The sequence below is a fragment of the Malus sylvestris genome, chromosome 5 (assembly GCF_916048215.2).
Source record: "Malus sylvestris chromosome 5, drMalSylv7.2, whole genome shotgun sequence".
Lineage (NCBI taxonomy): Eukaryota > Viridiplantae > Streptophyta > Magnoliopsida > Rosales > Rosaceae > Malus > Malus sylvestris.
Window position 1 is genome coordinate 21,468,959 of NC_062264.1, and position 128,065 is coordinate 21,597,023.

The window sequence follows — 128,065 nt, forward strand, 5'->3', positions numbered from 1 at the left end:
CCCTTCAGTTAAATATAGGCCACAACATTATCATATAAAAATGGGTTATTGTTGTCCAATTTTTTAGGTCAAACCATCTGTCCAATGAAGAGGTTAAGGACTAACAATCCATTCTTTATAAAAAGAGACAATGGTGATATATTAGAGACTGATAGACCTTCTGCATGTAATGAGAACTTACCAGTATCAACTAAGCATCCTCATAACCCTCACGAGACATCTAATATAATTGAACATCAAGATTTTTTTTAATAATGCTTCTTAGGAACGAGACCCCGAAAACGAATTCAAAGACATGAGCACCCTATTAATCAACAATATGAGGTTCGATGTGCTTATATCAAAGCTAGGCCTTACCGACCAAAACATCTTGAGTATCCTAGGTCTCGGTTTGGATCACAATATCGTGGATTCCAGTATTCTTGGTTTTCACAATTTCCATGGTTAGAATATTCACCTTCAGCAAATATAGTGTAATGTTTCTCATGCTTTCTTTTTGGGATTGGTGCATCATGTTGTCCAACACTAACTGTTGATAGGTTTAATAATTGGAAAAGAGTTAATTACGAAAATAATTGTGTATTTCTTTTTCATATTGGAGGTCCATCTTTGTTACATAATAATTGTCTTCCGCGTGTAGAGGAATTCATGAACCCATCTCAATATGTTGACAAAGTTACTAATCGACAATCAAAAAAATAAATTTTGAAGAATCAGTTGTGGCTCAAGGCTACAATTAAGTGTGTTCGATGGCTTACATTGCAAGCATGTTCTTTTAGGGGACATGATGAAACCTTGGGTTTGAAAAATCATGGAAATTTATTAAACTGGTAAAGCATACAACTGATAGGATTTTTATCACCTACAAAAGTAAGGATAAAAACACTTAAAATACTTGCAAGAGTACAAGGTAATCGTAGTATAGTAGCTGTCACATCTCGACCCGGGCCCCCACCATATCTTGGACTCGACTCCGCCGTAGCACAATATTGTCCGCTTTGGGCCCCGACCATGCCCTCACGGTTTTGTTTCTGGGAACTCACACGAGAACTTCCCAGTAGGTCACCCATCATGGGATTGCTCTCGCACGAACTTGCTTAACTTCGGAGTTCCGATGGAACCCGAAACCAGTGAGCTCCCAAAAAGCCTCGTGCTAGGTAGAGATGGGAATATACATATAAGGCTTATAGGATCCACTCCCTTGGGCGATGTGGGATGTTACAATCTACCCCCCTTAGGGGCCCGATGTCCTTGTTGGCACACTTCCGACCAGGGATTGGCTCTGATACCAAGCTGACACACCCCGACCTGGAAAAGTCGAAGCATGCTGCCCATCACCGTGAGGTGACGTAACCATAAGGGTAAGTGATGTAAAAAGTGAATAAAATTAAAGCAACTTAGAAATAGGTATACTAAATAGTGAAAGAACGCGCAATCGTGGGAAGAACGCACTAAATTTATTCAGAGCGTAATAGACAGTGAGACTACAGAAGAGTAGTCAAAGTAACTAAGTACACTTATTACATAACCGTGATAAGTTTGTACATCTAAACAGAAGAGAATGTCAGAACTGCCGAGATTCCTCGAGTGCCACAAAGAGTACCACTATCTAGGTCCTGGAGGGGTGAAAAACAAAATTGAGTGGGTCAGCAAAACAATGCTTATACAAAATCCTTTATTTTCGAATATACTAACCCCTCACTGTAAAACAAGTATAATTTCCTTAAAACATACTACGTAAGTATGTAAATAGTAAATCAACAATATGATGACAGTATAAAGGTCAGAACTATGCCAAGTCATGATGTATCAAATGCCACAATAATATAATCATATGATAATCAAGTATAGCTAAGTGTTCATCCATCTAAGCTGACACACGAGTTTGAACATATAATTTCTGACACGAATAAGACTGGGTGTAATCAATATGTTCTAGTACTATGATCACGTGAAGACTGGTGTAGAAGCACATCACATACAAGTCAGATTGCCTAATGCAATCTACCCGACAGGACTGGTACCTAACTTGGATCCAAGGAGAGCGAACGATGCGATGTGAACATACACCTGAAAGACTGGCCCTGGCCCTAGGGCGAGTACTAACACCAGTGCAACAAGATGAGCATGTACAAATATATATATATATATATATATATATATATATATATATATATATATGAATATCATGACAGTAATATCTCAACCATATAGTAGCATTTATCACAATTCGTATACTAGGCAATATAAGTGTAAAAGGAAATAAATATGCATTCATGGAAACTATAATATGTATAGGTATAAAAACAAACTGCCCACTCACAAGTACATCGCTGGGTTGTAACCCCCGAGCCTAGCTTGGCCTCGAACGTCCTCGGGATACGTTTCCCCTGACGTCGCCATGAATATTCCGTCTCCTTCTCTGGTTCTCGTCGCCATTGCCGCCGCCATCTGCAACTTGGTTTTCGCCGGATTTATGTTTGGAGTCTAAAAAGTGGACGGAGGTCGTTGAAAAAAGCCTCGAAAGTTCCTGCCAAAGGTGAACTCTTCGAAACTTGGTCGTTTCACTTCCAAACTTCTCCCAAATTGTTGTAGGATCCTCGAGGAGTTGCGTAGAAGCTTCCCCAAGCTTCAAAACTTCTTAACTCGTTTGAAAACACGTCGAACTCAGTGTGCCCGAGTTCAGACTTTCTGAGTTAACGAGTCAAAACTCGTCTAAACTAGGTTTCAAGAACATGGTTGTGATCGAGAAGGTAAGAGGAGTACAATGGTGTGGTTTTTGGGTTCGATCTGCAAGCTTTGAAGCTCGTTTGAGGGTTTTGCAGAGAGAGAGAAAAGGAGGAGAGAGAGAATTATTTTCTTTTGCTTTTTCTGATTGGTTGCTGCAAAGAGGGCATATGAGATTGGTGAGAGCGTGAAATAATGGAGGAGGGTGCATGGGATGGGCTAAGGAAAAGCTAGGGATAGGGTTTTGGATTTTGTACAGAAAAGAGTATCGAAAATCTATCCGGAACAGTGTTTTCACACTGATAAAATTTACGTACACTCGTAACAACGTGTACAATTTAAATGCGATAGCAAGAAATGAAATGAAAGCGATAAGAATACGTCCACGTTACTTGCCAATAAGGGCATAACCGTCAATACACATACTCAGGGAGAAATTACATAGGAATATTAGGGACGGGTCGTCACAACAGCTCTAGCAAGGTCGTTCTCCATAGGGATTGATTGAATAATTTATGTTAAACCAAATCTTAATTAATTATTTAAAGTGAATTTTGAGAAAAGGTTGATTTTGAATTTTCAAATAATAAAAAAAAAGAATTTAATAGAAATAACTAAATAAATCAGCAAAATAAAATAAACTAAAAGAAAACGGTTTTTGAAAATTAAATTGTAAAGGCACTAGGGTTCCGCCATCATCTTAATAATCTTATGTAGTTATTCTAATTACTTATGACTTACACATGCATATTTGAAGGTTAGGTTATCTAATATATGCCCACTTGGACCCCCAACATAGATCATATATCAAACATGCAATCTGTCTGTGATATTCAGATCAAATCTAAACATGCATGACTCATTAAGTTTTGTGAAACCTTTTGAAGAACCATGCAATCCTTAAGACGTGGTATTCACCCTAAGTGAACTTGCACATATTACCCACATGAAGCCTTCATCAATTTCAGGGACCGAACTCCAACCAAAATTGCATCAAATACTTTTCTAAATATCCTAATGGTGATCAAGCATTAAGACAAATAGATAGTTTAAACACGGTGATTAATAATTCAAACCTGCATGCATAATATCAAAAGCAAATTGAAAAGAAACTACATATTCTTGCTAAGACTCGTGACCTCGCCCTATCAAATGAAATTATTTATGAACAATCATAAACAAAACATTATTAAGAACATGGATAGAAAACACCTTGAAAATAAACTTGAATCGTTAAAAGCTTTCTAAACTGAGTTCTCCAAAGTAATGCCTCTTAAGTAATGCGTTCCTATCTTCTTTCTTCTCCAAACCTTAATGGCTAAATAACCTTATTTATACTACTACATAATAAAATCCTTACTAGAAAAGGTGTTCTAAAAAGTAGGGAACGTAATAGAATAAAATAACTAGAAAACATAGTCCTAATCAAATATGGGAAATCTATCCAGCCACAAATCAGCCATGTTTCTGATTCTTTAGGGGTGCAAAACAGGCCCATAATGACTAGAATTAAAGCTTGAGATGTTTTGAACATAATTGCAAAAGGCCTCGAACCCAAAAGACATCTTCTTGGACACCAAAAAGCTCAAATAAGCCCAAAACGTCACTTTGACAGTATTACGCGCTTCTCCTTTATTTCATCGCCATAAATAAACTACTTGATAGAAAATTTGAAACTTTGATACGAACAAGTTGAGACACACACAAACATTCTCTAATTGGAAGAACTCCAAAATTCATCCTTTTGATCATGTTTTGTCCTAGAGAAAGTCGAAAGTCCTACATTAACAATATAAATCAAAGTATCAAAATTCTCACAAAATACCTAATAAATCATATATACTAAACGTGAGTTTCCTCTAGCACTGGAGATCACCAGTGTCCAGACGGAAATGCCCTTGGTTTCTTTGGGTTTTGGCGTTGAAGTCACCCTTTTCTACATTGGAATGTCATGTTTGCCTGCACTGGGTGGGTGGTTTTCCAGTGGCTAAATTGCCCTTGGGCTTTTTTATGGTTTCTGATTGTTTTGTGGTTCTTGCAGGGACAAGGTGGGAATTGTGTGTGACACATGTCGGTCATCCTGCTATTCTCTTTTGGGGTTTATTTTGCTTCCTTTTTGTTTTCGTTTCTTATTTGCACTGGTCGTTTTCTATCGTTCTTAGCTTCTTTTTTCCTTTGGTCTCCGTTGTGTGCTTCTCTTTGGTGTGCTTTTGTGTTTTCTTCTTCTCAGCCGTGGTTTTCAGAACTTTGTAGTTGTTTTCTTCATCGGACAACTTTGTGGTGCGTGATTTTTTTTTAGATTTCTTTTTTTGGTTTGCAGATTTTTATGTTAGTTTGCAAAATGGGTTTTCTTTTGTTGTGTTTACAAAGATGTGGACTTCGTTGGTTTTTTGGGTTCATTGTTTATTTTTTATGATGTTGTTTGTTTGGGTGAGGGTTTGAATGAGTTTGAGGGTTTTAAACTATGGGAGGAGTCGCCGCCTGTGGGGAGAAAGGTCTGGGTGCTTTATTTGGTGAAGCAAGGGTTAGGGAAAAAGACAGGGGCTGTAAGTAGTGTGGTTGCAGATGAGTGTTTGAGGTAGAGATTTTGGGTTTTCCTTTTGGCCATCTAATTGTTGTAATCAGTTAGTCACTTGATCAAAGTTTTATGGGTTTGTGGTTTTTGAGACTTTGGGTTTTTTCGCATGAGGGAGTTGGTGTTGATTCATGTATTAGTTTTGTATTTTTCTGTTTTGATTTTTCTTTGTTCTTTGTCCCCTCTACAAGACCACCACCAACATCACTTTCACTAAATGAAGGTGGAGATATTTAGATACATATTAAGATATGTTGTAAATAATGGATGTCCACTCATCCACTCAACAAGTAGATGTCCAAGAAGCTTGCTCAACACTACTCATTTTTTCTATAAAAGCAAACCCCACACAACATCAAGTGGGTGATTCACGGGAGAGATAGGAAGGAAGAGAGGAAGAGAGATAGGAAGGAAGAGAGGATGAGAGAAAAGAGAGGAATAGGAGATTAGATAATAGAGAGAGTTATCTTTGTACTTCTATTATTCCAAATTATAATGAAAGCACCACTGCTGCTCCGAGGACGTACTCCAGTCACACTGACTGTAGAGGAACCTCGTAAATTTTGTGTCTTGTTTATTTATTCCACTGCACACACCGTCGATTTTACAACACGTTATCAGCACGAAAAGCTCTCATGTCAGTGGAAAGCACAACACCATAAATCCGGTGAAGCATTATCTACCTCTCACCTCCGTCAGCTAAAATCTCACAGAGTAGAGACGGCAAGCCAGACATGTCAAACAGGGAAGATCATCTTGTCACAAAATTCCATCAACCTTTCTTTTATCACTTTTTCTTTTATCACTCTAACTATTGATGTGCTAATCCTTATCCCTGCTAGACCTGCAATCTATTTTCTCTCTCGTGGACAAGAGAGATGGGAAGATCTTATAGACAAACAAAGGTGCAACAAAACAAGCAAAGGTATGTCCATTTTTCGTTTCTCCCACCGCGCCATAAGCGCCCCACCGAATTCCGGTGCGAATTGAAATTTACAACGACCTGAAGTCGTCACGAGATAAAAAAACTCGTACCTGACAACTGGTTTCTAGAGATCCAGAAGAATCTCATCAGACTTGGAAACCCAGATCGTGTCGTTTTACGGATCTCGAGGACTCACAATAATTCTAGCCTTGAGTTTTACACTGCTCGGCCTGGTGCCCATGGCCACCGTCTTTTGATGGCGTTGTAGTCCTCTGAAATAAAGCTTGGTGTTTCAGACCCTATAATTCTTTCTCTGTTTGAATTAAGCTTGAAAATCCCCAGAGCTCACTGTTACCTACAAGAAGTTAAGAGATAAATAAGTAGGATGGTTTTTGCTCAGGGTAAAGAAAAGCCAGCGCCATAAAACTCCAGAAGAGCTCCTTTGATGCGTTGGAATTGTGCACATAAAAGAATGAAAAGGGAAATGGGGCCAAAGATTTGGAAAGGTGTGTTGCACCATGTAAAATGAAAGAAAAAGGCAAAGTTTTTTGGAATGGTGTAGAATGTGATAGAATAAGAAAATAATAAAATAAAATAAAAAGTAAAGATTTTTTGATGGTGTTACACCATCTGAAAAGAAAGAAGAAAATATGTATATATTTATTTATGTGAATGGTGTTGGCTTAAAACACTTTCACAAGTTCTATTTATTTAAAGCAATTTATTTACAGTGGGTCGAATTATTATCCTTTGCTTTAAAGCTTTGATATTTATGTGCATGGTGTTGGTTTAAAACCCATGTCACAAGTTCTATTTACTTTAAAGCAATTTATTTATCATGGACGGTTTTACCGCCTACTGCTTTAAGTTTGATTTATGTGAATGGTACTGAATTAAAGCCCTCGTCACAAGCTTTATTTACGTAAATGCAATTTATTCATTATGGCTGGAATTACCGCCTATTGCTTTAATTTATTTATTATACTTATTTTTGTTATGATAAGGACATACTGGACCTGAAGTTCCTTGATCAGATCACAACCTGCAGTTTCTTGATCCTAAACATATAAAAATGATTAGACCTGAAGTTCCATCATGCAAAAGGATCGGGCATGAAGTCCCTTGATCCTGAAGATCAGGACATGAAATTCCTTGATGAGTACCATAAGTTTGAAGTGCCGTAGTGCCTCAACTTAATTGTAATAAAGGACATAAGAGTCTCAGTCTACATATTATTTAATAAGGACCATAAGTTCCTTATGTCCATACTCAAAATGGTTTAGCAGAAGCATTTATTAAGCGGATGAAATTGATTACCTGCGCTCTGCTCATGAAAACGAAATTGCCAGTTTTTACATGGAAACATGTCATTTTACATAATTCATTATTAAGTTTGGTTGAGACCAGTTACCAAACATCGATATTTCTCAGTACAACTCGTGTTTAGACACCAGCCAAACATTATACATTTACGAGTTTTTGGTTGTGTTATCTATGTGCTTATTGCACTGCCACAACGTACTGAAATGAAGCATCATCGCCAATTGGGCATTTGATGTTGAACACTATCTATCATTCAATATTTGGAATCCTTGACTAGGGATATGTTTACTGTGTGATTTGCGGACTGTCATTTTGATAAGAAAATTTTCCTACTGTTAGAGTTCCAGAAGAATAATAAGAAAATATCATTCCAGAAGAATGATAAGAAAAGACCGTTCCAGAAAAACGAAGAGAATTTGTCTTATTTTGATTCACGAAGCAATCAACTTGAGAAAATGAAATAGGAATAATTGAATGATGCAACGAAAGTGATGAAATCATATATACTTGTTGCAAATGTGCCTACAAGAATTGATGTCCCTGTTGGACAAAATAATGAGACAGTAAATGATTTATCTGTTGCACGCCTGAAGGGTGGCAGACTTTCAGACTCAAAAGGTTTAGTCATTTGAAAGAAGAAGAATATGGCACTACTGAACTATTGCATTCCCAAAGCATAACTGTTGCATGCCAGAAGCATGACAGTCACCGCATGGATACACGTCCCAGATAGGACAATCCACGAACATGGGAATATTGATGTCTCATGCATGAAGCATGATAGATGTATAGGTTTCAATGACTCAACTCCCAGGAGTGAAGATTAAAATCCAAGCTCTATAACGCTCAAGAAGAGGTTATGATCCGCATTCTTTAAATTACAACTATCCTGGAATAGATAATGTAATGCCTTTGAAGAGGCAATGGATATCCAAAAGAAATGAAAAGCTTTTATGCATGCGCATGCACATGAGAATATGGGATCACAGATTGATGATAACCAATGTAATTTTGGTTTTTACAAGTAGCTACTAAATTCATCAATAAGCTGTGTTAATATTGAGTCACGTTCTTTTGTTCGTCGACAAAAGGAAAATTATTGGCCAAAATGGAGAAAGGCAATTCCATTACAATTTTGTAAGAACGTGGAAAAATGGACCTATATATATTTGAATACAATACAAATAGCCAAAAGATGTTGAACCAAGGAGGTTACATATGAGCATTTGTGATACAGTGAATTACACTCACATGATATGACACAAGGTTACTAATTGAAACTTGAAATTATACTCTTGTAAACGAGTTCATATGAATGGAGAATTATATACGAAGGGTTGTGAGTCACCCACATCATATCTCCATAAGTAAATCCTCAAGTATACATGGGAGCAAATTGCTTTGTAGAAATTCCAAAGGAAAATGTGTCATAAAGTGAAGAAAATCCATGAAGGATTCAAATTGCTTAAAGAAAGCCCCCGAAGGCTAAAATATAAAATATGTACTCAATACCAATGGATGGTATAAATTGCCTTAGTGAGTACTATCATTATGATATTGTTGCAACATACTAAAATCTCTTGTAAGAGTCAATGACATTAAATTAGAACTCCTGAAAAGTTGATGATATTAAATTGAGACTCCTGAAGAGCAAAGAAAATTATAAAGTGTTGAGAGAAATATTATCTTAAGCTGCAGATCGAACAATCTACCAACACGAATCTTATCCATGATGTCGATGATATTAAAAGAACCATATGGATTGAACATTATGAGTTGGATACTCAAATGATATAGACACTAAGAAAGATCATTTAACTTCGTGAGGGTAAAGATAAATGGATATTTGCTCCAGAAGTACCACATCTTAGTGAAGTATATGTTTTATTGTATTTGGCACAATACATTGAATGAAATAAAGCTTATATATTAATATCTCCAAGAAATTACAGATATGTGCATACACATGAGTTAAAACAAACAAACAGGATGAAGCCTTCACAAAGGTTGCTCATGTGAAGTCTCAGTACTCGGAAGTACCCCAGAAGGGGGAGGCACTGGAGATTGATCATGTGGCACCCCAGTACTTGGCAAAACACCAGAAGGGGAATGCATCAGTTGATTTCGAAATCTAGCAATGAACCTCTGGTGATCATTTTGAATCCGACTTTCGGATTCCTGCAGCTGGTCGAGCTTTCTTTTCATGTTCGTCGAGTAATTATTTGCAAGCACGTGTAACACTCTATTCTCGTGCTTGAGCCCTCTGATCTCTTGTTTAAAACTTGCCACCTCAGCCATCAATGATTCAACTTGGTGAGTTTGAGCAAGTAGGCGTTGACCCATATTGGAAACAGAGCCAGCACACTGAACACTCAGAACCAAGGAGTCTTGAACGGCCAACTCATCAGACCGTTTTGAAAGGATTCTGTTATCCTTTGGAGTAAGAAGATTCCTAGCTACCACAGTAGCGGTTATGTTATTCTTAATCACAGAGTCCCTAACTGTAAGAGGACCATTAAAAGATAAGAAGGACGGGCGCCATATATTATCCTGACACTGCTCGACTGTATCACTCCTAAGACTCAAATCTAAGCAAATGTTAGATGGGCAAGTCATTTTCAAAAATGATGAAGAAAAAAAAAGGTCAAATAAAATTTCAAAAGAGCAAGAAGGGGGAAATTTCTCAGGCAGCAACTTTCTGAGCATACTCTTGAACACAATGGATGTCTCTATAAAAGAAGAGACAACAGAGCCACTTGTTCAAAGATCGAAGTGGCACGGTTCTTCGAATTTCAAAAGCCAGATTTTCCTGAATAAAGTTCGTTGGCATTTTTCAGACGCAATCTCAGCTTTTCGGATATCGCGTGCAACTTTGTCAAAGATCTCTAACAAACTTGAAAACACGTAAATCTTACTGTTCTATTTACACCACAGTTGTTGACAAGAGTAAAAGCACAACACCACCACTTGCTATTGGGAAATCTCTATATATGTCGACCTCCGTTCTCCATAACAAGGCAGACCTGCAATAATGTCCAACTCTTCCTCATCTCCGAGAATGCATCTTCAACAAAGCATCTCGAAATGCTCAGTTTTCTTCCTCTCCGAGAATACCTCTTCACACAAGTCACACCAGAGCAAGATTATCTCATATCTTCGGGAACGAGAGCAAGAGTATCTCATATCATGTAATCTCCCTGTCCTTTCCTTTGTCCTTGTTCTTACCTGCAAAGACAAGGATAAAGAAAACAATATGTCGGAACATCCACTCAAACTTCCAGTAAGGAACCGACTGCCTGGAACCTTTCCTGATTGCTCACCTAGATCTCGAGTAGTCATCTTCAACTGTTGTTGGAGTTGGGTCTCCAGTCACCAAGAAGTGATGAATCATCCAAATGCAAGGGTTGCATTCCACTCCTGCATCAGAGGGCAAATACTGCAGGAGAAGATGCCACACATGCATGGGGGAAAAGCAGGGAAAATACTACTTAAGTAAGGGAAGCAAGTAAGGAAAGTGAAAATGATACATTGAAGCATGTGGAGATAAGCGCAACAAACACATGCTGATTCATCCCCGACAAAGCCGAAGATCACTTGCCACGTGAAGCTCCTCATGGTCTAATTTCATTCAAGATCAAGCCTCGAAGTCCTTGAAGAAATCACAAGTCCGATTCAAGATCAAGTGTCCACCACTCTTGAATCAAATTCCGCTCCAAATAAAAGGAGTAAATTCAGATCTTCGATGCAAGTCTAGCAGAAAGTCCTACAACCCAGTTCAAGAAAATGCCTGTGGAAAGTTAACAACAAGTAAAGCACTTCTTTCGATAACTCTTTTCGCTAAGAGATTGAAGCAGAATGATCAACGATCAGCCTAAATGATTTGAAATCAGGGGGAGATACTCATCAGGGGGAGCATCCAAGACAGATCAAGATTTTAACAAGACAATCGAAGACTTGTGGCCATCCAAGGGGGAGTGTTGTAAATAATGGATGTCCACTCATCCACTCAACAAGTGGATGTCCAAGAAGCTTGCTCAACACTACTAATTTTTTCTATAAAAGCAAACCCCACACAACATCAAGTGGGTGATTCACGGGAGAGATAGGAAGGAAGAGAGGAAGAGAGATAGGAAGGAAGAGAGGAAGAGAGAAAAGAGAGGAATAGGAGATTAGATAATAGAGAGAGTTATCTTTGTACTCCTATTATTCCAAATTATAATGAAAGCATCACTGCTTCCCCGAGGACGTACTCCAGTCACACTGACTGTAGAGGAACCTCGTAAATTTTATGTCTTGTTTATTTATTCCATTGCACACACCGTCGATTTTACAACAAGATACAAGAATTGTACTAATAAATTGTGGATCGTTTATAGTTTTTGTCTTTTTTTTCTTTTTGTAGTTTTGTGGGAGTTTTTGATGTGTCATTGAAATTCCCTTTTGATAGCATAAATGGAAAGCGTGCGCCCAACTCTTGTTAATCAGTTAAAACCATACACAAAGGCGGACAAAATCAAAATTCGGATATGCAGGATTTAGAAATCGACGATTCTAGGAATTATTCAAAAGTACACAAACCTGCACTGTATATTGGTTGACGAAGTGGTGAGAAATAACTGTCTACTTATTTTACACAAAGCTGGAGTCAATGACTATTAACTCACTGGATAATGTTTATGTTGCCATGTTTTTTTCATGTTAGGAGGTTAGAGTTGGATATGTTATGATCAGTGAAATGTGTGCATGACCTGTGTTTTCCCTCTGTTTTTTTGCCTCAATTTTTGGCATTGTTTCCTTATATTTCCCATGCGGTATTTTCTGTTGTAAATTTTTATGTGTTGATGGATTTTTTTATAGATTTTGTTTGAATTAATTTAATTGCATTCATTCGTTCTATTTGCTCATGGTAACAATTTGATTCATGTCATGTTGTTTGTGTTGTCGAGTGTATGATTTATGTTTTCATTTATTTGTTAATTGATTTTTTGGCTTTTTTTCCTCTTTTTTAATACGATGTGAAGCAACATGCAGTTGAGGCCTCTACATTGGATGTTGATTATGATGTCATGGCTTCAAAAATTGAAGTTGGTGCATGCTATGAAATCACTGAATTTCGAACTGCTAAAATTAAGGGACAATACAGGGTGGTGCCACATGAAACTCAGGTTTTGTTCACCTCGAAAACAGCTTTCCAAAAATTAGCAAGTGTGTTTCCGCCCATCCCTTGCCATCAATTTTTCCTACAAGACTATAACACCCTCTACCCTCGCTTAAACAAAGTTGACATCCTCACAGGTATTGTTAATGTCTATGTGCTGTATGTGGCTTAAAGTGTGTGTTTAATTCCTAAAATGGATTTTAATAATGTGGTTGTGTTTGTTTTTTAAATGATAAGATGTCATTTGTCGTATAAGCGCTCTGCAGCAGGTAGAACCTAAACAGATTAATCAAAGGGTTGTGTACAAGTGTGATGTGGTTATCCAAAATATTAGGTGATTTTTCACTTCTTATCCCTATTTTTACAGACTGCTTTCAATATTTGTTGTTTTAGTGGTATAAAAAGGTCAAAATTTTATTTGTTGTTTCTTTATCGACATAAAAGAGGAACTAACGGTTACGTTGTGGGCAGACGTTGCCGAAGCTTTTTCTTCTTTGTCAACAGACGAATTTTCTTTGCCAGTCATTGTTGTTTTCACAATTCTGAAAGTCAAGATCTACCTTGATATTCCATTTTGTTAAAAACTTTTATTTAGTCTATTTATTTTGGTGTGTACACATGTTGTTTCGTTTACATTATTTGGATGTTTTATCGTCCTGAACTTTTGTTATCTTTCTTTCATCCAATTTCTCATTATATGTTTCCTTCCTTCTTGGCCAGTTAATTTACAAATGTCTCAATCTATCACTGGTTGGTCACTGTTATTAGTCGTTTTGTTACTTTATTTCTGTTTTTATTCAGTTATGTGCGCTGGATTGATTTAAACATGTTTGGTTTTCATTAACAGTTGTAAAGTGATTGATATTCTGTTATGAGTCAGTTGTTTCATCTCTTTTGTATTGTCTTTTGTTTTTTTAACTTTGTTAAGTCATTAATATTGTTCATTAATCTTTTTCTCTGCGGTGTGGTTGCAACACATAGAAAAAATTTATTTGAGCAGTACTGGTTCATCTCTGTTTTTTATTGACCCAGACATCCCCGAAGTGAATACGTATAAGTCAGTGTGAGTATATTTTTCGTTTTTAAAACAAAATAGCACTCAATTATTTTTTTTAAAGTGGAAAACAGTTGATGTCTTTTTCTTTTCTTTATAATTGTTGAACTGATAAGATGTTTTGAATCCTGCAGATTTTGTGATTGTAAAGAACCTTTGGAAATACCTTCTCTCTATGCAATCCAAGGAAACGAAGCTCAAATTTTGCAGACTGCTAAAAAAGTTACAATTGATGAATTGGCTTTTTTTGATCCAGATTTGCATAAGGTATAAAACATAACTTATACTTTTTGTGTTTTCTTAAAATCTTACCTTTGGATTTTAACCTTTTTAATGAAACTGAATTATGTTGTTGTTCTTGTTGTTACGGCTATGTGACAAAACATATCACACGATGATACATTTGTGTGTAAAGCATCTATCAAGCGTTTTGACACGCGGTTCAACTGGTGATACAGTGCTTGCCCAAACTGCGTGAAACAGATGCACAAGGATCCAACCACTGGGCAGCTCATTTGTCAAAAACATCCAAACCAAATTCCAACACCGTGGTAATGTTAAATCAAATATTTGAAACAAGGCTAACAAAAAATTTACTCTTTCTTGATACCATGTTGTTTGTTCTCATGAACCAATTGAGACAAATAAATACAGATAGGGTTATTCATATTGTGTGCAAAATTTACAATTTTGGTATAATAATTTATGTCATTAGACTTAAATTTTGTTTTAAATTACAGATTATGAAAGCATTTTTATAATAGATATACACAGTGGTTGCCAAACATAGTGTTCTTTAAAAAAAAAAATTTGTTATCATTGTTCATTCTTTACTTTATGTTTTTGTTCAACTTGAGTTGTATAAACTTAAATCTTATTGTTTTTTTTTTCCTATTTTGACAAAAATAATTCTTTCTTTGTTTCCTTTTCTTTTTTATGTTTTCTCATATTTGGTCACACATGATAGCCATATGATTATATAACATTACTCCACATTTGTAATTTGTTTTGTTTTAGCTTTTTTATCTATTATGTTTGTGAAAACCTGCGATTCTCAAAAATCTCATTGGTGTGAGTTTCTAAATGTAGGTACAAAGTCAATCTCATTCTTGAAGATGAAACAAATGAAATGAATGCTTTAATAATCGGTAAATGTGGTGAAAAGCTTTTTGGCATGTCTTGCAAAGACTTGGTATTAAATCAAAGATCGGTGGAGCAACAGCAGTTGCCAAACGAATTTCTGAGGCTTATTGGACAAAAGAAAATTTTTCACTTGCGATTTGGCAATAAGAGGAATACTTTTAATTCAAATGATATCCTCATTCATAACGTGACTGAGGATACAACTATGCACCCAGCAACTCCACAACCTTTGTCAAGAGAAATCGCAGTGTCTTCCACTACTATTTCATCTTCAACTTCAACGGTTGAACCCAACGAACAATCATTTAAACGAAAAAGAGAATCAATTAGGCGAGCTCTTTTCACTTGCGGTGAACAAAGGTTTGTCTCATAACTACCTTTCTAAGTTTTAATTTTAAATTTGTCTATAGTCAAGTTGTTTAACAGACATGGATCCAAGAGAGTTGGATGAAATCCCGATCAAATTGCTGAAGAGGAAGTCATCTCCAACTGCTGGAAAATCAGATACTACCCTTCCAAAAAAAAGCGAGGTCGTTATATTTTAGACACGGATCCAAGAGAGTTGGATGAAATCCCGATCAAATTGCTGAAGAGGAAGTCATCTCCAACTGCTGGAAAATCAGATGCTACCCTTCCAAAAAAAAGCTAGGTCGTTATATTTTAGACACGGATCCAAGAGAGTTGGATGAAATCCCGATCAAATTGCTGAAGAAGAAGTCATCTCCAACTGCTGGAAAATCAGATGCTACCCTTCCAAAAAAAAGCTAGGTCGTTATATTTTAACCTTCACTTTTTATTTTTTTGCTAAAAAATTTTTACAACACGGATTTAACAGCCATCTAACTCTCTTGATTTCTTTTTTTTTTCCCTAGGCTTGTTTCTTGAAAGGGAAAAGTGCAGCAACAGAAGTTGACCTCCATTGCTAAAAAGTCATGATGGTTTTTTGTTAACATATATGAAACACTATTTATATTATATCCATGTCATGTAAATATGTTTCTGATCTAAACTTCATAATGATTTTTGCCTGTACATAAACCAGCATTTGCCAATTTTTTGTATCCCAATGATGGTTGTGGTTGAAAAGCAGTTCCAGGTACTACAATCCAACATATGCCTGGAATATTTTTTGTGTATGTAAACAACCAATTGTTAACCTTTTTTTATGTATATTGTAGAAATTAAATATTTTGTTTGTTTGCAACCTGTATGTTTTCAATGGTATTTTGTGATGTTATTTTTACATCTTCTGAACATGCTGCTGAGTATAGTTTGAGTTGAGACCTACAATCCTTTTCAATTGGCATACAATCAAGTTCTAGTAAGCCTTTTTTTCTTCTTCTCCATATGGCCCATTTCTTTATTTATTCTTTTTCTTATTTAAGTGTTTAATTTATAGATAAATTTTATGTTTAAATTTTGTTGTTACGACTCTACAAATTTTCTCTCTACAATCAAATGCTACATGTCACTGTCTCATATCATTCTTCTTCGCTTTTATGAACTGCTAGTATTTCAATTTCGTCTTTTGTTCAAGATATATAATCTATTGAAACATTTAGTTATTAATATATTAACCATTTTGCAATATCCATATTTTGTTAGTTTTCTTACTGCCTACATTTTTCTTCCTATTTTTTTTGGCTTTTCATCCATTTCTATTTGACTTTTATGCAATCCATAATCCTCGGTTTCTAATCTTTCATTGCATATAAAAGTAGCTTCGTTATGTTCTGTAATCATATCCAACATATCACCATCATTTTTTTTTTCAACTTTTAAATCCAAATTTAGGATCAAAATTTGCTTTAGTCCTTTATGTTTCAAGCTCAACCAGTAACGGTTTAAGTTTTGTATTCATCAATGCTATTAAGCTTCTTAACATGTCATTATCAAATCCCCAATATGTCCTCCATCGTTTTCATTGACTTATTATATGCAAACCGATTATATTTACACCAATTTTTATTCATTGTAAACAATATTTCCATCTCTCTATATCCAATCTTTCCTCCAAAATGTTTATAGACCGAATCTGTTTTGGTTTCCTACAGTGAAGCTGGGATTGATACAAAAGAACTTTGTGTGATAACTGTTGTTAAGGTAAGGAATTGATCAATCTCGACTTTTAATTGCTTTTCCAACTCTTTATACTTTTACATTTGCACAAAAAAACCTCTATTCAATGCATATTGGTATGATTATTTACACAACAAAAGACTCAATCTTTTTTCTTAATATTTAAGTATTTCTTATTTTTCTTTGCAGAATAGTTTAGGCCAAAACTCTCTTACCAACTGTAGACATCGAAATTTCGGTAAATAAATGTTGACCGATAAATCAAAGTTTCAACGCTCATGTATTACATAAATTTTACACGTAGCGTGTGTCTAAACAAAAATCGAAATAAGTTGGAAAAGTCATCAAACAGGACACGTGTCAACACCTGGCAGAAACAACTTATTTCATCTGGAATATTATATTCAAAACTAGGCCTTGGAAAATTCTATAAATAGAAGGCTAATTCATTCATTTAAGAAAGGAATTGATATTACACCTTGAAGCTCTGAAGCTCTGAAACTCCGAAGCTCTTAAGTATCCAGGTTCCCGAAGAATCAAGAAAGCTCTCTTCGTTCTTCGTTCTTCGTTCATCCTAAGACCAAGCCCCAACGGCCCTTTGGATCAACAATCATCCACCAATTCAAGATCAAGCCCCGACGGCCCTTGAAGAAAGCACCATCGTTCATCATCCGTTCATCCAAGATCAAGCCCCAACGGCCCTTTGGATCAACAACGTCGACAAATCCACACACATCCAACCGTTCTTCAAGATTAAGCCCAAAAGCCCTTGAAGATCTGTTCATCACTGTTTCTTCAAGATCAAGCCCAAAAGCCTTTGAAGATCTGTTTATCACCATTACTCAAGATCAAACCCCAACGGCTCCTTGAAGATTCGCTCAAATCCACCTTCAAAGATCAAGCCCACGGCCCTTTGAAGGAACTTCCAACAGTTCATCCAAGATCAAGCCCCGACGGCCCTTGGATCAATCGCACATCCACCAATCAACACCTTACGGAGATCGAATCAGAGGATCAAATTTAAGAGAGATTGTAACCCAAAATCATCAAATACAAATATTTGTTTATGCGCGTTGTTCTTGTCTCATTCGTTTCAGGAATTTTCCGTGTTCACAAATTGGCACGCCCAGTGGGACAATCTCTGCCTCTCATCTCTTTCTCCGTTCAAGAAATTCAAGCGCGCTTCCAAAATTAATGGCATCAAGGAAGGCTCAAATTGTTCCCGCAACCGGCGCAAAGAACAAAAGCGTCATCGTCGCAACTGGTGTCACTTTGGGCATCACGACTCGAAGCATGGCAAGAGCTACTTCTGCCGCCTTTTTCACCTCTGCATCAACTCTGCCAAGGGAACAAAAGCACCCAAGGCACGAGCCTTTGATCACCTTAGCCTCACTAAGGGCACCAAGGGGGGAAAGCCCAAGGAAATACTCCGAATCCATGCTCTCCGATGCCGATTCAAGCGACAGTTCAGCCATGCAAGTCATGACCATTGGAGCAACTTCAATCGATGAACAGCTGGCTCAAATGAATGAAGCAATCGCAAGGCTAACCCGAACTGTGGAAGAAAAAGACTTGCAAATTGCAGCACTAGTCAACCAATTGGAGGCGCAAGACGGCGATAAACCTGACCCAGAGGATGATCCACTAAAGGGAGGAGCTGGCGGAGACGAAGAACCCCCGGTGAAGAAAATCGATGGGAAGCCGGAGCCAGACCAAGCAGCGGCACTCATGGGATCTCTTTCTATCCAGCAGCTGCATGAGATGATCACCAACACCATCAAGGCACAGTACGAAGGGAGCTCACATACCTCATTGTTCTACTCGAAGCCCTATTCCAAGAAGATTGATGCCCTAAAGATGCCAAGGGGTTATCAACCACCAAAGTTCATGCAGTTTGATGGAAAAGGAAACCCAAAGCAGCACGTTGCACATTTCGTCGAAACTTGCAACAACGCGGGGACGGAGGGAGACTACCTCGCCAAGCAGTTTGTGCACTCGCTGAAAGGAAATGCCTTTGAGTGGTACACGGACCTAGAGCCTGAGTCCATCAACAGCTGGGAGCAATTAGAACGGGAATTCCTCAACCGCTTCTACAGCACCCGCCGCACTGTGAGCATGCTAGAGCTAACGAGCACAAAGCAGTGGAAGAACGAGCCAGTCATTGACTACATCAACAGATGGCGCACTCTAAGCCTCGACTGTAAAGACAGGCTCTCGGAAACCTCTTCAATCGAGATGTGCATCCAAGGCATGCAATGGGGTTTGCAATACATCCTTCAAGGCATTAAACCACGGACTTTCGAGGAATTGGCCACTCGCGCCCATGACATGGAGTTGAGCATCGCCCATCATGGGAAGAAGGAACCGATCGCCGACTACAAAAACGACAAAGTTCTTGGGCCAAAGGTGGAGAAGGCTACGTGGAAACCCACCAAGGAAGCAATGACGGTTAACACAGCTCCCGTCAAAATCCCTACACGAGGCAAGGCGATTCAAGCCGAAGGCTTTCGTGATCAAGAGATGCGTAGACACACTTTGAAGGAGCTTGAGGAGAAAACTTATCCATTCCCCGACTCTGATGTGGTTGCCATGTTAGAAGACTTGCTGGAAAAGAAGGTGATCGGCTTGCCTGAGTGCAGACGGCCAGAAGAGATGAATCGCACTGACAGTTCAAGGTACTGTAAATTCCACCGCTTCATCAGTCATCCGACAGAAAAATGTTTCGTGCTGAAAGATCTCATCATGAAGCTGGCTCAGAAAGGAATCATCGAGCTAGATCTTGACGATATGGTGAACACAAACTATACCACCACCACTTTTGGCTCTTCCAACTCAAAGTTTTCACCTCAACCGCTGGGGGCATCCTCAAAGACAAGCAAAGTTGAAGGATGGACTCAAGTCACTCATAAGAAATTGCACAAGAAGCATACGTCTCCTCCACAAGTCTGCCAATCGGAAAGGGGGCAAAGTAGCTCTTGTCAACCTTCAAAGCAACGTGAACGTGTTGAAGATGATGAAATTGCGACACAAAGATCGTCCGTTGACATCACGATGCGCGACTTCTTGCCCGAAGACTTTTTCAATCACGCGGTCAAAGCTCCTTGCTATGAAAATTGTGAAGAACGCCTCTCCAAAATTGCTTGACAAAATTCACAACTTCTCCTCGCCCGCACGAGTCTAAACTGCATGGCACAAAGCTCCTGGTCTGCACGAGCATAAAAGGCAACACCAACGCTCCTTGCCTGCATGAGCTGAAACTGCAAACGGCACAAAAAAGAAAATACCAAAAAATATATGTATGCATCTTCAAGGGCTTTTGGGCTTGATCTTGAAGAACAGTGATGAACAGATTTCCGAGGGCTTTTGGGCTTGAACTCGAAGAACAGTGACGAACGGATCTTCGAGAGCTTTTGGGCTTGAACGGATCTTCGAGGGCTTTTGGGCTTGATCTCGAAGAACAGTGATGAACGATGAACGCTTTCTTCAAGGGTCGTCGGGGCTTGGGCTTGATGAACAGCGGATGAGCGGATTTGTTGATGTTGTCGATCCAAAGGGGTCTTTGGGGCTTGATCCTTGAGGATGAACAGTTGATGAACGATGAACGTTTTCTTCAAGGGGCCGTTGAGGCTTGGGCTTGAAGGTGGATGATTGTTGACCCAAGGGCCGTCGGGGCTTGATCTTGGAAGAACGATGAACGAAGAACGAAGAAGGCTTTCTTGATTCTTCGGGAACTTGGATGCTTGAGAGCTTCGGGCTTCAGAGCTTCAGAGCTTCAAGCGTTTCGCCTCTTAGACTTCGGTTCCTCACTTGTGCCTAAATTGAGTTCTTTGAGATCGTCAACCGTGGCTTGCCCCCCATCTTCAAGTTGTGACGGTGCTGCAATGACATATTTCTCGAGGATTTCTTCTTCACCTTCTTGGATTGTGATGTGGAAGACGTCTTGGGCTTATTCTTTGGTGTTAACCTCTCGAGCTAGTTGGCATGAAGATTGTCCAGTGTGAATGATGGTGTGCCTTTTCACTTTCAGTGATCCGACCGTGTTAACCTCCAAAATTGCTTGGCGCTTCATTCTTGAAGGAATGGAACTTCGGACGTCATCATTTTCTGCCAGGCGATCGATCTCTTCTACTTCTGGTGTCGTCTTTCTCCTTTTGGAAGGCTATTTGGCTTCTCCAAGTCTTTCCATAACTGACTGTCGTGGAGGAGAGCTAGTCGTATTGCTTTGCTTTTTAGGTTTTGATAACCTTTTGAAAACAGAGCCTCGAGATAGTGACGTGTTGAGCCTTTTGAAGACAGAAGTTTTGTTTTAACCGCCAATGAGTTTAGGTGCCGAAATTCTGGGCTTTGAACAGTTCATTCTATCGAATACTGATGTCCGGGGGGCAGGTTGAGGCTCCTCTTTATCTTGTATAATGCTTACGCTGATGTGTTGAGCACTAGCATTTTTTGCTTTGCTGGAGATCTTCACCGGTGCATTTGGTGTAAAGCCAAGTCCAGCTTTGTTGTTGCTAACCCCGTAACCATGCTTCTCCAACTCCTTCTGAGTTTTAGTGAGATCACGTTCGTTGTCTTTGACGGTGTTCAAATCATTCTTTCCCAAATTTGCAGAGGAGGTGAAGTTGTACCCAGCTTTCGACATAAGTTTGTAGGCGTTTGGATCAAAACCTTCCTCGGTCATTTTGGTTGGGAGAAAGCTTGGTTCTACCCCATTTGGCAGGCCTTTTATGAAGCCTTGTGATGGTTTTGCAGCCTTAGTGTCGCCTAGCTATGTCAGAGGCAAAACTGCATTCGTTTTGAGCAACTTTACATTATCTATGTGCCGCTGTGCATCGGCTTTGCTCGCTGCAGTTTCGAACGGGGATTGACCATTCTTTCTTCTCGACGTCGGGATGTATCGGAAGACGGGTATGCTTGGTCCATTTGAGGCCGTCCTACTTCCCCTGGTTGTTGCAGGTTTAGAAAGCTCATCGTCGTTTTTGCTTGAAGATGGCATAGCTTCTTCTTCTTGCTTCTTGGGCATAGCTTGCCACTCCTGTTTTTTAGGTGTTGCTTTGCTCATGGATTTAATCTCTTTTGGAAGAGTTTCGGGCACCATGTCTTCATTCATGTAGAACTTGGCGTCTGCGAAATGCGATTCGGCTTCGGTGAATGGCTTGGTGTCGCCATAGATCACCTTCACTCGTTCTTGGTAAAATTTTAAACATTGGTGAAGGGTGGACGGTACCACTCCGTTCGCATGGATCCAAGGCCTTCCTAAGAGCAAACCGTAGGAAGTTCTTGCATCAATCACGTGGAACGTCACGCTTGACTTGAGTTCACCAATGGTCATCTCCACTCGGATCATGCCCATCGCTCTTTGTCCTCCTTGGTTAAAACCTTGGATTAGTAGACGGCTTAGGGATAGTTCATCCACCTTGATGCCGATTGCGGTCATTGTTGACTTTGGCATGATATTTATGGATGACCCGCCGTCCACAAGCATGCGGCTGACTTTGTGCTCCCTTACGTACCCAGAGACGAAGAGAGGTCGGTTGTGAGGCTTGGATCCTAGCAACAAGTCCTCGTCGGCGAAGTGGATTGGATCCTAGCAACAAGTCTTCGTCGCCGAGGCCTCAAGCCTTTGTTCTTGCTTTCTTGCACTTCGTGGTCGTCTGGACTCGCTAAAACCGTCGCCAATGCCCTTCGTATCTTCTTTGGCAATTGTAGCGCTTCCTCGATGCTAAAGTGTATTGGCAGACCTTCTTCAGGTGTCAGAGTATTTTCTCCCTCAGCGGCGACAATTTTGCCCTTTGAGGGTTCTTCCATTTCGACTTCGACCATGAGCTGAAACTGCAAACGGCACAAAAAAGAAAATAACAAAAAATATATGTATGTATTTGAACTACGTTACGACTTGATCTCTTCTTTAGAGGGGTACGTAGGCAGCTTGAATATTCAAAATTTCGAGTTCAGTCACATCAAAATATAAATAAATGTTTTATTAAAGAAAGTAAATTTTATTAAAAAAAAATGATGAATACATATGTTTATGTATTTACACACAAAAAAAAAAACAAAAAAAAAAACAAAAAAAAAGAAAAAAAAAAGAAAAAAAAAACAAAAGAAACATATATATATATATATATATATATATATATATATATATATTTGTATGTCTTGGCCCAGCTACAAATCAGGCTTCCTTCATTTCACAGACCCAGTCTGACAACCAAGCAGCAGGAAGCTCAATTCACAAACCCAGTCCGCTCAACTTGCAGCTTGCCTCAGGCCCGCCTTCCAAAACATGGGTCACATCCCATTCTTCTAGCCCAAGTTCCTTCATCATCTCTGGCCTCGTCAAACTCATCGTCCCTCAACGACATGTGCTCCTCCTTTGCCTCATCTCCGCTGCGGCAGCCGACGAGCTCCAGATTCTTCTCACACTCAAATCCGCGTTCCAAGGTTCAAACACCAACAAACATATTCAACACATGGAACTCCACCAGTCCCGATTGCAGCTTCACCGGAATTGCCTGCAACGAAAACGGATTCATTCGAGAAATCGATCTTTCGAATCAGAACCTATCCGGGTTTCTTGCGGCGGGCGCAATATGCCAGCTAAAATCGTTGGAAACGCTTTCCTTGGGGTTCAACTTCTTGGACGGGACAATCAAAGAGGACCTGAACAACTGCGTAAATTTGAAGTATTTGGACTTGGGCCACAACTCGTTCTCAGGATCGTTCCCCGAGCCTATCATCGGCAAACCCAAGATTATTGGCCCATCATCTTCCTCACTCGGCTCCATGCCTCTGTGCTTCAACCTGGGCCCATTGTTGAAGCTGCTTGGACTACTCGAGCTACGCTCCAAGCTCTGGAAGATTATTTTCCCCGACGAGTTCATTCTCGACGAGTCCACCGCCTCCGTCTCTTTCTCTTCCCCCTAAAGCCCACCGTCATCGACGAGGTCCGCACCGACACCTACCGCCAGCTCTTCCACCCTGAGCAGCTCATTTCCGGCAAGGAAGACGCTGCCAACAACTTTGCCCGTGGTCACTACACCATCGGCAAAGAGATCGTGGATCTCTGCCTGGACCGCATCAGGAAGCTCGCTGACAACTGCGCTGGGCTTCAAGGGTTTTTGGTCTTCAATGCCGTCGGTAGCGGTACCGGATCGGGTCTCGGATCATTGCTTCTGGAGCGGCTTTCGGTTGATTACGGAAAGAAATCCAAGCTAGGATTCACTGTGTACCCTTCTCCTCAGGTTTCTACATCTGTTGTGGAGACTTACAACAATGTTCTCTCCATCCATTCTCTGCTGGAGCACACCGACGTGTCTGTGTTGCTCGACAATGAGGCCATCTACAAACATCTGCCGCAGGTCCCTCGACATCGAGCGTCCCATCTACACCAATCTGAATCGCCTCGTCTCTCATGTCATTTCTTCGCTGACAGCGTCGTTGAGGTTCGACGGAGCTCTGAATGTGGATGTGACCGAGTTCCCGAGTAACTTGGTTCCATACCCCAGGATCCATTTTATGCTTTCCTCGTATGCTCCTGTGATCTCCGCTGAGAAGGCGTACCACGAGCAGCTCTCGGTGGCTGAGATCACCAACAGTGCGTTTGAGCCTGCCTCCATGATGGCCAAGTACGAACTCCGCCATGAACAAGTCTGACCCGGCCCGCGATCTCGACGAAGATGATGTCGTCAAGGCTGCCGAGGCCACCGTTAAAGCTACCATCGCCGTCGACGAAGCCTCTGCACCTCTATAAGGTAGCAGACAGCAGAAAAAGAGAAAGTGCAGACAGCAAAAAAAAAAAGAGTCCAAGAAAGTGAAAGTGGGTCCAGGGATTGGGCAAGTGAGCTGGAGTCGCATGGAGTTTTGAGATCCACCAAACTCCAAAAGTCTGCACCACTAGTTGATCAACAGAGGACGAAGAAGCACACGAAATTCATTAAAAAATTATTCATTTTCTTTGTTTTCGTTAAAGAGAACAAGCGGTGGTGACGATCGTGCTGCTGTTCTTGACCCACGCGACAATGAATATTCTGGTGGCGCTGCTGATTGGGAATTTGGGGTTGTGTTGGTGATTGCGCATGCGGCGTTGAGGAAGACGGATGACTTGCTGATGGACGAAGAGAACTTTGCATTGTTGACTGCGCCTGCATCTTCCTCTGCATCGTCCTCCTTGCTCGGCTTCATCCCTGCAAATTCCCCATCCCATCATCAAACTTTATACAAAAAATATATATTAAAAAAAATGGGATGGTGGAGCAGCACCACCGAAGAAGAAAAAAAAAAAAAAAAAAAAGGGTACAATAATAAAAAATAGATGGTGCTTCAGGCACCATGTGCAAAGAAAATAATATATATATATATATATATATATATATGTAAAAAAAATAAAAATAAAAATAAAAAAAATAAAAAAAAAGACCATGTGCAGAAAAAGAAAGAGAAAAAATATATATATATATATATATATATATAAAGAAGTAAGTGGATCCTTGGTGGCTAGCACCATGCAAAAAAAAAAAGGGGGAAAAGGTTTTGGAATGGATCAGTCCATGTGAAAAAATTAATATGTATGTATGTGTGTGTGTGCATAATATATGTATGTTTACGGCAAAAAAAAAAAAAAAAAAAAAAAACAAATGCATCAAGAGAAATAAAGTCCGTTTTTATTTATTTTTTCTGGAAATTTTACATAAATTTGCATTATACATACTTTAAAAAAAAAACAAAAAACAAACAAAAAAAAATCAAATTTACAAGAGGGGATCTTCAAGGACGATCAGGTGCCGCCTCACCACTCGGCAGAGCTCCAGAAATGAGAGGCGTCGGAGGTTGACTGTTTGAAGCCACACCACTCGGCGGAAGTCCAGGAAGAAGAGGAGCCAAAGGTTGATCATTTGGAGCTTCATTACGCAGTACAGCCCCAGAAGACGAAGGCAAATGCTGCTGGAACAAACCCACAAACCTCTGATGATCAAGTAAAATCTGACCATCAGATTCTTGCATCTGGTCAATCTTCCTCTTCATGTTTGTCGCATAGCTATGTGCGAGCTTATGCAACTGTTTATTCTCCTGCTTGAGCCCTCTAATCTCCTGTTTGAGACTCATCACTTCCGCCGCCAATGATTCAACTTGACGGGTTCGGGCAAATAGGCGTTGGGCCATATTAGACACAGAACCTGCACATTGCACACTAAGAGCCAGAGAATCCTTAACAGCCAACTCATCAGACCGTTTGGAAAGTAGTCTGTTATCTCTGGAAGTGACAAGGTTTCGGGCCACCACCGCAGCGGTCATATCATTCTTCACCACCGAATCCCCAACGGTAAGAGGACTAGTAGGGGATATGAAGGATGGGCGCCATATGTTGTCTGGATAAGGCGGGACTGCCTCTTCACCAAGATTCAAGTCAAAACGACGATCGGAGGGTCCTGACATTTTCAAAGTGTTGAAGAAAGAAGAGGTCGGACGAATCAAGATCTTAGAAGTGCAAGAAGGGAGTTTTCACAAGTAAAATTCAAGTGTGCTTTGAAACGAACAGCGTGCCTCTATAAAAAATCAGCACTCGACGGGATTTCAGAGATCGAAGAGGTGAGCTCAGAAATCGGAGAAGCATCTTGCTTTTCCAGCCACGTCAGCACCCATCACACGCAAACTCAGCTTTGCGGAAATCACGGGTAATTTGTCGAAGCGCCGATCCCAATTATCGAAGAGGCGCCAGTCTTTTTCAGCCGCGTCAACACCTGTCATATGCACACTCAGCTTGGCGGAAATTACGGACAATTTGTCGAAGATTTCTGATAAAGAAGAAAGCACGTGAAGCCATATAGATCAATCACGCATTGGTTGCCGACACGAGTGAAAGAATAATACCTCTACAGGTATCAAAGAACTTCCTATAATTGTCTACCTTCGCCTTCCATAGCAAGGCAAACATACAGAGCCTTTCTTCATCTCCAAAAATGCTTTCCCAACGAAGCCTCTCGAGTCATTCAATGTTCCTTATTCCTTGGGGTACCTCTGCAAGCCAATGACTCCAAAGCAAAAGTATCTCATATCACCAGGGTAGAAAGCAAGAGTATCTCATATCATGCGTTCTCCCTGTCATTTCCTTTGTCCTTGTTCCTACCTACAAAGACAAGGATAAAGAAAATAATATGCCGGAACTTCCACTCAAGCTCGGGTAAGGAACCGACTGTTTGGAACCCTTCCCTGACTGCCTACCTAGCACTCCTCTCGAGTACTCGTCTCCCACTGCTGTTGTACTTCCAAAGAAGCTGCCACATCTGCCTGAAGAACAGATAAAGGCAAGTGAAAATGATACCTTGCAGCATGTGGAGACAACGTGCAGAAGAAACAAGCAGAGAAGAATGCGGTCTGCACAGTCAACTTAGCAGAAGGAGTCCGAACTGAGGAACTCGAGAAGCTGCCATATCTGCCTGAAGAAACAAGCAGAGAAGAATGCAGCATGCACAGTCAACTCAGCAGAAAGAGTCTGAGATGAAGAACTCGAGAAGATGCCGCATCTGCCTGAGGAACAGTTAAAGGAAATGAAAATGATACCTTGAAGCATGTGGAGACAAGTGCAACAAAGCACGTGCTGAGTCATCCGCTACTTCTTCAAAATCAAAAGTATCTCATATCATCAGGGTTGCAATCACTCTGGACGGTGAACTCGTTTTGACCCTCAAATTCTTGGGTCGACTTACTAGGCGTTGTGGGCTGCACGTGCCGATTCACCACCCTTGAATCAAATCCTTAAAGATCAAGTCACCAACTGGAAGAAGAGCCCATCAATCTTGAAGATCATACTGTTGACCAAACTGCTCAGGTGTGAATTAGAAAGATTGAACAAAGCAACAAGTCGTCACTTTCACCTCGTGCCTGCTTGCCATGTGTTCGAGTCAACCTTCAAGAATCAAGCCTCAACGGCCCTTGAAGAAGTTTCCGGCCAAATTCAAGATTAAGCCTCGACGGCCTTTGAAGAAATCACAAGTCCGATTCAAGATCAAATGTCTACCACCCTTGAATCAAAACCTAGTTCAAGAATAAGCTGTGGAAAATCAACAATTGGAGGAATCCAGAAAATCCTCCAACCCGGTTCAAGATCAAAGCTGTGGAAAGTCAACAAGCGCAACAAAATACGTGCCGATTCATCCACTACCAAAGCCAAAGATCATCTACCACATGAAGCTCCTTGTGGTCTAATTTCAACCTTCAAGATCAAGCCTCGACGGCCCTTGAAGAAATCTCCAACCCAATTCAAGATCAAGCCCCAACGGCCCTTGGATCGACATCTACAATAAGGGACTTCAAAACACATCTCCTACACATGACAAGCACATGTATACGACGCGCCTTGAAGTGGGGGCATTTGTAGACATCGAAATTTCGGTAAATAAATGTTGACCGATAAATCAAAGTTTCAACGCTCATGTATTACATAAATTTTACACGTAGCGTGTGTCTAAACAAAAATCGAAATAAGTTGGAAAAGTCATCAAACAGGACACGTGTCAACACCTGGCAGAAACAACTTATTTCATCTGGAATATTATATTCAAAACTAGGCCTTGGAAAATTCTATAAATAGAAGGCTAATTCATTCATTTAAGAAAGGAATTGATATTACACCTTGAAGCTCTGAAGCTCTGAAACTCCGAAGCTCTCAAGTATCCAGGTTCCCGAAGAATCAAGAAAGCTCTCTTCGTTCTTCGTTCTTCGTTCATCCTAAGATCAAGCCCCAACGGCCCTTTGGATCAACAATCATCCACCAATTCAAGATCAAGCCCCGACGGCCCTTGAAGAAAGTGTTCTTCGTTCTTCGTTCATCGCTCTTTCAAGATCAAGCCCCGACGGCCCTTGAAGAAAGCACCATCGTTCATCATCCGTTCATCCAAGATCAAGCCCTAACGGCCCTTTGGATCAACAACGTCGACAAATCCACACACATCCAACCGTTCTTCAAGATTAAGCCCAAAAGCCCTTGAAGATCTGTTCATCACTGTTTCTTCAAGATCAAGCCCAAAAGCCCTTGAAGATCTGTTCATCACCATTACTCAAGATCAAACCCCAACGGCTCCTTGAAGATTCGCTCAAATCCACCTTCAAAGATCAAGCCCACGGCCCTTTGAAGGAACTTCCAACAGTTCATCCAAGATCAAGCCCCGACGGCCCTTGGATCAATCGCACATCCACCAATCAACACCTTACGGAGATCGAATCAGATGATCAAATTTAAGAGAGATTGCAACCCAAAATCATCAAATACAAATATTTGTTTATGCGCGTTGTTCTTGTCTCATTCGTTTCAGGAATTTTCCGTGTTCACACCAACATCACATAAAACTTATACATATTGATGACTATATTGTGAATACAGATTTCTGTGGTATTTCTTCACTTCAGATTGGTCTGAAAACACAAAAATAATTAAATCGCTACCATTGTTTTCTACACAAAAACCCCAACCACCCAAAAACCTTATGTGCGTCTGTTCTTCTTTTGTGTCTCCTTTGGTTTTTACCTATTTTTTCATTTTTTAACAGCATTTTCTCCTTCATCATTAGCTCTGCCATACAACCTTTAAACCTATTAAAACCTATACATTTTCAATATTTTCCTTCATTTGTTAACATTCATTTGGTTTTTTGTTTCAATACCAACTTGCTTAAACTTTTATTACTTTCCTTCTCCTTTGTCAGCTGCTTAAACCCTTTTAAAACACTATATCCACTTATTAATTTCCGTTACCCATTTGGATTAAAAAATTCTTTTCCTTTGCAATTCTTTTTCTTCATTTTTCTTACACTTAGTAACTCAGGTTTCCATTGATTAGATCCCGCTTCTTCTCATCTGTTCCAAAACTGACTCTTCAATATGCAACCAAAATTTTAAGTCAATTTCTCCTACGGATTAGTTTCTTTTTCAGCGCTGCAATTTTTTTACATTTTGTAATTCATTGAGTTCACAATTCCTTTAAACTTTGTACATGTTGAGACCAACTTCTGTCTTTTCCTTTTCATTCTCCACTTCACAAGTTACAATCTTCTCAACATAATGTTTTTAGTGAATTCCAAACATTGGTCTTCATGGTTCTCATCATTACATTGTAAAAAGTTACTTCACATCGAAAATATTTGTCAACCATTTGACAACCGCCTGGAAAAAAATTGGTACTTTTATAACCGCATGTGTTTTTCCAAAAATTATAAACATTGATCCTTCAAAACTTTGATCAACTTTTTAGATTCAGCAATTCGAATGTTGCCGTTTGGTTTCATGTAGCTAATGTTCCTTTGCTAAATTCAAACCCAGATTCCACATTGCACAATACATCCCCATTTTCACACACATCCTATATCAATTTCCTATTCATCGTTACCATTCGATAAAAACCCTGTTCTCAAGTTCTTTTTCAAAATTGATTTTTTTAACCTTATATTAATATGTTATACCCATGATAAACCTATTTCTATCTATCATTTCATCATTAGTGATCAATATGCGTTTATGCCTATTAGTTTTTTCCAATCCCACTGTTACAACTTTAAACCATTCACAATAAAATTAAATTCAACGATATTCATTCTTATTTGTTGGACATAACATTATGCAAAAATGGCATACAACAACACACCACCGCAGCAACACGCAAGCACACTAACTAGTTATAACTAAGAATAGGGTAAAATATATAGTATAATATCGACTTATCAACCAAGTTTAATGATAAGGTGGGTACATTTATTTTAGAGAATGCTCCAAAAAATGCCAAATATTCCTCGCCCATGGTCCAAAAGGAAGTTTTGAACATTCTCGCCAACATATAGTAAGAAGAAAAATTCGTGAAGAAGTTGGGGACGGTGTTTTTTGTATTCTTATTGATGAAGCACATGATACTGCTCACAAAGAGCAAATGACTATTATTTTAAGATTTGTTGCTAGTGATGGTTTTCTATGAGAATGTTTTTTAAACATTGTGTGGGTTGAAGACGATAAGAAAGCCCTTGCTTTCCATGAGATGCCTATAAAAAGTTACGAGGTCAAGGCTGTGATGGTGGAAGATGCAAGGTCAGTGGAATGGGCTACAATCATTATTTGTTAAAGATTGTTCATTCGCTTATTATGTGCATTGTTTTGTCCATCAACTGCAATTAACATTAGTTGCAGCATCAAAAGAAGTGAATGTTATCTGGTTATTCTTTTTAGCATTAGGCTCAATTGTAAATGTTATTACTACTTTTTCAAAACATCATAATCAGTTGCAAGTAGCACACACAATGAACATTGTAGAGTTAATAGCTAGTGAACACACAGGAAGATGAGCTAATCAAATTGGTACTATACATTGACTTGGAGCTACTCGTTGGAGTTCTCATTATGATTTAGTATGTGACTTGATACATATGTACGATGTGTCTTGTACAGTACTTGAGAACATAAAGAATGACAGATTTACTACAAACTCTTTACGTGGGGAAGCTATCGATACTTACAATGCAATCAATTTTTTTAAATTTATTTTTATCTTTAGTCTATTGCAGGTTCCTTTGTCGTGAACTACAAAATAAGTCACAAAACATTGTGAATGCTATGAATCTAGTTACTACTACAAACGATTTTCTTTTGGAAGTTGCGATTAGATGCTTGGCTACCATTATTGATAAAGTGAATTCATTATGTAAGAAAACATGAGGTTGATATGCTTGATATTAATGCTCAATACAAAATAGGAACTGGTCGTTCTTGTTAGCAAACAGATCATATTACATATGAGCGTCATTATTGCATTGATATCTTCAATAATATAGTAGATTTTCAGTTGATGGAGCTAAATAGTAGGTTTAATGAGGAGGCAATGGAACTTCTTATTTCAGTTCAGCTTCAGAACCAAGAGATGCTTCGAAGGCATTTAACATTGATACATTTGCAAGCTTGTACAGAAATTTTATCCCCAAGATTTTTCTCATAAAGAGCTACCATATGTTGAGGTGTGAGTTGAAAATCTATGTATCAGACGTACCACATCATCTTGTGTTTCAAAAAGTGTCTACGACTTCTTAATTATGTCGGAGATTAGTTGAAACAAAGAGGTCTGAAGGTACCATTTGATTGATAGGTTAATTCACCTTGTATTGATTTTTCCCGTTTCTATAGTAACTATTGAGCAAGTTTTTTCAGCCATGAATCTTATTAAAACAAGACTTCGCAACAAGATGGAGAGTGAATTTCTAACAGATTCAATGGTTGTCTACATTGAAAAAGAGCTTGCCGAAAATGTTGATTCAAATGATATAATATAACAAAAGATTTTAATTCCATTAAGGATCAAAGGGCACAACTTGAATAGGTATTTTATTTATTTATTTATTAAGTTGTTATGAACAAGATTGATGATATATGTTTTCATTCTATTGCAATTGCAACTTTAAATATTTTCTTCGTTAAGTCTAGTTGAAACTTGATTTATGTAGAGTTTAAATTTCTTACTTCAAATTATTACTTTTAGGTTTACTATTATATAACTTTAGGTAGGCAACAAAAAAATTGGAGCATTTGATTTCTAGTAATAATTTTAGCTTAGCCCACCCATCAAATAATTCATGACTCTGCCATTGCATGTCTAACAATCACTAATAAATTTTTCACTATTGTCGATTCGTTAAATGGGAAAAACAAACAGGAAAAAGATGAAAATGAATGATGCTCAACGGCTCATTGTTTGGGATTAAGATAAGTATGCCCAACTCCGAGCATATCATCTGCATATTTTGCAAAGAGTATATTCCTCCTTCCGTAAAGCCTTTTGTTAATGAAATATGATAGTTCATACCTTCAAAGGCCAATGCAATAGTTATGACCTTCCCATGCATGCAAAGTAACCAAGTAGGTTCCAACAATAATAAAGTCGACACACTCAGAAATGTATACAATAATTTCCATGGTGAAGTAGAGGATCGACAAGCGGCTACATTATAAGAGGTTTTAAGTTTGAATATCTCTTGCTGATTGAAACACATTTCTCGCTCAATGTACATGCTAAGTGAAATACGATATTACTTATATATATATATATATATATATATAGTATATGTATCTATATCATATATATCACGAAAGCTCTCTCCAACCACAACCAAGGAAAACTAATGAAAATGACTTGAAAACTTTAAGTTTTAATGATAAGGACAAAATAAAGAGTAAAGTGAATAGTACCAGGATTGACTTTTTAGTGTAAAAATGTCGTTTTTCGTTAAAGTGAACAGTACCGGATGCTTTTCGTTAAAGTTCCCTTTAAAATAAAGTTAATATAATATAAGAGTAAATCTCTACCATATATATCATGAAGGCTCTCTCGACCATTTAAAATAAAGTTAATATAATATAAGAGTAAAGTTTGTTTGCTAAAAGTTTAGGGAAATATTGACTACTCTTACTGTTAGCGCTAGAACATACCCATAAACTCAAGTTGGAAAAATCATGATTAATTTAACAATACTTCTTAAAAAACCAAAAATTGAATACACACACTCTTTCTTGCTTTCATTTTTCTTCTACTTTTTGTCAACTTCTTAAGCAATAATTGCATGAGATGCACAACACACTAATGTTCAAACACATGTTTAAGTACTTTCTAAACGAGAAAGTTTATCATTTTACGCTAAAGATGAAGATTCAACCGTTAAAGAGCAAAATGTATACAACATAACATATGGTTAAACACTGTTCTAAAAATCTCCGCCTAGCACCATCCAATGGCGAAGCCAGGATTTCGGTTAGGAGGGGCCTCTCACAATATTAAAAAAATATTAAATCAATAGTAGTTACAAAACTGGTAACCAAAACATCATAGTATATATATGAAAAGTACCAAAATTCAAAATAACATAGCATTGATAATATTACATATTCCCAATAATTAAAATAATTGTCCTCAACGAGTTTTCATATTTTGAAACCGTTGCATAGTATGTAAATATATATATATATATGCTAATTTTACAAACTAAAACAAATTAGGCAATAGTTAAGAGAAATGGCAAGACATCAATTTAATCATAATTTATAAACAAAAAATTGTAAGAGGAGCTGAGAGTAAAATACATACTTTGGGTTGTTGACCAATTACCTAAACTTCAATGTCTTTTCTTTGATGGAATGATGGAATAATGGAATTCTTTAATCTGCAAAATAAAAATATTATTTGTTAAATTAATTTACAATTGTAGATGACAACATATATGAATTAGCAAATTGCAAAAAAAAAAAAAAAAAAAAAAAAATTGAAAATGACAACTTTGGAGATTCGAAGTTCATGCCTTTGAGGATCATGGAAATTGAAGACTGATCGAAAACCAATACATAGATATCAACCCTAACCCAGATTGGCAGACTGCAGTCGGCTAGAAACTTAGAGAATAATAAAATGCTAATTTTTAGTATTGGGAAAAGGAATAGAAGTGTTGGAAGTTGGAATAGGTAGGCTTTAGGGTTAGACTAGATTACATAAATATCCTTAAATTATTTAAAGAAGGCCAGATCTTTTGTCTAGGAAATTGGAATGGTTTAAGTGAAAAAGTTATGGAAAAGTGATAAAAATAATAAATAAATAAATAAAGTAGTACTAATTTTTTTTATAAACAAAAGCAGGGTGGGCCTAGGACTACTGTGGTCCTATGGTCCCTCCGCCCTTGGCACCACCTAGGTCCCGTCTAGACGCTAAGTGGCTGACCATTGTCTCGATTAATGTATAAACATTTGAAAATTAAGAAAGGGCAGCTAGACCTACTGAGGCGCCTGCCTAAACTGTCTAGGCACCTGCCTAGCCCGCCCAGACACCTATCTAGGTTGCGACTCACTTATATAGAAAATAAATAACTTTCTTTTTACATTTTATTGTTTACAATAAATTGTAAGAGACTAATTGAACATTTAAATAAACACATATTATATGTTTGCTCCCCATGTTTTCATTATATTCCTATACTTCATAATATATATGTCATTCTATTTTCTAGTTTATGATGAAATTATATATATTTTGAGTATAAACAGACACTTATTTACACAAAATACAATAAATTTACTTAAATCCGCATAGTCCACCTAGTCTGCCTAGGTGCTAGGCCCCAGCTTGCCGCCCGACTAGTGTCTAGCGTCTTTTAGAATTTTGTGGTTAAAGTCTCATGGATTCAACGGTTAAAGTGAAGAAATGCAAAAAGCATACAAGCAATTTATATTTTTTTTTCCCTAAAATTAAAATATTGTATTTTTTTCAATTAAAGTAAGGCAACTGACATTTAAATATGAATCCAAATTTTCCAAACATTTAAATATGAATCTATTTAATCAATGGTCATTGGTCATCATGAATAGCTTTCTATCCATTGGACATTTAAAATCGTATTAAGTTGTTCCAAACATATAATACTAGTTTTCCGTGACAAACCCAAACCCAAAAAAAATTATATTCTAAATTTTTTTTAAACAAACGATGTTATTTATACTAAGGAATTAGGGGAGTAGGCTAAACCTCATAATGAGCTGACAATAATATGGTTCAAATTCGTCTTTAGCGAGAATCCAATCTAAGACCTCTCGCTTACAAGTGAAAAGGAATATCACCAAATCGTAGTGCTAAGTAGCAAATCATATTCTAAATTTTGATAGGAGTATTGATGTCGTGCATTTTATTTGTAAATTTATGTTCCGTAATGGTAATTAGGTCGTGTATAATTAAAATCTTAGATGGTTCTAGGTCGCATATTTTTATGAGGGTATTGCTCTAGTTTTTAAGAAGATATGGATAGTTCTTGATTGTCTAAAATCTTAGATTGAAACTTTAGAATAGTTTGATTGAAGACAAAATGTTAAATTTCAGTAAAAAGAAGTTTAATAACAAAAATTATTAAATAATTCCTAAATCATGCAAAGAGTAATACCAACTAGGGATTTTTAATTTTTTTTCCCCTCAAATTTGAATTGCGTGAAATTTGATCTGATTATTTGTTTCTTCGAGATAAAATGTTTTATTTTTAGATATTGGTAAGTTTTAAACTAAAAAGGTATTTTTTTTTATAAAATGGTGGGGTACTTAAAAATAAAATAAAAAGTGAATAAGTTTACATTGACAAAATATGTACATTTTGCATAAAAATTGGTACATTTTACATACATATATATATATATATATATATATACAACAAAGTTTTCATTTTCTTTATAAAAATAGGTACATTATAAATAAATTATGCATACAAATAAAAGATTAAAAAAATTACAGGTAAAAATAAAAGTTTAAAAATGTGGGCATACAAAAATTTAAATAAATAAGTACAAATTAAAAAAAATAGTACGTATTAGAAAAATGCTTATAAATTAAAAAAGAATGGGTATAAATTAAAAATAGAAAGTATGATAAAAAAATCAGTAAAAAATATAAATAGATCATTTGTAACGTTTCTAACTGGATCTATTTAAAAATAATTAAATAATGACACACCCCGTCCCAAAGGAGGGCATGCTGGCTGTCACATGAGAGTGACGTAACCATTTACACAGTTCAGAAGCTTTAAAGATACCATTACTAAGATATAACACCCGAGGGTGAATCCTACTTTTGTGAATTCTGTCAAAACACCGTTGGATTCCTCGTGGCCACCCAAAGCTCTGCTATCTTGAACCTGGAAGGGCGCAAAACAAAGTTGAGTGGGTTAGTAAAACAAAGTTTTTCGAAAACATTTCATTTAAAACATTTCTAACCCCTTGCTGTAAAACTTGTATACTTTCCCAGAAAATAGTATATAAATAACCATATATAATCTCAAAACTCAAATCACAAGTCTTTAACACTTTTTGAGAAAATATGCCATGCTATGCATCAAAACATAATAAAGATGCATCAATATAACAGGTGAAATAAGGAATCAACCGGAGACCCTACAATTGGTCATGTACGGTTAATTATATAGCTCAATATCCAAACCAACCGGAGTCACCACGGTGACCTGTACGGCGCTACTCTGCACATAAATCGGAACTACCTGAAGTAGTCTGTACGATAAGAATGGTGTAATAATACGCTCTAGTGCTTCTCTCATCAACAGCTGTATAATAATCTAAAATCACCTACAGTCGGAACCACTCTATGGTCTGTACGACATGTCGGAACCCTCTCATGGTCTGTACGACATGCACCTACTTGGATCCAAGGTGAGCGTGCGGTGCGAGGTGAATAATATAAGCACTAACACCAGAGGTGCAGGTTATGAGCTCTCAACACAATTCACATTATCAATGATTCACATGAATAACATAAAACTCACCTGATACTCACATGTGCGTCCACAACACCAATTCACACACACACACACACACACACACACACACACACACACACACACACACACACATATATATGCATCAATTATCAATTCATATATTTCATAATATGCATGCATGACATTTTAAAACATACTTTCATTTAAATTCAATTTCTGGGAAAATCGATAGTATATAGGTAAATACAGAAAATACTGCCCACTCACCTGGAGTTTGCCCTACAACTCCCTAACACAACACATCAAGGCGTCATAACGATCGGCGCCTAGAACAATCATCAAATCAAACCTCAGAATCATATCGATAGAATATATAACTTATATAAAACACGTCACTACGTTGTTCGATCCGGAAGATCTGCAACTCAGATTTCCAATCCATAACTTCCAGAGGTCCACAATATATCTCTAGAACAACATCCTAAAATTTCCTTACCATCCAACGGTCGGATCTCCGTCAATTGTCAAAACCGAATGATAGTTAACATTCTATTTTATGTACTTACAACTCCAATTCCAGAAGATCCGTAAATCGGATTCCCAATCCATAAGTTCCTATAATCCTCAAATATTACGTATTACAACGTATCAAAGTTTAGTGACGATCCGACGGTTGGATCGTCGATTCACCTTTTGGCCTAACCATGAATCGAAACGAACTTAGGTTCAATTACTCAATTTACGTCAATCAATTATCAAAACTGAACCTAGAATCTTAAACACATGCTAAGAATGACATTGGCGGGCCAATGGCCACGCGCCGCTGCACGGGCCGCCACAGGTGGCGGTTGGTCACCCCGGCTTGCCGGAAAATCCAACTATTTCCAAAAATTCTCAAAAATTACAGAAATGAAGATCTCAAAGAGTAGAGCAAACTTTATACCTCTGGCCAAGGCCAATTTGTCCTAGAAATTCTCCAATTCCACCAAAACCGTGAAGAACCCTAGAATTGGGTGTTTTCAATTCGACCTTCAAATCAACTCCGCCGTCCCAACCAAAGCTTGGGCTTTGTGCCAGGTCCTAAGGGAATGCTAATGGTGTTAGTAATTGAAAGAAAACATTTCAAGATTTGAAGAATTTGAACACGAAAGTCGCGGCACCCACGAGTGCGTTCTTCACCAAACCACCATCAAATTTCATGATTTTTGGGGTGAAACATGAAGAGGGAAGACCTAGGTGTTGATTGGGAGTGGTACCTTGATCCAATTCGTCGGAAAATTGAACAAAAAAGGCGAGAAACCGCCGGTTTGAAGGCATGGGTCGCACGGGTCAAGGATGACCCGTTTCCTCCTTTTCCCCCGTTCATCACTCTCCCTCCTTTCCCTCCTTTCTTCTCCCTCTGATTGGTCCTCCACTTTCTCTTCTTTCTGGTTGGCCCAACTCGTCCCTCTCTCCTGTTCCGATTGGGCAGCTTTGCCCTTCTCTCCTCTTTTTTTTTTTTTTTTTTTTTTTTTTCTTTTCTTTTCCCCGATGCCTTCCTCTTTCTTTCTTTTCTTCTTCTTTTTCTTCACATACACACACACACACAAACCTTTCAACATCTTTTTATTTTTATTTTCCTTCCCTTACATCCAAGCCATCCATTTCAGATTTCCTTTAATCTGGGCCATCCAAATTTTAATAATAAAATTCATAAAATGCCCAAACTTCAAACTTTAAAATCTTTTTCGTTATAACTCCAAATAACGAACTGTCTGCGCCCACGCTTCTGTAGTGACGAGTACTACGATGATATGTCAAGAAAACAAATCTTAGTTGGCACGACACAATGATTAACCTCGAATAATGTGCGTGCCTCAAAGGGCATTTTCGTAAAATTCTTTATTAAAACTTTAAAAACTCTTAAAATCGGGGACGGGCTGTCACAAATAAGTTTTAGTTATAAAATTTAAATATGCTGACATGTAAATATTTTTTTATTAAAATAATAATGTGAATAAAAACTAAATGATCTTGATAAAAAATTAAAAAAATTAGACCATCTCCAAAGAAAATGTCAAATTTTGAATAAAAAATTTAAATTTTGACAACTTATTGGCACTTTGATATTTTTAAAGTTTTGTTCTCCAACCAATAGTCAAATTAAATTATTATTTTATTATTTTATAAAATAAATTATTAAACTAATTAAAATTTAATAAAGAATATTTAAAGTTTAATCAGTAATCTGTTCACCTTTCTTGATTGAAAAGAAGAAAAAAGTAGGATAATTGCATCGGTCAACTCAATATTAATTATAATAAATAATTAAACTAATTAAAAATTAATAAAATAAAGAAATTATAGTCCATAAAGGCAGTCAGTCATCAGTCGTATCCACAGATTTAAATATCGATATTATCGGCGATATTTCGCCGATAATATCGATTTTTTCGGTCGGCGATATTTTAACTGGTTTCCGTGGGGTTTTCGGCCAAATATCGCGATATTATCGATAATATCGATAATATCGCGATATTTGGAAATTATCGGCGAAATATCCATGGACGGTGGAATCGGAATCCGAGGCGACGTCGGAGAAGAACGCCGGAGACCGTGGGGCGATTCCCGGGCCGGTTTCGTCCCAAAAACCTTGCAAAAACACAAATCTTAACATTAATTTCACAAATATACATCAGATTTCACAAATATACAAACGATTCAAGGCAAGGTGAAGTCGGAGAGATTAGGGTTTAGGGTTTCATGGAATCTCACCTGACGAAGCGGAATACGAACGATCCTTGCTCCGCGGCGCACCTCTGACTTCGCCTGAGCCACGATCAACGGCGATCTCTGTGTGTGTGTGTGTTTGGGAGAAGAGAGATCGAAGAAGATGGATCCAGAAACCCGATCGAAGAAGAAGGATCCAGAAACCAGATCGAAGAAGAAGGATCCAGATCGCGGGAGAGACGAAGACGGAGAGACCGAGGGAGAGACGGAGACGGAGAGACCGAGGCAGAGACGGAGACGGAGAGACCGAGGCAGAGACGGAGACGGAGAGACCGAGGCAGAGATGGAGACGGAGAGACCGAGGGAGAGACGGAGACGGAGAGACCGAGGCAGAGACAGAGACGTAGAGACGGAGATGGCGATGAGGTGGTGTCGCCGTTGATGTGGTGTGGAAGTGAGGGTGTGGGTTGTTCACGGGGAGAAGGAGAGAGTGCAGAGAGTGCAGAGAGTGCAGAGAGTGCAGAGAGTGCAGAGAGGGCGAAGAGGGAGAATGAGGGTTGTTCACGGGGAGAAGGAGAGAGTGCAGAGAGCGATGAGGGGGTGTCGCCGTTTAAGTGGTGTGAAAGTGAGGGTGTGGCGTGTGGGTTGGTTCACGGGGAGAAGGAGAGAGTGCAGAGAGTGCAGAGAGAGAGCACGGTAGAGATGAGAGAGTGAGGGAAAAGAGAGATCTGAGAGAAAAGAGAGACGGTGACACAAAAGCAAGGTGGGCCCTGGGCACACCTATTAAGATCTAAAAATAATTTTAAAAGTAAGATAAATGAAAATACAATTTAAATTGGGGGTGGGTGTAACAATCTACCCCTCTTAAAAGAATTTCGTCTCCGAAATTTAAAATTACTTACTAAACTGAAATACTAGAAAATAGGAAGAAGAATATATGTATAAAGAGAAATCAAGTCCAAATAATTACATCATATTAAAATTTGATTAATTTTTTTTTCAGTTACATATATTCTATATGATAAATTTCTATTTTAAATCAAGTCCAAATAATTACATCATATTAAAATTTGATTATTTTTTTTTCAGTTACATATATTATATATGATAAATTTCTATTTTAAATCAAATCCAAATAATTACATCATATTAAAATTTGATTATTTTTTTTTTCAGTTACATATATTATATATGATTAATTTCTATTTTAAATCAAGTCCAAATAATTACATCATACTAAAATTTGATTAATTTCTTTTCAAGTATCTACTTTTGAACTACTCACCACGTTCATTCTATGTGATGCTAAGTCACTCATGTATCTTACCATACAATGTATAAAGTGTAAAATATTGTACTAATTCATTATATATAAATGATTATGGTGTGTTTAAACTTATTTTATTAATTACTACATATTTTCTACACTTACAATGTTTGCCAGCTTGCTATATAATCAACTTAAATCAGTTAAATCCATCATGCAATGCATTTCCTTCCAATTTTTTGTGATAAACTAATAGATAATTGACTAAATAAACATCCTGCAAAGTTTCAATAAAAATTTCCAAGTTTTTCTTACAATTTCCGTGGTTTCCATGTAATTTTTATCGATATCGATATTTTACCGATATTTCCATCGATATTTCCGTGTTTTCGGACTACCGATATTTCCGATATCACCGATATTTTCTTCCTTGGTCGTATCTCTCTCTCGTGTGTCGCCTACAAATTGAATATTCCCTCGCAATATCCACCCTTCCTCCGCCCTTTCCTCCCTCATTTTACTCTCACTGTAACACGAACATCATCCCAACAACCCCACTTTCGCACGCGCCGCGTGGAGTATCTGATCCGTTCGTAAATTAATCTCTGCAGTAGGATCCACCTCACACGACGCGCCATTCGCGTATCTATATATAGTCGCATACAGACGCTCATTCTATTTGTACAAAGAGAAACAGCTTGGTGTAAGACAGGGACAAGCGAACCAATTGTTCCTCACTCCAATCTATCTATATCTATCCATCCCTCTTCCGGATACGGATTTGGATTTTCGTTTCTGGACGAAGGTTGAGAATTTGAAGCGCGGGAATTGATTCCTGAATTGGGGTTCTTTCGGATTTTGATTTGGTGCGGAAATGAGGCTGAACGGCGAGGTTCTTTCGTGCAACGGCGGGAGAGCAGCAGAGGAGGAGAGTGGAGAAAACGAGAGAGAATTGCATTCGATCGTCAGCGTTGGGATTTCTCAGCCGCCGAAGCTCGTCGTCGGGTACGCCTTGACCTCCAAAAAGAAGAAGAGCTTCTTGCAGCCCAAATTCGTTGGGTTGGCTCGGTATGTTGTATAATACCCACAAATCTTTTCACCATTTGCACACACACACACACACATTCTTATTATGTACACACACACACACACACATTCTTATTATGTACACACACACACACACACACACACACATATATATATATATATATATATAATATGCATGTATATATTTGTATGTATGTGAAATTTTGAAATTTTGAAGCTTTGTGAGTTTTTATTTTGTAGTTTCCTTATATGGGTATCTCTTGTTTTCTAGTTTCAGTTTGTATATCTTGACTTTATGAGCATAAAAGAAGAAACAAAGGAAAAAGAAAGTGCCATTTTTTTGTTGTTGCAGGGGGATATGGATGTTTTTGTCTATATTGTTTTAAGCTTTGGCAATATTGATCAAGGGCAAAGTGTGTTTTGCTTGGCTTTTCCATCCAATCTTCTTCTGTAGTGGGTATCTGGAATCTTGCTGTTTGGTGTCTTTCACTGAGACAAATTTTAAATAGGGGAATATTCCATCACATATACCCTTTTGGGGTTGAGAGGAAGCCGAAGTCAATTCTTGGTGCTTGCTTCTGTTTTCCAAAATTCATAAAAACAGCAACGATTTTCCCACTTCTGTCCTACTTTGAGTACTTATTTACAATCTTGTCCTTCATCCTCTATGTAATTGCATAGATGAATTTGGACTAAGTGGGGTGGACTATTTACCCCTTCTTTTAGGTGCCTTTACATTAGTGGTTGAATGATTTGAATGAAGCTTTAGCTAAACCTGCAATTTGTATGATTGATGGCATTAGGTTAAGATGACATGAGGTTATTTCTTTCGAATATGATCGATGTAAATAAAAAATAAAACAGTTACAGGGGTACAATATATATTTGGAAAATACTGTAATTACTATCAATAAAAGTAGGGTTTTTTTATTTTTATTTACTACTTACCTGTTTGTGTGTCAGATGAGATGGACATTAAACAGGTTTGTCATTGCAGATTGTTAATTGTGCTCGAAAGCCAGACTCTTGACGAGTCGGCAGCCATAATTGTATTTTTTCAAACCTTGTATAAAGTATAGGATTGCAAAAAAAAAAGTATTACCTACATTCTTCGGGTACGTATTAAATTATTTTGAAGAGTTTGAGTTTTTACTCATAATTGTGGCATCATAGTTGAATGAATTTTCTTGATGCCTCCTGCCCTTTCACATCTTTTAAATGGCTCTTCCGTTTGTTGGGTTTAGTTATTTTGTCATTATTATAATGTTTACACCGCTAAACCCAAGCTTTAAAACTGGAGCAACTGTTTGGACACTCGATTTAGTAAAACGTTTCTGGGGTGCAGGAATAAGGGGATTTTCTTCATTGCAATTGATGTAAACAAGCCACTTTCAGATCAAGGACCCTTTGATGTTGTTTTGCATAAGGTAAGTGCTCATATGTTCTTTTAGACCCTTTTGTTCTCACTTGTGACAGTTTTTCCTATTTTAAAAGCTTTTGTTTCTAATTAAAGGCTGCCTCGGGTTGTATGATTTGAATCACTGATCATGCCATTCAATATCCCCTCCCCTTTTGTTTTACTAATTAGTTTGTTCATTGTAGATTGACAAGTATATCGCATATACCATATTAAATACATATATATATATATATATATCTGACAAAACTTTGTTCCTTCCAGTTGTCGGGAAAAGAGTGGTCCGAGGTTATTGAGGTTTGTCCATACAAACTTCAAGATGCTTTCTTGACTTTCTTCCCCTTTTATTGTATTGGAAATGAATTTGTGGTGCTGCATTTTTTGCTGTAAGTACTTATGCATGATATAAAGGGTTGCTTTGTGTTATGCTGGAGTATTAAGTCTGTGAGATGGTTTAAAAAGATGTTATGAATCCAGTGAGTTGGAGACTAGAAGCTCCATTGTCAATTAAAATGCAGGTTTTGAATAGAATTTGTAGATCCTCGGGACCAAGTACAACATACCAATACCTTAGTTTTCTTTTGGTCTATCCTTGATTTATGAAAAGTCAATCTCATCTTCCCCATTGATTAAACCCCCTGGGCAAAGTCCTGGGAATTTAATCGTCTGTCACTTATGTTTACTCAACATGGTTTCATGGTTTGGTAACTGAAGTGCAGTTTATTTATTGAGTATTGTTGTGTCCTTACTTTCCCCATCTGTCCTTCTGTAGGATTACAGACAAAAACATCCAGAAGTAACAGTTCTTGATCCCCCAAATTCAGTAAAAAATCTATACAACCGCCAGTCCATGCTTCAGGAAGTGGCTGATCTGAACTTGTCTGACTGCCATGGTATTTTTTCCTCCTTTACTCTTTATGAAAACTGTGGATAGTATACAGGAAAAGTTGTGGTTAGAGTTTCTAACCAGTTTTCGTTTTGGTTTCTATAGGCAAGGTTGGTGTTCCAAAGCAGTTGATTGTCACTAAAGATCCATCATCTATTCCGAATGAAGTTGATAAAGCTGGGCTAAAATTGCCGCTGGGTACAGTTACTTTATCTGTCTTTTTGTGTGTGTTTTCAGGAGCACTGGTTTTTCTTTTAGTGTTAGGACACTGTTTCCTCCTCTGAATGAAATGGATTATGACATCTACATACCCACGTGATTGGTGGCACAAGGATTCTTGATATGGCCTGGAGATCCTCTGGATTTCCATGGCTAAGGTTATCTTGGTAGAATGTTATGTATAGCCATACTGATTGGCTGGAAGCAGGCTTCTTTGAACAATTGGGTAGGGGAGCTTTGTTGTCAGCTATTGTAGACTGATGAATCGTGACTTCTATACTTCAACTATTGACCTCTGTTTATTTTGTATTTAGTTGTCAAACCGCTGCTTGTGGATGGTATTGCGAAGTCACATGAACTATTTCTTGCTTACGACCAATGCTCCCTCTCAGAACTCGAACCTCCCTTAGTCTTGCAGGAGTTTGTAAATCATGGTATAATGTGGTAACTGGTACTTGATACTATTTCTTTGTTCAACCACGTTGTGGTTCTAATTATACTTTTTCTGCCTCCTGTTTGCCGCATTGTAGGTGGTGTTCTCTTTAAAGTTTATATCGTCGGGGAAGCCATAAAGGTGGTAAGGCGTTTCTCTCTTCCCAATATCACTAAACGTGAACTAGAAAAGCTTGCTGGTGTGTTCCGTTTCCCAAGGGTTTCATGTGCTGCAGCTTCAGCAGATGATGCAGACCTGGACCCTGGTGTTGCTGGTAACATCCGTTAACAATGTTTAATATACTGGTTGTTATGAATAAAGCTTTGTCCCTACTTTCTTCAAACTTTTATGACTTTTCGTGCTGTTTGTAAATGCTGTTTCAATGACAGCTTACTAAAACTACCTTATTGTTCCTTGGACCCCTGATTTAAAATGGCATTATTGCTGCAGAACTTCCTCAACGACCTTTGTTAGAGAACCTTGCGAGGGAGCTCCGCCAACGACTGGTATCTCTCTCTCTCTCTCTCTCTCTCTCTCTCTCTCTCAAGTTTGGCTAATACTATGCTATTGCTCTAGGGCCTTAGGCTATTCAATGTCGATATGATCCGAGAGCATGGGACAAAGGATGTTTTTTATGTCATTGACATCAACTACTTTCCAGGTAAGTACAGTTTGTTCACTTAATCTACTCTATGTTGACAACTGCAAAGTTTCCGTGGTGTGTATTGAAATGTTTTGAACGAATTACAGGTTACGGCAAAATGCCAGACTACGAGCACATGTTTACAGATTTCCTACTAGGCCTTGTGCAAAGCAAGCATAAGAGAATACCCGCTACGTAACCACTGCAAGTACCCACTGTATATGATGTTTCTTGCAGGCAGATGCACGCCTCCTCGGAGTCGGGCATTTCTCGTAAAGGGTCCGACCTGTTGAGTGGTGACACCGCCGCCTCTGACGGAACTGTGTTATAAAGCAAATTCAATAACAGACGACTAAGAGAAGCTACGTCGTCATCTCTTTCCCACTCCCACTTCTCTGTCTCTAGGTTAAGTTTTTGGCTCAATCTTTACATGAATTTTGATAGAAACTGCTCCCGAGTATATTTTGCTTGTACTTTTTTTGTATGTTAGTCGGAATATCTCAGATCATCTAAAAGTTGTTCAAACCGGACACCACCTGAGAGAGTGCCATTATCCTGGACTCTAGAGTCTAAGAAAATCATGGTCACCCACCGTTTTATTTTAACCAACAGTGGAGGCGAAAGTATTACGTACACAAACTACATAGGAAGAGATTTATTTCGCGTATAGCTTCCACCTACTTTATACAATACCATTGGTTGGCATGGCACATATTCTACAAGAATACAAAGCATACTCCTTACAAGGTCACGCTGTGGCCCACAAATACGTACAAACAATATATACATATACACATTATGTACAGTCCGCCGCTGCTTACCAAAACGGACACCACCTGAAAGAAGCACAATAAGCACAACAGCCGTTGTTAGACAAACGCACATTCTAACTCGGTATACAGAACAGATAAAAAAACTCAGCATGACTTGTTCCCGCTCCATAATAATATAGCCATTCACCCGACAATTACTTGGCGAGGTGAACAATATAAGAATGTCGGTATTAAGTGGCTCTGATCCCACCAAACTGGTGTGTGTCGGATGAGAATTTGGGCACCGAGATCCCGAACAAAACCAATCATAGGTTGTCACGAATCAATAGACTTCATATGTCAAACCTCCACTCATGTCGGGCAAGGACCGAATGAGTGCACATGCACACGAGTTTAATTATTCTAAACTAGGTTTAAAGAAACTGGAGATAGAAGAGGAAAATTTTCAAACATCTTACCCGACATAATTTTGGCATAAATTTTCACTAGATGATGCTTGGATAATCAACTTTTGAACTTGCTGCTTAACAGATAAACCATGGTCAACTTCTCTACTGTCTCCAGAAATCAGCGTGCTGTGGTCAATTGCATGTTGAATAGAGCTGGAAGATACAGAGGAACTGGCAGAAAAATCACGTCCAGTAAGTTTACTCTTCATCCGAGCCATGACAACCACAGCAAGCTCATTCAAGACCTCATTAGCATCACCCAATTGATTGACAGCCTACATGGAAAACCAAATAAATGAGCATAACCAAGAACATAATTTTGAAGCATCTTAGGATGAATTTCTGGAATACCTCAAGAAGTTCCCTTTCACGAGCACCTCGTTGAGGTTGGCGAAGCTCTCTATTTTGAGCGGGTTCTTCAGCACCCGCAACAGGAGTAACATTACTATTTCCAAGCATTGACATTTGGGGAACTTCATTGAAGTTGAAGAGACGCCAATTAATGAGAGGATCATGGACAAAGGCCTGAACACAGGTAAACTTAAGAATTAGCTTCCTTACTCAAGGATTTAAAGGAGAATGAATTTAGTGTTGTTCATTCAATAGGGCACCATCAACAGTATCAACAAAACCACACCCACCCACAAGTCCACCCCATTACTTTGAAATTTTAGATGACTATTGCTTGCTGCGAATAGATGCTTTTCAATGGCATAATACAAAGGCCTAGCTATGTACTGATATCTTGACCAGGATGTTATCACCTATGTTGCTGTAAATAATAGTTCATACAACTCTTTGATCAATTCTCCTTGCAGGTTTATTCAGAAAATGCCCCATTGTTATCATAGTCGGCTTGGTGCTGAGTGAAATACTTCAGAATGAATGTATCCTAAATCCTAATAAAATAATGGGTAAAAGACTGTTTACTACCCTCATGTTTCGTGGTTTTCAACATTTAGTACATCAAGTTTTTTTCGTCTCAGATTCATACCTAAAGTGTAAATTTTGGAACAATCTCATATATCCGTTAGTCAAACTGTTAAATCTACCGTTAATTGTGACGTGGCGCCCATGTCGACAATGACTAGGCACCACGTGTCATCCACATTTTTTTTTTCTTGATCACCTACAAGAGTGGGTCGTCAAAAACACAAATAGATTTTCTTCTAATGAGGAAAGGGGATCGTATAACTTGTAAGGATTGCAAAGTTATACCAGGAGAGAGCGTGGCTAATCAACATCGCTTGTTGGTGATGGATGTACATATCAAAAGAGTGAGAAAAAAGAACAAGACTTGGAAGTGCCCAAGGACTAGATGGTGGAATCTAAAAGAAGAAAAACAAGTCATTTTCAAAGAGAAAGTAATCACCCAGTGTGTGTGGGATAGAGAGGGGGAAGCTAACCAAATGTGGGATTCCATGGCTAGTTGTATCCGAAAAGTAGCAAAAGAGGTATTAGGAGAGTCCAAGGGCTTTGCCCCACACCAAAAGGAATCTTGGTGGTGGAATGAGGAGGTACAAACAAAGGTGAAGGCTAAGAAGGAATGTTGTAAAGCCTTATACAAGGATAGGACCGATGAAAATGGTGAAAGGTATAGAAAAACGAAGCAAGAGGCGAAGAAAGCTGTGAGAGAAGCTAAGTTAGCGGCTTATGACGATATGTATAAGCCACTAGATACCAAAGAAGGAGAGTTGGATATCTATAAACTAGCTAGAGCAAGGGAAAAGAAGACAAGGGACCTAAACCAAGTGAGGTGCATCAAGGATGAGGATGGAAAGATTCTTGCTACAAAGAACGCGGTTAAAGACAGATGGAAAGGTTATTTTCATAATCTTTTCAATGAAGGACATGAAAGGAGTGCTTCTTTAGGGGAGTTGAGTAACTCAAAAGAGTGTAGAAACTACTCTTTTTATTGTAGAATCCGGAAGGAAGAAGTGGTTGTAGCTTTGAAGAAGATGAAGCATAGAAAAGCAGTAGGCCCAGACGATATACCAATCGAAGTGTGGAAAGTTTTGGGAGAGACAGGTATAACATGGCTCACTGACCTTTTCAATAGGATTTTGAAAACGAAGAAGATGCCAAATGAGTGGCGAATGAGCACTTTGGTGCCTATCTACAAGAATAAGGGCGATGTACAAAATTGCATGAACTATAGGGGTATTAAGCTAATGAGTCATACAATGAAGCTCTTGGAGAGAGTCATTGAGCATAGATTGAGGCAAGAGACACGGGTTTCGGACAACCAATTCGGGTTCATGCCAGGGCGCTCAACCATGGAGGCAATCTATCTCTTACGAAGATTGATGGAAAGATATAGAAATGGGAAAAAGGATTTACACATGGTCTTTATAGATTTGGAAAAAGCGTATGATAGGGTCCCAAGAGACATTCTTTGGAGGATTTTAGAGAAGAAAGGAGTACGAGTAGCATATATCCAAGCTATACAGGATATGTATGAAGGAGCAAAGACTGCCGTAAGAACTCATGAAGGACAAACCGAAAGCTTTCCCATAACTGTAGGATTACATCAAGGCTCATCCTTAAGTCCTTACCTTTTTGCGTTGGTAATGGATGAGTTAACAGGACATATTCAAGATGATATTCCTTGGTGTATGCTTTTCGCAGACGATATAGTGTTGATAGATGAAACTCAGGAAGGGGTAAATGCAAAGCTTAACCTTTGGAGAGAAGTGTTGGAATCTAAAGGTCTTCGCCTAAGCCGATCAAAGACAGAATATATGGAGCGCAAGTTCAGTGCAAATGGAGGCCAAAACGAGTTAGGGGTGAGGATCGGAGATCAAGAAATACCAAAGAGCGACCGTTTTTGTTACCTAGGATCTATCTTGCAAAAGAACGGAGAATTAGATGGAGATCTCAACCATAGAATACAAGCTGGATGGATGAAGTGGAAGAGTGCATCCGGCGTGTTGTGTGACCGCCGTATGCCACTGAAGCTCAAGGGAAAATTTAATAGGACGGCAATAAGGCCGGCGATGCTGTATGGCACAGAATGTTGGGCGGTGAAGCATCAACACGTACACAAAATGGGTGTAGCGGAGATGAGGATGCTTCGTTGGATGTGTGGGCACACGAGAAAGGATAAGATTAGGAATGAGGATATCCGGGGTAAAGTAGGAGTAGCCGAAATTGAAGGAAAGATGAGAGAAAATCGGTTACGGTGGTTTGGACATGTGCAAAGAAGGCCTACTGACGTTCCGATTAGAAGATGCGACTATGGGACAGAGGTTCAGGGCCGAAGGGGTAGAGGAAGACCTAGGAAAACTTTGGAAGAGACCCTAAGAAAAGACTTAGAGTACTTGGATCTAACGGAGGACATGACACAGGACAGAACACAATGGCGTTCTAAGATTCATATAGCCGATCCCACTCAGTGACTTGGATTTTTCAAGTCTCCAACCGAGAAGTTTTCCTCACTCGGGAAATTAAGGGAACACTACCTCAACCTACATGCTCCACTCACAAAGCTTCAACATACAAGCTTCAACAAAAGAAAATTCAAAGAACTTAGCGAAGAAGGCTTTGGTGCATTTAACACAATACGTTGAAATGAAGGAAAGTTTATTTATTGATATCCCCGATAAGTTACAAATATGTACATATACTTGAGTCAAAATAAACAAACAAGAGGGAGCCTTCACAAAGGTTGCTTAGGAGAAGTCTCAGCAGTCGGTAGAGCCCCAGAAAGAGAAGGCACCAGAGGGGGATCATTTGGAGCCTCAGTACTGGACAAAACCCTAGAAGGAGGAGGCATCAGAGGTTGATCATTTGGAGCTTCATTACGCGGTACAGCCCCAGAAGACGAAGGCAATAAATGCCTTTGGAACAAACCCACAAATCTCTGATGATCAAGTAAAACCTGACCATCAGATTCCTTCATCTGGTCAAGCTTCTTCTTCATGTTTGTAGCATAGTCACGTGCGAGCCGGTGCAACTGTTTATTCTCATGCTTGAGCCCTCTAATCTCCTGTTTGAGACTCATCACTTCAGCCGCCAATGATTCAACTTGGCAGGTTCGAGCAAATAGGCGTTGGGCCATATTAGACAGAACCTGCACACTGAACACTGAGAGCCAGAGAATCCTTAACAGCTAACTCATCAGACCGTTTGGAAAGTAGTCTGTTATCTTTGGGAGTGAGAAGATTCCTGGCCACTACCGCAGCGGTCATATCATTCTTCATCACGGAATCCCCAACGGTAAGAGGACCAGTAGGGGAGACGAAGGATGGGCGCCATATGTTGTCTGGAGAAGGCGGGGCTGCCTCTTCAACAAGGTTCAAGTCAAAACGACGGTCGGAGGGGCCAAACATTTTCAAAGGTGTTGAAGAGAGAAGAGGTCGGACAAATCAAGATCTTAGAAGTGCAAGAATGGAGCTTCTACTGGTGGATATTCAAGTGTGCTTTGGAACTTAATGTCAGCCCCTATAAAAATCTGCACTCGACGAAGCTTCAAAAATCGAAGAGGCGCCTGCTCAGAAATCGAAGAGGCGTTTGCTTTCTCAAAAGCTGGGCTGCTCAGAGACCACGAGGGTCGATCTCAGAAATCGAAGAGGCGTTTGCTTTCTCAAAAGCTGGGCTGCTCAGAGACCACGAGGGCCGATCTCAGAAATCGAAGAGGCACCTACTTTTCCAGCCTTGTCAGCACCTGTCACACGCACACTCAGCTTTGCGGAAATTATGGGCATTCTGTCGAAGATTTCTGGCGAAGTAGAAAGCACATGAATCGTACTGTTCAATCACCCACTTCCCACACACAACAGTAACTCATGGGTACCACAGATAACTTTGCCAAAGTTCTTTGACAAAGTTGAGACACGTGAAGCTTGCAGCTCCCGCTACATCGCTTTGACCAAGAAGGGTAAAAGAATTGCAAAGAAACAACACTAACAAAGTTTAGACACATAAATTTTGAAGGTCTAGCTACCATATTATTATCCACAAGGGTAAAGGAACAATACCACTGCTGGATAATTGGAAAGTCCCGGTGTGTCAACCTCTGTGCTTCGTGGCAAGGTAGACTAGCAAACATGCCCAACCTTTACTCACATTCGAGAAAACACTCCCAACATGATTGCTTGCCCCAAAATTGAAGAAGCACCGCCCTCCGAATCTTGAGAGCCAGACTCCCAACATGATTACTTTCTCAAAAATCGAAGAGAGAGTAAAGGAACAGTACCACTGCTGGATAATTAGAAAGTCCATGTGTGTCAACCTTTGTGCTTCGTGGCAAGGTAGACTAGCAAACATGCCCAACCTTTACTCACATTCGAGAAAACACTCCCAACAAGATTGCTTGCTCCAAAATCGAAGAGGCACCGCCCTCCGAATCTCGAGAGCCAGACTCCCAACATGATTACTTTCTCAAAAATCGAAGAGAGGGTAAAGGAACAGTACCACTGCTGGATAATTGGAAAGTCCCTGTGTGTCAACCTCTGTGCTTCGTGGCAAGGTAGACTAGCAAACATGCCCAACCTTTACTCACATTCGAGAAAACACTCCCAACAAGATTGCTTGCTCCAAAATCGAAGAGGCACCGCCCTCCAAATCTCGAGAGCCAGACTCCCAACATGATTACTTTCTCAAAAATCGAAGAGACACCGCTCTCCGAATCTCGAGAGCCAGACCCCCAGCAGGATTGCTTTCTCAAAAATCGAAGAGGCATCATTCTCCGAATCTCGAGAGCCAGATTCCCGACAGGATTGCTTGTTCGAAAACCGAAGAGGCACCACTTTCCCAACTTCAAGAGCTGGATCTCCTTGGATAAAGCTTGTCTGTAATCTTCACACGCAACATCAGCTTTCCAGATACCACAGACCACTTTTTCAAAGTGCTCTGACAAAGTTAAAACATGTGAAGCTGGCAGCTCCCACTACCGTGTTATGACCAAGCAGGGTAAAGGAATAGCATTATTACTTGATGTTAGGGAGACTCCTATATATGTTGACCTTCATCCCTAACGGACAGGCAGACCTGCAAAAATGCTCAACCCTTTCTCTTATTTGAGAGGGCACTCCCAACGAAGCCTTTCGAAATATTCAGCTTTCTTTCCCCCCGATAATACCTCTGTAAACAAGCTATACTAGAGCAAGAATATCTCATATCATCAGGGTTAAAAGCAAGAGTATCCCATATCATGTTTTTTCCCTGTCTTTTCCTTTGGCCTTGTTCTTACCTGCAAGACAAGGAGAAAGAGAGCAATCAGTCAGCACTTGGAATCAAGCTTCCAGCCAGGAACTGACTGCCTGGAACCCCTTACCTGATTACTTACCTGGCATTGCTCTCGAGTACTCATCTTCAACATCTTATGCTTCCAGGGAAGATACCGCATCTGCCTGAGGAACAGATAGGGCAAGTGAGAAGGATACAAGGAAGCATGTGGAGACAAGCGTAACAGCACACGTGCCGATACATCCACTACTCTGTCAAAAGCAAAAGTATCCCATATCAGCAAGGTCGAACGTACTCTAGATTTGATGGACTTGTTTTGACCCTCAAATTCTTCAGTCAGCCTTATACTCTGGAGGAAACCAGAAAACCCTCCAGCCCGGTTTAAGAATAAGCCTGTGGAAAGTTACTTCTTCAAAAGCAAAAGTATCCCATATCATTTCTTCTCATTTTTCTTCTCTTTATCCTTCATGCTGCCTGCAAGATAGGGAGAATATGAACAATCAGCCGGAGCTCTGATTGCTTACCTTGTCTGTCACCTCTTTCAGCAGATCCCCTAGCCCGACGACTTGGGGGACTCCTACTACATGGTTTGTATCGCGTTTGACCAAGCCTGAAACTACAAGTAAGCTTCAAGTGAAATTGATACGTTACCTTGTGCATCTCCACCAGTTACAGATACCACCCCTGGATGGAGGAAGAGTACTTCCAGAGAAGATGCCACATCTACCTATGAGACAGATAAGACAAGTCAAGACGATACCACACTCCGGTACTTAGAAGTTTCGTGGTTACGAGATCATTCTCCCACAATATTTCCTAATGTCATTTGTACTAAATCATTCACTTGTACTCACTAAATGAGAGGTTGAACCTATGTACTTGTGTAAACCCTTCACAATTAATGAGAACTCCTCTATTCCGTGGACGTAGCCAATCTGGGTGAACCACGTACATCTTGTGTTTGCTTTCCTATCTCTATCCATTTATATACTTATCCACACTAATGACCGGAACAATCTAGAGAAGATCACAAAAAGTGACCGTTTTCGCTACCTAGGATCTATCTTGCAAGAGAACGGAGAATTAGATGGAGATCTCAACCATAAAATACAAGCTGGATGGATGAAGTGTAAGAGTGCACCCGGCGTGTTGTGTGACCGTCGTAGGCCACTGAAGCTCAAGGGAAAATTTTATAGGACGGCAATAAGGCCAGCGATGTTGTATGGCACAGAATGTTGGGCGGTGAAGCATCAACACGCACACAAAATGGGTGTAGCGGAGATGAGGATGCTTCGTGGGATGTATGGGCACACGAGAAAGGATAAGATTGGGAATGAGGATATCCGAGGTAAAGTAGGAGTAGCCAAAATTGAAGGAAATATGAGAGAAAATCGGTTCCGGTGGTTTGGACATGTGCAAAGAAGGCCTACTGACGCTCCGGTTCAAAAATGTGACTACGGGACAGAGGTTCAGGGCCGAAGGGGTAGAGGAAGACCTAGGAAAACTTTGGAAGAGACCCTAAGAAAAGACTTGAGTACTTGGATCTAACGGAGGACATGATACAAAACCGAGCGCAATGGCGTTCTAGGATTCATATAGCCGACCCCACTTAGTGGGAAAAGGCTTTGTTGTTGTTGTTGTTGTTGTTTCTTCTTTCTTCTTCCTTCTTCTTCTTCCTCTGAATGCAACTTTTTTTTTTTTCTTCCTCCTCCTTCCTCCTTCCTTCCCCTTCTTCTTCCTTCTTCTTCCTTCACCTTCTCCTTCTTCTTCTTCCTCCGAATCTAGGGAATTTTTTTTTTCTTCTTCTTTCTTCTTCCTTCTTCCTTCTTCTTCTTCTTCTTCCTCCGACTGCAACTTTTTTTCTTTTTTTTTTCTTCCTCCTTCTCCTTCTCCTTCTTCTTCTTCTCCTTCTTCTTCTTCTTCTTCTTCTTCTTCCTTCTTCTTCTTCCTCCGATTGCAACTTTTGTTCTATTTTTTTTTCTTCCTCCTTCCCCGTCTTCCTTCATCCTTCTTCCTTCCCCTTCTTCTCCTTCTTCTCCTTCTTCCTTCTTCTTCTTCTTCCGACGAATCTGGGGAAGATGAAGGTTTTTATTTTTTTGAGGAAGATGAAGAAGAAGGAAGAAGGAAGAAGGAAGAAGGAGAAAGAGGAGGAAGAAGGAAGGAAGAAGAAGAAAGAAGAAAAAAAAAATTGCAGTCGAAGGAAGAAGGAAGCAGGAGGAAGGAAAAAAAAAAGTTGCAGTCAGAGGGAAGGAGGAAGGAAAAAAAAAAAGTTGCAGTCGGAGGGAAGAAGAAGAAGAAAGAAGAAAAAAAAAAAACCGAATCTGCAACCCAGATTCGGAGGAAGAAGAAGAAGAAGAAGAGGAAGGAAGAAGGAGGAAGGAGAAGGACGAAGGAGGAAGAAGAAGGAGAAGGAGAAGGAAGAAGGAAGAAGGTGATGTAGAACAAATGGCGGAATGGATTGAGCAGGAGATGGAACGTCGGAAGACAAAAGTGCGCAATCATAAAAGGGGTGTTAATTTCCCACAAAAGTGGCTCGAGCCATCTTTTGCAGAAAGTCATCAAAACAGCAGCCTACTAATAAATTGAGTCTTTTGGGGTTTCAAGGGTTTTTATTATATGTCAGTTATTTTCATTTTAATTCCCTAAGTCTTTTGAGTTTCCCAAAGGGTTGTAAAAGGCTTATGTAAGCCATGGCTTTGTAATCATTTAGACATCTTTCAATCAATTAATCAAATTATCCTTTGGGATTTCTATCAACTGGTGGACTCCAGTAACTTTGTTCTACAAGGGTTTACGCTGCTAACCCTTTCATTGCTTCGTGCTGCGTCAATTGGTATCAGAGCGGGTTTCTCCCGTCTTGGCATCGTTGATTATCCTATATATCCATGGGTGATCGTGATCGTGAACCTGCCCCTATCACTTGAGCAGACTTGGATGCTCAAGCTGAACAGATTACAAACTTGATTGCTCAAATTGGAGAACTTCGTGAGATGTTGGTCCAAGCCATCGGTCCAAATAATCATAGAGCTGCTGGAGTCAATAATCTGCGAGTTCCTAGGCTCCGTGTTCAAGACAGCGAATCGGAGTCCGAAGAAAAAGATGCGGAACCACACCCAGCTAACAATCCAAATCATCAAAACCGCAACAACTTTGATGACTTTCGGATTAAGGCCGACATTCCAACTTTTGCGGGAAACCTTAAAATCGAAGATTTCCTGGATTGGCTAGTTGAAGTAGAAAGATTCTTTGATGTCATGGAGGTTCCCGAGACAAAGATGGTGAAGATAGTGGCCTTCCGTCTCAAAGCAACTGCCGCTGTTTGGTGGGATCCATTACAAAATACCCGGCAGAGGCAAGGAAAGAATCGAATCCGCACTTCGAGAAAAATGAAGCAACTCTTGATGGATCGTTTCTTACTTGCGGATTATGAACAGCTTTTGTATCGTATGTACATCAACTGCGTCCAAGGCAACAGAAACGTGACTGATTATACGGATGATTTCACGAGACTTGCGGAGCGAAACAATCTGATGGAGACAGAAAATCAAAGGGTTGCGAGGTTCGTGAATGGATTGAAACCCTCCATTCAAGAAAAGATTGGGCTGCAAAATTTGTGGAGTTTGCAAGAGGCCATTAACATGGCCTTGAAGGTGGAGATAATAGAGAAAGAAAGGCGACAAACCTCTTTCCGGAGGAATGTGACGGAGCATTTTGAAAACCCTGTTGTCTCGTCCACCGACAATGGGAAATCTGTGCCACAAAGTTCGGGAGAATTGAAACCTTTAAGTTTTCCTTCTCGAGCATCAAATGAAGGGAGTAGCAGAACTTTTAACAAGGGGCAAAATAGAAACCAACCTCCAAGGGAGAATCCATACGCCAAGCCTATGGGAGACATTTGTTATCGTTGCAACAAAATTGGGCATCGATCTAACGTTTGTCCTGAACGGAGACAAGCCAACTTGTTGGAGGCTGAAGGAGACCAAGAAGAAGTTGGTGGTGATGACTATGAAGGCGTTGAATTCGCAACTGAAGAAGGAATGGATCGCCTCGCTATGGTGTTGCAACGAGTTCTTTTAACACCAAAAGAGGATGGGCAACGACACTGCATTTTTCGTTCTCTTTGCTCCATCAACATCAAAGTTTGCGAAGTGATTGTAGACAATGGAAGTTGTGAAAATTTTGTGGCCAAGAAAGTGGTGGAGCGTTTACAGCTACCAACGAAACCTCATGTCACCCCATACTTGGATGGGTGAAGAAAGGACCTTCCGTCTATGTCACAAAAACTTGCCGTGTCCCACTTTCCATTGGTAAGCATTACCGTGATGAAGTACTTTGCGATGTTATTGATATGGATGCTTGTCATATACTATTAGGGAGACCGTGGCAGTTTGATGTGGATTCAACATTGAACGGTCGAGATAATGTGGTGTTATTTACTTGGAATAATCAGAAGATTGCGATGACTCCTGTTTCGCCCTCTGAAGTACCAAAAGCAAAGAATACTAGTTTCCTCACTCTAATTAGTGATAAGCAGGAGATTGAAGTGGCCATAAAAGAAGCAGATTCTTTCTTTCCGATCGTGATGAAGGGACTATTGACAGAAAACAAAGAAGAGGAACAAATCTCTTCAGAAGCGCAGCAATTATTGGAGGAATTTCATGAACTCATTTCTCACAAGTTGCCTAACGAGCTTCCTCCCATGAGGAACATCCAACATCAAATTGATTTGGTAACTGGAGCTAGCCTACCAAATCTTCCCCATTATCGAATGAGCCCTACAAAATATGAGATTTTGAGGGAACAAATTGAAGACTTGCTGCGAAAGGGGTTTATCCGAGAAAGTATGAGCCCTTGTGCAGTACCTGCCCTATTGGTTCCAAAGAAAGACAAGGAAAAGAAAAAGGCATGGCGTATGTGTGTAGACAGCCAAGCTATTAACCGAATCACCATCAAATACAGATTTCCAATACCTCGGTTTGATGACATGCTAGATGTGCTTGAAGGTTCGAAATTATTTTCAAAAATTGACCTTTGCAGTGGCTACCATCAAATTCGAATCAGGCCTGGAGATGAGTGGAAAACGGCGTTCAAGAGCAAGGATGGATTGTTCGAGTGCCTAGTGATGCCATTTGGATTGTCTAATGCGCCGAGTACCTTCATGAGGCTTATGAATCAGGTTCTTCATCCCTTTATTGGTCTCTTTGTTGTGGTTTACTTTGATGACATCTTAATCTATAGCAAGACCAGAGAAGAACACATGATGCATTTGAGACACGTTTTTGGTGTTTTGAAAGAAAATAAATTGTATATGAATCTCAAGAAATGCATATTTTGTACAAGTAAATTGCTATTTCTAGGATTTGTGGTTGGTGAAAATTGTATTCGGGTGGATGATGAGAAGACCAAGGCCATCCGAGATTGGCCAACTTCGAAGTCCGTCTCCGACGTGAGGAGTTTCCATGGCTTGGCTACTTTTTATTGGAGATTTGTGCAGCATTTCAGCACCATCACCGCACCCATTACAGAATGTTTGAAGAAAGGCAAGTTCCGTTGGGGAGATGAACAAGAACAAAGCTTTGTTTTGATCAAAGAGAAGCTTTGTATTGCTCCGGTGTTAGCTCTTCCAAATTTTGAGAAAGTATTCGAAGTCGAATGTGATGCAAGTGGAGTGGGAGTGGGTGCTGTCCTTTCCCAAGAGAAGAGACCTATAGCTTTTTTCTCTGAAAAGCTAAGTGAAGCCTGTAAAAAATGGAGCACTTGTGATTAGGAGTTTTATGCGGTGATTCGACTTTAAAACAATTAGAAGCATGTTAATAAAATGCATATCAGATGGGTAACGTTCTTGCAAAAATTTCCATTTGTTATTAGGCACAAATATGGAGCTCAAAACCGTGTTGCCGATGCCTTGAGTAGACGAGCATCATTGCTAATCACTCTTTCCCAAGAAGTTGTATGCAACCGATGATGATTTTCAGGAAATATGGAGGAAATGCATTAATCATGAACCTATGGCAGATTACTCTATCAACGAAGGTTTTCTGTTCAAAGGTAACCAATTATGTGTTCCTGTCTCTTCCTTGTGGGAAAAGCTTATTCGAGATTTGCATGGAGGAGGATTAAGTGGTCATCTTGGTCGTGACAAGACGATAGCAAGTTTGGAAGAAAGGTACTTTTGGCCACAATTGAAACGAGATGTTGGAGTCATTGTGAGGAAGTGTTACACTTGTCAGGTTTCAAAGGGGCAAGTCCAAAATACGGGCCTTTACATATCTTTACCCATTCCTAACGATATTTGGGAGGACATTGCTATGGATTTTGTGCTCGGACTACCCCAAACGCAAAGAGGAGTGGATTCAGTTTTTGTGGTGGTTGACAGGTTCTCCAAGATGACTCATTTCATTGCTTGCAGAAAGACCGCTGATGCATCAAACATAGCCAAACTGTTTTTTAGAGAGGTTGTTCGATTGCATGGGGTACCCAAGTCCATCACTTCTGATCGAGACACCAAGTTCTTGAGTCATTTCTAGATTACATTATGGAGAATGTTTGGGACTACTTTAAATCGAAGTACTACTGCACATCCCCAAACTGATGGACAAACAGAGGTCACAAATAGGACTCTTGGTAACATGGTTCGAAGCATTTGCGGAGAAAAAACAAAACAATGGGACTATGCCCTACCTCTGATGGAGTTTTCTTATAATAGTGATGTGCATCATGCTACTGGTAAGTCACCATTTTCCATTGTTTACACTGCCACTCCTCATCACGTGGTGGATTTGGTGAAGCTACCTAGGGGACATGGACTTAGCATTGCTGCAGAAAATATGGCTGAAGATGTGGTGGCAATTCGTGATGAGGTCAAGCAACGGCTTGAACAAACCAATGTTAAGTATAAGGAAGCAGTGGACAAACATCGGCGGGTTAAAGTGTTTAAGGAAGGAGATTCTGTCATGGTGTTCTTGAGAAGAGAACGATTCCCTGTTGGAACTTACAGCAAGTTAAAGCCACGAAAGTATGGTCCATTCAAAGTTATCAAGCGAATTAATGACAATGCCTATGTTATTGATTTGCCGGAGTCTATGGGAATTTCCAATACTTTCAACGTTGCTGATTTGTATACCCTCAATGATGATGAAGTTCTTTATCCTGATCATAACTCGGGGTCGAGTTCTTCTAAAGTGGAGGGGACTGATGTAGAACAAATGGCGGAATGGATAGAGGAGGAGATGGAACGTCAGAAGACAAAAGTGCGCAATCATAAAAGGGGTGTTAATTTCCCATAAAAGTGGCTTGAGCCACTTTTCGCAGAAACGTGTAAAAATAATTTTCCCACAAAAGTGGCTCGAGCCATCTTTTGCAGAAAGTCATTAAAACAACAGCCTACTAATAAATTAAGTCTTTTGGGGTTTCAAGGGTTTTTATTATATGTCAGTTATTTTCATTTCAATTCCCCAAGTCTTTTGAGTTTCCCAAAAGGTTGTAAAAGGCTTATTTAAGCCATGGCTTTGTAATCATTTAGACATCTTTCAATCAATTAATCAAATTATCCTTTGGGATTTCTATCAACTGGTGGACTCCAGTAACTTTGTTCTACAAGGGTTTACGCTGGTAACCCTTTCATTGCTTCGTGCTGCGTCAATAGGAGAAGAAGGGGAAGGAAGGAGGAAGATAAAAAAAGAAAAAAAGTTGCAGTCAGAGGAAGAAGGAAGAAGAAAGAAGAAAAGAAAAAAAAACGTGGATGACACGTGGCCCCCAATCATTGTCCACATGGGCACCACGTCACAATTAACGGTAGATTTAACAGTTTGACTAACAGATGTATGAGACTGTCCCAAAATTTACACTTTAGGTATGAATGTGAGACGAAAAAAACTTGATGTACTAAATGTTGAAAACCACAAAACATGAGAGTAGTAAACAGTTTTTTACCCTAAAATAATATATAAAGGCTTACTGATCAAAACAAAACAATCTGGTGGCATACCTCCATCATAGCCATAACGCTATCTTTATGTATTCGTAGGACTTCCATCACATTTTGACATGTTGAACGGAAGTTGCCCTCTATACCACTAACCTCCATTGCTTTCACAAGCATTCTAGTCAACCGAAAAGGGACCTGAAAATACACAAGTATTTATAGTGATTATCTGGAACTGTAAATTAAGCATCAACTAAAAGCACATTGCATTGTAGTGTTATACCTTCTCAGGGAACTTTTCCCGGTTCATAGAGGCCTCAAAGCAGTCCCCAAAATCAATGTGCAAGATCTTCCCACTGTAAGCAACAGAATATGAGATCCAAATTACCAATCCACCGTTTGTTGGTCCAAATTTCATGCATAACAATTACATACCTGTAGCGGTTCAGCATAAGATTGCTTGGGTGCCGATCACCTAAGCCAAGAAGGTACCCAACCTGATATAAAAACAGTTAGTCTATAATTTTACAAGCAGAATTGAGTACTTTGCCACCATTGTAAGAAAACTACGGACCACATTGTTATGACCAACCCCAAAAATCTCATGGTCAAATCTGTTCATTTTCATAGGTACCCATTAAAGGATCATCCACAGAATTTTTTTCCAAATTGGAATAGCTTAATCAGCCGACCCCACTTAGTGGGAAAACGCTCTATTGTTGTTGTTGGAATAGCTTAATCATTAGATTATCTTCTTTTTCACTTTCATGTTTATTGAAAACATAGGTTTTATGTATTATTCGGAAACAACTAGATTTTAGATTGTGTTGACCTTTTGACAGGGATGATCTTTGAAATAAACCTAGAGATATGGTTGGAATCATCAGATCACTTGGTACCACAATGTGGTCCTAAATTTTCTTAAAATGAGGGCATTCTCATTCGGCAATGGAGTCTTAAACTTTTCTTAAAATTAGGGCATTCTGATTCTCATTTTCATTTACATACATATGTGTGTACGCCACAAAGAAAAACACATACATGCTCGTGTGTGCACTGTGTGATGCAAATAAAACACTTACCATGCTCATGACTGCTAAACTTCTCGTATAGTTTGTCCTCCTCTCCAGCCATACCTCAGAAGTGCGACTTTTCAGCCAAAGGACCTATGAAAAGCAGCTCTATACACCTTGAGAAAAGGTACTCAAAGCAACCAATGAATACATGAAGAATATGCATTTGGTTAGAATCATACCCTTGCAAGGTCGTTTCCCTCTGTATTGTGCAGGGCATACTCAAAGACTTCCACTTTAGCTATGAGTGGCAAACGATCATAATCCGGAGCAAAACTTAGCATATACTTGTGCTCTTGATTTAGAGTGATCTGAAACCAAGAAAGCATTTATAACACATTAATACAGCTATACCAAAGTTTAGGAACATGCCCCTTTACATACACAGACGCACAAACGATTGTTTTATACCCATGGGTACAACACTACAACTTATCTTTGCAAACTGTCTTACAAGGAAGGCTGCCTATGTGTTTCTGCCTGCAGAGCCCATAGGTACTCAGGCAATGCAAGACTATGCTAACATTCCCTCTCAATGTAAGGCTGGAGACACTCCGTTAACATTTAGGGCTGTCATAAAAAAAATGAAGCAATCAAAGGGGGAACTCACCTTTCTGGCATCTCTGTACTCCCTGATGAGCTGGTTAAGGGTGTCACAATTTGGAACCCAACCAATTAGTCCACTGTTTGAAGACAATGGAATGACATCATATCGTTCAATGGAGAGATCCTTCTCCTCAGTTTTTGTTGAATTCTCCAGTAGTGTATTCACCAAACCAAAAAGCTAAAAAAGTCCCAGGTCAGGTTTTATGTGTAACTAACATAGCGAGGAGAAGTATTTAGGTCTATACAGAAAGACGAAATACAAATTTAGGAACCCAGTATCCAAATATTTAACAATTATTTAGGTAAAGAGAAAGGGATTACCTGCATGACGCGTTCATCTTGGCGTAAATCTTCATGTCCCTTCAGCAAGAAGGCATAATCCTTACCATCACTCCCATGAATCGTCAATTTCCTTGGTCTTTGTTTGGATGTTATGACAACAAGTTGGCGTGCAAACGATGCAATTGTTACAACAGGAGATTCTGCAATATGAAAATTATCAATTTATTAACTCAGGTTGAATACCAATACATGTCGATTATTGTGAAATTGTGTGCTTACCAGCACGATATCTCCCAGGAACAGCGAGCTCCAAATTACGACATTCCAACAACTCTGGTGAGACGGACTAGTAACCATATGTAGAGAAAATGTAAGTGAATATTTAATGACAGAAGTCAAACATGAAAGGAGATGTCCTTACCTCTAAGTCCAGAGTAGTAAGACTCTGCAGCTGCTTATCTATTCGTCTAAATACATGATAGTAAAGATCCCAAGCCTGATCAAGGCATGGTTTAAATATTTAGTAAATATGACAAAACTCAAATAAAATTTTGATGCCACAATACCTATGCTGTAGAGAAGCAGTTAACATGCATTTAAAATCCAAGAACTGTATTCACAAATAAACACAATTGATGAAGAAAGTTTAACACAATTCATACTATTCACAAATAAACAAACTTTAAATCTAAAGGCAGAAGATGAGGCAAGTTAGCCATGAATGTAAGTGAGATTAGTTGGAAAGTGTAACGGGTAAGCTGTTAGAAAGAGAAGGCTCATGCACAATACATCTAACTGACTTCAATAATGGAGAACAAGGATCCAACTCACACACACAAGATAACAGATTGACCATTTATTACCTAACGGTTCGAAGATACTAATGGATTCAAGTCATTCTTGAAGAAGGACAAGGATTAACGAACTCAAAAAGTAAAACAACCGACATTTTTCTCTAGAAAATCTTCATACCTGAGTAAGCTCAGCATCTTTCCCTGTTCTCTTAAATTTCATGCAACACTCATAGGCCTCCAGTAATTCATGACGATATGCCTGAAATTCACACCATGGTGATTTACTCAGAAGCAAACTTAAGCAGAGTTCCGGTGAAGGTTTTGACGAGTGAGAAAGTGAGACAGCAGTTTGCTCAGGAAGGATATAATACTCTGATTTGGCGTTTAATTCCACAGTTAGCTATTCAAGAGGTTGGAAAAATGTTGACTGGCACAAGATGCAGAAATGATTTTAAAACCAAGTGCAACACAAGCCATGAAACCAACCTCAATGAATGCTCTCTCTTTTATGGTTGTATTGTTCTCTTTAGCTCCTTCCTCAAGCATTTCATGGAGTGGCTCCAATTCTTTTAGCATTCCCTCAATGTTATGCTCACCAAAATACAGGCGACTAGCTTCTTCCAGAGCCTCATGCCACTTTTCATGCCAAAGTATTGCGACCCGGATTAGTTCCTTTGACACAAGCTGTGCCTGTAGCCAAAATCAACTTTCTGTAAGGGTTTTCTATTGCCAAACAGGGAGAAGGAACTGGAAAAGTTGGTGGAAATTAAATTGAACTATTCACCTGATCCACAAGCACACCACTATGCTGCCGAACTTTGTCAACCACTTCTTGAGCTGCAGCTTTACGTAAATTACTTATTGATTTACATGCTACAAGGAGAGGGTACATAAGAGCCTGCAAAAGGAATTGAGTGAGTTTAGTACTTCGCAAATCTCATTATATGAATTATTGCCATTTGAGTTGCTGCGAGACATGCTACAGGAACTTGAGCACAAAATGAGATTTAACCTACAAATTAATTAAGGAGCAGTCATCACAATTGCATAAAACATGAAATTGACAACAGAAGACTGAATAACTATATGAGGCATTGCAAAGGCATAACATACCTTGAGGCTACATGTCTTATGTCAAATGAAATCCAAAATTATAAAGTGAAAAGGACTAACTAAAATAAGGAACTAGGCAGTCTGAAGAATGCTTTAGTTCATCAAAAGCATACCTGTGGATGACTTTGTCCAATCCGAACCAAAAGCGAATGTATCAGTTCCCTCACAGCATTGTTATTAGAATGTATCCTGGCGATTATTTGAGGCAAAACCACCAGCCATGTATTAATATTAACATGTGCAAACCCTTTCTGTAGTGCCATTTGCACTTCTGCAGTAGCTCCATGGTTGAACCACAATGTAAGAAGACGAAGAATATCCTGCACATAACAAATGAAACTGCATGATAAATGATATTTATGAAATAGAGGTACTATTAATGAGAATAATATCTTTCCTTTTATGCTTCTATTAGGAATCAGGATATAAAATTGCATAGTCAGATATCTATTATAATCCTCACAAATCAAAACTAGCGTAAGTTACTTAGATTCCCACCACATAACCCAATTTACGCAGCATGGGTACCTCTCAGATTATAGAAAGTGCAATTTGCATGCAAGAACCTGAAGTTGTAGAGCCAGTGCAAAACATAGAAACCAAAATGTTCAAATAAAGCAGGTGATCGATATTAAAGAGAAACTTTAAGTACAGAAATCAAGTGAAAAGCCCAGCTCTTCAAAGGCAGTACAGAGACAAATTGAACACTATACAAAATACCCAAATCTGGCTCAGGGTGAACAGGCAAGTCCAGAATGGCATTCATGTTGCAAATAACACTCGGTCAAGGAATAATATTTACCTGTAAACTATCATCAACACCTTTAGTATTCGCTGAACATGCTATCGAATGAAAATATCCATTGACCGCTGCAACAACAAATTGTGACGTGACACTTGCATAACCTCTTACAGTATAAAGTGACATCACTGCTGTATTAAACAGTGCCCACTTGTGCCATGCCTTTGCCCATTTATTGGCACATTGAGTTGCAGTCCGGAAGGCATTGAGAATTTCTACACAAAATTATAATTAATCAACAAAAGAAGATTGATAATTTCTGCGGTGTTATCTGGAACTTAAATAAGCAAATAACACCTTGTATAGAATCATCATCCAATCCAGGAGAAAGAGCCCAATTCCAGTCTCCTAGTATGAGATGCACACGGGCGATAAGTGGAACACTCAGACTACTAGAGCTCACCAAGACAGACGGTGTAACCGGTTGAATACTAGGTCGACTTGAAAGCTCTATTGCCAAATTCTGAACCATATTGCCCCAGCCAAACAATATACACAATAAGAAATTTCAGAAGTAGGTAGTGCATAGGTAGTTGAAGCAGAAGTACTTGCTCATTGGTGCTTACACAAAAAGGTAAAATTTTCTACCTGTAGCCTAGCAAATGCTTCCTTGCGCTTAATGTCCTCTCCAAGTGACCATTGGTATTCCAAATATGCAAGCATCACTTGTGGGGGCCCATCATACCGCACGCTTTCAGGAGATGTTTCAGGATCATACTGAACACAATTAAACCATGTTCAAACAAACAAACAAGATGTGAATAAATGCAACGCTAGCATCCTTTGATAATTATGTACCACCAACCTGTAAGAGTTCGACTAAAGTAGATCTAGCCTGACTAATTCGCCCACTTTTCCGACAAAGGTAAGCATACTTAAGCCAAGTGTCAATATCTTCTGTTGGAGGTAGAACAAGTGCTCTAACTGCTAAAAGCGCCTGCCATACCTGCATATCAAGTATGGTCACATTTAGAAGTAGCTGATGCAGCCAGAAAAAGTTTCAGTAAACCAACCATGAGATGTGGATTGGCATGCATATGTTCTTGAACTGAGGTTAATTACGGATAAACCCAGCCCAATGTTGTGGGGGCATGAAACATAACTAGATGGAACAGTCTAGCTCTCTTAGGTTTTTCTGGCCTAGCAGCAATCGCACAATTATTTTCCAGTATCTGTGGACGTCAAGATTGTATATACTAGACTATATAATCACACAAATGCAGAAATAATGTCAAATCAATAAAATACATAAATACTGAGTTTTAGTTTTTGTCCCAGCTGTGACCAAGAAAATATGGCCAGGTCAAACCACATAAAAAAACCAAGAGCAAGGGCTGCAGAAGGTTGACATTAAAGGTCAAAATGTATATATCCAGAGAAGTAAACTTGATTACTTTGACTATGAAGTAATGATCTTAATCCAATAGAAAAAGTTAAAGAAGAAAGTTTATGAATCCAAATGTTACCATATTTCCCTTGGAGCCTTTAATTTATCCGTTCATTTTTTAGCTATGCATAAACTAATTATAAATAAAGCATGTTCACCTCAACATTACGTTTTGCTCCTTGTATCCGCTCATTCCACATATTGCGAATAAGTGCTCGTCGTCCTTCAGCAACAGGGTTTCCCAGAGGAAGTGTGCAATAATCAATGACCTGATTATAGATTTTCACATTACGATTCATGCAACAAATATAGAGGGAACAACCTCACTTCTCAACCTGTCTCCAAAAAGAAAAAAACAAAGAGCAAACCTCCTCAAGTTCTGACAGCTGCTGAACACGGACCATATTGCCATATGCACGTTCATAGCTCTCCAAAACCTACAAAGTGAAGATGTCAATAATCAAAATATCCAAAAGGAAAAACTATTACATGCGGGGGCTACTGTAGTAGCTGGTATATTACATTCCCTAGTTGATGATACTGAAAGTAACTCAGAAAGTTCTGCTGAAAATGGAATGTATGGCTTGCTCTGACCAAGTGTTTCAAACCATAAAATTGCGCGTAATTTTTTTTCAGCCTTTCAGATAAGCATAACCTCAGTATACAAACCTAACTTATAAACATAACAGACCCATATTATTATATAATCAAGAAAGCATCTTGTAAGGAAGAAACAGCCAATCAAGTGGAAAACAGAAAGGAAAGACAAAATCAATCCATTGAAAACAGGCATATGGAAAGAGGTAACAACTTTGTCCTCCCCATCTTTGCACCTAAGACTAGTAAATCCAACATACTGAACACTTGGACGCAGACACACCTATAACAACAGATGCCATTATTTCCTCTTCTGCTGTATATAGGTCATTCGTAGTTAAGCACAAAGGTCCCAAACTGGTAGATTAACCCCCTTTTCCGTAAAGCTCAGAACCCCACAAACCTTTACTTTGGATTAAATTTAGTTCCATACACTTATACAGAACCATTTAGCCGACCCCACTTAGTGGGAAAAGGCTTTGTTGTTGTTGTTGTTGTACACTTATACAGAACCATTCAGACATACACAATATATTAGCATTGAAATCAATATGATCATTATTTCTAAATCCCAACTGAATGCTTCAACCCCATCATGTGAAACTCAATCACATGGACTCATAGTATAATGAAAAAAATATAGAAGACTCACCAAAGCAGCAAGCTCTGTTGCCAAGCATTTCCTAGCTCTCTCAACATACTGACGTGCTTCATCATACTGTGCCCGGAAACAACAGAAAACAAAATAGAATAGGTCAAATACATTAAAAAACAAAGAAGGTTCCCAAAGTGTTCAGGCACCCTTACTGGTTGCCACTTAGTATAGTCTGGTGGCAAATGGTTGGGATGCTAATTGTCCGAGTCGAGGCTCGAGCAGGTGTCCCTGGACTGACATCTCGGATGGTTACCCTCCCTTTCTTCACTCATGCAAATTCGTGGTTGGTAACGGAGAGAGGCTGAGATTCTGGGAGGATGGTTGGTTGGAGGGCGGTCCGTTGAAGGAGCAATTCCCTAGAATATTTTCTTTATCAAGGACAAAAAACCAAAGTATTTCCAATTTGATAGCTTCTTCTTTACAGCCGGTCAGCTGGAATTTAGAGTTTAGGAGAAACCTAAGAGAGTCGGAGATTGAAGAGGTGGCTGGTTTACTGCAGAAGGTGGAGTCCGTACGGCTGTGCCATTCTAGAGAAGACAGGAGAAGATGGAATTTAGAAGGTTCTGGCCAGTTCACTTGCAAATCTTATAACTCTTTCCTTTGCAACAATGATGTTATGCATCAATTTCCCCCTTTTGCTCAGATATGGAAAGCAAAAGTGCCTCCAAAAGTCAAAATCCTTGTGTGGCTAGTGGCGCTCGGGAAGGTTAATACTTGTGATCAAATCCAAAGACGAATGCCTTTTGCTTGCTTCTCCCCCCATTGGTGCACTTTGTGCAAATCTGGGGAGGAAAGCGTCAACCATATTTTCCTCCATTGTCCGTATAGCATTCAACTCTGGTGGAAATTGCTTAAGGAAGCCGGAGCAAGATGGGTCACCCCAAAGGGATGTTTTGAGCTTCTAAGCATTAAGTTCGAAGGCCTAGGGAAAGGGAGGAAAGCCAAAACTTTGTGGGGATCTCTGTTGATGGCCCTCTTCTGGAACATTTGGTTGGAGCGTAATAAAAGAGTCTTTGAGGATTACAAGGGAGTGGGGGTGGAGGACCTTTGGGATAGAGTAAAACACTGGGCAGCCCTTTGGGCTTCGGTTTCAGAGGAGTTTAGAGATTACAATTTCTCTTCTATTTTTAGGGATTTGTTAGCAGCCGTTATTTGATTTGGTCTAGCTTTTCCTCTGTTCAATTAGTTTTCTTTAGGGGTCCTTGCTAGTTCTCTTCTAGCTCCAGGTGGATATCTTTTCCACGTGGTTTATTTTTTCTTTTTTGTAATTCTTTCGTTTTATAAAATTCTTTCGTTTCTTTTCAAAAAAAAAAAAATAAGTGGTCTTTTTAACGCAGATACAGTGTATTATAATGACTAATCTATAAATAAAAAGTTTAACTAAAGTAGACTTTTTCGCATATATTAAGCTATTTTGACTATTTGTTAATGAAAAACATAAATGCTTCGAATGGTTTTAATATTTTAAAGTCCTGTCAAGCTGATCCTTGCTGAAAATGGTGATATATAACTTTTTGAAATGCCATAAAGTAGAATCTATCAGTATAATTATATTTTACATTATCTAAATGTAGATTATGGAAAAAGTAAAGTGTACCTTTCCTCTTTGAACTAACAGAACAGCTCTAAAGAATGTTCCATTACTGCTTCCATCCCCACTAGCAGCAGTGTTCCCCAAGCCCCTAAGTTTGGTTTCATCACCATCATCTAACCGCGACACGTATTCTGCCATTTGATCCCACTCCCCCATGTTCCAAGCAGCATTAGCAGCCTAGCACAACCAAATTTGTTAAATTAGGGAACTAAGGACATAAACAAGCCCTGTTTAATCACAAACCAACCATTGGTGCCATTTCCAACCGGGCAGCTGGTTCAGCTGGGGTCCAATATTCCTTGAACAGGTTGTTAAGCTCCTCCCATTGTGCCAAAGCAGCAAGACATCGCATCCGACCTAAAGAAGCCACCAATACAAACCATATTCAAAATGCAAGAAAAAATGATACCGTACATAAAGAAAAATGATCACAAGATAATAACAGTAAATTTAAAGATATTTAATAGCAGATTAAATATAAAGCGGCATCCAAAACAACAATAAAATAAGTAACACAGACCTAAAGCGGCATCCAAAACAAGATGTGGACTCGATGCTTGAGAGGCTTTTTCGGTGTAGGCCTTGAGAGCATCGTCCCATCGCTGCAACTTCTCATACCTAAACAAGTAGAGAGATGCAGTGGACAAGGTATTATAAGAGTCATATTCTTTTGCAAAGTTAGTAGAAACTAAGTTGCTTTCTTTAAAATAAATGACAATTCAGTAAAGGGCATGGAATTTTCAAGAGAAGAAAAGGCTCCTGAAAATCCTATTGTCAAAGAAAGGCAGGGAAAAAAGGGTTTGTTACAAGGGGAAGAAAATTCTTGGAATGTATACTATTAAAAGTTACCATGACTCTTTGAGTTGAACATCCAAATCTTGTTGGGCAAAGGTCAATATTCCAACTGCAGCCTGAGAAAACACAAATTTATCAATAAATGGCAGCCAATGTTCACAGAAATATCAAACCTCAAAATATAGTAAGGAAGTGGCATAATGATTTTCTTTTCCATCGAACCTCATGCTGGTGTAACTGGTTGTTTATATGTATAAGATCTTCAACTACTGCAACAGGGTCCATTTTCTTGGAGCGCGCTCCTTCAAATTCCATTTCTTTGTAATGCAAGGCCTTTGCAAATGCACAACACTGAAATGTAAAATAGATAAGTAAACATACGTGAAACATGTAAGAGATAACAAAAACTGGGACCACCCTCCCCACCCCCCCCAAAAAAAAAACAAAAAAACAAAAAAACAAAACAAAACCAGCCTTCCCAAAAAATGTAAAAAAAAATTAACTATACCTTTTCTGCAAGAGCACCAAGCAGGCGAATGTCTATAGGAAGAGGCTTCTCATTGTGTTCCATGAACTCTGCCTTCAGACACAATTAATTAAACAAAATCAATAAAAATCCAACAAGGGAAACAGAACTGCTATCTCATGCAAGAGAAAGTTGATGCAGGACACAGTTTCCTTTTTTTTCTTCTCCATGTTTCCATACAGAACCTCTAGTTATTTAGTTTATATCGCTGTTCTAAAAATCCCCGCCTAGGCGCTAGGTGGCTGGCCACCGCCCTGATTAATGCCTAGGCGTTTGAAAATTAAGAAAGGGCACCTAGACCTGCTGAGGCGCCCGCCTAGACCGTCTAAGCACCCACCTAGCCCGCCCAAACACCTGCCAAGGTTGAGACTCACTTAAATAGAAAATATATAAGTTTCCTTTTGCATTTTATTGTTTCCAATAAATTGTAAGAGACTTATTGAACACTTAAATAAACACATATTATATGTTTGCTCCCCATGTTTTCATTATATTCCAATACTTAATAATATATATGTCATTCTAATTTCTAGTTTATGATGAAATTATATATATTTTAAGTATAAACAGACACTTATTTACACAAAATACAATAGATTTATTTAAATCCGCCTAGCCGCCTAGGCACTAGGCCCCACCCTGCCGCCCGACTAGCACCTAGCGTCTTTTAGAACCTTGGTTTATATATATAGATATGCATAAATAATAGAATATTATGACTATATATATATAATATTATATATATATATATATATATAGATATATTGAGGGACACCTTGTGGTGCTCATTCCTTAACATTTTTCAATGATCCAAACCGTCTATATTTTAGTACATCATTCTTAAATCATACTAGCAATAAATTGGCAAATACAATTTCAAAGAAACAGTATTATGACTACCATTTAATTCAATGGTCAAATGGTTTCGGATTGGGTGATTTTTGGTGGAGATGATCTTTGAGGAAGACCTAAACAATGGATGGTTGGATCGTTGAAATACGATGTGGAGTGGGCCCCACAAAGGTGTCCTTATTTGAGGGATCTCTCAACGGGAGGGGACTGTGTATATATGTATGTGTGTGTGTGTGTGTGTGTGTGTGTGTAGAACATACACAATTCCTTTTCTTCTCGATCATCTATATGATAATTTAGACAGAGCAAAAGGATGGTGACTTTTAACATTCCTAACAGAATTTGTTTTTTTCATTATTTGTTTGACAAATGTTTGCCTAATTTTTTGCATTCGAACTGTAGGTTTATTTAGATAGACATCTTTGTCCATGAGATCCTTTTTTTTTTTTTTTTTTTTTGAGAAGAAACGATAACACTTTATTAAAAAATAACATGAATTACAAAATAGTGGATAAGAAATCCACCATCTACCAAAACTAGCTAACCTCTCAAGTAGATCTATTTAAAAGTAACATAACCTCAACCAAAATCATTTTACGGCTGCTAACACATATCCCACACTATATGAGAGAGAATAATCCCTGAACTCATTCGAAACTGATGCCCGGAGGGCTGCCGAGTATCTTACTCTACCCCATAGTTCTGCTACCCCCACTCCATTATAATCCTAATAGAATATACCTTCTCACACTTATTTAAAATCAGTCCCACATAGATAGCTTGGACTCAACTTATATATAAGAGATCCATTTTTATAAGGGAAAGTAAGAGATCACATTGGTGAGCCCAACCTAAAAGTTAGCTGATGATCCAAGCTGTCTATAGTTAAGGATCATTCTTACAAAAAATCAGCAAAGTTGAACTAATTTTGCTATCAATTTATGATCAAACAAATAGACAAACACAATTCCTCCAATAAAATTGACCTAATGGTGATAAATTGATAATAATCATGTCATTCATATGTTAGCAACATGTTACTGACACGCTCTTACTTCAACTATAAAGGGACGCCCTCAACAGAAAAAAATTATATACATTCATCATACATAGTTACATAGATATATGTAAATGTAATCATGAAACAACGGAGGCTTTAAGCACACCAAGCTAAAATCACACGACTCATGTCCAGCTTCATATGTTGCATCGATTTTTGGAGTAATAATAAAATGAAAAAGACATACCAAGTTAAGAAGTGTTGCCAAAATTTCAGGAGGTAAATTTGGGGATGAAAATGCCATCTCCAAACTTCGAACTAACTGTTTCTGACTAGTCTCATTTAGCTGTGCCCAACAGCTAACAAAACCAGCTGCAAATAGCTCCCGCCCAACAAATGGCTGCAAAAAGGAGGATATCAGAGCGCAAACTCCAAAAGAAGTAACGTACAAATAAGTATAATATGCAATACCTGCAGCTGTGCAAGCCTTGCACAGGTTCGTAAAGCAGGAGAAGGAGATTCCTTCAGAAGTTCAATACTAAAATGTCTCATCCATTCTGCCCAATCTTCTTTGGTACTGCGTTGAGAAGCCTCCCCAGCAGTGCGTAATCGACCATCATTGACCTGTACGTAACTTGTATAAGTCAAAAATCAACTTACAGCCAAAATAAAAAGAAATAGTATTATCATATAAATAAAAAATAAATATGAGGGCAAAGCCAATCAGACATAACTAGATATATGCATCTCAAAAACATACATAAGCAGCACACCAAAACCAGAACACTTATACTAGCGTAGACCGAAAAATAATAGATCATATCATATAACCCTTGCAAATTCTAATAGCAAATAAAAAGAAAGGTTGTCATGTTTAACAACCATATTACGTGCTAAGTTAGATGAACTTAATATCAAAATAAAGATTCACCAATCACAAGAACAAAAGTTTAAAGAAAAGGTTGCGCAGTAATATACTATATGGACTGTGTTTGACACCAACTTCTATGCTTGCAAAACAGTTGCCACTAAATTAGAAGTGGCTACACGAGACATGATCTGCTCGACGTGTCATTCCTAATAATGTAATATTTTATAATTATAACTAAATGCCCTAGGAACTGCTAGCCCACTACACTCAGCATGTTCATATATTTAAATAACATCTCACAACATAGTGACCCCAATCCATACCAGGCGTTTTCTAGGGCACTACATTGATCTTCCAAGACATTTTGACTACAGCAGTGTGAAACACTATAGCATGCAACTTACAGAACGTGTAATCAAGGGAGAGATATACCTGATGGCCTCGAAGTTGTTTCTGCACTTCTGACCCAACATCATAAGGGTCAGTCTCTAAATCATTCCAATTGTCAGTAATAACCTCTGCTGGAAGCCGTCGGCTTAATCTTTGAATAGTTGTACTCCCCAAAATTAGAGGTTCACGTCGCTTCAACCGTCCTTCAATTTCCTCGAATTCCTTATGCTGAAATGAAATAATTTTTTTACTTAATCAGCAGAAGTAAGAAATCACAAATAATTTCTTTTTAAAAGAAAAAATAAGGCAATAAAGTTAGGGAATGAGGAAGACCCTTACGCGATGTCTCAGAAGAAGTTTGTGTATTGATGGGATAAAAATTGTGAAGTCCTCCCCAAGGGCATGAGCTAGACAATAAAGGGCATCAACAGCATCCTTCCGGAGCTCATCATTCTTGCTGTAAAACAAAAGTTTAAACAGCTATGAGTGTTAGATAAGTAACTAAAAAACAAAATATGAACCTAAATTCCATGGTACTGAAGATTCCCAGATAAGTCTTAAGATACAAGTTATAACATCAAACAGAAGAAAAGGTTCTCCTAAATTATTCATAACATAAAACCATTGAACACACCCTCAGACATATTCAGGGGATACACACCAACCACACAAAATGGAAAGCCTGGAAATTGTGAAACATAACACACATCCTCAACTTTAGGGCAATGCAATAACAGAATCAGAAAGACAGAATGAGCACTGAGTTAAAGAAAGATCAAAGTTGAAGTCTTGACTTTAACTGTTTAACCATCCATATTATAAAGTACAAATGATGTCTCAAACAAATATTTCTAAAATAAATATAAAAAAATTACAATGAAATGGAAGCAAGCTATCATTAATTGGGATTCACTGCAAAGGAAGGGGAATCAGTTCTAAAACAAGCAATAATAGTAGCCAAAAAAAATATAGGATATAGTAGTCTAAAATAGTCATATAAAATAGGAGGGTGTGTTTAAGAAACTTGAAGACAATTTTCAACCAATGTCTAGAAAGACCAACAGTTGCACACAAAGATCAGATCATATAGCTAATGGGCAGGTGATGAAAGGAACCGGACCCATCTAAGACTAGCTTTAAGTGATGCACGAGAGAAGATATGTGACCAGTAACCTGAAAAAAAAATTAATAACACATTACGATGAACATGTTCAAGAACAACAATATGTCCAAATATAACTGAAGTACATAAAAAACAAAAGGAGTAGAGGGTGTGATGACAACCTGCACATGAGGGATCAGTTTCGTCAAAGTTTTAATAGCAGCATGTCTTATGTCCACTGAGGCATCAACTTTAAACAAGCGAATGAGTGCAGGAAGAAGAAGATGCATATGTTCATCCAATGTTCCTACATTTGGACACTGAATGAGTCTTTACATGTTGGCATACATATACTCCAAAATAGCAGATTCATATCTTCATCATGGTAAAAACGAAGCTTAACAAAATGCTTTTTTGAGCTCCAAGCCTCCAACAGAGGAAACCATAATATCCTTTGGAACTTAAAAGTCCCAAACAGCCAGCCATACGGACCTTTGAAACAGAAGACCAAAAAGTCTTATATTTCCCATCTAAAACGAAAACAAGCAATTTTGCACAATCCATTAATCCAAATAGAAAAGGCTACAATAAAGCTATCAGTTATAAACTTATAAATGCTACATTATAAGGTATCTAAAAATCTGATGCTCATTCACTATAAATTTCCATCCACATAAGATGACTAATCTATTTATAAGAAAGCAGACACAAATAAAACAAATAATCCCAGAGCTTTATGCTTATCGATGGAAGCCTTTCTTCCATCAGTCTAATAACTTCATACCCAATCACTTTGACGTTTCCAGGTCAGTAACTACTCATGGTCATCCAATTACTACCAATAAAGCTATCAGTTATAAACTTATAAATGCTACATTATAAGGTATCTAAAAATCTGATGCTCATTCACTATAAATTTCCATCCACATATGATGACTAATCTATTTATAAGAAAGCAGACACAAATAAAACAAATAATCCCAGAGCTTTATGCTTATCGATGGAAGCCTTTCTTCCATCAGTCTAATAACTTCATACCCAATCACTTTGACGTTTCCAGGTCAGTAACTACTCATCGTCATCCAATTACTACCCAGATTGTTAACCAATATATGCACATCACTTGATGCTTAATTGATTCGTAGATTGTAGAATATGAGTCTCAAGTCGTGCTTATATGCAGTAATTTTGCTCCCACCAATGGAACCCTGAGTTATTCCAAGTTTTTAACATGTATCTCCAACAGCTACATTAATACAGCTTACGAACAATACAAAGGTACAGTTTTTTTCAACAAGGAACCATTTTATCTTCAGCAAATTGTCTCTCTAACCCTGCAGTTATTAAGTCATCCATAAATCAAATCCTCTTACTCCCACTTTACCATGATTTAGAAATTAGAATCATACATTAAAACCACCTGCAGGCATTATTTTAATAACTCTCATAATCAACACAAAGGAACTGTTCTAAAATAATGGGCAATAATAGGAGCATACGTTTGCCCACTATTTTAGGTTCTACTATCTTGAGAAAAAAGAAAACAATAATCAAGCAGGACTTTTAAATATGAATATTCTACTTTCGAGAGTGTTACAAAGGGGTCAAATTTTCTAACTCTTGCTTGTATTTTACATGTAACTCACAAAATGAAATTCCTTCTTTTCCCAATCTGATTCTTTCTTGCACTTACTCTTCCAGAAATTGCATATCCACACAACCACTTTCCTTAAATTCAAGGCACCATTCTTTTTTGTAAAGAAACAAATTAATTATTAACAGCAGAATTTACAAAAAATGGAAAAGAAATCCACCAACTAAAATCAAACCTAAAGTACTAAACTAGATTTCTCAAATAGGACTAATTCACAAAAATCAAACTTGAAACTAAACTCATTTTACAGTTGCTAACCCACCCATCATTATAGAAGAGTGAGCATAATCCCTATACTCAGTCGAAACAGATGCCCAATGAGCTGGCCAGTATCTAACTCGGACCCATAGTTCACCTACTCTTTTCTTCTCAAAAAATAGTTCACCTACTCCCACTCCCTTAAAACCTTCCAAAGTTCTATTACACTCCATCCAATTCTTCAAGTCACCAATTTGATTCTCAAATATCTATGATACTTTCATTTCATTAACAAGCTAATCCAGTCTTATAAGGACTTGAAAAATAAGTTTCTAATATCAATAAATATCGATATTCACGGTAATTAAAAATGAAGAGTACTAACCACCAAACACTTCAAGGGTATGGAGGATGTCAAGAACATAAGTATAATCGTTATACCGTTCTGCATCACTTAGAACTTGAATACAACATGGAAGAATATCCGGAAGGTACGTTCGAAATTCATCATTGAGAGCCAAGCAAAGCTGCTCCACCAGATGCAGAACCTGAGAAAGATTACAGGAGAACAGAAAATAATCACAATGGGAATTTTAAAAAAAAAAAACTATAATTTCAAGAACAAGAGATCAATCTCATGATAAGGCAATTGAAACCAAAACGAAAAGGTCAAACTAACTGGATAACCAAGTTGAGGACGGCCAGCAGCAGGAAAACTGAAGGTTGACCATAATTCTGAAATTAGAACGAGCAACTCATGCAGATATTTCCCAATATGCTGCACAGCACATCATGCCCATATATAATCATCAAGAAATCATCCACAATGATTACACGTATGAAAACTTAAAAGGGGCCAAGACATTACCTGACGCACAATAGACACTAGCGTACCAAGCTTCCATGTTATAAAATCCTTTAAAGCATCATCACATGTCCGGACTATATGGAAGAAATCAGGTAAAACCTACAGGTAAGAAAAATAAAGAAGCATCATTTAAAGCCAAAAAGACAACATAAAAAGCAAATGCACCAGTATATAAACCGCTGATAAGCTAAATAACAGGTGTAATTCGAGATAAAAAGAGACAGTAGAAGAGTCATGACAAATGAATCTTGGTTTTTTCTACCGAAAAATTGATAAATGGACTTCCAAAGGCATGAAACTTAAAATGCCTTTTGTATAAAAAAGGAAGATAACATATAACATAATTCACATCCACAAAACTAAGGTTTAACAGTAAAATACATGTGCTTGTCTGTACACATGCATTCACACACATGTTACTACATGTGCGTAAAACATACAACGAAACAAATCACAATTGAAATGTTTATACACTGACCTTTGGTAAGTATGGAACACAACCAAGACCCATTGACTAACCTCGCAACAAAAAAGATAACATGAGACATCAAGAACTACACAAATAATAAGAATATAAATCTTCTAAGAAAAGTAATTCAGAAAAACAATAACCACATTACTATATGCTAAATACCTTGAATATGAACATAAGAGATCTGACCACCTTTAGGTGGTAAGTAGCAAGTGAAGGGTCCCTAAGTATACGCATGAGGGAGTTGATTGCAACCTGTGGTCATAACATATGTTAACAAACAACAAGGACAATCATTTATCATATTGATATGCATATATATGAATGGATTTTAAGTTATGGATCACCATTGTCCATTGATTGTGTAGACAACTCAAATGCAATCAGCGACAATGATGAGCATCATTGTAATCAAATACACACACACACACATATATATGTAATTATATATACACATCCATAAAATAAAATACAAAAGTCATAGCAGGTTTGATGTGCTACCGTAGAATAATAGTCTTCAGACGTTGCAAATGATGGCCACACGTCCATAGGCAATTCATCCACAGATTGAATGTGTTGACCAGATTCACTGGCACTACATGTAACATCTCCATGTGAACCGGGCAGGCTTTGCTGATGTCGTTTATGCACATGAGGGTCTAGAGCACCCATAATTCCGAGAACCTGGTGAAGCCCAAGAACAGGTTAACATAAAAAAATGGCTACAGTTAACAACCATGCAATCTAATTAAAAAGTTACCTTTAGTACTTCACGTCTTGTAGACCATGCTAATTCACCATTCAGTAACTTCAAGAGTAAGCCAAGTAACAGTGGATATTCATTGTATGGCGTTATGACATACCTGCCAAAATCAAAGAATAAAAGTTTCTTAACACAAACCAAAATGTAATACAGAACTTCATGAAACCTGATGCCAACAAAGTATCTCAAATAGTTGCTCCATGATACCAATACGTGGACTGAGTCTATCTTCTACGGTTCACAGCCCCCAAATATAAGTGAAAAAATTATACACTTATGGAAGTGGTTGGCCATGCATAAAGCAATTTCAGGAACTAGAGTCTCAACCCTTGTTTTACCATCGACAAGTCTCGCTCTCCAGCAAACAAGCTTCTTAAAACCAAAGAGATGCAATCATAAAGAAGTGACAACCTGGCTCCATTAAAATAAGGTAGTCCACCATCTTCCTAGGTCACTAGAGCACATGCAAGACCTAATACAATATTATCTATTGTCGGCTCATACCATTTAACTATGGTTGGCAGGGCTTCTTAACAACTTAATATTTGAGATTAACAGTTACTGGGCATAAGATTAGGTAGCCATGAAATCTTTTGTTTGGAAGGGAGGAGGCGTGGTCCACATAACCTCACATACTAACTTGAATACTACTAACAATAACTCAGCAAGGTATCAGTACTTCAGAGTAGTGCTACCTACACTAAATTTGTTTCTCTTTTATAATATTGACAAACAAAAAGGAAAACAAGCTCAAAGTTTAATGACCAAATTGACAATTAAATATTTATTCAATCAGATATGCACATCAAATAAGTATATAAGCATAAGCCTCAGTGAAGCTGTTTCTAACCCAAGATTAAAGATGAAAATGAAAAAATATATATAATAGAACCTATCATAGAGCAATGTAACAAACACAGTGCATACCCAGTGCTCTGTACAACTTGACCAAGAGTAGCGACAGCCACTTCCCGTTTGGTGACGGCTGTTCCATCCAATAACGCCTCAACAATTAAAGGCATAAGCTCAGGAATGTATATTCGCATTGCATAACCACCCTAGACAGAAGTCAAAACAAAAAAGAGAACAGCATTTATATCAGCACAACACAAAACAATTATATAACAGAGAGAACTACTTTTCGTATTCAATAAATTTGCTTTTGTTTTGTCACCAAAAGAAAAATTAACACATTTTCATGTTCTTCAGCATGCATCAGACACCTCAAACCCACCACCTACCAACCTTCAATCCAAATAAAACAAATTAATAACACCATGAGTACTAAAGCCAAATATACCCACCACTCTAGCCAGATCCCCAACAGTTACAAGAACTCCACTAATAATGCCATTATTTGCGTTCACACCAGTGCCATCAGTAAGCCTTGCAACAAGTGCCTGAACAATCAGATATTTACTATGAGAGAAGGGAAAAAAACAGATCTATAAATGATAGGGGACTAAGATAAACAATCACTAAATGACTTAAACCTTGTGTATCGGAGCAACGTATGGAAGTATTAGTCGTTCACAGTTTCGTATTAAACAACCCAGTAACTTCGCACTTTCTTCTCGGCATTTGGTGTCTGCACTGCTGACATAGCAAGAGAAGTCAATATCTGACACTTCAACAGCTCATTCTAGCATTAAAATCATCTTTAAGCAACCACGTATTTATTAAAAAAAAATGTATGTAAACAAAATTGATAATCCGTTTACATCACCTCTGCCCCAGGTAAGTCAACAATTGTATGAGATGCCGACGAAGTGCTGGAAGAACATACGCAGGATTTTTTTCTGACAACCTCCCAGCCACAGAAATTGCAAACTCTCGAACATCAAAATCCTATAACAACATCATAGTATTTTTTTAAGATGGATAACACAAAGGACAGATCATTTTAACAAAATCTACATTACAAGTAATTTCAAATTAAAATTCAATACATTCCAGCAAAAACCGTACATGAAAACTGCACAATTATAACACTTTAAGCAAAATATCTAAACAAAAGCAAAATAAAAGAAAAACATCAAATATCACATGCATAAGCAGCAACGCCTACATTTCCAATATAACACTAAGTCATGTACACGTCTATATAGAGCAAAAATCACACCTCATCATTCAAAGCAGCAAAAACTGCGCTCAGACTATCAGCCTGCACCAAAAAATCATCAAATCCTCTATTCCCATGAAGGGAGGAAAATATTGAATGGCGAACAATAACATCAGCATCTGCAACAGCTTCAATGAGAAGCTTTTCCACAATCTGCAGAAAGGCCAGTATATAGGTAACAGGCATATACCAAGAAGGAGAAAAAGAAAACTAACATGACTATTCAATGAGATTTTGGGACTTAACATGATACATTACTTTAAAGACATTGACAAATTATAATTATAATAGCAGACTGTAAAAAAGCAATCCAAATTCTCAAGTCTAATGCATATCTAATGAAATACAAAACATTTAAAAGATTAATGCCTTCTATATGCCTCCAATTTGCAAAGATGGCAATAACAAAGGAGTGAAATACAAAACATTCATAAAGATTATTACCTTCTACAAGCCTCCAATTTGCAAAGAAGGCAAAAAAGGAAGGTCCCCACACTATGGCCAATGGACATATTTAATAGTTGTCATATGACCCATATCAGCATATTTGAACTGAAGGAGTACAACCAAAAGGTACGCATTTATAGGCAAAATACACAATGATAGAAAGTTTTCGTGATCTTTCCTACCAATAAGTTGAGCATAGTAGAGAAACTAGATAAATTGAATAAACATACTATTGAATAAACTAGACAAGCACAAAATTGGTTTTACAGCTTACAAATGGTTCAAAAGAATCAAAGGTTGGAATGTTTAGCATAAATTTTAATGTTCAAAACCAAACCTCCTCAACAAGACGTCGTCGTTTTCCCCGATTAGACCTATCAGAAGCATATTGCACACCAGAAAAGGAATTTGCAACTAATTTGCAACAACATAGGGCAGCATCTTTCCGGATGGCTCCATCATCATCATCCAAATATACAACAACTGATTCTCTTGCAAACTCAAGAAGGTCATGGCCCTAAATCATATACCAGCTTCTGTGAGAGACTAAAGGTGCATTTAGGATTCACAATGGACAATGGTTTTCACACAAACCTTGAAATTAAAACGAGCTAGAGTCTGCAAAGCAAGCTGCACAAGGGATGAACCACTGACGTCTGAGACTTGCTGAGGGATATTCATTAAATTTCCTCTGCCCATGCCAACGGCCGACCTTCCCTGAGAATGGTGGGATTTTGAAAGAACCACCGAAATGCTGTCAAGCAACCGATCTTGGATAGTAGGAAGCAAAGATGGAATACTGAATTAACAACCAATTGAACAGGGAACTAGTCAGTGCACACATGGAAGACATAGACTAATCACCAAAATTGTGCAATGTGCAAGGAGAAGTTCTTGAAAACCCCAGGCTACCTGGTAGTTATATGCTCAAGTGCCTCAACAAGCGTAGGGGAAAGACCAGCAGACAACATAACATCCAAAAGACCACGAACATGAGGTTCCATAGGTGGCCCCATTGCTTTTGCTATGTTTCCAACACAAGCCAAAGCCTCAAGAGAGGGTCTACCTTTACGTGGAGCAATCTGGAGAACAAATGATTAATAACAGTCAGAGATGTGTCCACTATCACAGTTACAACTCATAACCTACAACCTACATACACAGCACAGCAAAGATAAATATTATGGTGAGGACCATGATCGTCAACATACCGCATCACGTAAATGGGATGTTATTGTCGGCAAATAGTGGACAAGTTCCCCATCCAAAGCACCAGCCATCTCCCCAAGGGCAATAAAACCACTGGAGCGTTCAGCCGGTATTCGCAAAACCGCAAGAATATGGTTCATACATATCTGCAAGAAATAGCATATCCTTACACATTCAGGATGACAAACAGTAAATATAAATGAAACAGATTTTGCCCCGAACCATTCTGCCCACCAGTTACAATATAATAATAAAGGACAGTTGACAAACCGTTAAGTAGTTTGTGACAAATCGATCTCGCAGAAAATGAGCAATTCGAGGTAGCAGCGAAGTTATGCTCAGGCGAACCAGCCTATCCCGGTGCTCAAGATATCTAAGGACAATTTCTGCAACTTCCCTGTACCTTGACATCATAAATTCACCTGTATTCCTGCCCAGATGAAATTAACTTTTTTAAACTGATGAAGGAGCAGTTGATGGCTGGGTCAAAATGTCAAGGTAGCACAAAGTAACACAGAACATGTACATTCTCACATGACTTAAAATAATTTAGGTTTTACTTGCTCACAGATTGTGACCATGTGTACCCATTTTGGTTTTCCTAAACTCCACCTAATAAAATAGTCACTACTACGTCAGGGTCACATAAAATTAATGCAAAAACCTCATTCAGACCAGAAAGAATCCATCACATTCATAAATGAATGTGCACAATAACAAAGTCTATACCAAAACTGTAGTTAAAATTGCATGAACATATGTTCACGTGTCTCTTGAAGAACTGATCAACACAAGCTAAAATTCATCGTGGTGCGCATCTGTACATGCGTGGTAGGGTTTCATTTTTGTTTGGCCAATCTTGTACATATGATACTTCTAGTGAATAACAATCAAATTTACATTAGGAAATAATACCAATAAAAATAAAAACTTCGTCACAAACTCTACCAACCTTAAAAGCTCTCCAACTGCAAGTAAAGAACCATGTATGCTGTGAACGGAAGCATTTCTACCCAACCCATCCTGGGTAGCCTCAAACATACGATAATACCATTGCACACGCCAGCGTGTCTCACGTTTCTCAATAACACCAAGGCAGGCACGTAGAGCTTCCACAGCTCGCTCTCGAATAGGCAAGACTGGATCCCTCAAAGCAACCCAAATAGCATCAACAAATTCAGGTACATGAACATTGAACACTGTTGAAGCATTTTCTGCCATTTCCTATAATAAGAAAACATTACAGAACCATGTCCTATATCAAAATTTAATGAGAATAGCAAAAAAAAAAATTTAAATTAAAAAGCAAAAGTTCTGTGATATGAAACTGCTTTTTAGAATAGAACCTTGATGGGATGATATGAAAAGTTTCTTTGAATATAAATGGAGTCTCCTCGGAGAAACAAACTCAGAACCACTAATCAACAACAGCAGCAACAACAACAACAAAGCCTTACCCACTAAACAGGGTTGGCTGCTAATCAATAAATGAGTACAAAAGTAAAAATTGTAGCACTTACTTTCAAGATCAACACAGCAGCAAAACGGCGATACTCAACTCTATCCCCCCGCAACCAATCAAGAGCAATTTTTATCTAAGAGACGAAGGCTTATCAGATACTTGACTATTCTAAATCAAATTCTGTTATGTCAAGGGGGTACACAAAAATGTAACAAACCTGGCGTTCCACTTCATCTGCAGTCATTGCTCCCCCGGCCCTGGCAAGATGGCCCAGAACTCTACTAGCAAGGACCAGAATATCAGTATCATGCTTCACCTCAAAAACGGTCCTTATATAATTAGCAAACTTTGAAACTTTGGAAGAATTCTCTCCCAGCACCACATCTATCAACTCATCAATAGCTCTTAAAGCTCCCAAAGTTTCTGCAACATCACTGCTCTCCAGAAGAGACGAAATTCGATCATACAACTGATCCATGTAACGCGAAAACGCTTCTCCGCTGAGGTCACGGGCTTCTTCTTCCAGATGCTTCTTTAAAGCTAGCGAAGCCCCATCCTGCGAAACAACACAGTTTAAGCATATTTATGTCCTCTGTTATGGAACAAGCATAAAAGAAACTTTTTCAGTTAATCTTCGAAAACCATAGGGCACTCAAAACTATTAGCCTTACAGAGTAGAGTGACTGAGAAAGTTCGTAAATTTGCCTATAGTGAGTGAGGTGAGCTTAAAATTGGCCTATTATAATAGCTCCAATTACACCAACTCAATACCTAATTATTCGCACAATTCATAGCTTGCACTATCCACTAAACCTATTAGTTATCCACTTAAGTGAAAATTTTGAATTTCTCGGGAACCAAACAGAAAATAGGAAACAGAGAGAGATAGAGAGAACAAAGTACTGACCTTGGGGCTGCCGCGGGTGCAGAGGTCAGCAAGGATGTGATTGAGCGCGTCAAAACTGCCTCCGCTGGGTCCGGCAGAGGCGGGGCCGCAGAACCTGAGGGACTGCCCCGAGACCGCCATCTGGCTCAGCCTCCACAAATCCTACAACCCCAACTTCTCCCCCTCCCTCTCTCTCTGTATATCCAATTGCAATCGGATCTTCAAGGCATCGAAGTTCCGGCGGGAAAGCAACGGCAGATTGATTCTTTCGCCGGAGACGATGGGAAATATAGACGTTACGAGTAGTTGCAGCGGCTAAAAGTAGCAATAGTTTTCCAGATTACGCTTAAAATTTAACGCAGGCGAAAGCGTAAGGGGGAAAAGGGTTTTGGAGTTTATTTTTTTGGAAAACAGAGAATTCATAACCGGGCAAAGATGCCAAACAAGAATAAGAAAGCCAACCAAAGTGGCTAACAAACACACAGCAATACAGCATAAAGGAGAAAAAGAAGGTACAAGGGAACCATGACGCCGCACCAAATGCTAAAGCGTCTCTTCTCTAACTACCAAAAAGCCATTACGGAGGGCAAGGAAGGCCATCATTACATAAAACATGGATCAGGGAAGATGGGGGTCTGATGACCCAAACTTGATCACATACTTCCTTACAATTGCGCGACGCCAAACAGTCTGCGACCGAGTTGGCCAGTCTTGGAACCCAAGACCAGCGGCAAGCTTGAAAAGCCCTTTCCAATCTAAAGCACTTCCTGAGAATGGGAAAATCATCCCAATTGCCCTTCTTTGCCGGATCCCTCAAACAAGAGATTGCATCGAAAGAGTCCGATTCAACATATATCGAATTCCATCCGTTGCTTACCCCCAGATTACAACCATGCATAATGGCCAAAGCTTCCGCCATAGTAGCACCAGTAGCCTTAATCTTGTGCCTAGAAGCAGCCAAAAATAGACCATGCTCATCCCTCGCCACTACCCCCGTGAAACCCACACCCGTCCTTGCCTCCCAGCTAGCATCCACGTTTATTTTGATAATACCTTGCATCGGAGGAGACCACTGAACTCCATCACCCAATCTCGATTGGTTGAGCACAGAGATGGAGCTCTGCCTAAAGATTGTCTCCTGGTAAGCCGAGACCGATCGGGAGACAGCAGCAACCATCCTGCCGGGGTAGATAACCTGATTGTTGAACTGAAATTCACATCTAGATTTCCAAATATGCCAGCATGTAAAAGCTATATATGAAATCCGATTAATCCTCACCTCCGCTGACCCATTCTCAACCTCACCCATTTGCACGAGCCAACTAGCCCAGCTCGAAACATGCTGCCTATTAGGTGTCAGATTCAACATTCCACCAAACCAAACCACCTCCACCCATGGGCAAAAAAGAAAGAGATGTTCAATGGTCTCATCAAGGGAGTTACACAGAGGGCAAATGGGAGAAGGGGAAGATCTGCGATTATATAAATTCTTCATGGTAGCTAAAGCCGCATGCAGGGTTTTCCACATGAAAGTTCGAATTTTTGGAGGAACCTTCAACTTCCATACAGTCTTCCATAAGGTAGAAGGAATGGAGGCCAACCTGTTAGATTGAAGGCTGCGGTCAATAGAATGATTGAGACTCCAATAATAACCGGATTTGACAGAATAAGACCCCCACTTTTCATAAGGCCAAACCAATCTGTCCTTCAGCGTCGGATCGCCGGTGTGCAAATCCAATATTGCCTCAACTTCAGAATCCGCCAAGAAAGGTTTTAAAAAATCCAAGTCCCATTCCCCGCTCACAGGACAAATAAGAGACTTCACCTTTAGATTTTTCGAAACTTGAACCGACCCCAGCGGGGACGGTCTCCCAAAAGGAATGGGGGGGATCCATCTATCAACCCAAACCCTCGTGTCATTTCTGTCCATGATCTGTTTTGACTTTTGTTGGTGGGCTCGGCGGCAAGCTGGTTGGAACTGTTTTTAAAATAGTTAAAAACGTTTTTTTATAAAAATAGTTTTTGAACCAATCTTTAATAAAATGCAAGTCAATCCTGGAATTGGAAAAGCACTTAAAGTGCTTTGTATCAAAAGCAACAGTTGTGTGCTTTTTGTATGAAATATTTTTTCTAAAACCGCTTTTAACAACTTTAAAAACACTTCCACGCCCTAAATCTTGTTAATTCTATGGTTTGGTGCCCACTCGAGGCCAATCATGCTGATTCATTATACCAAAACTCAAAAACTTTTTTTATCAATTTGTTGTTACTTGTACCATAAAGGGTAAGTTTTTTTTTTTTTTTTTTTTATTTTTTTTTATACAGAACCGCTTATAATTCAAAGTTATCATGCATTCGTCTAGTAATTTTTCTAAAAAAATTCAAAGTAACTTTTTTGGAATGTAAATGTACTAAAAAGTTAATGTCGAGTTTACGTTGATTAAAAAGAAGATCAATCTTTTGTGATCGGAGTTATTTATTGTATTTGTGCATATGAATATTCCACAAGGATCATATCACACAAAATTTGGGGTGTATTATGTATTAACGTAATTAACGTAATTAACAGTTCAAGTTATATTTAGTGTAATTGACAGTTAGTCATGTGCGTAACTTAAATGGCAACGATATTATCAGAATTTAAAATAGATTGAATTGTCGAATCTTCGAGAAATTTTATGCATCCTTTCCAGTTTGACTAATTTATGGGGAAATAGTTTATACCTTTGATGAACTATGTAAAAATAACACTATTGAATGGGTGCTTTTTTATCAAATAATTGAAAGAAAATTCGACGTTTTAGGATACATGTTTGATTTCGCAAATAGTATCAAAGCAGTCATCTCTGGCTATAGAGTTGGGATTTATATCCTCTCCGGATCCCCTCATTGGGGATCCCAGGGATCAATGCATAGTAACCATTCATCAAAGATTGTGCGGCCATAATTGAATGTTTTTTATATTTTTAAAAGTAAAGCAGCCTCATTTTGCATGAAAATATAAAAAAAGAAAAAATTGTGGCCGCACGATCTTTGATGTACGGTTACTATGCATTGATCCCCAGTGAGGGGTTCTGGAGAGAATCTAAATCAATAGAGTTGAATCATTTTCTTGTATAGCGCATTTTTTCCTTCTTTTTTTTTTCATCACGAAGACAACTTTCACTAAAATAAAAATAGTACAAGGCCCAAAAAAAGCCGAGTAAACAATTACACAGAAAGTAAAAGGCCCAAGCAAAAGAAGAGCAACAACCCAAATCACAACGGGAAGGCCTCCACAAACTTAGGCCCAAAGGCTGCAAAAAACAAACAATAAAAACCTTGACCTCCAGCAACAAAGACCACATCACCGTCGCCGTCACATCCTCGGAGGAAGCTAAACTCTGAACCGAGAAAGTAGACACCATATCCAAGTTGCCTTCACAAAACCCTGCAAATATATACAAACAAAGTAACATATGGGAAGAAAGTGAGGCTAAGGGGTATGTAAAATACCCAACACTTGGCCTCGATGGAGATCCGGCATATGGGTTAGGGGAGGGGAAGTGAAGGAAGGAAGTGGATCTGATATGCAATTTCTGATCAGAGCCTGCCAATTTGAGCACATGATGGGATGGGGAAGAAGTATCACAACTGAGGAGGGAGGAAGGGAAATAAAAGATAGAAAGCAGTAAAAGTAGGAAAAAAACGCCGGATAAGGGACATGAAGCCCAGGATAGTTGAGACTCGGCTCAAGAAAAACTGAGATTAAACTCAGGGAATAACCGAGAATTCAAAAGGTAGGGAGAAAACTAGAAGAGGTGAAGGAAGAGGAGGAGGAAGGCAAGGAGGGGGAGAAGCATATGAGATGAGAGGGGAGGAAAAGAGAGAGGGCAAAGGAAAGAGAACCTGAGAAAACTCAGGAGGTAACTGAGAAAAGAAAGGATATTAAGAAATGAAAGAAAGAAGGGAGGAAGGATGGATGCCTCTAGCACCCAAGTCAAAGGCTAGGCCCTGCGGCGAAGTTGCTGGGAAAGTCTTTCACATATAGAATTTTAGAGAAAGAAAAGTGGAGAATTTTTAGAGAGAGGTTTTCTTCCTTTTTTTTCTTTTCTTAATACACCATTTTTTTCCTTTTCACAAGGCAAAAGTACTAAAACAACAAATGAATTTAGGATGATACTACTTCATGGTTGAAGTTGAATTTAGGATGATACAACTTCATGGTTGAAGTTGTAAAAGCATCCCCAATGAGAGACTTTATATGGGGCTAGAAAAGTGTTGGATATAACCAAATTTAGAGTTCCGAAGAATCTATGAGACTCTAAAAAATAATCTTTCCCAATGAGAGGCTATATTTCTTTTAGGGTCTAAATGGGACTATATATTTATTTATGTAGTAATTTGATTACGCGATAAATTTATTTTTGTCTTAATTTTTCTTAAGTTGATTTTTGGACTTGTTATCTTAAATTTTTTTAATGAACTTTTCAACCTAATAAAATTCAAATTCTAACAAAGTTAGATTTCATCACTTATGCACTGTCGAATTAGGTTCTCTTATCTCAATTTCATCCGTTAGTATGTTTCTATGAAATTAGACAAGATAAGATTTCACTTCACGACAACCATTGAATTGGATTATTTTATCTCAATTTCATCTGTTGGTTTATTTCTCTGATTAGCACATTCTCCAAAAATCAAACAAGATAAGATATTATTTCATATCAACCATTGGATTGAATTATCTTATCTTAATCTCATCCATTGGTTTATTTATCTGTTTGGCACATTCTCCAAAATCAAACAAGATAAGATTTCATTTCATAACAACCGTTGGATTGGATTTATCTTATTTCAATCTTAATTGTTGGCCTATTTATCTGATTGACACATTCTTCGAAATTAGACAAGATAAGATTTCGCATCTCAGGCCAACTCGTTGGATCGTCATCTCTAATGTCACTCACTCTTTATATAAATGGTATCACACTAATTTCATAATACATAAGCTTCTGATCCCTTTACTCTCAAAAATCTCCCAACCACAAAACCATAATGGCCCAACCATGGAATGATAACTCCTCGTTTGATGAGGGTAATGCTACTTTTGCAATGGCAAAGGCTATGTATCAGCACTTCCAGAGACGTTTAGAGGTTGAGCAAGTGCAAAATGAGCCGAAACACGGTGGCACTTTGTCATGCCAACAAAGAGTTAATCGAGACAGGGAAGATAGCCATGTTCGATGTATGCATAATTACTTCTCTAACCCTCCATTGTCTCCACCAAGCTTCTCCCAAGCCAGGTTTCTCATAAGGTGTGAGTTGTTTGACATCATCATGGAGGGAGTCGTCAATTTCGACAATTATTTCCCTCAAAGACTATCTGCAAATAAATGAAATAGTTGCATTTGTGATTTATATCTTGTCGATTTCTTCTATGAACTTGTTGTTCACTATCGATTTCTTCTTTGTCCTTTTATCTTGACCAACTCTCCCCTTAAACTTATAATAATTGTCAATGTGCCCACTGTAGTTACATTTACAACTTATATAGGTTGGGCGGGTTAGAGGTTGAACCCAATCCTAACCCATTCCTCAAATTTCATGTAACTACATGCTCATATTAATCGGGTTAATTTACATACTCTTTCTCAAATTGCATGTAACTACGTACTCATTCTCTAAACTTTCCTGCTATTAATTATTGAAGATTCATTACCTAAATTAACCCCATTAATATGAAGAGAAAAATGTTTCCAACTAACGGTTAAGAACATTTATTTTTACACCTGAAATCCCGTGTCCAATTCTTCCTTCTTGAAATATCCTTTATAAGAAAAACTTTTGCCATGGAAAAAGATCTTGAAGTGTGTGGTACTAATTTAGTACACAATCTATAAATATCCAAACCGATGCACTTTTCTATGTAAATATGTGAACTTGCTTTTTCTAATAATAGCAAGATCCAAATGTCGATCTCTTAAAAAAAAAAAAAACTTCAGGCATATATAAATTTGGATATTATAATTGTATGTATCGGTTAAACATAATTTACTTCACACAGTAATTATGTAGGTTTGCATGTATGGGTTATATTATATACAAACATATATTCGAGTATATATGTTCATTTAGAACCTACCATATAACAATGGACACCACTAATTGTGGGAAATGAATTATATAGATCTTACACTCGTTTTTTTGCTTTTGGTACTTTTTCCAATGCCCATATAGTTCATAATCTTCTAATTCAGCAAGCCTGCGAACTTGAGTGATCACTACAAGAAAAATGAGCTTTGGGTACAAAATAAAGGACACAGTTGAGAATTTTGTGTCAGTTTGACCACCAAAAGGCTGAGATAGTTCCCATTCTATAGAGGGCACCATAAATGGTGCCCAATGTACAAAAAAAAACGACACAAAATAGTAATGGGCACGGAAACCTTGTTGAGTGGGGTCAGATGACAACTTTTTTTACTGAAGATGGGCACAAAAAACATTTTGTGTCTATAAAAATTGTTTGTCAGCAACACTATATGTGTTTTTTCGTTTGTCTTTACCTCTAGCACACCAAAAAATTAAATTTATAAAATTGTGGTAAATAATGGTATGAAGCTGTTTATTACTGTGCAGTGTTTTAGCCTCAAAATAAGTTAGCAATAATGTTGTTCAAATTCGTTTTTGGTAAGAACCGAACCTCAAATCTCTCACTTACAAGTAAACAAGAATACCACTAGACCGTAGTACTAAGTGGCGTGTTTTAGATTTACAATGGATCATTTCCATCTGCAATGAATGTTTGTTAGATTCGTATCTTTTTTAATTGCTTTTTAGATTTTTATCTTCCTACAGGTTTGTTTTTGATATTTGGTGATATGCTTTTTGGCTTTATTGTAAGTGTTTTTTTTTACTGTATTAAAAGTCCTTCATGTAGTGACACATAACCAACAATTGTGCCCTTAGCCCTTAGGGTCATCGGTCTCCGTGCAAAAGTTAGTGGGTCTTCAGATAGACAGATGAGTTAATAATTATAAATTCCTTTTTATGACACTAATGTTAGAAATTGTGTCTAGTAAATATTAATAAATAATAAATCACTCTACTTCCCATTAGGTCTTCAGATGGACAATATATCTTAATAATTATAAATTCCTTTTTATGACACTAATGTTAGAAATTGTGTCACACCCCGACCCGGGGGCCACCACATCTCGGGCTCAACTTCCACGATATTGTCCGCTTTGAGCCCTGACCACGCCCAGTGGGTCATCCATCTTGGGAATGCTCTGACCCCTTTCTCGCTTAACTTCGGAGTTACTACGGAGCCCGAAGCCAGTGAGCTCCCAAAAGGCCTCGTGCTAATGGAGGTGTGAATATACATTTAAGGCTTAAAGGATCCACTTCCCTGGGCGATGTGGGATGTTACAAATTGTGTCCAGTAAATATTAATAAATAATAAATCACTCTACAACAAAAGAATATTTTGGCACAATTATGGATTTGTGCCTTTATTCTAGTATAAAACGTTCACACTCCTTTACTAATTTGTCTATGGAAAATTAGAAGGTTGCTTCATACACTTGTGTTTCTTTTGAATTTGATCAAGTTCTACATCATTGAGAATGGGGGATAGGCGACGTCGAGGAGTTAGAATTGGAACCGAATCTCCAGCATCACATTCGTCTATTGCTTCAAACATTACAACAGCAAATTCCACAACGAATCATCCAGCTCAACGTCCACGACAACCTGTTAATGTCGGGCGCATACCTCATTTTATTGATAATTAATACATTCTTACTATTGTTAATGATGGTCACCTTGGCTACGCATTACCCTCTAATAATGGATGCGTGCGCGCACCTCAAGGACGTGTGTTGCCAGCATGGGCATACCCGGGTAGGACAGAACAATACCCTATCAATTTGGTTTCTGCTGAAACAACAATTGAAGAGTCTACTAGTTTTGTCATTATTATTGAAGAACCACACACTTGTCGAGCACAAATTTGTCCTAGAGGCCTGTCTCTCCCACAGATGAACTCACGAAATATGCAGAATGTTACCATTGAGATTTTAAGCAACGACGACGTGGACAAATATTATATTTTGTATTATGTTATATTTTGTTGGTGTTTGAAAATATAATTATCTTATGCTATGCTGGACTCCTCTTCAGCCCTTTTATCAACTTATGTAGTATTACAATATGATAATATTTTCTTTCTAATTGGCCCATGATATAGATACTCCCAGCATTATATATTTTTTGGTTTATAATTATGTTTCCCGTTTGGTTCATACTGCACAATTCAGTGAATTCACAGCATGACAACGCAAGCCTTATGACACGTTACCAGTAAAAGAAAAGTAAAAATAAAATAAAAAATAAAAATAAAAAATGCTTGCAATTGCTTTCAGACTTCCTCTTTACCCACAAAGAAAAGTCCTAATCCAAGCTTGCACATCTTGGCAGAGGAAAATCCAAGCTTGCACATCTGGGTAGAGGAATCAGAACTACAAACACAAAATTATCTTTATCCCAGTCATTTCTGAACGGGCGGTGCCTAGTTCCTACTCAACTCCTCGTTTTGCTCCAAATCGCACATCTGGTGTGGCTTTCTTCAGGTATTTGAATTTTATATATGTTTTTTTTTATTTTTTTTGTTCTTATTTGGTGGCTCGCTTGGATAATCGAAAAAACATGGGAGAGAGATTAAACTGTTTTGTTTATATGATTTGCTGGTACTCAATTTGTTTGGTGAAATTTTCTTTGTGATATGATATATAGTATGAATAAAACAACAAGTATAAGTCTCTGGCAATGTAAGTTGTAGGATTTCAGTAGTAGACTTCAAATGGAGTTCATTGAAGTGAAACAAAATTCTGTTCAGAGTAGTGTAGATCGTTAGTGAATAAGCCACTTCAATGTAAATCATATATGGTGTTAGTTGGTTTGTGAATTTTGGGATATTAGGTACCCTGAGGGTAGCTCAAGTAGGCACGTGCTTAGGGCCCCCACTTCGGAAGGGCCTCCAAAAAAAATTTATATCCTGTAATTAACATATAAATGCAAAAAAAAGTAAGAAATATCATAATTCATTTGTTAGTGTAGTGGAAATGTTGACTTCATTTTTCTCTGAGGTGTTGAGTTTGAAACACGAAGTTGCCTTTCAGTCACTAGATTTTTCTTGTTTTTCAAATTTACCGCCAATCTATCTGTCCAACTCCCAATCCATCTGTCCAAATGCATATAAAGTTATAAAACTCAAGTCTCTTTGCAATCTTTTTTCTTTCAACTTCTCATTCTTTCCATTTCTATCGAATGTTTAAACCAATTTCTCATTCTCTCCATTTATATTGAATGTTTAAACCAACTATCATATGGTCTTAAAGATTGTACTTTCAGGTAATCAAAACTTTGAATTTATATTTTTCTTTTCAATAACTTTTTATTCAATGGATTATTTTAATATTCAATTCGTTAGTGTGATGTTGATTTTAGAAGAAAAAAAAAACACAAGAGAAACAATTGGTGTTGAATTTATTATACTCGTCAATCAAGTTTTATTGTTCTTCACTCTCAATCTTAGACACTTGACTGCAAACATTTAGTACATTTGTGTCTAAAAACGTGAATCGTGTAATGTTTAAATACTATTTGTATATTTATCTTCTTTTGATATTAATTTTTAATGATATTTGATGTGAAAATAGAACTTTTTATGTATTTAGCTAATTCTTTTTTATACAAATCAATATACAAAGAACCACAGATCAGAGAATTTTAGGGCTCCACTTCGAAGGCCTAGGGCCCCTAAATTCTCGGGGCCGGCCCTAATTAGGTTGGATCTTTAGGAAATTTTTTATTTGATTGTCTCAATTCACTAATCCTATTGTGTAATCATGTCTTATAATTTCATACATGCTTGTAGCTAAAGATGAATAAATAATGGGTGCATCTGAATAGGACAACCAATGAATACTTGATTGGCAGGCGTGCATTCATCAGTAACGCTTTAGACGTTGCTGCCTTTCAAGGAAAAATTAAGTGCCCCTGTCAGTGTTGTTGCAATATGTTTTATCGTGATCCATTTGAAGTCGATGAACACCTCTATGTCGAGGGTATGGATCCCTATTACATAGATAAACCTTGGGTTCAACATGGCGAACAGGTGCATACTTCTGATAACATATCAAGTCCAACTACCGAAGCTCTTAAGGAAAGAAGCCTTGAAAAAGTGATGCTTCATGATGTTTTCAATAACCATATGCATATGGATGAGTCAGATCATGTTGGTGAATCTTCTTCTGTGTGTGACGAAATAATTGATGTGCACCAATTCGACAACATTCTATGAGAAGCAAGTGGAGAATTATATCCAGGTAGTAGGAAGAAAAAGTTGGATTTTGTGGTGAAATTATATTAGTCAAAATTGTTATATGGAATGAGTGATGCTACAATTGGTTCAGTGTTGACACTAATAAGAAAGCATTTTCCTATGTGCGAAACTCTTCCTCCAAATTTGTACTATACAAAGAAAATTATCCGGGCTTTGGGGTTGGATTACCAGAACATAGATACATGTCAAAATAATTGCATGTTATTCTGGAAACAGCATGTAAATGCCATCGTTTGTGCAAAGTGTGGCGCTAGTAGATATAAGCAAAGGAAGGGAAATTCAAGAATGATCCAATGTATCAAGGTACCAAAAAAGGTTTTACGCTACTTTCCCATAGGTCCTAGACTACAAAGGTTGTACATGTCTCGTTACACAGCTAAGTCAATGATATGGCATTTAGAGATTAGAACTAACGATGGTTTTTAAAGGCACCTTGCTGATTCTTTGGCTTAGAAGCATTTGGATAATACATATCCAGATTTTGCAAGGGAGTGTCGCAATGTTCGTCTTGGGCTTGCAAGCGATGAATTCAATCCGTTTGGTATGCATGGTAAACCCCACAACATATGGCCTATTTTAGTTGTAGATTATAATATTTCGCCTTGGATTGCATGAAACAACCTTATATCATGATGTCCCTCCTAATTCCAGGCAAAAAAAGTCTTGGTGATGCAATTGATGTTTTCTTGCAGCCACTAATTGATGACTTGCGACATTTATGGACGACAGGTTTGCGAACATATGATAGTCATCGTCAAGAAACCTTCACCATGCGTGCTGCTTTATTGTGGACTATCAATGACTTTCCTGATTATGCCATGCTCTTAGGGTGGAGCACTAGTGGTGAGAAAGCTTGTTCGACTTGCGGTGATGACACCGATTCTTTACGGCTTAAGCATGGGAAAATTTTTTGCAGTCATGGGACATAGACAATGGCTGCTGATGTCACACAGGTATCAGAGACATAATTTTTTTTAATGGATCTCAAGAATTTCGAAACCCCCCTAAATCAAGAATTGCCATGGATTGTTCATTGGAAGTGACGAGATTGACCTTCAAATTTGGCAATGGTGCAAGGGTAAGTGGTCATAAGCAGGGGTGGAATGATGATGGACACGTTGTTGGTCAGTGGACAAAAAAGACTATATTCTTTGGATTGCCTTACTGGAAGGATCTCCTACTACGACATAACTTGGATGTCATGCATACAGAGAGAAATGTAGCTGAAAATGTTATTGGAATTCTTTTGGAAATTGAAGGGAAGACTAAAGATGGTATTAGGGCAATAGCTGATCTCATAGAGTTGGACGTTAGGCATAATCTCCATCCACAGACAGATGGTGCTTGTACAAAGCTTATAGCGACATAATACAATATGAAACCTGGGGAGAAAACAATGTTGTGCCAGGTTTTGGAATCAATTCAGGTGTTAGACAACTACTTTTCTAATATCAACAAATGTGTTAATATTCAAGAAAAGAAGTTAATTGGCTTGAAAAGCCACGATTATCATATGTTGATGCATGTCTTCCTCCTTATTGCAATACAATAAGTGTTATCGAAATTGGTTGTTACAATATTGTTAGAGTTGAGCAGATTGTTTCGCCACCTTAGTTCAAAAACTGGAACTGAAGAATTGTTCAATGGCTTGTCAAAAAGCATTACCTTAACTATATGCCATCTAGAGAAGCTATTTCCGCCATCATTCTTTACCGTTATGGTACACTTGATAATTCACCTTGCGGATGAAGTTGCTGTTGCTAGTTCGGTCACATACCAATGGATGTACCCCATTGAAAAGTGTCAATTTCGTAAAACACCTCCTCGGTTCACTTTCTAATTTTAGTATTTTTTTTTTCATCATTACCTTTTGCTTAAAGATTTTTGTTTAACAATCATGTACCTACATCTTCTAAAATCGTATATGCGCAATAAGAGTCAGCCAAAATGATGTATTGCAGTGGTTGTTAATTTAGATGAGTGTGTATCATTCTGCTCTATATACATGGAGGACTCCGTTGTTACTCGTCACAATAGGCCTGGACGTAACTATGATGTGATGCAATGTGATGCACGACAAGAACTTTCTCTATTTGGTTGCCAAGGCAAACCAGCAAGCGCTGTTGAAACTGTTTTACAAGAACATTCGAGGTTTGAAATGGCTCATCTCTATGTCTTAGTAAATTGTCCTCAAATGGCAGAATACTTAAAGTGCGGTTATAACAATGACATTACCTTAGTACATGTTTGATGGACTAGCTTGGATCTTGAATTGATTTATGTCTTGGTCTTGTCAGAAACATATGTCACATGTAATTTCCACTTGTGGTAGAACTACTATATATGATGCAGAAAGAGAAGCTTTAGACAGTTTCCCTCAATGGTGTCGGGATAATGTACCTTATATTAATATTAAGTTTCTGTATTAAATGTAGCACTCAAAATTGTGTATTTTTGTAACCACGTTTTAATTCCATGCATGTACATAACATAAGGCCGAATGATGAGGTAGCTATTAAAGACGATATACGTGCATTGGTTGCTAGACCGATGCATTGGGCAAACCGTTATACCACATACGTCATGCATGAAAATCGATTTAAGGTTGCTTCTGCTAATCGACATGCATGAACCCAAAATAATGGTGTTGTTTTAGCATCAGAAGTTAGTAGTTTTGCTACTACCGTCAATAGGAATCCAAGGTACGGAGATGTGGATTATTATGTTGTTGTGATAAATATCATTGAGTTAGATTATCACAATGGTCGAAAGTTTATACTGTTTGACTGTGATTGGTTTGATGTTAAGAGCAAAAGGTTTCGTACTAAGAATGATGAGTTTGGGTTCATTTTAGTTAATTGTGAACATCATTTACCGCCGGATGACTCATTCATACTGGGGTCACAAGCAATGCAAGTATTTTATGTTCAAGATCCTATTGATACTGATTGATTTGTTGCTACCAAGACAAAGTCATGAGATGTTTACAACATGCTCGATACAAATATAGAAGACCACAACACATCTCAAGATATAGAAAACACATAAGGGGATGTGATATAGTTCAAACAAGGTCGGATGTTGTAGAAATTGTTATTGCAGAATGATTATCAAACTTGTAATGATCAGGAACTTATATCTACCATGTAGCTTGGTCATGTATTTTGTTATGTAAGCTATTACATTAAGGGAAAAAGGGTTTAAACGTTTATTTTATTTTATTTTTTCTCCTTGGACTTAGACAACATTTTTTCTAGTGGAATAAACAAAAAAGAAAGGATTTCATTTTTTTTCCTAGATGAAACATATGATGTGCTACAATTCGACAACATTCTACAACGAGACTAATAGTTATTTTAATATGTGGTTGTTTTTAACTTTAAATGACAAATCTTTTTTCATTTTGAAATATTTTAAATTGACGTGTGCAGAGTCATGAACTTTAAACAGGTAATAATTCTAGTTGACTGTATATTCATTGGTGTAAATATATATTCTTGTTGATTGTATATTCATTGGTGTAAATGAATAGTTGTCTGGTGTTAACTGTATATTCATTGGATGAATCGTTCTTGTTGATTACACTTCATTTGCAATTTGCAATGTAGATGGCTAATCTGATGCTTGATGATGATGCATTTTTGGCATATGTGGAAACTCAACCACACTCCCAATTTGGTGTAGTTGCTCCAAATGAATCATTTGCAACCTACCAACCCCATGAGACATGTAGTGGATATACGCAATTAAGTGGCTCAACTTCTTTGTCAGCCACAACTTGAAAGAGGAATAAGGGAGTTAACAAAATACAGTGGGGCAGGGGGAGGCGCGAAAAACTGAACTTCAACAGATTCGGTCAAGCTATTTCTCCTCGTGACAATGTGGCCAGATTTGGCCACTACATAACCATGTTGGCTCGTGATGGTGGATTATCCCAATTGATTCACCTAATTGGCGCCAAATAGATTCTTCAAAACTTGATCGAGTGTGGTTGTTGGTCCAGGTATTGATGCAAAAGATACTGCAAATTTGTAAAATTGGACTTGTTGGATGCTTACAATTTTCTGTGACAACTTAATTATTGTTTATGAAGGCCATTATAAACTGGACAAATCCAAGAGCTGCTGGCAAAGAGGAGAAAGTCAGAGGTGTTGTGGAAACTAAATTACATGATCATACTCCGTAAGTTGTATTATGTTCCCTTTGAGAACTTCGAGCAGAGGAAGCACTGCAATGATGCTAGGGTAATCCAGACACAATGGCAAACCTTGGTAGCTTATTGGGATAAAATTGAAAATAAGGTTTGTAAAACTTTTCAATAGTATACTTACTATACTTCATTAAACCTTATTTGAAACAAAACTTAAGGTTCGATAAAATGTTTATTTTCCTTTGTTGTGTTCGTTATTTGTTGTGAACTAGCGGAGATGTGCAACTAATGCCAAGAATCGAAAAATGTTAAAGACGAGTCACACAACTAGGACAACAATTTTTGCTCAAATACGGAATGATTATGTGAGTGAATTCTTTTACTATTATAATTTGATGTTGCCATGAATACTTGTTTTAGATAGTCAATATATCTTATGATTTGTTAAAGATGAATATAAAGTTACAGGAATAGTGCTTCAGCTAGTGAACATATCTCATGATTAACTCACAACCTTAATCTTGTTTTCATTCCTGTTATTAGTACATGGTTAAAACTTGACTTAGTTTTTGTGATTTGTTCCTCATTTTGTATCATGGGGACCTACATTCGTTGTGTCGTTCTAGCAACATTAGGTTAGTTTAGAGATGGTAATATGATCTTTTTGAATTGTGCTTGGACCTGCCTTAAATTGATAGTGCATTATCCCGAAAGTAATATTCCTCATATAGATCTGTGGTCAACATTTTGCTCTCAAGGGAGTTGTGTTGTGGATAAATATTTTCTGTTATTCTTAATTTTAGATTTTGTGAAATTGATTGAGAAATTATCTTTTTAACATCAGTGGCACCTCTTGTAGCACCCATGACTTGATTCATTACTAGTATTGCACCTGGTACATAGTTTAAATCAATAGACATTAATTAATATCTACAAGCATAACAACCATAGAAGATAAAGTTGATTGCAGTATTGTGAATAGTATCTCTACTTCAAAAGATGCATAACTACTTGCGTGATTTAAACACTCATCTAATATCAAATAGTTCAATACTAAATTACATGGATTAAGACATGCTTGCAAAAACAGAGTGTACAATTTTTCATAAATTACATGCAATTCTAATCTACCTATCTGATCAATGTTGATTTTCTAAGACAACTCTGGGGCCGGTCCAATGCAGATCCAATTCAAAATCTCACTGGATCCTTATTTTTTTCCACCTATGCAGATTTAAGGGCCAGAATGTTGTTGGCGGTTGGATCTGCTAATATTTGAATACTTTTGTTTTCAATTGCCGACTTACTTAGTGCTCTGTACAATCTTACAACATCAACACATCGACATAAAAGCAACGACACATCACTAGATACAATCTTATTATTGGGTCATAGTGTAGGTCTGCATGTTTATAGGTTATGACTAAGGTTTTAAAACAAAAAGGTCATCTTAAACTCATAATTTTGAACCTAACCCTCATATTAAGGGCTTTAAAAGTAGTTGTAGATAATTTGCACATGATATGACCTGCATTTCTCCTAGAGTTTGTATTTTGATTGGTACAAGCTAGAACTAGTCCAAGACAACCTAAAATATGCTAGTAGCCTTATTAAGGCCTAAGGGATTCTTGTTTTAAAAGAACTACTATTATAACATAAGACATGATGACTAATGGGCATATTTAAAGGAAAATATATGTGTTGTATTCCATCTGCCAAATGATGTTTGTGTTTATATACAGTGCACTATATTTTCAGTCATTGTAACTATGATTGTTTAATGATTGTGGTTGTTTTCGGGATCTTTTTTGTGTGTTAACAATGGAGATTCTCAATAGGATTTATGTAGAAGTGGTGGGGCCAAAGAAGCGAAATCAAGTGCGCGGCTTTGGCCTTGGAGTTGCTTGGGCAGATGTACCAAGAATTGTTACTAAGCAGCGAGGTATTTCTAGGGAAGTGAAATATCTTCGAGAAGCTTATGAAGCTCATAAACAAGCCATTGCTGCTGCGGAAGAAAAAGTGACTCGTATGATGCATGAGGTAAATGAGAAAGCAGAAAATATGAAAAGAGAGCCAGAGTCGAATAAGAGGAGAATTTGAGGTTAGCAAAGGTGCAAATGGCTGAGCAATTGAAAGCCGTGTTGGCACATGTGGGCATCAACATTGGTTCATTTGGAGTGGGTGCTCTACAAAGTACTTCAACTTAGCAGCAAGGGTGTGGAAGCCCACACGCTCAGATTTTAACGCTTTTCGAAGGGGGAACTGACAAGAATATGCAGTGTGAACCTCCAGTTTCTAGTGCTATGATGCATGAAGACTGCCAAAGTGAGAATATTGGTTAGTTGTCATCAAACAGCCCTTATAGATATGTATTTTGTTTATATATTGCTGGTTTAACCATTAGTACGTTTGAATTGGGGATACAAGCTTGGATATGTTATATTTTGTTGTATATAGAGAATCTCGGGTATGTCCAGCATAGGATAACATGTATTTTTTGGTTTAACATTTGGATGAGTTGTATTGTTAGGTTGCATGAATCGGTCTTAGCCAAGAACATGGGTTATGTAATATATTAACTTCACTATTTTAGTGCTAATGTTAATGAAGTTAATGTTGATTTATGTTTAGTTTGTAATGGATGATTTGTAAGTTCCTCAAATTTGGTGGAAATTAGGTCATGTGAGCAAGCTAGGATTGATGATTTCTATATTTAAATAAAAAAAATTCCAAATGTGCCACACTTTTACACTTGTGCTGAAGCTTTATTGTATTTATTAAAATATAATAGAGTGGCACAATTTTAAAGTTGTGGTGCCTTTGCTTTAACATTTATACAGCAATCTAAGCCTTTAAAATAGCAATTGTGCCCATCTTACACCATACATTCAATAGCCTCTATTAGAGGTGAGACACAAAAAGGGTTGTATTTGTGTTTTAGCCTTTGGGCACCCAACATCCTATTGTGTGCTATCATCAAACGCAACGCCTATAGAGGGCACAAATAGAAATATAGTTGCTGTACTGTTACTATTGGTCTATGGGCACAATTATTGGTGTTTTTTTTGCCTCAAAGGGCACATATAATTTATTGTGCACAGTGCTCATATTTTTTTAGTGGATATATAGAAGCAAACTGAGATGTACAAATTGATATAGAAACTGATCATATACCCCGTTTTATTTTCCTTAATTTCAATTTTTTTTCTTTGTCCTTCCATTAAAAAAGGGTCATAAACTAATGTTAATATGATTATCGAACCTTTTAATTACCAGAAAATTAAGTGCACAACTAGGATTTTATATTGCTTAAAAATATGCAGCAGAAACTGAACTTCAACTAGCGCGAATTGCTAAAAAAATAAGCAGAAATAACTGAAGACATCCTCAGTCACATAGTAATATGGTAGAATAAGATGAGGGTTTATATTATATTACTCTCTGACGTTGTTCATATATTCTTGGCAAAAGCTACTGCGCCATAGCAGAAAATCTACAGTTTGCGCTCACTACATGGAAAATGCTCATTTGCAACACTAAAAGTCGTTGCAAGTCATTTTGCAGCGTTTTTTTGCAGACGTTTTATTTCGCAATGTTGCAAAAGCTCGGTATCATTTGCAACGTTTTTTAAGTCAGAAGAAAATATTTTTAAAACTATGTGACTCAGCTATTTATGTCTACACACTAGACTATATATGTACGTTGTATATTGTGATTAATTTGTGTACGTTTGTACACACCTATAGCATGTAATGTACTGTTTCATTTTCCAGATTTTCTTGGTGTAGCCTGGCATTATTACTGATACTACTTGTTTGGAAATTCCAAATAATCCAGACTAACATTTTCAACACAATTAAAAGCAAAAGGGATAAGGATTGGTGGGTTCTTAGATTGTCAATATGTATCGCAAAGCTAAAAAGGAGTTCATATATTATTTCATCGATGATTCAAACTGACAGTTTGGCATGATAAAACATTTTCAGGCGAATTCTTATCACCTTTCTCATGTTCATGCATGTATACAAGGGGCGGTTAAAATCATGAAGTATATACCATGTATGCTAAGAGGAAGAGATTCTAAATTCTCCCAAACTAGAATATTAGTAACTACATTCAAGGGTGTAAAAATATTGACAGCAAAGGATAATCTGCTGACATCTCTAACCCATAAAAATTTCCATGTAATATTAGATAGCTACCTTATTAGACTAAATGCAATTTTAAATGACCTTGGGTGACAGATGATGTCCACTAATTGGAAATTGACAGTACGCATCACTAAAAAAATCCAGAATAATGATTTTTTACCAAAAAGTTATAGTGAATTTCAATCTAGAAGGACCAATATAAACCCCCTCCACTCCGCCCCTCCCTAAATCACACAATATACAGTACCATTTCTCTCACTCTCTCCACTCCTTTGCTCTGGTGATTAGGTTCTAATCATCAAAGATTTTTTGTTTAGGTTTAGCCATGGCGAAGAAGAGCAAGGGAAGGCAAAAGGTGGAGATGGTCAAGATGGCCAATGAGAGCAATCTCCAAGTGACCTTCTCGAAGCGAAGGTCTGGCCTTTTCAAGAAGGCCAGTGAGCTGTGCACTCTCTGTGGTGCTGAGGTGGGCATCATTGTCTTCTCGCCGGGCAGAAGGGTCTTTTCCTTTGGCCACCCGAGCGTGGAGGCGGTCATGGACCGATTCCTCTCCCGTAACCCATTCAATCCCCACCTTCACCCACCCTCTGGCACTATGCAGCTAATTGAGGCCCACCGCAACGCCACTGTGCGGGAGCTCAATACCGACCTGACTCAAGTCATGAACCAACTTGAGGCTGAGAAGAAGCGCCGCGATCAGCTGAACCAGATGACGAGGGTGAGCCAGGCTCAGTGCTGGTGGGAGGCTCCTGTGGATGAGATGCAGATGCCACAGTTGGACCAGCTGAAGAGTTCCCTTGTGGATCTGAAGATGAACATGACGAAACAGGCTGATAGGGTTTTGATTCAGAACACATTGAACCCTAACAGCCAGTTTTTTGTGGGGAGCTCAAGTCAGCAACCTGTTATGCCTCCTCACAACCTTCCCCATCCCAATGCATGGAACCACCCAGGACATGGACGCTTTTTCTGAAGGCGTGATGCTTATGTTGCTCGTTATTAGGCACTGCGACACAGTCTATTTCTCTCTGCAGCGTGTGTTATTTATTTGTATGCATGTTGTTATTGTGTTTATTTTCTCTTGTTTGTTTGGTATATGGATTATGACCCATATGTGTTGTGTTCGTTTGTTTTAAATTTCCATAGGTGAACTACAAGAATTTTTATTAGTAATGATGTTGTAAAATAAGGCCGTTTTAGGGGCCACAAAATAATTTTTTTAGAAAGATTTGAATATTTCAGGTGGACTCAATTTGGTCATGCGATATGCATCCAGTCTATCATTTTGTTTAAACTCGAATCTGCAGATGAGTTTATCAAATAAGACTTGATATGATAGGGTTTGATGGGATATTTATGCGTTAAACATGTAAGTAGTCAAAATTGAAGTTTTCGCCAGGATTTACTCGATCTTAACAATTTTAGCTAACTGCTCACAAGGATAGATTGTCGCTCAAGTTAGGGTTTCTTGATCCTATATAAAGAAGGCTATGCGCATAAACGAAAGACGATATATACCATACATATCAAGCCCTTATTTGGAATTTTTGCATTCTTACCAATTTTCAAGCCTTCTATAGTTTTGATCTTTGTGACTTAAAGGATTGCCCTGCGGAGTTCGCTCTAACATAGATTTCTATTGACTCCATCAACCGTGGTTTTACGCGTTTAGGTGGTGACGTTGTTCTTGCAGTCAGAATTGTCATTTTAACTTGTCGCACATTTCTTATTTTTAAAACTTGGTATAATTCCCTATTGCATGGGTTTCTTTTCATTAGTTTTTTCTTTGTAATCACTTTTCTTGCATTCATTCGATTAGTTTAAACCAATCCAATTGCTTTTCGCATGATTTAGCTCTCCTCAAATATAGCTTTTACATTCAAGACGTAGAAAGAACCAAAATAGAGTTTTCAGTAGATGTACTAAGTATACATATTCCAGTTTAAAATGCAATCGTTTGATTGAAAGTTAAAAATGCAAAGTGCTCATAATTTTGTCTACTAAGAGTACCTAGTACTTGTTCCTGTTGCCTGGAAATTTTGGTTAAGCACACTCAGAGTGCAAGTAGTTATATTTGAATCAATATTATCATAAAGAAATGGGCGATCATGCACTTTTTACAAGTCAACCAATATTACCATGTACCTCGCAGCTTCCAATATTCTTTAGAGGTATAATGCTTTACAAGTCAACCAAAATATATAAATTCGAAAATCTTGGAGAGAAATGCTACAAACCTTTAGGTACACTAATCTTTGCAATAAAAATATAAGGAAACTCTCTTAGAAGTGAGAATCTTCACGGACTCTCAGCTACGTCATGTGTTTTGGTACAATGTTTTATAATGGGTAAGACAATTAATTTTTAAACTATGAAGTGACATAGAGTTCCATGGAGAGTTTCACTTAGTCTGTTTAGCATTCCTTTTAAGCCTCACTTGCAAGCAGCAACACAGTATGCCAATTCCATAACCTCTATGAAAATGTGAAGCAGCAAAAATGAGCTTATTCTCACAGCACAGTAGAAGTAGTTTTTTTTTCAAAGCACAGTAATACCAAACCAGCCCTTAATTGGCCATTGTTTATTGAAGCTCTGTTAGCTTGGTTTGTTTGGAGCTCACATGGTTAATGTAAGAATGGTTATTACTGAGCTTGGAAATCTCCTAGTTCCCCACCACGACGACGATCACTTGAGTGCTTCGACTGATGATCATTTGAATGGCGTTGTGTACTTGGGTTATTAATTGGATCTTTAACCGGAATCTGCTTGCTTGGATTGTTCGTTTGCTCGCTTAATTGCCCGCTTACCTTGTCGTGTCCGCCTAACGGAACTTGCATTGTCGTGTCTGCCTAACGGAACTTGCCTTGTCATGTCCGCCTAACGGAGCTTGTATCCGCATCTGCTTGTTGGCAAACTCAGGACGTGTACCGCCATGAGTTTGATGGGGGGTGTTGGAAAATAGTTATTTATTTAATGTTTAGATTTGGGCTTAGCCCATTAGAATTAAGTTTTTGTTTCCTTGCTTATTAGGGACTAGGGTTAGTTTATTATAAATATAAAACTTTGTTATTCAGAGATAATAAGCCAGTCAAGATGTAGTCTCTTCGGTTCATATAGCCTTTTTGGCAATTCCATTTAATAAAGTTTTATATTCAGTTTGTTTGTTTGTTTGTTGTGTACTCTGATATTCAACTCTACATGATCTAAATTTATAGTTTTACAACATAATTTTCGCATGAGAATATTAGTTAGTTTGCATGAAATATATATGAATGCGAACATAACGAGATTGGGTTAAGTTGCAAGACTATAATACCATTAGGAATATTTTTTCCAAACACTAACATATTATGAGATCAAATTGTAAATATAGATTATTGATGACATAAAACTACAATCCAGAAATATGAAATGCTAGATATCTCTTGATCTATGCTCCCGTTCGTATAGAGAAACAAGAAAAAGAGAATGAAAGCATAAATAGTCGCCAAGAGCTTTGATTGCGTTCCCTGGAAAAAAATGGAGAGGTGCACTGGTGAAAACGTCTCTTCCCCTCTGTTTTCCCTGATGGTAGCTATGGCCATCCTACAATTCTAATTTTTTGCAATTCTTTTTGTTATTTAATGGCCAAGTTGAATTTCCACTAAAGACATTTTTAAGTTGGGTGAAGAGATAAAACAAATCGGGAACTAATAAAAAATCCTTAAAAACTTTAGTTTTAATGAAAAATGACAAAAAAATGTGTAAATGAATATAGTACCAGAAAAGGTAAAAAAAATTTAAAAAAAAAAATATATATATATATATATATGTCAATGATCAATAGGTTATATCAGTTTCCTAGTAATTGTACATTAAGTGAATAGAGATTCAGAACTTCCAAAAAGATATTGGAGTAATAAATTACGGTACTAATGTTAATATTGCATTAAGACCTCATTGGACAATACAATAATACGCCCAACATAAGTGCTATTTAAGAGAAATAGTGAGCAAAATAACCCTATAAATACAGGTCTTGTCCCTTCCAACCCTCACAAGTATTTGCACAAGAAAACCAAGCAAAGCATTTGGTAATCGTCATCTAATTATTTCTTCACTCTTTTATCATCCTCCAGAGAAGTCTACTATATATGGTGATGAAGATCAAGAAACCTAGCCAAGGTCGCCAAAAGATTGCCATTGCCAAAATACCAAAGAGAAATAATTTACAAGTCACATTCTCTAAACGTCGTTCAGGGCTCTTCAAGAAGGCCAGTGAACTATGCACGCTTTGTGGGGTTGAGATTGTAATCATAGTCTTCTCTCCTGCCAACAAGCCCTTCTCATTTGGCCACCCCGAGGTTGATTCCATCGTCAACTGCTTCGCAGCTCGAAAACCCTTACCCTAATTTCCAAGCAGGATCAACAGGTTCTACTCAACAGCTTGTTGAGGCTCACAGGAATGCTAATGTCCAGGAGCTTAACATGCATGCAGCTCACCCAGGTTGTGAACCAGTTGGAGGCTGAGAAAAAATGTGAGAAGCACTTGATAAAATAAGCAAAGCTACTGAAAAACAGTGTTGGTGGGAAAGGCTTGTGGACGAACTAGCGTTTCATGAGCTTCAGATATTGAATGCTTCAATGGAGGAGCTCAAGAAAAATGTGACAAAACAAGCCAATTGGATTTTGATGGAGTCTAGTGCTGCTGCTGCTGCTGCTAATTGTTCATCATCATCACCATTTTTTCAGAAGGAACAATGGTGTTGTTCAACGTGATGATCTTCGTTGTTTCGAAAGCAAAATTAAACCGACAGTTCAAATTGATATGCATATAGTTTTGGTTATGCTGGGCATGGTCCTTTCTGAGTTTTTTATGTTCTTTAATTTCTTTTGAAGGGGAGTTACAAGCTAAGGTAGCACCTCGCTATGATTATCATTATATTACTTTGTTCATCTCTCTTTCTATTACAAGCTAATGGATTTTCTTTATTATTGTTTATCTAAATATTGATTGTCATTGAATCCCTTAATTAATTAATGAAAAGGAAACAAGTTTGTTACAGTTTAGTAAGCGCATGATCGATGCACACACTTATCAGTGGCTAAAAGGCTTGTCCCCAATGTCAGCGACTAATTTTCTTGTTGTAGGGAATGCGAATGAATCAATATAAAGAGGTTAATTAAAGGTGAATATTAATACCTGCAGGGTTTCACCAATCATTTAAATGGCATCGTTATTGTAATTAACTCTTTTATAAACTGAATTAATTAGTTATCTAAGTACTCTTACAGCCACGCAGGTTTGTTCCTCTTGTGTCAAGTTTTTTTTGAGATAAAGTACGGTATTCATTGAATAGAGAAATACGTACATAATCGAGGATAGGGTGCTAACAGTGGGCCTCAATAAAAATCTTGTCGGGGCTTTCAACCCGATCGAAGGCAAAAAAAGTGTCTCGCACCAATTAACTATTAAGACTATCCTCTGATAATAAATCATTAATAACATCAGGAGGTTCTTCAAACCAAGAAAGTGGATGATCAAGCGTAATACTCAACCGTGCAAGTCGATGTGCCACTTTATTCGTCTCTCTAGGTCCGAAAGAAATCTTCCATGCTTAAACCCCTGAAGGATCTGCTGTGTATCCGCAAAGAGATAAACAAGGTGACCATGCAATGCTGTTCCAGCATTCTGAATAGCAGCTACCACCAATAGAGCATCACCTTCCATCTGTACCTGTTCCTCACTCCATCTCTGCGCAAACACAGTTGCTGCCCGTGCAGCAGCAGCTTCTGCATGCATTGCTGAACCAATCCCATACTCCCGACTCACCATTGCAGCCATGAAACCTCCTGTGGCATTTCGAACGACAACCCCAATACCCCCATATGAACCATTCTTCTCCTAAGCAGCATCTAAGTTACACTTTAGCCAACCAGAGTTCGGGTGTTTCCATTTCTGAACACGAACCGTTGCTTCGGGTGGTTGAACCTCATTCCATTTCTTAAATTCTGACAGCCACGTTTGAACTTTAAGTTGGACATCCAGGGGGGATGCATCAACACCATTCCATAAAAACTCGTTGCGTACCTTCCATACACTCCACACTAACACGAGAATAAACTCAAAACTGTCCTTAGTTGCTATTTTTGCCATATTGGTCAACCACCCACCGAAACCTTCTTCTACCCTATAAAACGTACGAATTCTCAAAGGGCTACCAAACCAAATAGCAGCTGATCGTGGGCACTGTAACAAAGCATGCTCAACTGTCTCTGCCGCTTTATTGCAGAACCCACAAATTAACTTACTGGGTCTATCGGACAACAATTACAAGAAAAGGAAATATTTTTTCGGAAAAATTAGTATCCGGTCCCTAGTTCTTACTGTTCATTGACTAAGATCTTATTAGTTCTCAAATTTTGATTCAAGTCCCTATCATTAATGTGATAATGAATTTACATGTTTATTATATAATTTTTAATACAAAAATTAGTAATTAAATTAGGGTTTAATACTCACACCTCTATTAAACTTCTAATTAATTTTCAATTCAAACATTTCCAAAATAATAAAAAATTAAATTAAATTAAGTTTGTACCTATTAGTTTTTTTTATATATAAAAAGATTCTCAATTTTTTTAATCTTAAATGTACCCATTCATATAATTTTTCAATTTTTTTAATCTTAAATGTACCCATTCTCAAATATATCAATTTGTTATATGTAAAATGTACCCTTTTTTTAATATAAAATCCATTCAAAATTTTTAATCCATGTTTAAACTTATATGGGTACATTTTTTTCGTTGATTTGAGAATGTATCCATGTTTTGGTACAATAACTTTTTTTGTTAATTTTGGTTAATGTACCCATACATATATGTATATACACACACACACAATATAATAGAGAGTATAATTTATATTTTATTATTTTTAATCCCATAAATTATGGGTTTTATTTAAAATCTCATTAATATAAACAATTACAAATTTCAATTTTTAATTTTTAATTTAAAAATATAGTAACTTACATTATTACATTAATGTCAGGGACCTCAATAAAAAACTAAAAACTAACAATGTTTCAATTAAAGAATATTGATAGCTAAGGACCGCATCCAAAGTGTCCCTATTTTTTCTCACTACTCTTAAATTGTGTTGATTGCCATTAGATGAGATCACAAATTTGTGTAGTTTATAAATTAAATAACACTCATTTAACTGCAATCAATATGGTGATGATGCTTACCACGACTTTAGGGTTGGAAGTGTATATGTCTAGTAACTTGTTGATGTGCATTATGATCCTTGTTCATGAGAGGGAAAATACCCTAAGCCCTTGCTGCTAATTACTAGCTAGAGAGCAATACATGAAAAAAAACCCTCAACGGACGATCTTGGCTTTGGGATCCGCGGCACCGGCCCTATTGTCTCTTCCCTCTCTCTCCCTCCTTGTTTCTCTTATCTCCTTGCTTGGATTTCTATCCTATGGTTGTGGTCGCTTTGGCAAGAAGAGTATTCATGCTTGTGGTCGCTCTCTCGCTTTGTAAAGGAGAATCTTTGTAGTGTATATGACTCACATATCAAACTCATAGTTTTGAACGGCGGTTCTTGTTCATAATTGAGGTGGTCATTTTCATTTTTCTTTTGGTTTAAGCGATGGCAAAAGACTATGCTCATGAAGCTCGGCACTTGTTGAAGATAACTTGTAACAATATTTTTGCACTAACGATTGCAAGATCATCACGGGATAGTGTGCTCTTTTCCGCATGATGCCTTACAAAGGTTCTACAACTTACAAGGTTCAACCCTCGTGAGTGTTATCTTTCATAATAGTTAATGTATTATTAAATGATGCTTTGGAATCATAAGGTAATTTTGAACCACGATGTCCTACTCTATGCCCAAATTATAGTGCTTTCTCATCCCACTATTGTTTTAAGAGTTATCATCTCTCACATGATCTTACAACACTAAATGTATTTACGTCTATGGATCCTTCATCTTTTTCAACTTTGTTCATTTTAGATGTTTGCTTGCAGATACCCTCCCCTTGGGGTCATGTTATTTATATGTATGACTTGTATTTTCCTTTTTCATGAAAAAAATATTCGTTCACTAAAATAATAATATATTATATAGTTGATAATTCTATAGAGTGATGCTATTTGGATCCACAAAATTGATACTCTCTAATACAGGTCTCATGCAATGGTATGGTCTATCTCTATTAGAGAATGACAACAAAACGTGCTAATTTTGTGTGTATAAATAATTTTATTGATTTTATATCAAGATGATAAACAAAGCATCTCCCCACTTCCCTAATAAATCTTCACAATTAATCAAGGGGGTGTGCTATCCACAAACTCCCTTTTACTTCTCATCCCTTGTTAATTTATGTCCTTTGATCTTCTTTAATTCATTCAATTCAACAACTGCAAATTAAAAAGGTGTGTGGAGTAAAAAATATGTGTGTATAGCACACCCCTTAATCAAGTATAAATTCATCGAAATTATCCAAATATTGTTCCATTGTATCGAGATAATGTATTCAAATTCCAAATAAAACGATTTTTTTTTATATTTTTCCGATGTTCCTATACCTAGCCTTTTTCTTTAGTAAAACACTAGTTTTTTGTTTATAAAAAAAAATAAAAAAGAAGTTGTTATTAGCACTATTCATCATACACTAGCAATTGAGCCCGCACGATGCCACAGGTTTTAAAACGGTGTTAAATATATTTAACTCTATTTACATGCATATCAAAATTTATTTACATATTTATGTTCAATAAGAAACAAAAGATCGTATTTGTATAATATCACATAGCTATTCATACAGATATAACACAATGGGGTTAAGGTGAGAGATTAGATGTCAAATGAATTCATTGTGATGCTTATCAAACATCCTACACTACAAATTCTTCTTAGTAAAGAACCCTATGAGAAAGTAATATTAATGTCCCAAATCTTTGTGAAAAACCATAAAAAGGTCACTTCCAAGTACAGGTTTTCCAAATACCCGATATGAAAAAGTGATTCTGTCCCAAAACTTCGTAAAAACTATAATAAGACCTCTTCCAAGGACATAAACTACACCACTCACAATTGCTATAATGCTTCCAGATTCAATTATCCAGAGACCAAATATTGAGAACTTTCGAATTATAAGCTCATTGGACATAATTTCCCAACTATAGGCATGGGGAGATTCGAAATCGCACGGGAATGAAAACAGAAGCAAAAGAAAAAGCAAAAGCAGGAGAGTCCACTCACCCTAGGTGAATATGCTAGTCTACGTTTCCAAAAATTAGTCTGTAACAACTGCTATATCCTTTCCAACTTTGTGCAAAAAAAATTATGTTTCTTCTGTTTACTTGAAGTGCTGATTTCAAATCGGTGATCCCTTTCGCACCCTGGTAACATTTAACAATTGCAATCAGTAAAATTTTATTGATAAGGGAAACGAGAAGGGTAAGTAATAAGCAAAGTAGACAGACGTAACAGACCAACGCAGAGAGAAAGAGAGAGAGAGAGAGAGACTTAATGGTTTTATATGAAACTTGAGTTCCTTTAACTCTTAGCCTTCTAATAGTTGCAAGCAAAATTGAGGTTCACACGCTATGAACGTGGTATTGAGGTTTCATATAGAAAAGGTCAGTTGTTTATTATTTTCCATACTATTATTGAATTTTGAAAGTCTGAATAGTCGGGTTTTCTAGTTGCTTCATTTGATTTTTTTTATTTAAGGTGCAGGAAAGACAAACCACAAATCTTAATTACCAAGGACTAAAATACGCATAAAAGCATTATGTTTTTTCTATTTATGAGATGGATAAACGGATAGAAGAAAATAATGAGCAACATTTATGGAAAAATAAAAAATCTTCAAATACATCTCATTCAACCCATGCAGTATTAAAAAAAAAAAAAAAAAAAAACTCCTAAGTAAATCCAAGTTGATAAACTGATGGGTTTTAGGAAGAAGATTAATGCCAAACATATACAAAGCTCTAGTAAAAAAAAGCACAAATTGTTTGATTTCCTTAAACATACCTGGCCTTTACAATTTTCTTCTTCAGTTATTTGTCCTTCTTGTGATTGTTAACTACAATATCAACATTGACAAAGGAGAATTAATTATGAAGAAAATTTGATATAGAATCAAAGATATTGAGAAAAGAAAAAAAAGCAAGACCTTTGAACTTGTTTCTAATTTCCTCATACATATATGAACAAAAAAAAGAAAAGATGAGTACAACTACATCTATAATCCAATCAAGTAATAAATCCACATCAAGAATATGTATAACTATATGAATAACGAATTTCAAAACACACTATACTAGAAAATCAATCACATACAATTGTTCTTTAAACTCTCTTTAAAAGCAAAAATAGAAAACTAACCTCTTGTGTAAAAACGATGAGAAGGAACGGAGAAAAAAAAAACCACCTGTTCAAGAGTTAAAAACATGAAATATCAAAATGTAAGAACAACAAAAATCAAAGTTCAGAATTGTATACAAATTCTTTGTTCTTCGCCCCCTCTACAACACCACCAATAACATCACTTTCACCAAGTGAAGGGGGAGATATTTGCAAGTTTTAGATACATATTAAGATGCAAGAAATGAACTAATAATTTGGTTAATAAATCTAACTTTTTGATACAAATGTCAGGGATCTCTACCATCTCCCTTTACATTTGGTTAATAAATCTAACCTTTTGATATGATATGTTTACCAAAAAATTAGCGTAGGCATCTGTAATCATTGCTTCATCATTTTCACACTGATTTGGGAATACATCTGTGATTCCAGGACCTTAGATCATTTTCACACTGATTTGGGAATACATCTGTGATTCTAGGACCTTAGATTCAACTCTACACCTATGTTCTTTATATATTAGAAGAAAGAGGTTACCCATTCTTTTGTATGTGTATAATGTTGGACAGCACAATCCTTCCAAAGCCAAATGATTTCACGTCAATGCAAAATCATCACACCTGTAAACAAAAATTAATCAAATTCAATATCATGGATTAATGAGATTTATTGAACAGGAAGAATTGAAACTCCAATTTCAATACAACAACAAAGCCTTTTCCCATTAAGTGGGGTCGGCTATATGAATCTTAGAACGCCATTGCGCTCGGTTATGTGTTATGTCCTCCATTAGATCCAAGTACTCTAAGTCTTTTCTTAGGGTCTCTTCCAAAGTTTTCCTAGGTCTTTCTCTACCCCTTTTTTTTTTTTGAGAAGAAACAAAACATTTTATAGAAGAAAAGAGAAATACACTGGAGTGGATAAGAAATCCACCATTAACAAGAAACAAGAAAAAACTCTCACTAAGATTTGGCTACAGCAACATTAGCTAGACCTAACTCACTTTACTGCTGCTAACAAATCCCACAGTAATTGAGAAATAGAGTAGTTATTAAAAACATTTGAGACTGAAGCCCAAAGGGCTGCCCAATATTTTACTCTTCCCCAAAGTACTTCTACCCCCACACCTGTATAATCCTCAAAAATTCTTTTGTTACGCTCTAGCCAAATGTTCCAAAAAACTGCCGAGACCAGACAACCCCACAAAGCTTTAGCTTTCCTCCCACTTCCTAGGGCCTGAAACTTGGTGCTTAGAAGCTCGAAACAACCCTTTGGAATGACCCAACTAGCTCTAACCTCCTGAAACAGTTTCCACCACAGCTGAATCGTGTAAGAGCAATGGAGAAAAATGTGGTTTACACTCTCCTCCTTTGCTTTGCACAAACTGCACCATTGTGGGGATAAGCAAATAAAAGGGCTTCTCCTTTGAATTTGGTCACAAGTGTTGAGCTTCCCTTTGGCCGCCAGCCATACAAGAATCTTAACCTTCGGAGGAACTTTGGATTTCCAAATCTGTGAATGGGGTTGGAAGTATTGCATCATCCCATTGTTACTCAAGAAGGAACAATAGGATTTGCATGTGAACAATCCTGATGCTTCCATTTTCCACCTTCTGTTATCCATTCTTAATTGAGACAATCGGACCTCTTCCACTTTCTGTAATAATCTAGCCGCCTCTTCTATCTCCGCCTCATTCAAATTTCTCCTGAAATCAAAATTCCAACTTAAAGAATTGGTAGAAAGATCTACAAAGCTTGAAATGTTCTGATTGTGCTTCCTCGATAGCAAGAATAATCTAGGAAATTGCTCTTTCAATGGTCCTCCATCTAACCACCCATCCTCCCAAAACCTCACCCTCTCCCCGTTGCCCACCTCGAACTTACAGCAGTGAAGAAACAATTGGGAACCAATCGATATATCTTTCCATGGGCTACGGCTTGAACCCCTTATCGGAGGAAATGCGTTCCATCCGTTATCCTGTAGCCCATATTTGCTTCTTATCACTTTGTGCCAGAGAGAATGAGGTTCCTTTGGGAATCTCCACAACCACTTAGCAAGTAATGCTTCATTCCGATTCCTCAAATTCCCCACCCCTAAACCTCCTTCCTCTTTACTTTTAATAACTATCTCCCATTTTACCAGGTTGTTTTTCTTTCCTTCCTCCACACCTTCCCACAAAAATCCTTTCATTAGTTTTTCTAGGCGTCCAATCACCCCGCAAGGCATTTTGAACAGAGACATGTAGTAGGTCGGCAAGCTTTCCAAAACAGATTGAATCAGAGTTAATCTACCTCCTCTGGATAAGAAGGCCTTCTTCCAACTTTGAAGTCTTTTTTCCATCTTATCTACCACTGGATCCCAAAACTTGAGTGCTCTTGGCCTACCCCCAAGAGGGAGTCCCAAATACTTTATAGGCCAGCTACCTACCTCACAACCCCAAGAATCCGCCAACCTATTTAATTTCTCACAATCTGAATTTATTCCAGCCAAATAACACTTAGCTTTGTTGATTTTCAACCCTGAAACAGAACAGAATAATTTGAGCAGCTCTAATAGATTGTTCCAACCTCCCTCATCTTCCACAACAACAACAACAACAACAAAGCCTTTTCCCACTAAGTGGGGTCGGCTATATGAATCCTAGAACGCCATTGCGCTCGGTTTTGTGTCATGCCCTCCGTTAGATCCAAGTACTCTAAGTCTTTTCTTAGAGTCTCTTCCAAAGTTTTCCTAGGTCTTCCTCTACCCCTTCGGCCCTGAACCTCTGTCCCGTAGTCACATCTTCGAACCGGAGCGTCAGTCGGCCTTCTTTGCACATGTCCAAATCACCAGAGCCGATTTTCTCTCATCTTTCCTACAATTTCGGCTACTCCTACTTTACCTCGGATATCCTCATTCCCAATCTTATCCTTTCTCGTGTGCCCACACATCCCACGAAGCATCCTCATCTCCGCTACACCCATTTTGTGTACGTGTTGATGCTTCACCACCCAACATTCTTTGCCATACAACATCGCTGGCCTTATTGCCGTCCTATAAAATTTTTCCTTGAGCTTCAGTGGCCTACGACGGTCACACAACACGCCGGATGCACTCTTTCCATCCAGCTCGTATTCTATGGTTGAGATCTCCATCTAATTCTCCGTTCTCTTGCAAGATAGATCCTAGGTAACGAAAACGGTCGCTTTTTGTGATCTTCGCTAGATTGCTCCGGTTATTAGTGTGGATAAGTATATAAATGGATAGAGATAGGAAAGCAAACACAAGATGTACGTGGTTCACCCAGATTGGCTACGTCCACGGAATAGAAGAGTTCTCATTAATTGTGAAGGGTTTACACAAGTACATAGGTTCAAGCTCTCCTTTAGTGAGTACGAGTGAATGATTTAGTACAAATGACATTAGGAAATATTGTGGGAGAATGATCTCGTAATCACGAAACTTCTAAGTATCGGAGTGTGGTGTCGTCTTGACTTGCCTTATCTGTCTCATAGGTAGATGTGGCATCTTCTCTGGAAGTACTCTTCCTCCATCCAGGGGTGGTATCTTTAACTGGTGGAGATGCACAAGGTAATGTATCAATTTCACTTGAAGCTTACTTGTAGTTTCAGGCTTAGTCAAGCGCGATACAAACCATGTAGTAGGAGTCCCCCAAGTCGCCGAGCTAGGGGGTCTGCTGAAAGAGGTGACAGACAAGGTAAGCAATCAGAGCTCCGACTGATTGTTCACCTTCTCCCCATCTTGCAGCAGCATGAAGGATAAAGAGAAGAAAAATGAGAAGAGATGATATGAGATACTTTTGCTTTTGAAGAAGTAACTTTCCACAGGCTTATTCTTGAACTGAGCTGGAGGGTTTTCTGGTTTCCTCCAGAGTATAAGGCCGACTGAAGAATTTGAGGGTCAAAACAAGTCCATCAAATCTAGAGTACGTTCCACCCTGCTGATATGGGATACTTTTGCTTTTGACAGAGTAATGGATGTATCGGCACGTGTGCTGTTACGCTTGTCTCCACATGCTTCCTTGTATCCTTCGCACTTGCCCTATCTGTTCCTCAAGCAGATGCGGAATCTTCCCTGGAAACATAAGATGATGAAGATGAGTACTCGAGAGCAATGCCAGGTAAGTAATCAGGTAAGGGGTTCCAGGCAGTCAGTTCCTAGCTGGAAGCTTGATTCCAAGTGCTGACTGATTGCTCTCTTTCTCCTTGTCTTGCAGGTAAAAACAAGGCCAAAAGAAAAAACAGGGAAAAAGCATGATATGGGATACTCTTGCTTTTAACCCTGATGATATGAGATATTCTTGCTCTAGTATAGCTTGTTTGCAGAGGTATTATCGGGGGGAAAGAAAGCTGAATATTTCGAAAGGCTTTGTTGGGAGTGCCCTCTCAGATATGATGAAGGGTTGAGCATTTTTGCAGGTCTGCCTGTCCGTTGGGGATGGAGGTCGACATATATAGGAGTCTCCCTAACAACAAGTAGTAATGCTATTCCTTTACCCTGCTTGGTCATAGCACGGTAGTGGGAGCTGCCAGTTTCACATGTTTTAACTCTGTCAGAGCACTTTGAAAAAGTGGTCTGTGGTATCTGGCTCTCGAGATTCGGAGAACGATGCCTCTTCGATTTTTGAGAAAGCAATCATGCTGGGGGTCTGACTCTCGAGATTCGGAGAGCAGTGTCTCTTCGATTTTTTAGGAAGTAATCATGTTGGGAGTCTGGCTCTCGAGATTCGGAAGGCGGTGCCTCTTCGATTTTGGAGCAAGCAATCTTGTTGGGAGTGTTGTCTCGAATGTGAGTAAAGGTTGGACATGTTTGCTAGTCTACCTTGCCACGAAGCACAAAGGTTGACACACAGGGACTTTCCAATTATCCAGCAATGGTACTGTTCCTTTACCCTCTCTTCGATTTTGAGAAAGTAGTCATGTTGGGAGTCTGGCTCTCGAGATTCGGAGGACGGTGCCTCTTCGATTTTGGAGCAAGCAATCTTGTTGGGACTGTTTTCTCGAATGTGAGTAAAGGTTGGGCATGTTTGCTAGTCTACCTTGCCACGAAGCACAGAGGTTGACACACAGGGACTTTCCAATTATCCAGCAGTGGTACTGTTCCTTTACCCTTGTGGGTAATAATATGGTAGCTAGACCTTCAAAATTTATGTGTCTAAACTTTGTTAGTGCTGTTTCTTTGCTATTCTTTTACCTTTCTTGGTCAGAGCGATGTAGTGGGAGCTGCAAGCTTCACGTGCTCAACTTTGGCAGAGAACTTTGGCAAAGTGATCTGTGGTACCCATGAGTTATTGTTGCGTGTGGGAAGTGGGTGATTGAACAGTAAGATTCATGTGCTTTCTACTTCACCAGAAGTCTTCGACAGAATGCCCATAATTTCTGCAAAGCTGAGTGTGCGTGTGACAGGTGCTGACAAGGCTAGAAAAGTAGATGCCTCTTCGATTTCTGAGATCGGCCCTCGTGGTCTCTGAGCAGCCCAGCTTTTGAGAAAGCGAGCGCCTCTTCGATTGATTCGGAGAACGGTGCCTCACCGATTTTTGAGAAAGCAATCATGCTGGGGGTCTGGCTCTTGAGATTCGGGGAGCAGTGTCTCTTCGATTTTTGAGAAAGTAATCATGTTGGGAGAGTGGCTCTCGAGATTCGGAGGGCGGTGCCTCTTCGATTTTGGAGCAAGCAATCTTGTTGGGAGTGTTTTCTCGAATGTGAGTAAAGGTTGGGCATGTTTGCTAGTCTACCTTGCCACGAAGCACAGAGGTTGACACACAGGGACTTTCCAATTATCCAGCAATGGTACTGTTCCTTTACCCTCTCTTCGATTTTTAAGAAAGTAGTCATGTTGGGAGTCTGGCTCTTTAGATTCGGAGGACGGTGCCTCTTCGATTTTGGAGCAAGCAATCTTATTGGGAGTGTTTTCTCGAATGTGAGTAAAGGTTGGGCATGTTTGCTAGTCTACCTTGCCACGAAGCACAGAGGTTGACATACATGGACTTTCCAATTATCCAGCAGTGGTACTGTTCCTTTACCCTTGTGGGTAATAATATGGTAGCTAGACCTTCAAAATTTATGGGTCTAAACTTTGTTAGTGCTGTTTCTTTGCTATTCTTTTACCCTTCTTGGTCAGAGCGATGTAGTGGGAGCTGCAAGCTTCACGTGCTCAACTTTGGCAGAGAACTTTGGCAAAGTTATCTGTGGTACCCATGAGCTATTGTTGCGTGTGGGAAGTGGGTGATTGAACAGTAAGATTCCTGTGTTTTCTAATTCCCCAGAAGTCTTTGACAGAATGCCCATAATTTCCGCAAAGCTGAGTGTGCGTGTGACAGGTGCTGACAAGGCTGGAAAAGTAGGTGCCTCTTCGATTTCTGAGATCGGCCCTCGTGGTCTCTAGGGAGCCCAGCTTTTGAGAAAGCGAGCGCCTCTTCGATTTCTGAGATCGGCCTTCGTGGTCTTTGAGCAGCCCAACTTTTGAGAAAGCAAACGGCTCTTCGATTTCTGAGATCAACCCTCGTGATCTCTAAGCAGCCCAACTTTTGAGAAAGCAAACGCCTCTTCGATTTCTGAGCAGGCGCCTCTTTGATTTCTGAAGCTCCGTCGAGTGCAGATTTTTATAGAGGCTGGCATTAAGTTCCAAAGCACACTTGAATCTCCACCAGTAGAAGCTTCATTCTTGCACTTCTAAGATCTTGATTTGTCCGACCTCTTCTCTCTTCAACACCTTTGAAAATGTCTGGCCCCTCCGACCGTCGTTTTGACTTGAACCTTGTTGAAGAGGCAGCCCCGCCTTCTCCAGACAACATATGGCGCCCATCCTTCGTCTCCCCAACTGGTCCTCTTACCGTTGGGGATTCCGTGATGAAGAATGATATGACTGCTGCGGTGGTGGCCAGGAACCTTCTCACTCCCAAAGATAACAGACTACTTTCCAAACGGTCTGATGAGTTAGCTGTTAAGGATTCGCTGGCTCTCAGTGTTCAGTGTGCAGGTTCTGTGTCTAATATGGCCCAACGCCTATTTGCTCGAACCCGCCAAGTTGAATCATTGGCGGCTGAAGTGATGAGTCTCAAACAGGAGATTAGAGGGCTCAAGCATGAGAATAAACAGTTGCACCGGCTTGCACATGACTATGCTACAAACATGAAGAGGAAGCTTGACCAGATGAAGGAAACTGATGGTCAGGTTTTACTTGATCATCAGAGATTTGTGGGTTTGTTTCAAAGGCATTTATTGCCTTCGTCTTCTGGGGCTGTACCGCGTAATGAAGCTCCAAATGATCAACCTCTGATGCCTCCTCCTTCTAGGGTTCTGTCCAGTACTGAGGCTCCAAATGATCCCCCTCCGGTGCCTTCTCTTTCTGGGGCTCTACCGACTGCTGAGACTTCTCCTAAGCAACCTTTGTGAAGGCTCCCTCTTGTGTGTTTATTTTGACTCATGTATATGTACATATTTGTAGCTTATCGGGGATATCAATAAATAAGCTTTCCTTCATTTCAACGTATTGTGTTAAATACACCAAAGCCTTCTTCGCTAAGTTCTTTGAATTTTCTTTTGTTGAAGCTTGTATGTTGAAGCTTTCTGAGTGGAGCATGTAGGTTGGGGTAGTGTTCCCTTAATTTCCCGAGTGAGGAAAACTTCTTGGTTGGAGACTTGGAAAATCCAAGTCACTGAGTGGGATCGGCTATATGAATCTTAGAACGCCATTGTGCTCGATCCTGTGTCATGTCCTTCGTTAGATCCAAGTACTCTAAGTCTTTTCTTAGAGTCTCTTCCAAAGTTTTCCTAGGTCTTCCTCTACCCCTTCGGCCCTGAACCTCTGTCCCATAGTCGCATCTTCTAATCGGAGCGTCAGTAGGCCTTCTTTGCACATGTCCAAACCACCGTAACCGATTTTCTCTCATCTTTCCTTCAATTTCGGCTACTCCTACTTTACCCCGGATATCCTCATTCCTAATCTTATCCTTTCTCGTGTGCCCACACATCCAACGAAGCATCCTCATCTCCGCTACACCCATTTTGTGTACGTGTTGATGTTTCACCGCCCAACATTCTGTGCCATACAGCATCGCTGGCCTTATTGCCGTCCTATAAAATTTTCCCTTGAGCTTCAGTGGCATACGGCGGTCACACAACACGCCGGATGCACTCTTCCACTTCATCCATCCAGCTTGTATTCTATGGTTGAGATCTCCATCTAATTCTCCGTTCTTTTGTAAGATAGATCCTAGGTAACGAAAACGGTCGCTCTTTGGTATTTCTTGATCTCCGATCCTCACCCCTAACTCGTTTTGGCCTCCATTTGCACTGAACTTGCACTCCATATATTCTGTCTTTGATCGGCTTAGGCGAAGACCTTTAGATTCCAACACTTCTCTCCAAAGGTTAAGCTTTGCATTTACCCCTTCCTGAGTTTCATCTATCAACACTATATCGTCTGCGAAAAGCATACACCAAGGAATATCATCTTGAATATGTCCTGTTAACTCATCCATTACCAACGCAAAAAGGTAAGGACTTAAGGATGAGCCTTGATGTAATCCTACAGTTATGGGAAAGCTTTCGGTTTGTCCTTCATGAGTTCTTACGGCAGTCTTTGCTCCTTCATACATATCCTTTATAGCTTGGATATATGCTACTCGTACTCCTTTCTTCTCTAAAATCCTCCAAAGAATGTCTCTTGGGACCCTATCATACGCTTTTTCCAAATCTATAAAGACCATGTGTAAATCCTTTTTCCCATCTCTATATCTTTCCATCAATCTTCGTAAGAGATAGATTGCCTCCATGGTTGAGCGCCCTGGCATGAACCCGAATTGGTTGTCCGAAACCCATGTCTCTTGCCTCAATCTATGCTCAATGACTCTCTCCCAGAGCTTCATTGTATGACTCATTAGCTTAATACCCCTATAGTTCATGCAATTTTGTACGTCGCCCTTATTCTTGTAGATAGGCACCAAAGTGCTCGTTCGCCACTCATTTGGCATCTTCTTCGTTTTCAAAATCCTATTGAAAAGGTCAGTGAGCCATGTTATACCTGTCTCTCCCAAAACTTTCCACACTTCGATTGGTATATCGTCTGGGCCTATTGCTTTTCTATGCTTCATCTTCTTCAAAGCTACAACCACTTCTTCCTTCCGGATTCGACGATAAAAGAAGTAGTTTCTACACTCTTCTGAGTTACTCAACTCCCCTAAAGAAGCACTCCTTTCATGTCCTTCATTGAAAAGATTATGAAAATAACCTCTCCATCTGTCTTTAACCGCGTTCTCTGTAGCAAGAACCTTTCCATCCTCATCCTTTATGCACCTCACTTGGTTTAGGTCCCTTGTCTTCTTTTCCCTTGCTCTAGCTAGTTTATAGATATCCAACTCTCCTTCTTTGGTATCTAGTCGTTTATACATATCGTCGTAAGCCGCTAACTTAGCTTCTCTGACAGCTTTCTTCGCCTCTTGCTTCGCTTTTCTATACCTTTCACCATTTTCATCGGTCCTCTCCTTGTATAAGGCTTTACAACATTCCTTCTTAGCCTTCACCTTTGTTTGTACCTCCTCATTCCACCACCAAGATTCCTTTTGGTGTGGGGCAAAGCCCTTGGACTCTCCTAATACCTCTTTTGCTACTTTTCGGATACAACTAGCCATGGAATCCCACATTTGGCTAGCTTCCCCCTCTCTATCCCACACACATTGGGTGATTACCTTCTCTTTGAAAATGGCTTGTTTTTCTTCTTTTAGATTCCACCATCTAGTTCTTGGGCACTTCCAAGTCTTGTTCTTTTGTCTTACTCTTTTGATATGTACATCCATCACCAACAAGCGATGTTGATTAGCCACGCTCTCTCCTGGTATAACTTTGCAATCCTTACAAGTTATACGATCCCCTTTCCTCATTAGAAGAAAATCTATTTGTGTTTTTGACGACCCACTCTTGTAGGTGATCACATGTTCTTCTCTCTTCTTAAAGAAGGTGTTGGCTAAGAAGAGATCATATGCCATTGCAAAATCCAAGATAGCTTCCCCATCCTCGTTTCTCTCCCCAAAACCATGGCCACCATGAAAACCTCCATAGTTGCCTGTCTCCCTGCCCACGTGTCCATTTAAATCTCCTCCTATAAATAACTTCTCCGTCTGAGCAATTCCTTGCACCAAGTCTCCAAGATCTTCCCAAAATTTCTCCTTCGAACTCGTATCCAACCCTACTTGAGGTGCGTACGCACTAATCACATTGATAAGTTCTTGTCCTATTACAATCTTGATTGCCATGATTCTATCTCCTACCCTCTTGACATCTACAACATCTTGTACCAAGGTCTTGTCCACGATGATGCCAACACCGTTTCTCGTTCTATTTGTGCCCGAATACCAAAGTTTAAACCCTGAGTTTTCTAGATCCTTTGCCTTACTACCAACCCACTTAGTTTCTTGTAGGCACATAATATTTATCCTTCTCCTCACCATAACTTCCACTACTTCCATAGATTTTCCCGTTAAGGTTCCTATATTCCACGTTACTAAACGCATTTTGCTCTCTTGAACTCTACCCTTCTGTCCTACCTTCTTCACCCTCCCCCGTCTAATAGGATCAAAGTACTTCTTTTGTGTGTCCCGGGTAAAGTTGATAGGAGCATATGCTCCCAAACAACTTTGAGTGGAGTCGTTCGAAAAGAAGTTTCTATGGCCCCCTTGCTCATTTAACACTGCATCCGGGTGCCGATGGAGATACAGCGACCCTTGCTCACTTATCACTGTGAACAAAGACTACTAAGGTAAAAAGAAAAGGTGACAGTGGATCACCTTGTCTCAAACCTCTTGAAGCTTGAAATTTTCCCCTAGGCCTCCCGTTAATCAAAACAGAAAAATTTGCGGAACTTAAGCATCCCTGCATCCATTTCCTCCATCTGTTGCCAAAGCTTTTTCTTTGTAAGACTTCGTCCAAAAATCTCCACTCTACATGATCATACGCTTTTTCAAAATCTATTTTGAGCACCAATCCCTCCTCTTTCTTCTGCCTGACCTCTTCTACCACTTCATTTGCGATAAGGACAGCATCCAATATTTGTCGATCCTTAACAAACGCTCCTTGATTTTGAGAAATTGTGCTGCCCAAGACCTCCTTTAATCTTGAGGCCAAGGTTTTCGCCATAATTTTATATAACCCAGTCACAAGACTTATGGGCCTGAAATCCGTCACTTTCATAGAATCTGACTTCTTCGGAATTAGACAAATAAAAGTTTCATTTGTCACCGCATTTATTATCCCTGTCTCGTAGAACTCCTCCATAATCTTCATAATGTTCGCCTTCAAGATATCCCAACATTGTTGAATCATTTGCAAAGAATAGCCATCCGGTCCTGGCGATTTATCCTTTCCACAATAAAAAACTGCTCTTTGAACTTCGGCTTCCTCAAAAGGCCTCTCAATCCAATTCGCCTCAAGTTCGCTTATTGGAGCCCAATTGATACCTTCCAAGCCCCAACATGCCTCTTCGTTGCTACTAAACAAGGACTTGAAGAACTTGACTATATGATCTTCTATCTCGTTCGCATCCTCTATCACTCCCCCAACCTCCGATTCCAACCTTTCTATATAGTTTCTCTTCCTTCTCCCGCTTGCAACTCGATGGAAAAATTTAGTATTACCGTCCCCTTCCTTTGCCCATTCCACTTTACTTCTTTGCCTCCATTTCACTTCTTCCTTGTAAGCCAAATCTCCCATACGGAAGAGTAGTTCTTCCCTCTTTCTTCTAGCATCAACATCTAGCCCTTCCATCCCCTCTCTCCTATCTAACTCCTCTAAGCTAGCCTCAGCTTCTTTAAAGTCTTTCTCGACTTCCCCGAAACTCTCCTTACTCCATCTTTGCACCTTTTTTTTTATGGCTTTTAACTTGATCATAAACTTGTAACCCTCCCATCCCTCCACCTGCTCAGATTGCCACCATAGATTGAACTTGTTCCTGAACTCTGGATGTTGTAGCCACATGTTTTCGAATCTAAAAGGACTTGGCCCCCATTTCACCTTGTTGGATTCTAGCTGGATAGGGCAATGATCAGAAATTACCCTTGCCAAAGCCATTTGTCTTACCTCTGGAAAAATCTCTTCACAACCTGCAGAGACCAGAAATCTGTCTAGCCTCCGACACACAGGTTCTTCTCTGAAATTTGACCATGTAAATTGAGCATTAAGCAATTCCAAATCTTTGAGTTCTGTTTCTCGAATGAAATCATTAAAATTCCTCATGCTTGTAGTCAGCCTTCCCCCATTTGATTTCTCGTTTACAAATCTCACCACGTTAAAATCCCCTCCTACACACCATTTTGGTCCGCACAGTCCGTAAAGGCCAGCCATTTCTTCCCAGAACTCCCTTCGCTCTCTACTTTTGCAAGGGCCATAGACCCCTGATAACCACCATTCCAACCCGTTGAAGGCCTTAATTTTTATGGAGACAGAGAAAACTCCAATCAGAGATTCAGTAACTGAGATGTTTTTGGTGTTCCAAATTACTGCTATGCCCCCAGAACTTCCTTGAGCAGGGGCATAAATCCACTCTTTAAATCTGCTTCCCCACACGCTGGCCACAAGTCTCCTATCGATTGATGTTTTCTTAGTTTCTTGTAATATAATGATATCAGGCTGTAAACGTCGGAACTGCTGTTTCAATGTCAGTCTCTTCTGTTTACTTCCCAATCCTCTAACATTCCAGCTAATTATCTTCATTAAGTCTGATAATACCCCTTTGAAATTTCTTGTCTCCCTTGCTTCCACCCTCACTCTTGCTGACTTTAACTTTCCCAGTCTTCATTTCATGGAATAAAGACCTTTTCAGAGGAAACAAGGAAACTTTCATCTTTGACAAAAATTTGGAAGATTGATCTTGTGCCTCGCGTTTGACTGATACGCAAGCCGATCTTTTCCTTCTACTGTACTTTAACATTTTCTTGTTTTTTCCAATATCCTTGAAATCGGACTGCTCCACATCTTCTAATGCTACTACATGATGCGTTTGACTTGGTTCCTCTTCCGCTGTCGCCTCTGTTTCCAAATTTGTATCTATGAAGAGGTTGTGAAGCTCCCCGTTGAACCGATCAAAAACATCAGATGGTTCTTTTTCGTCTTGTGAAGAGTCACCATTCTCCTCATCTGAATCTGATGATTGTGACATGTATTCTTCTTCAGCACTATCTGATAAAAAAGACGAATCCAATCCAAGAGCCTCTGTCCATCTCATCCTTTGATCAAATGGTTCCTCCTCTGTCGACCAGCCCGATCG

General features: G+C 38.4%; 3 protein-coding genes, 1 long non-coding RNA gene and 3 pseudogenes across 14 annotated transcripts; 6 read left to right on the forward strand and 1 right to left on the reverse strand.

Moving 5' to 3' along the window:
• Positions 1–12,002: 12,002 nt before the first annotated feature.
• On the forward strand, positions 12,003–15,450 carry LOC126622643 (uncharacterized; annotated as a pseudogene).
• Positions 15,451–23,454: 8,004 nt separating this feature from the next.
• Positions 23,455–24,637, forward strand: LOC126622645 (tubulin alpha chain-like; annotated as a pseudogene).
• A 17,268-nt stretch (positions 24,638–41,905) lies between these two features.
• LOC126621731 (inositol-tetrakisphosphate 1-kinase 3-like) lies at positions 41,906–46,406 on the forward strand. Of its 4 annotated transcripts, none has more exons than XM_050290308.1 (10): positions 41,906–42,304; positions 43,629–43,710; positions 43,965–43,997; positions 44,473–44,593; positions 44,692–44,784; positions 45,120–45,239; positions 45,336–45,512; positions 45,689–45,744; positions 45,815–45,899; positions 45,989–46,406. In XM_050290308.1, exons 1-10 carry the CDS (start codon positions 42,111–42,113, stop codon positions 46,078–46,080), a joined length of 1,053 nt encoding a protein of 350 aa, XP_050146265.1. In that variant the 5' UTR covers positions 41,906–42,110; the 3' UTR covers positions 46,081–46,406. The 4 variants fall into 4 exon arrangements, with proteins under 4 accessions (XP_050146265.1, XP_050146266.1, XP_050146267.1 ...); XM_050290310.1 differs by having other exon boundaries at positions 42,162–43,398; XM_050290309.1 differs by lacking the exon at positions 43,965–43,997 and having other exon boundaries at positions 41,907–42,304.
• A 45-nt stretch (positions 46,407–46,451) lies between these two features.
• Positions 46,452–86,156, reverse strand: LOC126621730 (serine/threonine-protein kinase TOR-like). 8 transcript variants are annotated; one of them, XR_007623178.1, is made up of 57 exons: positions 85,758–86,151; positions 85,068–85,406; positions 84,909–84,983; positions 84,341–84,612; positions 83,659–83,818; positions 83,391–83,534; positions 83,092–83,261; positions 82,774–82,978; positions 82,517–82,696; positions 81,733–81,885; positions 81,337–81,458; positions 81,104–81,203; positions 80,915–81,010; positions 80,538–80,668; positions 79,608–79,710; positions 79,349–79,531; positions 79,010–79,102; positions 78,854–78,889; positions 78,376–78,474; positions 78,187–78,285; positions 77,893–78,055; positions 75,838–75,962; positions 75,674–75,726; positions 74,887–75,010; positions 74,596–74,781; positions 73,764–73,916; positions 73,540–73,692; positions 71,423–71,494; positions 71,137–71,265; positions 70,969–71,030; positions 70,640–70,737; positions 70,367–70,476; positions 70,123–70,296; positions 68,523–68,588; positions 67,642–67,710; positions 67,432–67,542; positions 66,692–66,832; positions 66,475–66,603; positions 66,184–66,349; positions 65,887–66,101; positions 65,198–65,404; positions 64,756–64,869; positions 64,458–64,661; positions 64,150–64,230; positions 63,599–63,673; positions 63,457–63,523; positions 63,217–63,377; positions 62,900–63,073; positions 62,472–62,600; positions 62,299–62,382; positions 61,652–61,713; positions 61,500–61,572; positions 61,280–61,414; positions 53,944–54,019; positions 53,588–53,766; positions 53,393–53,456; positions 47,493–47,628 (listed from the first exon to the last, which is right to left on the reverse strand). XR_007623178.1 is itself a non-coding variant. In XM_050290305.1 (56 exons), exons 1-56 carry the CDS (start codon positions 85,875–85,877, stop codon positions 46,699–46,701), a joined length of 7,398 nt encoding a protein of 2,465 aa, XP_050146262.1. In that variant the 5' UTR covers positions 85,878–86,148; the 3' UTR covers positions 46,452–46,698. The 8 variants fall into 8 exon arrangements, 4 of the variants coding, with proteins under 4 accessions (XP_050146262.1, XP_050146261.1, XP_050146263.1 ...); XR_007623177.1 differs by lacking the exon at positions 47,493–47,628 and adding an exon at positions 53,002–53,296; XM_050290305.1 differs by lacking the exons at positions 53,393–53,456; positions 53,588–53,766; positions 53,944–54,019 and adding exons at positions 46,452–46,717; positions 47,113–47,378 and having other exon boundaries at positions 47,455–47,628; positions 74,893–75,010; positions 85,758–86,148.
• Positions 55,830–60,861, forward strand: LOC126621732 (uncharacterized). The gene is made up of 2 exons (XR_007623180.1): positions 55,830–55,959; positions 60,772–60,861. It is a non-coding gene; the product is annotated as an uncharacterized LOC126621732 (long non-coding RNA).
• An 18,593-nt stretch (positions 86,157–104,749) lies between the features above and the next one.
• On the forward strand, positions 104,750–105,397 carry LOC126620944 (agamous-like MADS-box protein AGL62). Its single transcript, XM_050289273.1, has one exon. It carries the CDS (start codon positions 104,750–104,752, stop codon positions 105,395–105,397), a length of 648 nt encoding a protein of 215 aa, XP_050145230.1.
• Positions 105,398–108,557: 3,160 nt separating this feature from the next.
• LOC126621671 (agamous-like MADS-box protein AGL62) lies at positions 108,558–109,272 on the forward strand (annotated as a pseudogene).
• Positions 109,273–128,065: the final 18,793 nt, after the last annotated feature.

Excerpts from the sequence above, each read along its gene's own strand:
- LOC126621731 (XM_050290308.1), top strand. The coding sequence starts at position 42,111 with ATGAGGCTGAACGGCGAGGTTCTTTCGTGCAACGGCGGGAGAGCAGCA. Across the intron at positions 43,998-44,472 it reads AGTGGTCCGAGGTTATTGAG|GATTACAGACAAAAACATCC; the intron begins GTTTGTCCATAC and ends GTCCTTCTGTAG. Across the intron at positions 44,594-44,691 it reads GAACTTGTCTGACTGCCATG|GCAAGGTTGGTGTTCCAAAG; the intron begins GTATTTTTTCCT and ends TGGTTTCTATAG.
- LOC126621730 (XM_050290304.1), bottom strand. The coding sequence starts at position 85,877 with ATGGCGGTCTCGGGGCAGTCCCTCAGGTTCTGCGGCCCCGCCTCTGCC. Across the intron at positions 82,697-82,773 it reads TAGCTCGTTTTAATTTCAAG|GGCCATGACCTTCTTGAGTT; the intron begins GTTTGTGTGAAA and ends TATATGATTTAG. Across the intron at positions 71,266-71,422 it reads TTGGTGCTCTTGCAGAAAAG|TGTTGTGCATTTGCAAAGGC; the intron begins GTATAGTTAATT and ends TTTACATTTCAG.
- LOC126620944 (XM_050289273.1), top strand. The coding sequence starts at position 104,750 with ATGGCGAAGAAGAGCAAGGGAAGGCAAAAGGTGGAGATGGTCAAGATG.